At 44.8% G+C, this 125,511-nt stretch overlaps 10 protein-coding genes across 20 annotated transcripts; 5 read left to right on the top strand and 5 right to left on the bottom strand.

Moving 5' to 3' along the window:
- The first annotated feature begins 6,143 nt into the window (after window positions 1-6,143).
- Window positions 6,144-15,582, top strand: dytn (dystrotelin). Its single transcript, XM_047354869.1, has 15 exons — window positions 6,144-6,181; window positions 6,252-6,495; window positions 6,679-6,921; window positions 9,294-9,486; window positions 9,564-9,649; window positions 11,327-11,406; window positions 11,477-11,548; window positions 11,616-11,779; window positions 11,871-11,982; window positions 12,129-12,262; window positions 12,331-12,481; window positions 12,560-12,606; window positions 12,683-12,824; window positions 12,906-13,326; window positions 15,265-15,582. Exons 3-15 carry the CDS (start codon window positions 6,852-6,854, stop codon window positions 15,399-15,401), a joined length of 1,809 nt encoding a protein of 602 aa, XP_047210825.1. The 5' UTR covers window positions 6,144-6,181; window positions 6,252-6,495; window positions 6,679-6,851; the 3' UTR covers window positions 15,402-15,582.
- On the bottom strand, window positions 15,047-20,429 carry zdbf2 (zinc finger, DBF-type containing 2). Of its 3 annotated transcripts, XR_007036581.1 has the most exons (12): window positions 20,247-20,429; window positions 19,145-19,235; window positions 18,998-19,032; window positions 18,899-18,926; window positions 18,700-18,796; window positions 18,458-18,615; window positions 17,700-18,321; window positions 17,487-17,612; window positions 17,077-17,426; window positions 16,666-16,813; window positions 15,624-16,594; window positions 15,047-15,336 (listed from the first exon to the last, which is right to left on the bottom strand). XR_007036581.1 is itself a non-coding variant. In XM_047354867.1 (11 exons), the coding sequence occupies exons 3-11, from the start codon at window positions 19,017-19,019 to the stop codon at window positions 15,809-15,811; spliced, it is 2,337 nt and encodes a 778-aa protein (XP_047210823.1). In that variant the 5' UTR covers window positions 19,020-19,032; window positions 19,145-19,235; window positions 20,247-20,429; the 3' UTR covers window positions 15,365-15,808. The 3 variants fall into 3 exon arrangements, 2 of the variants coding, with proteins under 2 accessions (XP_047210823.1, XP_047210824.1); XM_047354867.1 differs by lacking the exon at window positions 15,047-15,336 and having other exon boundaries at window positions 15,365-16,594; XM_047354868.1 differs by lacking the exon at window positions 15,047-15,336 and having other exon boundaries at window positions 15,365-16,594; window positions 17,077-17,423.
- Window positions 20,430-20,577: 148 nt separating this feature from the next.
- Window positions 20,578-23,122, bottom strand: eef1b2 (eukaryotic translation elongation factor 1 beta 2). The gene is given in 8 exon segments (XM_047354870.1): window positions 20,578-20,704; window positions 20,782-20,849; window positions 21,396-21,521; window positions 21,752-21,818; window positions 21,894-22,026; window positions 22,105-22,227; window positions 22,859-23,032; window positions 23,034-23,122. Coding segments are annotated over 8 exon segments (852 nt in total). The 5' UTR covers window positions 23,108-23,122; the 3' UTR covers window positions 20,578-20,617.
- A 1,006-nt stretch (window positions 23,123-24,128) lies between these two features.
- Window positions 24,129-28,413, top strand: arl11 (ADP-ribosylation factor-like 11). Of its 4 annotated transcripts, none has more exons than XM_047354872.1 (5): window positions 24,129-24,346; window positions 26,305-26,370; window positions 26,485-26,600; window positions 26,673-26,850; window positions 28,185-28,413. In XM_047354872.1, exons 1-5 carry the CDS (start codon window positions 24,317-24,319, stop codon window positions 28,311-28,313), a joined length of 519 nt encoding a protein of 172 aa, XP_047210828.1. In that variant the 5' UTR covers window positions 24,129-24,316; the 3' UTR covers window positions 28,314-28,413. The 4 variants fall into 4 exon arrangements, with proteins under 4 accessions (XP_047210828.1, XP_047210829.1, XP_047210831.1 ...); XM_047354873.1 differs by having other exon boundaries at window positions 24,323-24,346; window positions 26,248-26,370; XM_047354875.1 differs by lacking the exon at window positions 24,129-24,346 and adding an exon at window positions 24,358-25,117.
- A 144-nt stretch (window positions 28,414-28,557) lies between these two features.
- Window positions 28,558-30,581, bottom strand: ebpl (EBP like). Its single transcript, XM_047354871.1, has 4 exons — window positions 30,274-30,581; window positions 29,682-29,751; window positions 29,125-29,263; window positions 28,558-28,812 (listed from the first exon to the last, which is right to left on the bottom strand). Exons 1-4 carry the CDS (start codon window positions 30,442-30,444, stop codon window positions 28,563-28,565), a joined length of 630 nt encoding a protein of 209 aa, XP_047210827.1. The 5' UTR covers window positions 30,445-30,581; the 3' UTR covers window positions 28,558-28,562.
- Window positions 30,582-31,020: 439 nt separating this feature from the next.
- On the bottom strand, window positions 31,021-40,206 carry cavin2b (caveolae associated protein 2b). Its single transcript, XM_047355071.1, has 6 exons — window positions 39,811-40,206; window positions 39,102-39,242; window positions 38,479-38,580; window positions 33,455-33,715; window positions 33,225-33,377; window positions 31,021-33,122 (listed from the first exon to the last, which is right to left on the bottom strand). Exons 1-6 carry the CDS (start codon window positions 40,045-40,047, stop codon window positions 32,718-32,720), a joined length of 1,299 nt encoding a protein of 432 aa, XP_047211027.1. The 5' UTR covers window positions 40,048-40,206; the 3' UTR covers window positions 31,021-32,717.
- A 235-nt stretch (window positions 40,207-40,441) lies between these two features.
- Window positions 40,442-63,938, top strand: vps16 (VPS16 core subunit of CORVET and HOPS complexes). 3 transcript variants are annotated; one of them, XM_047355070.1, is made up of 24 exons: window positions 40,442-40,586; window positions 45,122-45,210; window positions 45,927-46,018; window positions 46,106-46,234; window positions 53,212-53,356; window positions 53,455-53,570; window positions 53,652-53,774; window positions 53,849-53,904; window positions 54,013-54,102; window positions 54,186-54,357; window positions 54,438-54,569; window positions 54,643-54,770; window positions 54,925-54,960; window positions 55,037-55,145; window positions 55,238-55,372; window positions 55,655-55,763; window positions 55,839-55,939; window positions 57,417-57,521; window positions 58,948-59,025; window positions 59,360-59,446; window positions 59,532-59,614; window positions 63,132-63,228; window positions 63,331-63,434; window positions 63,511-63,938. In XM_047355070.1, exons 2-24 carry the CDS (start codon window positions 45,141-45,143, stop codon window positions 63,650-63,652), a joined length of 2,439 nt encoding a protein of 812 aa, XP_047211026.1. In that variant the 5' UTR covers window positions 40,442-40,586; window positions 45,122-45,140; the 3' UTR covers window positions 63,653-63,938. The 3 variants fall into 3 exon arrangements, with proteins under 3 accessions (XP_047211026.1, XP_047211023.1, XP_047211025.1); XM_047355067.1 differs by lacking the exon at window positions 40,442-40,586 and adding an exon at window positions 44,330-44,747; XM_047355069.1 differs by lacking the exon at window positions 40,442-40,586 and adding an exon at window positions 44,335-44,747 and having other exon boundaries at window positions 55,842-55,939.
- Window positions 63,939-64,932: 994 nt separating this feature from the next.
- On the top strand, window positions 64,933-77,121 carry rgn (regucalcin). 2 transcript variants are annotated; one of them, XM_047355072.1, is made up of 9 exons: window positions 64,963-65,066; window positions 66,516-66,561; window positions 66,952-67,168; window positions 67,244-67,426; window positions 67,612-67,706; window positions 67,792-67,906; window positions 68,175-68,306; window positions 76,685-76,839; window positions 76,922-77,121. In XM_047355072.1, exons 3-9 carry the CDS (start codon window positions 67,006-67,008, stop codon window positions 76,970-76,972), a joined length of 894 nt encoding a protein of 297 aa, XP_047211028.1. In that variant the 5' UTR covers window positions 64,963-65,066; window positions 66,516-66,561; window positions 66,952-67,005; the 3' UTR covers window positions 76,973-77,121. The 2 variants fall into 2 exon arrangements, with proteins under 2 accessions (XP_047211030.1, XP_047211028.1); XM_047355074.1 differs by lacking the exon at window positions 66,516-66,561 and having other exon boundaries at window positions 64,933-65,066.
- Window positions 77,122-77,164: 43 nt separating this feature from the next.
- On the bottom strand, window positions 77,165-102,189 carry fmnl2b (formin-like 2b). Its single transcript, XM_047355066.1, has 28 exons — window positions 102,057-102,189; window positions 93,741-93,824; window positions 93,231-93,311; window positions 92,978-93,054; window positions 92,724-92,807; window positions 92,394-92,537; window positions 92,174-92,300; window positions 92,018-92,094; window positions 91,831-91,924; window positions 91,663-91,737; window positions 91,480-91,590; window positions 91,193-91,342; window positions 90,743-90,844; window positions 90,366-90,586; window positions 90,179-90,285; window positions 88,655-88,840; window positions 88,521-88,541; window positions 87,568-87,692; window positions 87,237-87,439; window positions 86,705-86,939; window positions 86,565-86,633; window positions 86,395-86,475; window positions 85,802-85,931; window positions 85,558-85,718; window positions 85,334-85,435; window positions 85,130-85,225; window positions 79,101-79,224; window positions 77,165-79,011 (listed from the first exon to the last, which is right to left on the bottom strand). Exons 1-28 carry the CDS (start codon window positions 102,171-102,173, stop codon window positions 78,923-78,925), a joined length of 3,273 nt encoding a protein of 1,090 aa, XP_047211022.1. The 5' UTR covers window positions 102,174-102,189; the 3' UTR covers window positions 77,165-78,922.
- LOC124861381 (cyclin-dependent kinase 5 activator 2-like) lies at window positions 102,183-111,015 on the top strand. Of its 3 annotated transcripts, XM_047355076.1 has the most exons (4): window positions 102,183-102,320; window positions 107,068-107,350; window positions 107,836-107,973; window positions 110,132-111,015. In XM_047355076.1, exons 2-4 carry the CDS (start codon window positions 107,174-107,176, stop codon window positions 110,507-110,509), a joined length of 693 nt encoding a protein of 230 aa, XP_047211032.1. In that variant the 5' UTR covers window positions 102,183-102,320; window positions 107,068-107,173; the 3' UTR covers window positions 110,510-111,015. The 3 variants fall into 3 exon arrangements, with proteins under 3 accessions (XP_047211032.1, XP_047211033.1, XP_047211031.1); XM_047355075.1 differs by lacking the exon at window positions 102,183-102,320 and having other exon boundaries at window positions 106,469-107,350; XM_047355077.1 differs by lacking the exons at window positions 102,183-102,320; window positions 107,836-107,973 and having other exon boundaries at window positions 106,462-107,350.
- The last annotated feature ends 14,496 nt before the right edge of the window (window positions 111,016-125,511 follow it).

The following is a 125,511-nucleotide window of genomic DNA, read 5'->3' as shown; positions in this document are numbered from 1 at the left end:
ACGGCTCTGCCACAGAGGACGCTTGTTTCTCCTCATCAAATTTATTCAGAACCTCGGCCCAGGTCCTCTCCACAGATATGATGCCTCTGTACCTCGTGATCACCCAAAAACAATCCAGAATGAACACAGAAACAGACCTGAAGATCTTCTGTCAAGTAAAACATCATGTAGCAGCTTTGGTTCTCGGGAATCTCCTGAAGGCTTTAGGAACAAGGCAACTAAAAGAGGCTAAGCTAAGCATTTTCATTTGGAAACAACAAATCCAACCATTGAAGGAAGCCTTCACCAAAATAATCTGATTGAACCAAACCACACAGAGGAAGGTTTCTGGGGAAAGCAGGAGGTCTGAGAAGTTCAGATGTTTTCCAATAATCAAATGTTATTCAGACTGAGAGACCAGTTAGAAACAGATGAGGATCATTGAGCTTCAGGACTCAGACCTTAACAACATCCTATTCAACTCTTGAGCTTCATCTAGAAGTCTGAAACCTGAGGGTTGGACCAAACATTTCACTGGTCTATTACGTTCTCCTCTAATGTCACGTATTCTTTACATAGTTAGAAGCTTTTTATTTTTACTTTTTAAAAATGATTTACTCTAGAAGCCACTCCAAGCATCAGTGTTGTTGTAAATATGAATCTGAGAATATTATTTAATATTAATATTTAATTAAATAATATTTGGGTCTGTTAAGGATTGTCCTGTGAATACCAGCCCAGTAAGGTGATGGTATTAGGACAAAATAGAAAGGTGTGAGACGAGCTCTGACATTATTGAACAGCATAAACTTTGCACATATATGGAATAAATTCACACAATTTATTAAAATACAAGAATTTATTAACAAAAATAAGTCAACTCAAAGTCAAACATATTTCAATCAACAAACTCTTTACTTTGCTAAAACAATCCAACTAAACTACCAAGCAGAATTAAAGAATAATGAAGACTAATGGACTATGTACAATATAAACAAGTTGATTAAAGATGATTGATAATTATGACCAAAAAGAGTGATGCAACATTACCATGCAATGTTTATGTTTGAGAACCAAGAATTATCTTGAAGAATCTGGAAGTGAAGTTAAGTTAGTCTTGGAACCAACTTAGACAATAATCAGCAAACGTTTAGACAACCATTCACAATGTAAGATCAAATAAAATATTATTTTAATAAAATAATGTTTTAAATAATGATCTGCTGAATAAACCAACCTTCTGGATGACTAATTCTCAACGGTGTCCAATTAACTGTCTTTATTTATTGAAATAATATTTAAAGAAATATTATTAAGGGAGTATTTTGGAAAAGAGCCAAATCTTTCTGGAGAAATGGGGCTTAATGGTGTTTACTTAGTTATTAAATTTAGTAAAATGATGTTTAGGAACTATTATTTACTGGATTGAAAACTAACAACCTTTCTGTTGAATACTCTTTAGTAGCAAGCAGGTGTTCTTACCAGTTAGCCGTTAAGCTAACAAAGAAGCGGATAGCTTAACACCAGAATCAACACATACCTTTAAAATACCATTAATAAAAGGGTTAAAATGCATAAGGGTGGACGGCGCGTTATGATCAATGTTCTGTTTAAAATCACCCTTTAAATAAAGTTTGTCTTAACTTTAAACACATACAAAGAACACAACCTGAACACGTGTGCTGCAGATAGCCTGCTAGCACTAAGATAGCAGAGTTTCACACAAACAAAACTTCATAAAATGAAAAACGTTTAGATTATTTCATCCTAACTGTTAATCTGCCCAAAAAACTTAACCTCATGAACCGTGGTGAGGAAACGTTGTCCAAAGGGCGAAGCTTGAAGAAACGTCCACAGTCAACAAGCGGTTAGCTCGGTAGCTTCGCGGGGGGTTGAAGGTGCGTTCGCTCTGAACAAAAGGGTTAGCTCCGGAGCTGTAGCTGGGCGGCCCGTCCTGTCCGCTGACCACACGGGTTAACAGGATGAGGCGGTCTCTGCTGTCTTCTTTCCAGACTGGGAGACTGCGTCTTTGCAGGGGCTTCTCTCGAACACCATTTGCTCCTACAGGTCTCGGAGAGAAAGTGAAGCAATGCTTGTACCTTAATTACCCCGTTCATGAATGAAAATACCGGATACACAGACAGTATTTCATTCGTACTTATCTTTGCATATGATCGATGATTGTATGATACTCTTGGATCCAGTTTGAAGAGTTTATGTCTGTTTGTCAGCAAAGACATCAGCGCACTATGTTCCCCTCCTATCCTGATGAACACCGGTGTGGAAGAGGGCGGATGTAGCAACAGCTGTGCTTTTATTCAGGTAGTGGCGTCACAGGAAGTCCGCAGTTATCCCGTTTCCTGGCTGTGCCGGAAGAAGGTTAATGGACTTTATTTTGAAAGTTCCAGAAGAGTTCATACCAGAGTTGAAATTAATGTTGAAATCCATGGCTGTGGGTCCCAACAGTGTGGTCCTGAAGGACCTTCTATGGGTTTATGTTGGCTCCCTCTGGTGGTCAGGTTTAGAAACTGCAACAGTTACATTCACTAAAGGAAAGTTGGGTTTCATCAATGAGCTATTTTCCTCACCAACTTCGGCTGAAATGCGTCAGGAGTCACCAGTTCATCAATCAGGTTCTCAGGTTCCACCTCGGCATCATTGAAGTAGGAGGTCCTTGTTATAATAAATGACCTGATCGAGCTGGACCAATCCCAGTTGACCTGTGGCCATTGCTCTATTTGAATCTCACTATGAGAGAGAGTCTTCCCTCCTCATCATCTTCTCTGTGGTCAAAAGGAGCTCCTGGATGAACGTTCTCCACCTGATGATCAACTTGTAGAAGTGAGTGGTCCAAAGCGGTGTAGCTGCTGGACTACACAGAATCAGCTGTGCTCCTGTTGAAGGTGATGAGGATGGGGCGGTTGTTCTTCTTACCCTGCAGCAGCTGCTGTGGTGCTTTCTTTTTCACAGACCCTGTGTTTTTTGGCCACTTTAAGAGGGCTACATGGACACCCAAGAACTTCATGCTCCCCACCACCTCCACAGCTGAGTTGTTGATATGCAGTGGGGTGTGACTGGGCTGCTTCTTCAAAAAGTTAGCCCTTTGTTTTGTCATCATGCAGGAGAAGATTACTTCCATCCTGGTAGTCATTGCTCCGGGTGAGGCCCATCATCAGCCTATTTGATGATATAGTTGAGGTGGACCTGGTCATGTAGTCATGGGTTATGGACTCAGGATGCAACCCTGAGGGGAGCTGGTGCTCAGGATCATGACTGGGTTCTTCCCTACACTGACATCCTGAGGCACTTTAGAAGGATGATCCAGGATCCAGTTTGCACAGTGTGGTGCTGAAGCCCACGGGTCCCAGTCTGCTCACCAGAAGCTGGGGCAGCATTGGGTTGAAAGCTGATCAGGAATTAACAACAGCCTCTGTACCAAGGTTTTCCTCTCCTGCAGATGAACTTTATTTGCTCACATTGCACCAAAACACCTTCATCAAAATTCCCAAAAATGTCCTACCTTCAACCTTTACAAGATGAATTTATTGAGATTCATAACATTTGTGAGTATGTGACACTCTTGACCAATCCGATGAACCTTTTCCATTTACACACATCTTCTGGCCAACTGAACTCTAATGTCAAAGCGACCTGGCAGGACTCAAGATATAATATTAATTCTTTTTAGCTGGACTGTTTCTGTCTGGCCTACAAGCTTGCTTGTACAATAACAAGTTCATTAGTCTTTCCTCCTGCCAAGAACTTTCCTCATCTGAACATGTTCCTGGACCGGCTGACTGTTTCCTTACACCCAGAACATTTGATACAGAATTCAATATAGTAAAAACAACAGTAACCCCTTTAATCTATCTATCAAAGTTTTCAGCTACCACATAATCCCCCCTTAGACAAATATTCCTATTTGTGGAAGAGAGATTTTATGTGAATACAATATGTGAATATTTGTGATGTATTTACGTGAGCAAAGTACAATGAAAAGTAAAGTGAATAAAATGTGAATGATAAGGAGTAATAAAATGACATTATTTACAAAAATTAAGCAATCCAAGAGGATTGCTCTTTTTTAGGTCTGAAATTTCAGGTTCAACTAATCAATTAAGCTCCTATTTTAAGTCCCTGTGAACTCTTGACCTATATTAAGACTAGCTAAACTAAACCTATTCACTAATTAGACCAAATCCGGCTACTCTGTAGCTCTTCCCAAAAGTCTCCTTCAGGAACACATCTCATCCCATGGAGAAACATCTATGTCTGTCAACCCACAAACTACGTGTTGATGAAGGAGACCTTCAGGTCAGCTTAGGTCCTTCCAGTTGAAAACCACCCATCCTAAAAGGTGGGAGAAAACGTCTGGAGGTCTCAGAGAAAACATGAACTTAATATGGGTCATTATCATCTATTTGAAGGACCTTTCATGCCAGTCAGGTCCTGGTTCATCATTCCTATTCACCACAATATGTAACAGAAAACGTTGACCATGTTGAAACTCTGGAGCTGAATATCACCAGAACAGATGCTCCGGTTCTATCAGAGCGCATAAACAGCTTGAAACTGTTCAGAACCTTAAGACGACATAAAGACAAGCTTGAGGTTATAACAGGAGATAGAAAACATCAGTGAAATTCTCAACAGCAAGACGGTGTAGTTATTCTGGACTTCTTTGGTACTGGTGTGATGTTGGCTGTCTTAAGACAAGCTGGAACCATGGCCTAGTTCAGGGAGGTGTTGAGGATATGCATCAGAACCGAGGTCAGCTGGTACCCAGGTTTTCTTCAGGATCCTCACAGCTGTACTGGAAACCGCTGCAGTGTCATCAACACAAAGAGCAGATAAATATGGAACCGAGGAGAACGTATGGATTCAGTGAAGGTTTAGATGACTGCTTCATCTCATGTATCTGTCTTCTCCACCTTCTGCTCTCATCCAGCAGCAGATGTTGGCCTTAACCTGTTCAAGATAAACTTCATCGCTCATCATGTTCAGAACTATCTTGTCAACTTGCTAAAATAATCTACTGTGTATTTTCAGCGTGTTAAACTGATCCATCTGCAGCAAACTGGGAGAGGATCTGACCTGCTTTCTCCAGGGAGATGATTCCTAGAACATCCACTGTTCTGCTGTTTTACACCATCTTGCTCCTCTTAGCTCCGCCTTAGCTCTTTACACAAGTATTGTTCTAGGATTAATGACAACATTCAGATGCTTGAGAACTTGGAGAAGCTATGGAGAACAGATGGAGGTTCAGAGCATGTGACTGGGAACATCTCAGTTTGGTGACAGATGTCTAAATCATTTAGTGTGTTGTGCCCCAGTCATGGATGAAACATAGACTTGAACTACAGACTGGTAAAATCCCCCATAATGCACAGCGTTAAGCTATTTTTAACCAGTCCCAGGAAGGAGGAGTCACAGCAACAATCTCTGAACTGAACATTGCTCGGTGCTGCGCCTCTTTCTCCATCCTGCTGCCCACCACTAGAGCAGCATAAGGAGAAGCAACCTGAGAGAACATCTAAAACTGGCTAGCTGGTGAGTTGAAACGTTGGGAAGAAATAAAACCGTTCCAGGGTCCACCTCTATGACAACAAAAGGTGGAGAACTGGCCCGTAAACGTTTGGACCAAAACCAAGAAGACCTTCATGAACATGAACATGTTGATAATAAGCACCAGTAACTGTTCTAAAAAGCAATTCAGAGAACTCTGATCCATTTAGAACTGGTCCAGCACCTCCTGAGACCTTAAGAAGAACTGTAGAAGTCAATGACAGAAGAAGGGAAGGTTCCAGCTGCACGGCTGCCTCAGGTGAACGTTCATCGAGGTGACATGATCCTCTTGCTGAAGCCAGGTTTCAGTCAGATCTGACCCATGCTGGTTGATCCAATCATCTCCAAGATCTGACCTTCTGTGTTCAGAGAACAATGTTCCTGCTGGCCTCAACAGAGACTTAACACATGGAAGAACCATCTCAGGTGTTAACTTTCTCCAGGTGAGGTCCCAGCATTTCCAGCTTGTGATTGGTCAGCTCTGCTGGCTGCTGATTGGCTGTCAGGCAGCTGGTGGGAAACTGCAGTGATGTAATGGGACTCCTTCATTCATCATTGATCAGCAGCAGTTAGTTCCCTGCTGAAGGAAGGAAGATGAGTCTGCTTGTGTTCTGGTTCTGACTCTCATTCTGTTTGGGTGAGTCTGTTTGTACCTGTTCTGGCTGGGTCTTTGAGTTTGGTTTGGGTCAGAATAATCTTTCTCTCAGTCTCTGTTGTTCTTCTGCTCTATCTAGAACCTCTTAGTTACATCAACATATGGTATTATTTAAAAGAAAAAGGAACAGGCTCCTGTTTCTGATAGCGCCTTGAAGCGATCGGATCAGAACCAAAGCACCAGGTTCTATTTCTGCAGGACAAACAGTGTGGAACTCTGTCTGATCCTGGAGGGATCTCTGCAGAGAACAGAAACATCCAGAATCCACCTGATCCACAGGCACCAGAGCAGCATAGGTAAGATCAGTTCTACCGCTCAGAACCAGTAAGGTCCAGATGATGTTTCTGAGTATTGAGGCTGTAGACAGAAACATTGAAGCAAATTTAAATGACTAACTCATTCTTTTACTGAATTTAGTTCCTGACTGAAGCGGAGAAACAGGATCTGACTAACTCTAAACCCTGAACTGTGTCTGCCAGGTGTGTTTCTGCCAGTCACATGACCACAGAGGAAACAGGGTCATGTGACCATATCAAGGGCTGGACAGCTGATGTCATCAACTCTAACATGAGAGTTTTACCTGAATTCGACCAGCCCAGCCAGTAAAGGGTTCTGAACAGTTCTATTGTTTTCTGTTTGATGAACAGAAACCATGAATGAGGCCCGGCTGTCCATCTACAGAGCCACCATGAAGCTCCAGTCTCTGCAGAGACTCTGTCACAGTAAGCAGCAATGATCTCTTTTAACACTTTAACAAAGGAATGTGTTCAGGTTTTAATTCAGTCAGTGTTCATGAACAGTCAAGCTCATTTGAACCTAACTCGGGTCCTAAAGTGAACATGTTTACACTGGAAACAACCCAATTCTGGTTATAATGAACATGTTCTTTCACAAACTTTGATGGAAATCTGAAAACGTTCCTTTCAACATAAAATAACATGTCTGTTCCCTTGTTCAAGTGAGTGTGCATGGAGGACTGTTTGCCCTGAAGTCATCATGAATGAACATGTTCAGTTTACCCTAAATGAATCAGTTTACCTTTAATGAATCACTGTTTGTAGATGAATGAGTTCCATGCTGAATGAATCAGTTCACCAGGTGTTATTAGAATCAGAATCAGAATCAGAATCAGAAAAGCTTTATTGCCAAGTACGTTTTTGGACATACAAGGAATTTGTTTTGGCGTAGTCGGTGCAACACAATACAAGTTAAACAGTACAAACATATCTACAATATAATATAAATATATGTGCACAGTTTTAAGTGAGTGAGAGTAAATATAGAGCAGTATAAGATGCAAGAGCAATACAACAGTGCAGGTGATCATTGTGCAAGTAAAGCAGGAGTCCAAGCTGAGCATTAATGTAACGCATAGAGTTACAGGTTACAGGTGTCCTGTCAGCAAAAAAAGGGGGGGTGTGGGGGAAAGGGGGAGTGTCAGGGTGGTTTCCGGGCTTTGTTAACCAGGCTGGTGGCAGATGGGAAAAAACTGTTCTTGTGGCGTGAGGTTTTGGTCCGGATGGACCGCAGCCTCCTGCCAGAGGGGAGAGTCTCAAAGAGTCTGTGACCGGGGTGGGAGGGATCAGCCAGAATCTTCCCTGCCCGCTTCAGGGTCCTGGAGGTGTACAGTTCCTGGAGCGACAGTAGACTGCAGCCAATCACCTTCTCAGCAGACCGAATGACACGCTGCAGCCTGCCCTTATCCTTGGCTGTAGCAGCGGCGTACCAGATGGTGATGGAGGAGGTGAGGATGGACTCAATGATGGCTGTGTAGAAGTGCACCATCATAGTCTTTGGCAGGTTGAATTTCTTCAGCTGCCGCAGGAAGAACATCCTCTGCTGGGCTTTCTTGATGAGGGAGCTGATGTTTGGCTCCCACTTGAGATCCTGGGAGATGATGGTTCCCAGGAAGCGGAAAGATTCCACAGTGTCAATTGTGGAGTCACAGAGGGTGATGGGGGCAGGTGGGGCTGGGTTCTGCCTGAAGTCCACAACCATCTCCACTGTCTTTAGAGCGTTGAGCTCAAGGTTGTTCTGGCTGCACCAGTCCAACAGATGGTCCACTTCCCATCTGTACGCGGACTCGTCACCATCAGAGATGAGTCCGATCAGGGTGGTGTCGTCCGCAAACTTCAGAAGCTTGACAGACTGGTGACTGGAGGTGCAGCTGTTGGTGTACAGGGAGAAGAGCAGAGGAGAGAGAACACAGCCTTGGGGGGAACCGGTGCTGATGGTCAGGGAGTCAGAGACGTGCTTCCCCAGCCTCACGCGCTGCTTCCTGTCAGACAGGAAGTCAGTGATCCACCTGCAGGTGGAGTCGGGCACACTCAGCTGGGAGAGCTTCTCCTGGAGCAGAGCTGGGACGATGGTGTTGAAGGCAGAGCTGAAATCCACAAACAGGATCCTGGCATAGGTTCCTGTGGAGTCCAGGTGCCGGAGGATGAAGTGAAGGGCTAGGTTGACTGCATCATCTACAGACCTGTTGGCTCTGTAGGCAAACTGCAGGGGGTCCAGGAGGGGGTCGGTGATGTCTTTTAGGTGTGAGAGCACAAGGCGCTCAAAGGACTTCATCACCACAGAGGTCAGGGCGACGGGTCTGAAGTCATTAAGCCCTGTGGTCCTTGGCTTCTTGGGAACAGGGACGATGGTGGAGGACTTGAAGCAGGCTGGCACATGACATGTCTCCAGTGAGGTGTTAAAAATGTCTGTGAAGACTGGAGACAGCTGATCAGCGCAGTGCTTCAGGCTGGCTGGTGAGACAGAATCCGGACCAGCAGCTTTCCGGGGGTTCTGTCTCCTGAAGAGTTTGTTGACGTCCCTCTCCTGGATGGAAAGAGCCGTCCTCGGCGTGGGTAGGGGGCTGGTGGGGGTTGGAGGTGCCAAGGCCCCTCTTGAGGTTGGGGAGGTGGGGGTGGTGGATTGTGGCTGCAGCTGTTGGGGGGCGTCGTGGGAGATGGTTGCAGGACTGTCCCTTTGTCTTTCAAAGCGGCAGTAGAACTCGTTCAGGTCGTTGGCGAGGCGTCGGTCGTTGATGGAGTGGGGGGCTTTCGGCTAAACACAGATTAACATGCGACTGCGGTGATTTCTGTTTCAGTGGACGTCGTCTTCATTCAACACATCACGGCAGCCTTCCAGCAGGTGGGCGGGGCTAACGCCCTTGAGGACGCCAAGATGAACAGAGAGGAAGTGACCTTGGTTCTGACCAGGATGTTTAATGGCGTGTCACAGGAACTTCCGGGTCATGTCTCAGAGGAGACCGGCAGTCTGATGTTCAGGCTGTTTGAGCGGTCAGTTGGTAGCAGTCACAGTTTGGGTTCCAGTTTATAGATGACTCGCCTGATTCTGGACCTGCTGTGTGTTTCAGGGATCGGACCGGGCAAGTCTCAGCTCGTTCTCTTCAGACCGCTCTAGTTGCTTTGTCTGCAGACACATTGCTTTGGAAATACAGAAGTGAGTGCTCCTATATGAAAAGGTTATATATTAGACATGAATATTTATCAGTTTATTAACATAAAACAAATCTAGCAACAAAATGGACCCAGATGAAAAGTCATCAGTAGACAAGGACTGAAGGAGTTCTGAAACTAGGCCCCTAATTTCAGAATAAAAGTCTGTAACTTGTGGACTTTAGAACAAATTGGAAAAAGTGAATGTAATCCTTGCTAGTGGTTTTTATTCTTGTTTACTGTAAAATGTAACTTATTGTTTTTAATGTGTTGATTTCCTGTCACATTTACTACTGTAAATATCCCCAGTGACGGACACATGGATTATTTTCTCCTATTTCAGAGAATACAATCCTAAAATAAAAGGGGTCCTGAAACAGAGCCATGATGAACACCAGAAGGAACTGATTTTATATTGTTAATTTCTCCACTTTTTCATTGAAAGGTCAGAATCTAAATTTCACTTATGGCAGGCTGGAACCTGTGATTCTTTCTATTCTTAAGGAAATTATTAGTCATCTGAAGCCATCAGGTTCTCCTAAAGATCCTGTTGCTCCTTGACTTTTTAAACTCTACTCTGGGACCACCTGAACTTATGAACAGTAGTCTGACCTCTGTGGTCTCTGATCATTGTGAACATACAGTGGTACATCCTCTACTTAAAAAATCTGAACTGGATTCCACAAATTTTGCTAATTTTAGACCCATTTCTAAATGTTTTTTTTTTTGTTTATCTCCAAAGCCACCGAGAAGATGGTGCTCAGTTAACCTTCTTTCTCTATCTGCTCCCACTTGATTCCATGCTATGAAAATATTATATTCCATTGCTACACAGATGACAGTCAGATTTATGTTCCTCTTATAAGGTCCAATGTTACTCTATCAGTCCGCCTCGTAGGTGTCTTGATGACACAAAGGCCTGGACAGCACTTAACTTTGTTGAATTTTACTGAAAACAAGACTGAAGTGATGGTTTCTGGAGGCACTACTGGGCCCTCTCCAGTGGATTTAGGTTCCTTGGCCCAGTACAGCAGGCAGTCTGTAAAGAACGTGGGGGTCAAACTGGATCCTGAACTCAGTTTAGACAACTAAATCAGGCAGCTGGCCAGAATAAAGCTCATCCTTTGTTACTTTTTGGTTCAGACTGACCGGTGAAGAGTTAAGAAAAATCCTGTACAAGTAGAGGGTTTAGAAATCCAATTTCCACTAAAATGCAGTGACTGTAAAGAGCGACTCAGTGAGAGGTTAACTTCTGAACCAAATGACAGAAAAGCTGTTTTGTAAAATCTAGAAAGATTTGAGCTTTTTTCCAACATGTTTACATGATTTAGAAGAGTAGGAAGTATAAAGCGGCCCTGGGATATTTTGACTGTAACTGCAACCAGGTCTGTATGGTTGGATGAAGCACAGCATGAAAGCCAAAATATTCTGGTTTCCTCTAAATTGAGGCAGATGTTGCTGTCACTGTTGTTACCATTTTAAAATCAGCTTCATCACTTTAAAAACATTACAAAGCCTCTAATAATTAGATTACTTTTAAAGTAGAGTCCACCACTGATGTCATGTTTTTATAGCTATGGGGTCATAAAGGTCAGGAACGCCAGCAACTTCCTGACTTTCAGAATAAAAGACTAATTTGTTGATCCTTCAAAATAAATGAAAGTCTCTTTGAGTTCTGCAGGTCTTGTTAGTTTGTCAGGAGACGGTTCAGGATCCATCACCAGGTCTGGACTCACATCTCTGCTGCAGGACCTCAGTAAGGTAGATACATTGGAGACTGCACTTCCCAGCATGCCCATGTCCTGTAGCTATCTAACACATGATTGTTCAGGTCCCTGCGGCAGTTCAGGAGGAAGATGTGTTCGGCAGCGTGGAGGCAGCAGTGAGCTCGTGTTTTATTGATGTGAGGACGCACAAACGCTCGACTACAGGTGATCATCCTGAAACCACCTGATTGTACCTGTCTGCAGGAAAGGGCTCCTGCTGTCAGCAAACTACATCTGTTATCATGGTTAAAGAGTGAGCCCTGTCTGCTGCTATGGTTACCGACTCTCTACAGACTGTCTGTCGGTCAGAAGGTCAGCCATGCTGTCCGCTGCCACACCTGTAAGACCTTCCCTATCACCGGGCTCAGGTGAGTCTGTTAAATGGAGCCAGGCTTCTTAGCCAGTCTTTGAGTAACTCAGGTGGGACAGTATCCAGTCCTGATTCATGTCTATGCTCAGGTATCGGTGCAAAAAGTGTGTGAACGTTCACGTGTGTCAGAACTGTTTCCTGAACGGCCAACAGACCAGGAAGCACAAAACCCACCATCCAGTGGTGGAGTTTTGCACTCAGGTGAGCTCCAACAGGTGGAATCCGACAGGTGAGATTAAACAGATAAGATAAAATGATCAAAATCACTGAGGCGAGGTCAGACAGGTAAATTCCCACAGGTTAAGACATCGCAACCTACCATTTGAGCTATTTTTGTGTTTAATCAGCCCACCTGGAGAGAGTCTCTGTCCTCCTTAGTGCGTAATGCTCGTCATGCCCTGTTACCACGACGATATACTCCTACAGAAGCTGATAGGAGGAGGGTCCTGAAGTGGGCAGAGCCAGGAGAGACACAGAACAGGTGAGAGAGCCCTGAATGTTTACAGAGCTAAACTTTCATGATTTGACTTTTAAATGGGTTGTCTTCAGAGCTCCGCCCTTTTCTGATGCCTCCATGCTATTGGCTGATTCAGCTTGTACTTCCTCCTCTGACGTACCCCATGACGCCTCCGTGCAGGCATCTCCTCCTCCTTCTTCATCAAAGTCTCTGCAGACAGAGGAGGAGCCATCCAGTCTGCAGGTGATGACCTCACAGATGATGATAGCTTTAGTGCATCATGTGGTGTGACGCGGTGTAAGGACATGTCTGTTCCTGCAGGGGGCGGCTCTGCTGACAGAAATCAGGAACCTGCAGAGAGATAAGTGGTGAGGTTGGAAACCATCACTATCCCAGTATGGAGCTTCTGTTTTTTGTTTAACTGGTTTTAGATTTGTCCCACAGGCTGCTGGAGCAGCAGCTGGGGGCATGGCGCCTCACCATCCAATCAGAGCAGGGCGTCCTGGAAGACAGGTGTTCTGAGATGGAGGTTACCGTGGAAACCATGAGGCAGCACAACGTCCGGCTGCAGGACATGCTCACGCAGGTATGTCCACAGCTGACTTTCAGCAGGATGAAGTGCATCGTGTGAATTGTAGTTTATTTATGTTCAGGTTTTCTGTCTCAGGCTCTGAGAAAGATGGAGGCAAAACACGCCAACAACACGCCTCAGAGTTTCATCACGCAACACTCAGACAGAGGAAACGTCACACCAACCTCCAACTCTCTGACTGACGCCGAGGAAGAGGAGCTGCTAAAGGAGAAGGATGACTGGAGCCAGAACGAGCCTCAAACTCCATCTCCCACAATTCCACACCAATCAACTCTGTCACAGGATGAACTGTTCCATGAAGAAGAGCTTAACGAGAAGTTTAACCATCAGCCAATAGGACAACAGGGGGAGCCAGAGGGGGTGGGCCTTCAAACAAATGTCCCCTTTCTGTCCGATAGAGAGGATCTTGGGATGTGTAGTCCTGAAGACCTGCTGCAGAAGATTGTGGACCGACTGAAGATGGAAATGGAGGACAAGTGGACAGAGAGAAACACAGGTGAGACACAGAGAGACAGATGAAACACACAGTGGAGTCAGATGTAGAAAGACGACCCTGAGAAGTGAGAAGACAAATGAGACACATCACAGCTGGACAGATGAGACAAAGGAAGGCAGAAGACACAGGTGAAATTAGACAAATGAGACACAGATGGACAAGTGAGATCAGGTATTTGAGATTAGAGAGGTGAGACACAGGTGATGCAGACAGGTTAAAGAAAGGTGTGATGCCGTTGAATATGGAAGCAAATCGTTCCCATATTTCAAATGAAAAAGCATTTCCAGAAATGCTTTTTCATTTTAAGAATGTGGCTGCATTGTTGGACTCATAAATGAAATTAGTAATCAATCATCCTATTTGCATTTTAATTTTCTTCTTCAAGACTGCTCATTCTTTCACTTAATTAAAATGAAAAAGACATTTGAGATTTATTTTTCAAAATGTACCCCAGCAAATAGATACCAAAATTCAATTTGAAATGTAAAATTAGAAAATGAAAAAGCATTTCCAGAAATGCTTTTTCATTTTAAGAATGTGGCTGCATTATTTGACTCATAAATAAAATTAGTAATCAATCATCCTATTTGCATTTGCATTTTCTTCTTCATGACTGCACATTTTATGCTATAATCAAAAAGAAAACAAAGCAGACATTGCTTTTTCATTTTCGTGGTCTGCCCGTAAAGTACTGCCCAGAACTCGAAAAATCATTCCGAGCTGCGGGCGCAGCAGAGTGACGTCAGCAGCCGGTCTTCCTCAGCTCCCTGCTGACCGAGCTACCCATCTTGTTTGGTAGGGGGCGCTGTGCACGTCTGCAGTGCATTACATTGCAAACGTGCTGAGAAACTGGTTGAATTGCAGCAGGACCGAGCTCAGTTTGTGGCAGTGGCAGGAAGAACTGGTAGTTCTGGTGGCATCCTCATGGCCTGAGACATCCAGCGTGTTTTTAAGCATTTATTTATATTTTTCTGTGAGTGACGATTCAGAATAGCCGCTCGTGCTCTATAATAAACCAGCTGTTTGTGCAATAAATCTTCGTCATCCTTTCAACACGTCACACAAACACATAGTGCTATTTATTTTCCATGTCAAGTAAATACAATCACCTTATGTTATGGGTCTAAAGCTGTTTACTAAATAATAATCAATAATGAAATCATTATTTAAAGGTAACAGGCTATAACAATAATGACAACCTGTTTGCCGATAATCAGCATCAGCTTCCACAAAAACAGCGGCAACCGCATTGGCAAGCTTTTACGGCCGGTCTGGCACCTTCTGGCATCCTCGCGGAATCCACTGCCACCCTGCGGCAGGCTGTGGCAGTTCCGGTGGCAGCTCCGGTGGCAGTTCCGGTGGCAGCTCCGGCGGCAGGCTGCGGCAGTTCCGCCACAGCCTGCCGCCGGAACTACCAGTTCTTCCTGCCACTGCCACAAACTGAGCTCGGTCCTGCTGCAATTCTATCAATTTCTCAGCACGTTTGCAATGTAATGCATTGCGCCCCCTAGCGAACAAGATGGGTAGCTCGGTCAGCAGGGAGCTGAGGAAGAGCAGCTGCTGACGTCACTCTCCTGCGCCCGCAGCTCGGAATGCTTTTTCGTTTTCTAGTTCTGGGCAGGACTTTACAGACAGACCACGAAAACGAAAAAGCAATGTCTGCTTTGTTTTCTTTTTGATTATGGAATAAAATGTGAAGTCATGAAGAAGAAAATGCAAATAGGATGATTGATTATTAATTTTATTTATGGGTCAAATAACGCAGCCACATTCTTAAAATGAAAAAGCATTTCTGGAAATGCTTTTTCATTTGAAATATGGTAACAATTTGCTTCCATAGTTGAGATGAATACAAAGAGACAGGTAGACTGGAAGACATCCATCACATCTGTCCCCAACTGACTGCAATAAAAACAGTTTGTGTTAATTTGTGTCCAGGTGTGGGAGTGAAGGCGGAGCTTGTGGAGGCAGCAGAACAGGTGGGAGACTCAGTGTGCTGTCTGGTGGACGCTGTGAGGAGACAGACAGACCAGGCGTGGCACTTAGAAAGCTGTTTATTCAGGATCAATAATTAAACACGGAGGTAAAAAAGGTAAAAACTTAGTCACCTGTAAAAAAGGTGAGTTACTATGGAGACAGAGCTGCCAAACGTGGAACATTAAACAGTGATGTCAATCAGCGTCTCCATGGTAACAAAAATGAAACTACCGTTTTCATTATGTAAAAATGCTGCATTAAAACAGATTCTAAACACAATTTATTTACATCTGCTGTTCTTTACAACAAAAACGACCAACCTTTGAAGATTCGTTTCATTGCACCGTGTGTCAGATCAGTACAACTTGGTGCTGATCTAAACCTGTCCAGGTGAGCTGAGACTCATGAAACCACTGACAGACAAAGACTTTTTACGTCTTGATGATATTTGCAGGACATAAATGTCACTTTGACCCCAGCAGGGTTCCATAAAAAGTCCATGCTGCTACCTGGCCCCCCTCTCACAGCCTCGCCCTCTCTGACTCCTCCCCCTGCGGGGAGGCTTAACGCCGTGGCCGCTGAGAAGTTTCCTGCTAGGTGCTGCTCGTCGGAGCCCCTCCCTCCTGCGTGGAGGGGGCGGGACTTGCATCCTGCTTCTTCTCTGGGAAGAACCGCCCCTACCCCCCCTTTCTCTCTGTGAGCTGTAGGTGGTTGTGGGAGGGGTCTGAGAAATCCCACCCCGCCTCCTGACAGGCTGTGTCCTAGAGTTTCCACTAAGCGTGCTCATCAGGGCAGAGTCACCTTTAGGCCCCTCCCCTGACCGTCTGTCCATGTTAAGGTCTGGACTCAGACTCCGAAACAGCTGCCGGACACACGGTGGCGGTTGGCCTGAGGAGGCGGAGCCTCTGGGTTTTAGTAATCTTTGTGGAGGGTTTCTCAGGATCTGGTTGGTTCCAGGCTCATAAAGCTTAACAGGAAGTCTTTTGTACTTGACCTTTAACCGCTGTAGGTCGACAGGACGCCGCCTCCTTCTGCAGCGTTTGGGGGTGGAGCCTTCAGGTGAGGTGGGAACGGAGCATGAAGGGGAGCAGAGCAGGTAGACCAGCGAGGTCCATGGCTGTACAGGGGTAACAATGCTGGAGTAAGACGGAGGGAGAGAATGCCACATCTGAGTCTCTGGTGTTTTCTCATTGGCTGCAGGTAAGCTGGTGGGTGGAACTTCTGAGGACAGCTGATGGACCGTCGGGATCACCAATCGAAGAGTCTGAGTGCCATGGCTCACTTTAACCACCTAAGAGAACCAAACTATGTGAGACGTTTGTTTCCAGGAGAAAAAATTAAACACAACCTTGTTCTGCTCACCTGACACCTGGATGCCAGTCTAAAGCTCCGCCTCCTCTTCCTCATCCTCACACATGCAGAGTCATCATCATCCCGGTCCACCAAGGGCACCACACCTGTGTCTTGCTCCTTCTCCTGGGTCTTCTTCTTCATGCTCCTCCTACCACACCTGGGGGATATCGAACACCGAAGTTCATACAATCACCTGGAATCACCTGATCTTAACGGATCTTCTAATTTTGAAAAAAAGAGAAAAAATGAGCAGGTGTGTCACACACCTGGGTCCACATCCACATGTGTCTCCACTGCAGAACATAAACAGCTACCCAGATTAACCTGTTAGTGAATCTGGTTAGCTGTAAACTAAACCTGTTTACAAGTGAGCAGGTAAACAGCTTAGCTCAAAGTTGGACAGGTGAGGGGCGGTGTTACCTGGCCAGAGACTCTGTGTCAAAGTAGCAGATAAATCTTCCCAGCCTGAACTGCTGGACAAGTCTCTCCACCCTCTCCTCGTCCTCTTGTTGGATCTGGGTCCAGGACTTTCCCTTGAAGGATTCTGGAATATGTTCTGGGACCGGCAGGACATCGTCTATAGGGAGATTCCAGAACCCCTTCTCCTGCTTGACCCCACCACCAACCAGAGCGGAGTCAAGCTGGTTGGAGTACACATGGTCCTCCATGTCCACCCGGATGTCCATGAGATGGCCGAGGTCCCGTCCTTCTTTCTGGGCCATTTGGACAGGGGCATCCGTGGATGTTCCAGCTCTCTGAAAGATCCCCTGCTACGAAACATTCAGAATCAGAACCAGTAAAAACACGGACTTCTTCTGCTCCATACATACCTGCACTGGTGTGTCCCAGTCCTCACTCTGTGTTTCCATGGTTATAGGAAGGCTGAGATGGAGGCTCTCCACCTCTTCCTGCTGGTGGTTAGGTGAAGAGAGGCTGTGGCAGCACATCTGGATCACCTGAGAAGTTCCAGAACAAGCAGTTGGATCAGCAGGTAATATCAGATCAACATCTGATCCATCAGTTAACACGCTGCCACCACCGACCTCTTCAATGGTCTGTTCCACAGGGTCACTGTGTAAGGAGAACGCCTCCTCCTTCTGGACCTCCCTCCTTTCCCTCTGCCAGCTCACAAAGGGCCTCGGGCCTGACAGGGGTCGGGTCTTTGGCTTTGTGGGGTACTGGGACCTCTGGCCCGAGGGGAACTGAGTCCTTGGGTCTGTGGGCTCAAGGAGTGTTGGTCCTGAAGAGGTTTGGGCATTTGACTCTGCAGGGGCCTGGCGCCTCTTGCTGGCGCTTGGGTCCAGCTGTGCCTGGAGAACTAGGGCACTGGGAGTGTGAGTGGAGGATGAAGACTCACTGGGTTTCCTCCTGTTGGTCTTCCTGTGGGCTTTTCTATGGACAGAGGGCGGAGCCTGAGACTGAAGGGGTGGAGTGTTAATACAAGGGGGCAGGGCTTTAGGGCATGGAGTATGACCAGCTCCTCTTCCTGATTGGCTATGGAAGCTGCATTCTCTCTCCTCATTGGCTGGCTGACAAGATGCATCATCAGAGCTGGGAAGATGTTCTTGAGTACCTAAGGACTGACTGTCAGAGGAGCAGACTTCATCAAGCTCCACCTTTGGCAGTAGGGGGATGGAGACAGAAGGAAGGTCAGCGTGGGATGGCCTGATGGACACAGACAGAGAGGCAGAACCAGACAGGTTACAGACCACAGCAGCAGGTGTTTGCTCGTAACACGTCGATTCTTTATACATGCTACGCTTACCATCGTTAGGTAGTTAGGTGTGTTTGTTTTGCTCACCTGGCATCGCCGTATCGGTGCGGGTGGTGCTCCTGCACATCCTGCAGGAAGCGCTCCAGCAGAGTCAGTCTGCTCTGATTGCTTCTGGCCAAGTACACGGGGGCGGAGCCTCTGGAGGACGCCTGGACTGAATCCAGGTGTCTGAGACTAGAGAGGTGCTGTGTGGGGCACATGGTTATGATGTCATCAGATGGTTCAGTTTGACTTTACACCTCAATCATGTCACTCAGGCGTCCCCGTACCTGGTCTAGGCTGGTGTAGAGGACGCTGCAGTATCCACAGTAACCCTTCTTACTAGACTCATACCTGGATGGACCGGGCTTTGGCTCCGCCCATATCCTGTGAGACAGAACAGCTTCATCTCACCTGAAGAAGGACCTTACAGTGTTTACTGATGAATGTTTTGGATTGATTAACAGAAGAGCCGACAGGTAGACTCACCTGCTGGGAGGCCCATTTTTCTGGTTACCTGACATGAAACCACAGGTTACAGTTAGAGACGGAGATACCCTCCGACAGCTTCGATATTTCAGTTTTTACCTTCATCAGAGGAGCGGGACATCCTGACAGCACACCTGGAACACACACGCGTAACAAGACACCTGTCAGAGCGCTGGTAACACACAGGTACATGGACATCACCATATCTGAAGAGACAGCTCCGACACATTGTATGTGATGACTCACCTGGAGGCAACGCAGTCAGAGCGTCTGTCCAATCAGAGAGACCCATGCTGTAACTAATGGTAACGAGATGAGAGTTCCAGAGTCCATGAACCTGACGGGGAAGGAGACACCACACAGGTTTGTATGCAGATGCTGACATGAGCCACGTCACATGCTTGGTCAGAACGGGCTACGGCTTAATGGACCAAAGGGTGTACTTTTACCTAGCCCAGTTCTCTGATGTACCTTTGTGGCTACTGACTACGCTGGGGTTTCTATAGCAACAGAAGCAGTTCAGAGGGAGCTGCAGATCCATCAGGACTGTTCCAGTGGACCCTGAGCTGAGCCCAAGTGTGGGAAGGCTGACACTTGAGGTCCCTGGTCTGTCTGCACACTAAAACTGCTCACTTAAAACTGTGCACATATATTTATATTATATTGTAGATATGTTTATACTGTTTAATTTGTATTGTATTGCACCGACTACGCCAAAACAAATTCCTTGTATGTCCAAAAACGTACTTGGCAATAAATCTTTTCTGATTCTAAAACTTCTGAAGATGCACAGGCTGAAGCAGTTCTGTTCTCAGTACAGAACATCACAGCTCAAAGCTCTCAACTCGAGACCCGATACTGGTCCTAATGATGCAGAGACCAGAGTGACGATGCATGTTGTCAACATAATGATTGTTTTATTTAGAGATAAAACAAAAACACACCTGCTCCTGGCAGGATTCACAGGTAACTTAAGCGGTCTAACCTTCACCCAATCAAACCACCGCTCTTATGTCTGCTGACCAATTATAAACCACCTTGTTCCCTTCTAACCAATCAGAGCTTAATCTTCCGTATTTGTAACCAATCAGCTTCCACCTCTTCCTATGTGACTATTCCATGTCTGGCTAACTGAAGTCTCTGTTCCGTAATCTGGGTCTGACTCTAGTCTAACCAGAGTTGTCTTTAACCATGGTAACAGAGCTGCTGACGTGTCAGAGCAGCCAGTTTCCGGTTAGCCACGTTGTTAGCCTGTTAGCTCCTGAGCTCAACGGCTGGACGAAGCTTCTTCGCGGCAGTCCGCTCCAGCCACCGCGGCATCGAATGTCTGATTGTCGGGTTTGTTTACCTGCAGCGAGTCGCTGGTTACTCTATTTAGGGATTATTTATGTTCTTCCGCTGAACGTTGCTCCGTTGCTGTTTAGTTTCCGGTCACAGTCTTCTTCTGCTTCATGTGGGGCACAGCTCTGCTGCCACCTGAGCTCAGAGAGAAGAACCGCAGCCTTCCTGCCTTACTGATCCGCTCCACAGCTAATACACCTGACTGGAAAGTAATAAATTGACCCGATTAAACTCCGTAAAATTTTTATCTTATAGTTGGACACCATCAGAATAAATATATTTCATTTAAGTAGTCACGTCCTCAGATTAAATACAAAAAGTGAGTGAGTCAACACAAGTTTGTTTTGTGCCAAGTGCTCTTTATTAAACAAGAGTAACTCAGATCTTATTGAAAGCTGCCACATCCATTGACTGGACGTAGTCCTCGAACGCCGTGATCTTCTCCTCCAGGATGTCTGTGCCCACCTGGAACAGAAAACACTCTGGTCAAGCAACAGAACGACACACGTTACCAACCGAGAAACATGGTGCAGGTATGTCACCTTGTCATCTTCCACCACACAGCTGATCTGAAGCTTCTTGATGCCATAACCCACTGGGACCAGTTTGGCTGCACAGACCAGACCAGAGATTGGTTATTATTGAACAATAAACCAGTTTAATGATTAATGTTCTCAGTTTCTACAGCAGTCAGATCAAAAAGTGTCCATCAGTTTTCAGCCGAAAGATGGTGAAATGATCATCAGTTCTGCAGAGTAGCTTAGACCCCCACATCATCAGGAATATATGCATCAGTGTGGGTGAATGTGACCATAATGTCTGCTTTGGCTTCACTGCAAACCTAGATCCCAGATAATGTGTAGTGTATCCAGCTACAGGACAAAAACTCATTTCTATACCAACAACATGGTTTCTTTGGCAAAGTTACAGCAGGCTACATCCATTCTGTGCTCCATGTAAATGTTAAGGCCCTTTTCTTTAAAACATGCAGGAAGTAGTTCAGGAACTCAGTCCAAAACATGCCTAAAAATCATTTCGTGTCAGCCATAGGGTACTTGTTGGTCATTTATCTGTATAGCAGTGGAACCAAAAGGCATTCTGCATCTTTAATATTTGTATTTGGAAATGTGTGTGTGTGTGTGTGTGGCACCCTTACACTGTCCCCAGACCAGCCCGTCCATCTCGATACTGCGGACACACTCCTCCAGCTTGGCCATGTCCGTCTCATCGTCCCATGGCTTTACATCCAATAGGAGCGAAGATTTAGCGATGAGGGCGGGCTCTGAGAGAGGAAGTCAGACATAGGAGTCAGTTACCAGGGAAACCACACCATGCCACTCTTCGATTGGAGGAGACTCGTCAGGTAAAACAGTTGTCCATCAGGCGGTCAGCCGAAAGATGGTGATTGGATACTCATCATTCAGAGTCATGTGGACAGTAATTTGAAACCAATGAGATGTCATGTGATCAAAGATGTGTCCCTGTGATAGGTCAGTGTGTATGAGGACGTACTCTTTGCCTTCTTGGCGGCGTACTCTGCAAGGCGCTGTTCCTTCAGCTTGGCAGCCTCGGCATCTTCCTGACAGACACAGATCAGGGTTATACAACATCTGAGCTCACCTGTGACCTCACGGTGACATCATAGGGTCCTCACCTCTTCGTCGGAACCAAATAGGTCAATGTCGTCGTCATCGTCTTCTTTGGAAGCAGCAGGGGTGGAGCCAGAGGTGGTGTCGGCCACGCCTGGAGGGCCATACTGCCCCAAAGGTTTCTTCACACCTGGGAGGCTGACAGGTAGGAAGAAAGCTGGGCTTAACATGCTTATGTCACACCTTTACTCCCTGACCTGATGTCAGCAGGCTCACCTGTTCTTTTGGCCTTGGTAGGACCTGATGTGGTTGTACCAACGCAGAGCATGGCACAGGTCTGATGGCGGGGGGGCTGACAGGACCTCAAAGACCGCCACATCGGCTTGAGATGGGACAAAACTGTGGGTGAAAGGGTTACCATGGTTACATGTGGCCTCAGGTGAGTCAATTGATCACTAAAGGAGTATCTGACCATTAAATCAAGGTTCAGATCTAAAACGGGACCATTTAACCCGGGTTTATCTGGACTGGATCACTTCATAGAGGACAGAGACTGTAAGGACCCTCTCAGAGCAGACCTAAACCCAGAACCCAGAAGAACAAACCTTCTGCAGGACCACCATGTCAAGATCAGGCCAGATCTTGAGATCTTACGTTAAGACCCAGTCTACAGGCGTATTAAACTCAGCTCATAATGTTTTCCAGTTTTAGATGAATCGGTAGAGCAGCATATCGGCCACTGCGCAGGCGCAGAGCCGCTGTTGTCACCATGTGACCGCACAGCGCGCCACATTAAACCCAAATAAACCTGATCATTTCATCTAAACTCTAAGGTCCATCAATGTGGTACCAGCTCCAACATCTTCCCATCAAACCCCGAACAGCCGCGGTTCCATGTTGCTCCAGTTTCCCCTCATTTACTGCAGCTAGCTGTTAGCTAGGAGCTCAGCCAAGATGGCGGCAGCCTCACTGGAGCGTGCAGCAGCTTACACCGGGTTTACAGGGTTCTGCTGGGTTCTACAACACTGACCCTTCGATGTAGCTGCGGTCCGACAGGAAGGCGTTAAGGACCTTGAGTCCGGAGGCTGATTTCAGGTCACCGAAGCCCATGATGGAGATGAAGAACCGGAGAAGGAGAACGAAGAAGCAGCCGAAGGAAGAAGGAAGGAGGCGCAGGATGGAGGAGGATTTATAGCCGGACCTGACTCCTCCTCAGCGGGTCCTGCTCCTCCTTCTTCAGGGATCCAGGGGCTCCAGAGTAAATTACAATATCGTCCATTTATGTCAGTGAAACTCGTGTAACATATAGATTTATAGACACGTATGATGATGGTTTCCAGCTAAAGAAAAAACTCATTTTAAATAAGTTTAGAAAATCGCATAAGAGCAACACAAATGATTTTTAATACCGAAATCCTCCCTTATGGCCTCCACAGTCATGAGGAAGACCACCTGAAAGCAGGAAGCCACACACATGTCGTTGCTGCAGAAGCTGACTGTATTCTGCATCATTAATGAAAAGTTCAGTGGAAGAAAAACCTGTTTGAGAGGACTCTAAAGCAAAGATTGTTCAAGAGTCTAGAGCCGTTAGATCAGATAGAGCCGTTAGATCAGAATTAAATCACTTCATGCTAGAAGTTTTCTTCCTGCCTACCTCAAATAAAGTTGACCTATAAACCACCTCACTAGACCCAGTCCAATCTGTGACATTCTAGAGCAATACAATAAGAGGAATGAAGAGATTTTAGAAAACATCTACTAACTGGCAAAGATCTGCAGAACACAAGGTGGACTCAAAATTAGACATTTTTTTATTTAGGAACTAAGACTCCTCCAAAATCTAAATCAAACCTCTTTGCAAAACACCAAAAACCAGAAATATTTAATGAATCACTTAAACATTCTTCAAAGTGACCCACATTTACAAGCGATTTTTAAACAAGCACCAATGATAAGTTAGAAGAGAAGAACAGGACTGCCAGAACTTTTCAGGACCTTAAAACCCAGAAACAGCCCTGATAGCTCATGACCTACAAGGTCATTTCAAGTGTGGATCCTGCAGAAACTGTCAATAAACACCCTATGAGTGCAAAGCCAAAGTCATGTACCAACACCACCCAGAAACGGCGCCGGCTTCTCTGGACCCGACCTCATCTGAGATGGACTGAAGCAAAGTGTGGTCTGATAGTTTCTGGAAATCATGGACCTCCGGACCCAAGAGGAAAAGGAGTATCTGGATTGTTATTAGTTCAAAGTTCAACATGGTCACATGACTTCCTGATCACCTGTCCTCACCTGCTGTTGACTCTTCAGTGCTGTCAGACTCGTCTGGGCCGCCTGCACAGCAAGAATGCAGTCAGACCTGCCTCATCGGTCACATGGCCTGCTGTGAGAGCTGCCATTGGCCCTAAATCAGAGAGGGGTCCGGTGCACCGGAGGGGAGTTTCCTGTGAGATTCAGTCAGCCTGAAAACAGGAGAAGAAGAGAGATGGGTCAGGGCCGCTCCAACAGTCCAGAGGTGAGTTTTCTTTCTTCCTTTTTTTGTTTTTATCTAAACGTGTCACCGATCAGCTGATTATTGGCTCCAGCTCTGGTCCATCAGACCCAGTACTGATGCTGAAGAACTTTACTGGTTCTGTCTAGAAACCTTATGATCTGGTTCTGTGGCCAGGCATTACATCTGACTGTAATCTGTATTCAGGAGTCCTTTTCTGAAGCACCTGTTCATTGATCAGTGGGATGGTGGAGTCTGGAACAGAACCAGGTTAATTAAACTCACCTCTGCTGGTCTGGATCAGCTGCTGTGGTGGATCAGGAGATAAAAATACCTTAAAGTTCTGCTGAAGCTCAAAGATAAGCCCATATTTAAATCTGGCTCAGAAAGAACAAATGAAACCCAGATCCCGGGAAGGTGAACTGCATGTTTCCTGAAGCTCTGAACCACCTCCAACACCAGTCTGCCCCAGCAGGTAGCAGGTGTAGCACACCTGGACAGGTGACCAGTCCACCATGAGATGTTTGTTGTTTGATGAACATTTTTATTGATTATACACATTATGCCCCAGAACTTCAACTGATCCAGTGTCTGTTCACCAGAACCAAGCTGTTACTGTTCATTTAATGCTGCCTCACAAGTTTATAAGCAGCAGCATGAAGATGAAGCAGATTCAGATCCAACCGCAGTCAGCCAGGTTCAAAGTAAGAGGACAAAAACTGGGACACTTGAGGGCTATGGTCTCTATGGTCCACCTGCTGTACCACTGCTCTACTACTGATCTACAAGGCACAGGTGAGTGAGGTGAGACAAGATCTAAGATGTTTCATGTACCTGGAGAATCAAATCAGGTGCAAAAATCATGACTTAGATAGTGCTTTCCTGGACCTCGGGGTGCTCTCTGCAACCTTACAGGGTACCTCCTGTATATAACCTTACTGGAACTTCCAGAGGATTTGTGCTGGAACATGCAGGTTACTTCTAGAGATCTTAGACAGGTCACTGTTTGGATGTTTTAGGGTATTTTCAAAGCAAGGAAACGGTATTTATCCTGCACCATTACTACACAATCCAAAGTGCTTTACAAGAGGTCAAAGGAGAGTCGGATAGAAACTAACAAAGCATAGAAGAACCAGGTATCCAGATGTTAAAGGCATAAAACAGATGTTTCAAACAGTTCATTAGTCAAACGCTGCTGTTAACAGTAATGCTTTCAGTCCTGATTTAAAGGAACCAACAGTCTCTGAACATCTCTGGTTTTCAGGCAGTTTGTTCTATAACTGAGGAGCATCCAAACTAAATGCTGCCTCATCTTGTTCTGGTTCTGGGAACACTGAGCCAGCCGGGTCTCTGAAGACTTGAGGGGTCCATACCTTACCAGCAACTCAAAAATATATTTCAGTCCAGGACCATTTAGAGCTTAATGGAGCAATCCCAGAATTTTAACACGTATTCTTTCATAAACAGGGATCTTATTGTTAAATATTATTTTGCCAGAATTTCCATGGTATTTACAGTAATCATGGTCCAAGACGGTTCTGAAAAGTTGTCTGTAGTTGTAGGACAGTAAAGTTCTGGTGGTGCCTCTGAATCCTGGGCTCACCTTGCTGTCTGTCTGGGTGCAGTTTATAGAACCGAGTGTGAACTCTTCAGTGACTCCACTTCGGCTTCACTGACGGGTAAAGTTCTGAGTTCCTGCAGATAAAGTGGTTCTGGTATCTCCCCTAATGGGTGAAGAACTTTGGAAAACAATATGGTCTGTAGAGCTTTTCAAAAAATAACTTGCAGAGGTCACCTCTTCTAGCAGCACCATGTTCAGATGAAAATATTTGATAATCCTTATTGAAGAACCCCCTGATTGTGGTTCTGGTTCTGCCCTAAAGCTCTGAGAGACTGATTGACTTCAGGCATCTGTTTTCCTTCAGAACCAGAACTAACTCCAGCAAGGTGGTTGTGTATGATAACCTGTTACCTGTGTCCAGGTGATCATGATGGGTCTGGACTCTGCTGGAAAGTCCACTGTGTTGGCCCGAATGCTCACAGGAGAGGTGAGTGTCCTGTCAGAATATTCTTACTGTCTGAGGGTATGCATTTGATTTTAAAACCTAGCATTCGCTGAGTCCAAAGCCTTCGTGTTCTAATGCGACCGTTTCCACGCTCAGATGGTGAACACGTCACCGACTGTGGGCTTCAATGTGGGAAATCTGGAACTAGATAAGGATTCGTGTCTGACAGTGTGGGACGTCGGAGGACAGAAGAGCATGAGACCCAACTGGAAGTGAGTAAACGAACCCCAGCTACCCCCAACAACCTACCAGCCAACCCACAGCACATGTTGTGGGTTCTGCAGGTACTACCTGGATGATTGCAAGGCACTGGTGTTCGTGGTGGACGGCAGTGACGCAGCTCGCATGCCAGAGGCCCAGAAGGCTCTGAAGAAAATCCTCAGTGACGAGAGGCTGCGAGGAGTTCCTCTGATGGTTCTGGCCAACAAGAAGGATCTACCCAACACAATGACCATACAGGAGGTAGGAACATTACAGATGGTGCTACCTTTAGAGACTGTGAATGCTGAATGGGACCCACATGAAACAAACAGGTCCAGGTGATTTCCAGTTAAATCAGTCCAAGCAGACAGAACCAGGTCCTAGTTATCAATCAATGCAGTCCAGTTCAGCTGATTATTTAAAATGATAGGTTTCTATCTAACAAAGCCTGGCAGAGACTGTCACTGACCTGCAGTAATACTCCAGACTGACCAGCAGGCAGCGACAGTGAATAGATGATGTAAGGTTCTAGTTGGTCTAAACTCATTGGCCCGGTCCCTTACAGTGGTGTGGACTGTTCCTAGGGTCAAAGTCCAGCCTGGGGTCATAGTGCATGCCCCCCAACCCCCGTGGATAAGCAGGCATAAACCATGGATGGAGTGAGACTATAAACCGCAGGAATACCTAGTGAGAAAAGTTGGTAATGACTGTAATAGTAACTGATTTATGTGTTTCCACAAAGGTGTAGATTCAGACATTTTAGTTTGATTACATCACAGAACTGCTCATTATAGAAGTGGCTGGAGTTTCCAGATTTTATTATTTATTAAAACCATTGTACAGAAGTAAAATCATAAAAAAATGGTCCGGGATGTTATTTATGTAGTACTAAATTACACTTTGGTGACATTTGACAGTAAAAATATGAACTGATTCCTTTTTGAGTTGTTTCTCTATAATAACTCTAGTTTAGGACTTGAAGTTAAAACTGCCTGAGGCCTGTTACTTTTGCACAAGATGGGAATCATGCACTGAAGCTGGGAATCATGCAGAGGTGCACCAATGAACCCGAACTGGCTGAAACCCATACTGGAAGCCAGAACTGTAAAGGGAAAAGAACCATGCGAGGATTGGGGTCTTTGGACCTTCATGGGAGGTTCAGAACCTCATGGTACTTTGAAAGGTAGGGACAAGAAGGGATGTAGGAACCATGTGGTTCATTGGTACCATATGGGAGGTGAGAGGCACGTTGAGCTGTACGTGGGTTAGGAACCATCACCGTGATGGGAGTCCAAACCCTATATAATGATCTTTGGGTTCTTCCCATGTTTCACAAACAGGAACTAATTGTATCTTTCTGATTGGCTGCTGGTAAGAAAGGAAAAGAATGTCCAATCATAAAAATTGTGGATGCTGCTGTTATTTTTCATCAAATCAAAGACAGATCTTTGCTGGTATTGAAGATTCTGCTTTAAATGGTTCTACCAGACAGATCAAAACTTTTTTTTTGAATGAAATTTAAAGGAGCTTGCTAGCCTGGTGGACCAGCCTGGTTCCTCTAGAAATATTAACAAATGGTCTAATCTTCTCCTCAGGTGTCCACCAAGTTAGACCTGGCCAGTTACAAAGACAGAATATGGGAGATCCAGGCGTGCTGCGCCATCCTGGGGGTGGGTCTGCATCAGGCCTTCCTGTCGGTCAGCAAGATGATCAAGGGGATCTGAGAGGACCAGGTGGAGGAGCTCCAGATCTGCCTGATGGGACACTTTTAACCTCAGGATTTTAGTTCTACAGATGATGTTTAATAAAGGTTTTTACTGATGATCCAACTGTGATCAGGCTGTTTTTTTTACATTCTGTTACAAAATCATTTTCTGGCAGGAATCAGAGGGAGAAAACGGCGGATCAGCTCAGACCATGAAAGCTTTCATGCCCTGATTAGTCCTCAACACATCTGGTTGACTGACATGTCTCTACAGCTTCTTCTTGTCGGCCCGGGTTGCGTCTTCTCTGACAGCGTTCAGACTCTTGAGACGCAACCAGGACTGGACCAGCAGCAAGACTGGAACCAGGACCCAGAGTCCATTAAAGAAGACCAGGTAGAGCCAGAGGTAGAGCGGGTTGGACGTGTTCAGGTGAGGACTGCCCAGCAGCCAATCAGGACAGAAAGTCATCCAGCCACCGTACAGCTCGCACACGCTCAGAGTGACCTGCAGAAAGTGTCTGAAAATGTTTCATGGATCAGTACATATCTGTGTGAGTCAGTATGGGTCAGTACAGGCCAGGTTCAGGATGGGTCAATACAAAGTGGATCAATAAAGGTCAGTGGTCGGATCAGAGTCAACCTGATTTAGAAAGCGGCTAACCAGTCTGCTAACCAAACACAAGTAAAACCTGAAGCTAAAATGAGTTTGAAAAGAATAAAAAGGAGTAGCCAAGCAGCGCTGACATCAGGTGAGCATCTGCTCAGGAGTAGTATCTGCCTGGGTAGTATTACAGTTTGTAGTATTATCTGAAGCAGCTTAGTAGTTTTACCTGTAATACTTGTCCCTGAGTACTGCATGTATCAACAGCACACCTAGCAAAGAGTCGAGGACGACCGTCAGGATCTCCACAGAGACAATCGTTGGATCAGAAACCAACCAGCGAGTGTCTGCTTTACCATACTCCTTCCCTACAGGTGAAACAGGTGAGACAGGTGAGACAGGTTTGTTTTCCAGAGCAGCGCTGAAATAACATCAAACCAGGCCGGCAGATTTGAACATGCATGCAAACCCTTCAGGACTGTTAAAGTATTAGAATATGTATTTAGAAGTAAATACTACATGAGAACTGTATGATCTTGGAAAGGGAAGTGGTACTTTAAAGTACGATAAAAGCTGCGATGCAGGTAACGTGAGGAGCGCTGATGAAGGGCCTTCAGTGTTTGGGTCCAGATGGCGCTCTGATTGGTTGTTGGGTGTAGTTTAGACACATTGGATAACATTAAGAGGCCGTTTGCTGGTACACGTCAACACATAAACTGTTCACTTACTATGACAGACTAAAAGTACAACGGAAATACAAAGCAACACTACGAGAGTAAAACTCACAGAGTTCAGCCAGAGGACCTTCAGACTCCTCCACGGTCCCAACCAGAGACATGTACACAAATGGACCCTCCTGAGGACAGAAATGACCGTCAGCCAGAGTAATATCAGACTCAGCTGCTCCAAGCTATCATTGATGTCTCCTGGGCCCAGGCCTAAAAGCTGCCACCCTTTGAGGAAAGGTCAGGGTCAGGGTCAAAGGAAACTTTCTGAGTTCAGGTCTTCAAGGATAACAAAGATCCAAGCTACCAAATCACAGAGTAATGTCCAATCTGGATCTCATTCAGTTGAAAACGTGTCAAGACAACAGTCTCCATGTGAGATCATTTCAAAATCTGACTGATCAATGGTCAGTTTGATGTTTCTAAGAGAAACTCTGTCAAGCCAGGAGAACGGTGCAGCAGAACCAGTGGAAGCAGCTCCGACCAACTTTAGCTGGATGAGTGGAAGTAAAACACATAACGAGGGATGTGGAGATCCTGTTATTATATGCATGAACATTTTAATTGTTTAACATCTCAGCAGTCCAGATTGTTCTGTCTCCTGGCACAAACAGACCCAAAGAATGGTACAAAACAAGAGGAACTCCTCCTACCAGCGTCAGGTGGACGATGACATCATAGAACAGCCACAGCAGGATCCACCTGTCAGTGGGTGAACTCCGCCCACCATACCTGTGTGTGAGGAGGGCAGCCGCCAACACCTGGAGGCTACAACCTAACAGAGACAACACAGAGACGAGAGAGAGACCTGGGGGAGTCTCCATGGTACCAGGACCACACTGTGTACTTCACAGGGGCGTTGGTCAGACTATCAGTACCGGTACTGCACTGTGTACTCTGCAAGCTCTGGAAATCCTTCAGTTTAACAGTTCGATCGTACTGTGTGGAGACTCTGGACCCAACTGAGTATGGGGAGATATCTTAAGACCCGACCCACCCATTCTGATTGGTCCTTCTGTTTGAGAAAACCAACCCTGCTCTGCTATTGGCTGCTGAGGAGGGCAGCCCACTTCCTGCCTCCCCAACGTGAGGGCTGTGAACCAAAGACTAAAGTATAAAACCTTTATTATCTGTTCAGGTAGAGCTAGAAATAAACCTGAGTTAAAGGATAACAATTGGTTCCACCCAGTACTTTGTTCTGGTTACACATGGTTCTTTCTCTGAGGTTCCACAGGAAATAAATCCTTTACAACTGATTAATGTTTTATTGTTGCTGATTATGAAGATCAGTGCCTGAATTATTGAACGTTGTCACAATTCATCATCAGACGGTTCCTCTGCGGCTAGCTTCATTTGTCCAGAACATTGAGAGAACTGATGTCAGAGACAGGAAACAGTAATACGTGTGTGAGACTTTATTGATTACAGGGTGATTGATCAACAGCACAGACGAGGCATAGAGCAAAATAATCTTTGGCAGAACAAAAAAAGAGAAATGAACAATCAGTTGGATCCCGACCATCACAAAGGTTTCAATGCTGTGTGAAACAGGCAGCCAGGTCAACATCAGGGTGCCTGGAGATCAGCAGATCCACAGAATCTACTGACCTAACCTCTACCATCTGGATCCATTCATTGATAAGAGACAAAAAGGTTCAGAACACTGAAAGATTAAAATACTGGTGCATGGAACATCAGAAGGCGCATTGGAGGAATCTAAAGCAGAACATCTAGGAACCATAAGGGCAACGTCTGGAAAACAAACGCCAGAGACTGGTAGAATACTGGTGGAACAATAGGAAAATATGAAGGTTCTGAAACATGAGTATCAGGGAAGAGTTAAGGGAGCATTTCAGGATACTATATAGTAACACAAAAAGAACATTAGGGGAACACTGGGGTAGTAAAGCAGAACATGGAGCATGAGCGGAGCACATGGAAAACAGCACTGCCAGGAGAACATTAGCAGAACAACTTTTGAGAACTTGTTCTAGGAACAGTGTTTAGAAGTGGACTATGTTAGAACGTTACTGTTAGTCTTGGCAAGGGGCACCAGAAGGCCTTCAGGACAACAGCATGATAGAGAAAACTTTAGGAACAAATTTAAAAGATCTGGGTTGATCTTTGGGGAACAGGAAGATCTCAGGAAAATAAAACAGGAACACCACTCAGATATAAGTGAACACTAGAGGAACCTCACTGGAATGTGCAGCAACCTGAAGGAAATGTTGGTGAAGTCTTTAGACATGCTCTTAGAACACTAAACTTTGGGATGATGTCCTATTCACTGGATCGATCTTCACAGGAACATCTGTGGAACGATGGTAGAACTTAACTGGCGTAGAGAACCTAAAGATCCAATGTCTGCTCATAGTAAAGAACCTGGAGGATGGTTTTATGTTTTCAGGGTTCTATGTTCCCCTGTGTTCACCTTGAAGGTTCCTGAACACAGGATAACTGTCAGGTCCCAAGGTTAAATGTTCCAGTAGGTTCTTGATCAGGTTGATTGCTATTGTTCTGATGGTTTGCTGGTGGAAATTAAGGTAAAAAGGAGAAGATTTTTTTAAGTCCAGGAACCAAATATTTATTTAATCAAGTTTTAGATGAGAAGAATTCAAGATGCAAACCGGAGAGTCGACACAACAGAACCTCACAGTTTACAGAACTTAGTACTGTTCTCATAGATTTTAAACGTCTGAACTTACAGAAATATGAGCTGTGTGTGCAGATGTCTAAACTCAGAAGAACATGACCTACAAGACCAAAACATATCTGACCTTGAAACTTAAAGGGACAATTCAACCTGTTCTGCCTTCATTTCTAATTGTGGTCTAGATCTCTGAGAAGCAAGAGGTTTATCTGAGGAGAACTCTGGGAGAACTTTTAGAAAAAGGAGAATTTAAAGAAAATACTTAAGGATGGCTACACCGACATTTAAAGCAACCTTTACAGAATAAAGCAGAAGACTTTTTGGTTGTGTTCATAGTTCTTACTGAGTGGAGTCACGCTGATTCATGGAATGAATGAACAGTTCCTTTAGAAAGGTCTGGACTCTGATTGGTCAGATTTGAGTTCCCCTCATTTTCTTAAAGACTGTTTAGGATTCTTCCTCCTTCTCCTCCTCTGCTCCTCTCTCCTGTAGGAGGGTGGAGGACAGAGCATACTCCTCACTAAGTCCCTCAGAGACCACTGACACATCAGCCTCTACCACCACTGAACCCTCCTTCACCTTGCTAACCTCCTCCCCAACCTCCAACTCCTTCTCCACTTCTTCCTTCAGCTCCTCCCTGACTTCCACCATTGCCTCTTCCTCTGTCTTCTCCACTTTCTCCTTGAGTTCCCCCTGCTGGTCAGTTGGAGCCAGTTGGGCGTGGACCTCAGTGAAGGGGACCTCCTGCTCGGTGCTGCCTGTTGGGGAGAGCTGGATGTCAACCTCACTGGTGACGGACTCCCTGGTCTGCCCAGAGGCCTCATTAGGCTGAGAGAATGAGCTGCTGCGAGACTGAAGAAACAGAAGAACATCAGAAAATTATCTTTACTGTGATCTGAGCCCAGAAGATCAGACTAAACTCTCAAAGACTGTATGATAGTCCAGTGACAGTACCTTCCTGATCCCAAATGTGAGAGGAGAGACCTTGAGGCTAGCAGTTCTCTGTTTAATCTTCTCTCGTTGTTCTGCAGAAACAATCTTTGTCCCAATCTTGGTCATCTTTTTCTCAATGTTCTGTCTGGAGAACGCTTTCTTGAAACTGTCAACCTGCACAGAGAGAGAGTCTTACTTCTGTCTGACTTATCAAACAACTGGAGATCTGCTCACCTCTCTGTGGATCATACCTTCTTCATGCTGGACCGCTTCAGTTTATCAGCTTTGGACTGGTCCATGCTGTCCAGATCCTGAGGCCATGGCTCATCTTCATCCATGTCGGCCTCCAGGCCAACATCTTCATCAGAAGACAGGTCAATGGTATGGAATCCCCCCTCCTGTTTATCATCACTGGTACCTGGTGCAGATTCCTCGCATTCCTCCAAGGTCTCCTCTCGAGGGAATGGTGGAGGTTCCTTCACAAAAACAGAGGTAGGGATCTCGTTTTCCTCCTGCAACAGGACACAGGACAACATCAGAAGAATCCTCAGGGATTTCTGGAAGGTCCAGGGAACCTGTATGAAACCTGAATGGGAACATTTTAGTTTTAACAGAACTTCCCCGACCAGTTTTAACCCATGAGTGATGGTGAAGCAGTGCAATTTAACAGTGAGGTTCAGTTGTGTAAAGACACCTGCATCTAAACCCTGTAAACAGGAGGATGGGAAGCTTGAGTCACTTTTACAGCCTGTCCACTCTCTGTAACACCAAAATCTGGTCTTCACCAGGTCTGGTTCTGGTCTCTGATCCTTCCTGAGGTGGTCTTGGACAGAATCTCACTGTGTATTCATGGAGAAGTGAGGGTCTGGTTGAGAGTTAGCTCCTGTATGTGTGAGGCTGTTGTTCCCAGATTTTAGTATCTTAGTTTCTCATTTCTGAGTAGGATGGAGCAGGAGATACATAGACAGAACTGGCACAAGCAGCTCTGAAACCAGCTATGGATGGATGGATGGGTGGGTGGATGGATGGACCCATTACCCTATTAAGACTGTGTCTTGCCCACGGCCAAAATTGAATAGATTAAAAAATAATCTAAAAGGAAGAAATCAGGAAAATCTCATAAAAATAAACACAACTCAGATTAAAAAGAAAAATACAACAATTCAATGTGGCTTACTGAACATAAGATCTCTCTCTTTAAAGTCTTTGGTAGTTAGTGACCTGATTTGTGACAATCAGATTGATTTATTTTGCCTCACAGAAACCTGGCTGCAGCAAGAGGATTATGTTACTATAAATGAGTCAACTCCTACTAATTATTAAAATTTTCACATTCCTCAAAATACTGGGCGAGAAGGAGGAGTAGCAACCATCTTTCAGTCCGATTTATTGATTAGTCCCAGACCAATCAATAGCTACAACTCTTTTGAATATTTAATCCTTAGTTTTCCTCATCCAAATTGCAAAGCACTGAAACTACTTCTGTTTGTTGTTTTGTACCGTCCACCAGGCCCTTACTCTCAATTTTTAGATCAGTTTTCAGACCTTTTATCTGATTTAGTGTTAAATACAGATAAAGTTATTATAGTGGGGGATTTTAACATTCATGTAGACGCTGAAAGTGATAGCCTAAATATAGTGTTTAATGCTATCTTAGACTCAATTGGCTTTGATCAAAACATTAACAAACCTACCCACCTTTGTCTTCATTCTCTGGACCTTGTGCTGACATATGGCATTGAGTGTAAAGACATAACAATATTCTCTCATAAACCTGTCCTGTCTGACCATTTCTTAATAACCATTGAGTTTAATTTAACCGAGTACTCCACACCTGAAAGAAAATTTCATTATAGTAGATCATTATCAGGCGATGCTGTAACAACCTTTAAAGAATCTGTTCCTCTTTTAATTTCCTCATTATCACAGAAAAACACAGTGGAGGGCAATAATTCTGTTTCTGCCCCTTCACAAATTGATTCTGTTGTTCATAGTGTTTCTTCATCATTGCGTGATGCATTAGACAATGCAGCCCCCTTGAAAAAGAAGGTAATCATTAATAGGAGGCTAGCTCCTTGGTTTAATTCAGAGCTGCGTACTTTAAAGCACAATGTTAGAAAATTGGAGAAAAAATGGCGCTCTACACACCTAGAGGATTCCTACTTAATCTGGAAAAATAGCCTACTGTTGTATAAAAAGACACTTCACCAAGCTAGAACAACTTATTTCTCATCATTAATAGAAGAGAACAAGAATAATCCTAGGTTTCTCTTTAGTACAGTTGCTAAACTTACACAGAGTCATAGCTCTGTTGAGCCATCCATTCCCTTAGCTCTTAGCAGTCATGACTTTATGGGATTCTTCTTAAATAAAATTGATTCTATTAAAAAGAAAATCTTTGACATACTCATGAAGATGATTACTTCATCCTCAGCAAGTGAGACAACATTGGAAATAACCGTAGAACCTGATTTGTGTTTGGACTGTTTTGATCTTGTGGAGCTTCCTGAGTTATCAGAAATATTAGCTTCATCTAAACCTTCAACTTGTATGTTAGACCCAATCTCAACCAAATTATTTAAGGAAGTGTTCCCTCTGATTACCAGCCCCATTTTAGATATGATTAATCTATCTTTAGTAAATGGATCAGAACCACAGGCTTTTAAGTTAGCTGTAATTAAACCTTTACTTAAGAAACCTTCGCTTGATCGAGATGACAATAAATTACAGACCTATATCCAATCTTCCATTCTTATCTAAAATTCTTGAGAAAATAGTTGCTAATCAAATGTGTGAACATTTATACAGCAATGACCTGTTTGAAGAGTTTCAGTCAGGTTTCAGAGCTCATCATAGCACTGAAACAGCTCTGCTGAAAGTCACTAATGATATTCTTATGGCCTCAGATAATGGACTTGTGTCTGTACTGGTTCTGTTAGATCTCAGTGCTGCATTTGATTCAGTCGACCATAATATTCTCTTAGAAAGGCTGGAATATGCTGTAGGGATCAGGGGAACAGCGCTAGGCTGGTTTATATCTTATCTGTCTGACAGATTCCAGTTTGTTCATGTAAATGATAAATCATCTTTAAACTCCAGGGTTAATTGTGGAGTACCACAGGGTTCAATACTTGGGCCAATTCTCTTTACTATATATATGCTTCCAATAGGTCAAATTATCAGGCAGCATAGGATAAATGTTCACTGTTACGCTGATGATACTCAGCTTTACTTATCCATAAATCCTGATTAACCCAACCAGTTAGATAGACTACAAGCATGTCTTGAAGATATAAAAACTTGGATGACGTTAAATTTTTTGCTTCTAAATTCAGACAAGACAGAAGTTGTCGTCTTTGGACCGGAGTCTTTAAAAAAGAAACTGCTTAGTCAATCACTTAACCTGGATGGCATTAAATTGACCTCCAGTAATAAAGTAAAAAACCTTGGTGTTAACTTTGACTAGGACATGTCATTTAAATCCCATATTAAACAGGTTTCTAGGATTTCCTTCTTTCATCTCTGGAACATTGCCAAAATTAGAAATATCCTGTCCAGGAGTGACGCTGAAAAACTAGTCCATGCATTTGTTACTTCAAGGCTGGACTATTGTAATTCTTTACTATCAGGATGTCCACAAAATGCAGTTAAAAGCCTTCAGCTGATTCAAAATGCTGCAGCAAGAGTTCTGATGAAAATTAAAAAGAGAGATCATATTTCTCCTATTTTAGCTTCCCTTCATTGGCTCCCTGTTAAATCCAGAATAGAATTTAAAATTCTCCTCCTCACATATAAAGCCCTTAATGATCTAGCTCCATCATACATCAGAGATCTGATTGTTCCATATGTTCCTAACAGAGCACTTTGTTCTCAGACTGCAGGTTTACTGGTGGTTCCTAGAGTCTCTAGAAGTAGAATGGGAGGCAGATCCTTTAGTTATCAGGCTCCTCTCCTGTGGAACCAGCTCCCAGTTTTAGTCCGTGAGGCAGACACCCTGTCTACTTTTAAGGCTAGGCTTAAAACTTTCCTTTTTGATAAAGCTTATAGTTAGAGTGGCTTAGTTTATCCTGAGCTATCTCTGTAGTTATGCTGCTATAGGCTTAGGCTGCTGGAGGACATAATGACCACTTTCACTCTCTTCACTACATTCTCACACTACTCTCCAATTTTTCATTATTTGCTGTTATTTCAGTTTTTAACTTTGTTCTCTCTTTTCTCTTCCTAGAAGCTACACCTGGCCTGGCTCTGTGTCTACCTGTGACACCTTTCTGGAGAGGGGCATCGTCCGAGCTTCTGCTGGCAACAACTTAATGCTCACCTTCTACAGATGATCCACATGGCCCTGTCTTTCAGTGTTTAACCCTTTCTCTCTCCTAGACATGGCTACTGACTGAGCTTTTACTGTGACTAACTCTATGTTCTCTCTTTCAGACTCTAACCTTGAAAACTGGATCAGAGTTTATCTGTTCTTTCTTTCTAGATGAAACGACTAAAGGAGCTACAACCATTAACATTTACTTTTCCTTCCCATAGAAAGGACTCCTGGATCAGTGTTTCTTTGTTCTCTTTGTGTCTCTGCTCTGTTCTCTCAAACCTCCAGTCGGTTGTGGCAGATGGCCGCTCACACTGAGCCTGGTTCTGGTTCTGCTGGAGGTTTCTTCCTGTTAAAAGGGAGTTTTTCCTCTCCACTGTCGCTACATGCATGCTCAGTATGAGGGATTGCTGCAAAGTCAACACCAGTGACTGTCCACTGTCTCTACATGCTCATCCAGGAGGAGTGAATGCTGCAAGTCACTGACTGGATGCAATCTGCTGGGTTTCCTTAGATAGAAAAACTTTTTATCCAATTTGAATAAATAACTGAATCTGACTGAACTGTTCAATGATTACGATTAATTGGAATGTATGAACCTGACTGTTGTGAAGAACCTTGAGACGACATGTGAATTGGTGCTATATAAATAAACTGAATTGAATTGGATGGATGGATGGATGGATGATGGGTCACCCTGGACACCCAAATCACTCTGCAGAGCAGCTAAACCTTTACTAAACATGCTGTGTAAATAGAGCCGGGTCAGGAGGTTGTAGTTGTTTCACCCCACAACCTCCAACATCAACAATAACTCTGTTACCAGGACAACCTCCACAGCCAAGATTTTCCAGGTCACCTCCTACAGTAACTCATAGCCAAATAAGGCTACTGGAGGAAAACTAGCAAGAGAGCTCTGTGGGACCACAGTTCCCAGCATGCCTCAGGTTATGTCACACCTACCTGGAAGATGAGCACTTTGAAGTTGTTCCTGCTGATCAGGTGGGCATGGTTTGCCTCCAACTTCTTCACCTGAGCGCCTTGACGCTCCATCCTCTCACGGACCTGCAGAGACATGACATGGAGATCCCTGTGGACTGTCTGACAGGTGTTACAGGTATAGCAGTCATGTTTAGTAACGGGTGGTCTGGTTGTTTCAGTCATTGGAACCACTAAGTCCACCCTCATTGCTGGGACGTTCTGCCAAAGGTCAGAGAGATTATTTAAAAGACCTAGGAGCTCCATTGCTGACTCTCCAGGCATCAGATGGCAGGCATAAGAAAGCTCAGAAAGCTTCTCCCCAAACTAGGCTTCTAAACCTGTGTCCTATGGACGGATGAAACCATAGCAGAGATGTTTGACCATCATACACGGTACCATGTTTAGGTGACAACCAAACAGCACAAAGCTCAGCAGAAACTTGAATGAACTGATGCAACGTTGGGAAGAAGAGTAGACTAAGATTTCACCAGAACAATGTGAGAGACCAACAGAAGCACCACCCAGAGTTCTTTGAAGGGTTCTACAAGCTGCTGGAGCACTGAAGGTCTAGCAGGTGTTCCAGGTGTGGTGATGCATTCACTGACCTCTTTCATGGTCACAGACAGCTTGCGGCTCTTGTCCAGCAGCTTGCTGACCGTGTTGGAGGTGTGACTGTGACTCTTGGACAGTCTGGTCATATCGGCCTGGATTCCTCTCACCACACCCTCCATCTGCACCTGGTGCACCTGAAACACAACCAGTCTCCTGTCAATACCCAGAACAAATCATGGATTAGTCAGAGAACCCAGATTACTAATTACAGATGATAAAGTGCTCCTGTTAGATCCAGTTTGAGTCCTCTCAGTCATCATAGAACCCCTAATAGTTGATGAAGATCCAGTCTGACAGAAGGTCCACTAGATGTATCAGGTTTCTGTGGTCTGGTACTTGTAAACACACCTGTGAGGAATGTCTGACATCTTACCTCTGCACTGCAACACAAACAGGAAGCAGCTTCCCACATTCCTGAATTTTCTCTATAGGGAAGTCAGAACATGGAGGAACCCAGCCCCACAGCTGCTCCACATCTGGCTCCTTTACCAGCTGCTGTTATCATGTGACAGCTCAGAAAGGAGAGCGGTACTAAGAGGGAAAACCTGGGGCTTAAATCAGATGTTTTTTACCTGGAGTCAGGTCCCTGAGGCCTGGTTCTGTCCCATTTCTATTTTCAGGCTGTTGCAGTTTTAGCCCATTTCTAACTGGACTTTGTTTGTACCTTGACCTGGCCGGGTGCGACCACTCAGACCAGCTCACCTCCATCTTGTTCTGGTTGTCTTGCACAGCGTCCAGCATGTTGACCAGCTTGTCGAGTAGCGTCAGGACCGTGATGGCGTTGACGGGGCCCTGACTGAACTTTTCCGGGTCGAAAGCTGCTGAAGGAGACAAAGGCGAGGCTTGCTCCTCACCCTCCATCTCCAGGTTCAGGCTCAGGTCCTGAATCTCGGCGGGGACCATCAGATCCTGGCTCTGGTGGGACTCAGTGGTCACCATGTCGACAGTGTTAGAAGCAGAGTTTCCCTGCAGCAGAGAAAACACCCAGACTGTAGTCTCTGTGAGCTGAGCTCTGATTGGCTGACTCTGAGGAAAACTTTCCAGATAACTTCCCACTGTGGAAAAAAGTCCACACCTTTAACCCCTTCACTGCTGCAGCTGGGACTGACTGAAGGCTCACTGTCGGCACAAGCACTGCTTCTACAGCGTCTACCCACAGGAAGGTGTGTAATAAACAAGAAGAACAGAACCAGGAACGTCTGACACCGTCAAGTTTTACTTCTGCTGCAGCTCAAAGGGTTAAAGTCTCTCTCTGTCTTCAGCCTGAAGCCAACTTCTCTCCACCGCACCCAGGGGGAGGGGACAGTTACCGTGGAGACGGGGCAGGAGAGAGAGCCAATGTGAGCTGGTGTCTCTCGCTCGCTCATGTTTTTCTCATGAAGTCATCTGGAAGGAAACCTGCAGCTCTTCCTCCAATTGTGTTAGAGCTGGAACACCAGAGTCCAGAGGAAAAACAGTCGATTTAAGGTTCCTCTGCTGTAAGTAACCCGGTACTGACCCAGAATTAGTCATCCAGAACTGTGTATGGTTCTGTTGGACTGAAACAGGTTATTCTACTGTAACCAGAGTCCAGAGGAAAAACAGTCGATTTAAGGTTCCTCTGCTGTAAGTGACCCGGTACTGACCCAGAATTAGTCATCCAGAACTGTGAATGGTTCTGTTGGACTGAAACAGGTTATTCTACTGTAACCAGAGTCCAGAGGAAAAACAGTCGATTTAAGGTTCCTCTGCTGTAAGTGACCCGGTACTGACCCAGAATTAGTCATCCAGAACTGTGTATGGTTCTGTTGGACTGAAACAGGTTATTCTACTGTAACCAGAGTCCAGAGGAAAAACAGTCGATTTAAGGTTCCTCTGCTGTAAGTGACCCGGTACTGACCCAGAATTAGTCATCCAGAACTGTGTATGGTTCTGTTGGACTGAAACAGGTTATTCTACTGTAACCAGAGTCCAGAGGAAAAACAGTCGATTTAAGGTTCCTCTGCTGTAAGTGACCCGGTACTGACCCAGAATTAGTCATCCAGAACTGTGTATGGTTCTGTTGGACTGAAACAGGTTATTCTACTGTAACCAGAGTCCAGAGGAAAAACAGTCGATTTAAGGTTCCTCTGCTGTAAGTGACCCGGTACTGACCCAGAATTAGTCATCCAGAACTGTGTATGGTTCTGTTGGACTGAAACAGGTTATTCTACTGTAACCAGAGTCCAGAGGAAAAACAGTCGATTTAAGGTTCCTCTGCTGTAAGTGACCCGGTACTGACCCATAATTAGTCATCCAGAACTGTGTATGGTTCTGTTGGACTGAAACAGGTTATTCTACTGTAACCAGAGTCCAGAGGAAAAACAGTCGATTTAAGGTTCCTCGGCTGTAAGTGACCCGGTACTGACCCAGAATTAGTCATCCAGAACTGTGTATGGTTCTGTTGGACTGAAACAGGTTATTCTACTGTAACCAGAGTCCAGAGGAAAAACAGTCGATTTAAGGTTCCTCTGCTGTAAGTGACCCGGTACTGACCCAGAATTAGTCATCCAGAACTCTGTATGGTTCTGTTGGACTGAAACAGGTTATTCTACTGTAACCAGAGTCCAGAGGAAAAACAGTCGATTTAAGGTTCCTCTGCTGTAAGTGACCCGGTACTGACCCAGAATTAGTCATCCAGAACTCTGTATGGTTCTGTTGGACTGAAACAGGTTATTCTACTGTAACCAGAGTCCAGAGGAAAAACAGTCGATTTAAGGTTCCTCTGCTGTAAGTGACCCGGTACTGACCCAGAATTAGTCATCCAGAACTGTGTATGGTTCTGTTGGACTGAAACAGGTTATTCTACTGTAACCAGAGTCCAGAGGAAAAACAGTCGATTTAAGGTTCCTCTGCTGTAAGTGACCCGGTACTGACCCAGAATTAGTCATCCAGAACTGTGAATGGTTCTGTTGGACTGAAACAGGTTATTCTACTGTAACCAGAGTCCAGAGGAAAAACAGTCGATTTAAGGTTCCTCTGCTGTAAGTGACCCGGTACTGACCCAGAATTAGTCATCCAGAACTGTGTATGGTTCTGTTGGACTGAAACAGGTTATTCTACTGTAACCAGAGTCCAGAGGAAAAACAGTCAATTTAAGGTTCCTCTGCTGTAAGTGACCCGGTACTGACCCAGAATTAGTCATCCAGAACTGTGTATGGTTCTGTTGGACTGAAACAGGTTATTCTATTGTAACCAGAGTCCAGAGGAAAAACAGTCAATTTAAGGTTCCTCTGCTGTAAGTGACCCGGTACTGACCCAGAATTAGTCATCCAGAACTGTGTATGGTTCTGTTGGACTGAAACAGGTTATTCTATTGTAACCAGAGTCCAGAGGAAAAACAGTCGATTTAAGGTTCCTCTGCTGTAAGTGACCCGGTACTGACCCATAATTAGTCATCCAGAACTGTTTATGGTTCTGTTTATGGTTCTGTTGGACTGAAACAGAGAGAACTTGTACAGTAAAAACACCGTGCTTGTTGTTGCCATATTTGGCCTGAACAGAGGGGGGCAGCACTGAGCAGGTGTGGTCCATGTTTTAACAGCTAATCTTGAGAAGAAGGAAGCTGCTGCTTCATGGAGGAACTTTGAGTGATGTTGCACATTTAATGGATCCTTCTGGTCCTGGTGGTTGTAGACCTGTAGCACCAACCTCTCATTGATGGAGAAGATACTAGTTATTAGATTATGGAGCGTACATGAGAACAGGAAATAATATTAAGAAATGATCTGAAGAGGTTTGAGAAGAGATGATCCACATTAGATGGTGTCTAGTGCTAGATCTAGCATCTTTCTCTGTAAACTTAAATGTTTGTCTAGTTTTTAGTTCAACATATCATCGTTTATCTGACAGAATAAACGAGAAATGTGTTCCTACGAGAACAACCAAGAACATCAAGCTTCAACCTCTTTTTAACTGTCTAAACATTATAGAACATTTCAGTTATTTCTTTAATTTTCTTGACTCCATCCAACACCTCTGACCAAAGAAGACCAAAAGAACTTCCAATTAGAGTTATCTTCTGCATAGATGTTCTGACCAGTTTGTTGGAACAGAGCCGTTTTGCTGCAATGAAGTAGGTTCCTAATTGGAAAGTTAGCGGTTCTTGTAGCTAACATCTTCTCAAAACATCAAACAGCATAGCATGTTCCTCAGGAGCAAGAGAAAGGCTCCAGTTGATGTCACAGGGCTTCCATTAACATACGTATTTGGAATATTTTCTAGTTTCGTATAAAATACAAGGTGTGAGAGAAGTTTTCAGGTCAGGTGAGCTAGTTGATGAAAACCAGAGAATTTAATAAGAATCCAACTAACCTGCCAATCAGATGAAAAATAGGATTCAGAAAAATGTTTCGCATTTTATTTTCCACCAAAGTCGGTCAATAAAGTGACTTTAAAGAAATAATTCTGCATTTCAAACTTCTAAACCCCCAAATGTTTAGCTAAATAATGGATTTTATGCTTTGATTTAAGTAAAAAGTCCACCTTTTCAGGAACTTCCTCTGGTATTTTAGGCTTCATTTACAGATGTGGAGATTCCTTCATCACATCACCGTACTCTTCAAGGTTAGATCTGTCACCAGCCACAGGTCATATTGTAAATATTTCATCAATGTGGTTTTTTTTTTTCATATAGTTCTCAGTCCCAACAATAAGTTACTTTAACCTGAATCAGCGATGAGATTGACCTTTAACCCTGACACAGCAGGAAAGTCCTGCTGACCCACCTCAGGTATCTTAGACATCAACATCACACTATCATCTATACCCTGAAACTGTCCTTTTTAACAGGAACAGAGGCTGGACCAGAAGAAAACACGCCCGTCTAATTTAAGTCTCATAGTTCTACCAGTTGACCCAGTTTAACAGAACCCTTGTGTCCCGTATAGAAGGTGGAAGGCTTTCAGAAAGTTGTCCCCAAATCCTAAACATTTCATTTAGGACCAGCAGAGTCAGAAGCTTCATAAAGGTGAATAAACCAAACGGTCAGGTAAGATGTATTCATTTTTAACAATCATTTGTTGTGATGAATGCTTCCTGCAGACATGAATCCAGAAGCTCTCTACGTCATTTCCACCTTTTCCCTAAAACATTCTGACGTCATTGATTCAAAGACTAACTTATCTAGATTTAATTGATCCTTCGTGGGTTCTGGAGTCAGGGTAACCATTGACAGACTCGGAACCAGTGGAATCAGAGAGCGGAACACTGACGAACCCGAACTACGTCACTTCTGGTTAGCGCATGCGCAAGAGAAAACCTGCGTGATTTTTCTTCCGGTTAATGTCAACTAATAAACAGTATGTCATTTACTCACTTATCGACGTAGTTTGTGAGTAAAGTTAGGGTCAGGGGTCAGAGGTTAAGGCTACGGTTAGGGTTAGGCGTCAAAGGCACGAAAGTCAATAATATACGAAGTGGAAAAAGTCTAAAAGTCTGTCTGGGCCTGAGAACGGAGGCTTCTCCATCCTGAAGATCAGCTGACCCACCGTCCGTAAGTGTCACCATACACGTCCCTCATCCTGCGCTCCGGTTCCGAGAAGACCGCAGGACCAGCTCCTCTTGGCGGACATGGCCTTCATCACCGCTAACTGGAACCCGCTGGGAGACGCCTTCTACAGGTCAGTTCTCCATACACCTGATAGTGAACACCTGGGAGCTCAGCTCATCTCTGCAGGTGGACCTGAAAACAGAACACCTACTGGGTCAGAACCTGCTCAGTTTACAGAGCAGCCAGGTCACATGACTCCGCTAAAGGTAGCTTCCGGCACAGAGCACACCTGCCCCCCAGGTGAGTTATTATGGACACTGTGTGCAGCCGAAGGAAGCATCGGAGATCAGCCTATCACGGTCCGGGTTCGGATCGGTTGTGTTCCCCACGCACAGACCCGGAAACCTTAAATTATTTGCAATGAACAGAGTCTGGTGGTACAGGTGTCCCGTTATGACGCGCTGTTGGTCTGTTTACCTGTTTGGGTTTGTTCTCTCTCCACAGAAAGACCGAACTCTATGAGATGTTCTGGAGTCTCCGCGATGGATTCAGGGACAGCCTGGTGGCAGCAGCTCCTTATGGAGGTCCAATCGGTGGGTTTCACCATTAGGGGTTGTTTCAGAAACTCTGAGTGGATCAGCTTGAGTTTCTGCTCCAGAACAGTTCTGAATGTGAACCTAGAGTTCAGTTTGTTAAGCGGCCTAGTCAAAAACCTCCACCAGCGGAGTCCTGATACATTGATTCACCATGGCAACCAGCACCATAAACAGACCACAAGAAAAGCCGATATGGGTTTGTAGAAACCAGAACCACAACTAGAACCACAGAGTGGTGCTCAGGGTTAAGGTTGGTTATGACAGGTCCAACATGTTCACAGTTTTAATCTCATAGACGGTTACAGGCTGTTGCAAGACATAAGAAGTCCTCCTGCGACAACAGTGGAGACACGTGAGCATGTTGAAGAGTGACAGAAGGTTCTGGTTCTTCACCACGTTCTCATTAGATGTGTTCTCAACAGGTGTCTGAGGTTCAGCCTAACATTTGTTATTATATATATAGAAATATGTCCTCTGATGTCATGGTGGAGCTGCTGGATGAGATCGCCTCCATGCTGTGAACGTGTCAAACTGACACGTGGTGTCCTTCCCTCCATGAACCAACAAAATGATGTCAATCAAAGTAAAATGTTATGTTCAGTTACTGTGGAGAGTTGGACTGAACTGGAGACCCGGTTTACCTCACTCTGAGTTGTCTCACAACTCCCACCCTCACACTTTGTATTGTAAATATGTTGTTGTTTGTGTCTCAGCTCTCCTCAGTTCTCCTCTCAGATGTTCTCCCAGCACTCGTCCTCAGTTAGAGATTTATTCTGCGTCAGGAGTCTCCATCACCAGCTTCCCTGTAAGGAAACAGCAGCCAATCACAGGACCTGTCCTGTAATAACCTGACCTTTGTCCCTAACCTCTCTCACCTGTCTCCATCTCTCAGTGGAAGAGCGGGCCGGTGGTCCACCTGGGCTGGTCTGTCAGTGACGAGCTGTTGTGTGTTCAGGAAGATGGGACGGTTCTGATCTATGACATGTATGGGTCCTTCAAGAGACACTTCAGTATGGGACAGGTGAGTCCAGTTAGAGACTTCAGTGTGAGACAAGTGAGTCCAGTTTGAGACTTCAGTGTGAGACAGGTGAGTCCAGTTAGAGACTTCAGTGTGAGACAGGTGAATCCAGTTAGAGACTTCAGTGTGGGACAAGTGAGTCCAGTTAGAGACTTCAGTGTGAGACAGGTGAGTCCAGTTAGAGACTTCAGTGTGGGACAGGTGAGTCCAGTTAGAGACTTCAGTGTGGGACAGGTGAGTCCAGTTAGAGACTTCAGTGTGGGACAGGTGAGTCCAGCTTGAGACTTCATTGTGAGACAGGTGAGTCCAGTTAGAGACTTCAGTGTGAGACAGGTGAGTCCAGTTAGAGACTTCAGTGTGGGACAGGTGAGTCCAGTTAGAGACTTCAGTGTGAGACAGGTGAGTCACGTTAGAGACTTCATTGTGAGACAGGTGAGTCCAGTTAGAGACTTCAGTGTGAGACAGGTGAGTCCAGTTAGAGACTTCAGTGTGGGACAGGTGAGTCCAGTTAGAGACTTCAGTGTGGGGCAGGTGAATCCAGTTAGAGACTTCAGTGTGATACAGGTGAGTCCAGTTAGAGACTTCAGTGTGAGACAGCTGAGTCCAGTTAAAGACTTCAGTGTGAGACAGGTGAGTCCAGTTAAAGACTTCAGTGTGGGACAGCTGAGTCCAGTTAAAGACTTCAGTGTGGGACAGGTGAGTCCAGTTAGAGACTTCAGTGTGGGGCAGGTGAATACAGTTAGAGACTTCAGTGTGAGACAGGTGAGTCCAGTTAGAGACTTCAGTGTGGGACAGGTGAGTCCAGTTTGAGACTTCATTGTGAGACAGGTGAGTCCAGTTTGAGACTTCATTGTGAGACAAGTGAGTCCAGTTAGATACTTCAGTGTGGGACAGGTGAATACAGTTAGAGACTTCAGTGTGAGACAGGTGAGTCCAGTTTGAGACTTCATTGTGAGACAGGTGAGTCCAGTTTGAGACTTCATTGTGAGACAAGTGAGTCCAGTTAGAGACTTCAGTGTGGGGCAGGTGAATACAGTTAGAGACTTCAGTGTGAGACAGGTGAGTCCAGTTAGAGACTTCAGTGTGGGACAGGTGAGTCCAGTTAGATACTTCAGTGTGGGACAGGTGAATCCAGTTAGAGACTTCAGTGTGAGACAGGTGAATCCAGTTAGAGACTTCAGTGTGATACAGGTGAGTCCAGTTAGAGACTTCAGTGTGGGGCAGGTGAATACAGTTAGAGACTTCAGTGTGAGACAGGTGAGTCCAGTTAGAGACTTCAGTGTGGGACAGGTGAGTCCAGTTAGATACTTCAGTGTGGGACAGGTGAATCCAGTTAGAGACTTCAGTGTGAGACAGGTGAATCCAGTTAGAGACTTCAGTGTGATACAGGTGAGTCCAGTTAGAGACTTCAGTGTGAGACAGGTGAGTCCAGTTAAAGACTTCAGTGTGAGACAGGTGAGTCCAGTTAAAGACTTCAGTGTGAGAGAGGTGAGTCCAGTTAGACACTTCAGTGTGAGACAAGTGAGTCCAGTTTGAGACTTCAGTGTGAGACAGGTGAGTCCAGTTAGAGACTTCAGTGTGAGACAGGTGAATCCAGTTAGAGACTTCAGTGTGGGACAAGTGAGTCCAGTTAGAGACTTCAGTGTGAGACAGGTGAGTCCAGTTAGAGACTTCAGTGTGGGACAGTTGAGTCCAGTTAGAGACTTCAGTGTGGGACAGGTGAGTCCAGTTAGAGGCTTCAGTGTGAGACAGGTGAGTCCAGTTAGAGACTTCAGTGTGGGACAGGTGAGTCCAGTTAGATGCTTCAGTGTGAGACAGGTGAGTCCAGTTAGAGACTTCAGTGTGGGACAGGTGAGTCCAGCTTGAGACTTCATTGTGAGACAGGTGAGTCCAGTTAGAGACTTCATTGTGAGACAGGTGAGTCCAGTTTGAGACTTCATTGTGAGACAAGTGAGTCCAGTTAGAGACTTCAGTGTGAGACAGGTGAATCCAGTTAGAGACTTCAGTGTGGGACAAGTGAGTCCAGTTAGAGACTTCAGTGTGAGACAGGTGAGTCCAGTTAGAGACTTCAGTGTGAGACAGGTGAATCCAGTTACAGACTTCAGTGTGAGACAGGTGAGTCCAGTTAGAGACTTCAGTGTGAGACAGGTGAATCCAGTTAGAGACTTCAGTGTGGGACAAGTGAGTCCAGTTAGAGACTTCAATGTGGGACAGGTGAGTCCAGTTAGATACTTCAGTGTGGGACAGGTGAGTCCAGTTAGAGACTTCAGTGTGGGACAAGTGAGTCCAGTTAGAGACTTCAATGTGGGACAGGTGAGTCCAGTTAGATACTTCAGTGTGGGACAGGTGAGTCCAGTTAGAGACTTCAGTGTGGGACAGGTGAGTCCAGTTTGAGACTTCATTGTGAGACAGGTGAGTCCAGTTTGAGACTTCATTGTGAGACAAGTGAGTCCAGTTAGAGACTTCAGTGTGAGACAGGTGAATCCAGTTAGAGACTTCAGTGTGGGACAAGTGAGTCCAGTTAGAGACTTCAGTGTGAGACAGGTGAGTCCAGTTAGACACTTCAGTGTGAGACAAGTGAGTCCAGTTTGAGACTTCAGTGTGAGACAGGTGAGTCCAGTTAGAGACTTCAGTGTGAGACAGGTGAATCCAGTTAGAGACTTCAGTGTGGGACAAGTGAGTCCAGTTAGAGACTTCAGTGTGAGACAGGTGAGTCCAGTTAGAGACTTCAGTGTGGGACAGGTGAGTCCAGTTAGAGACTTCAGTGTGGGACAGGTGAGTCCAGTTAGAGACTTCAGTGTGGGACAGGTGAGTCCAGTTAGAGGCTTCAGTGTGAGACAGGTGAGTCCAGTTAGAGACTTCAGTGTGGGACAGGTGAGTCCAGTTAGATGCTTCAGTGTGAGACAGGTGAGTCCAGTTAGAGACTTCAGTGTGGGACAGGTGAGTCCAGCTTGAGACTTCATTGTGAGACAGGTGAGTCCAGTTAGAGACTTCAGTGTGAGACAGGTGAGTCCAGTTAGAGACTTCAGTGTGGGACAGGTGAGTCCAGTTAGAGACTTCAGTGTGGGACAGGTGAGTCCAGTTAGAGACTTCAGTGTGGGACAGGTGAGTCCAGTTAGAGACTTCAGTGTGGGACAGGTGAGTCCAGTTAGAGACTTCAGTGTGGGGCAGGTGAATACAGTTAGAGACTTCAGTGTGAGACAGGTGAGTCCAGTTAGAGACTTCAGTGTGGGACAGGTGAGTCCAGTTAGAGACTTCAGTGTGGGACAGGTGAGTCCAGTTAGAGACTTCAGTGTGGGACAGGTGAGTCCAGTTAGAGACTTCAGTGTGGGACAGGTGAGTCCAGTTAGAGGCTTCAGTGTGAGACAGGTGAGTCCAGTTAGAGACTTCAGTGTGGGACAGGTGAGTCCAGTTAGATGCTTCAGTGTGAGACAGGTGAGTCCAGTTAGAGACTTCAGTGTGGGACAGGTGAGTCCAGCTTGAGACTTCATTGTGAGACAGGTGAGTCCAGTTAGAGACTTCATTGTGAGACAGGTGAGTCCAGTTTGAGACTTCATTGTGAGACAAGTGAGTCCAGTTAGAGACTTCAGTGTGAGACAGGTGAATCCAGTTAGAGACTTCAGTGTGGGACAGGTGAGTCCAGTTAGAGACTTCAGTGTGAGACAGGTGAGTCCAGTTAGAGACTTCAGTGTGAGACAGGTGAATCCAGTTACAGACTTCAGTGTGAGACAGGTGAGTCCAGTTAGAGACTTCAGTGTGAGACAGGTGAATCCAGTTAGAGACTTCAGTGTGGGACAAGTGAGTCCAGTTAGAGACTTCAATGTGGGACAGGTGAGTCCAGTTAGATACTTCAGTGTGGGACAGGTGAGTCCAGTTAGAGACTTCAGTGTGGGACAAGTGAATCCAGTTAGAGACTTCAATGTGGGACAGGTGAGTCCAGTTAGATACTTCAGTGTGGGACAGGTGAGTCCAGTTAGAGACTTCAGTGTGGGACAGGTGAGTCCAGTTTGAGACTTCATTGTGAGACAGGTGAGTCCAGTTTGAGACTTCATTGTGAGACAAGTGAGTCCAGTTAGAGACTTCAGTGTGAGACAGGTGAGTCCAGTTAGAGACTTCAGTGTGGGACAAGTGAGTCCAGTTAGAGACTTCAGTGTGAGACAGGTGAGTCCAGTTAGACACTTCAGTGTGAGACAAGTGAGTCCAGTTTGAGACTTCAGTGTGAGACAGGTGAGTCCAGTTAGAGACTTCAGTGTGAGACAGGTGAATCCAGTTAGAGACTTCAGTGTGGGACAAGTGAGTCCAGTTAGAGACTTCAGTGTGAGACAGGTGAGTCCAGTTAGAGACTTCAGTGTGGGACAGGTGAGTCCAGTTAGAGACTTCAGTGTGGGACAGGTGAGTCCAGTTAGAGACTTCAGTGTGGGACAGGTGAGTCCAGTTAGAGGCTTCAGTGTGAGACAGGTGAGTCCAGTTAGAGACTTCAGTGTGGGACAGGTGAGTCCAGTTAGATGCTTCAGTGTGAGACAGGTGAGTCCAGTTAGAGACTTCAGTGTGGGACAGGTGAGTCCAGTTAGAGACTTCAGTGTGAGACAGGTGAGTCCAGTTAGAGACTTCAGTGTGGGACAGGTGAGTCCAGTTAGAGACTTCAGTGTGGGACAGGTGAGTCCAGTTAGAGACTTCAGTGTGGGACAGGTGAGTCCAGTTAGAGACTTCAGTGTGAGACAGGTGAATCCAGTTAGAGACTTCAGTGTTGGACAAGTGAGTCCAGTTAGAGACTTCAGTGTGAGACAGGTGAGTCCAGTTAGAGACTTCAGTGTGAGACAGGTGAGTCCAGTTAGACACTTCAGTGTGAGACAAGTGAGTCCAGTTTGAGACTTCAGTGTGAGACAGGTGAGTCCAGTTAGAGACTTCAGTGTGAGACAGGTGAATCCAGTTAGAGACTTCAGTGTGGGACAAGTGAGTCCAGTTAGAGACTTCAGTGTGAGACAGGTGAGTCCAGTTAGAGACTTCAGTGTGGGACAGGTGAGTCCAGTTAGAGACTTCAGTGTGGGACAGGTGAGTCCAGTTAGAGACTTCAGTGTGGGACAGGTGAGTCCAGTTAGAGGCTTCAGTGTGAGACAGGTGAGTCCAGTTAGAGACTTCAGTGTGGGACAGGTGAGTCCAGTTAGATGCTTCAGTGTGAGACAGGTGAGTCCAGTTAGAGACTTCAGTGTGGGACAGGTGAGTCCAGCTTGAGACTTCATTGTGAGACAGGTGAGTCCAGTTAGAGACTTCAGTGTGAGACAGGTGAGTCCAGTTAGAGACTTCAGTGTGGGACAGGTGAGTCCAGTTAGAGACTTCAGTGTGGGACAGGTGAGTCCAGTTAGAGACTTCAGTGTGGGACAGGTGAGTCCAGTTAGAGACTTCAGTGTGGGACAGGTGAGTCCAGTTAGAGACTTCAGTGTGGGGCAGGTGAATACAGTTAGAGACTTCAGTGTGAGACAGGTGAGTCCAGTTAGAGACTTCAGTGTGGGACAGGTGAGTCCAGTTAGAGACTTCAGTGTGGGACAGGTGAGTCCAGTTAGAGACTTCAGTGTGGGACAGGTGAGTCCAGTTAGAGACTTCAGTGTGGGACAGGTGAGTCCAGTTAGAGGCTTCAGTGTGAGACAGGTGAGTCCAGTTAGAGACTTCAGTGTGGGACAGGTGAGTCCAGTTAGATGCTTCAGTGTGAGACAGGTGAGTCCAGTTAGAGACTTCAGTGTGGGACAGGTGAGTCCAGCTTGAGACTTCATTGTGAGACAGGTGAGTCCAGTTAGAGACTTCATTGTGAGACAGGTGAGTCCAGTTTGAGACTTCATTGTGAGACAAGTGAGTCCAGTTAGAGACTTCAGTGTGAGACAGGTGAATCCAGTTAGAGACTTCAGTGTGGGACAAGTGAGTCCAGTTAGAGACTTCAGTGTGAGACAGGTGAGTCCAGTTAGAGACTTCAGTGTGAGACAGGTGAGTCCAGTTAGAGACTTCAGTGTGAGACAGGTGAGTCCAGTTAGAGACTTCAGTGTGAGACAGGTGAATCCAGTTAGAGACTTCAGTGTGGGACAAGTGAGTCCAGTTAGAGACTTCAATGTGGGACAGGTGAGTCCAGTTAGATACTTCAGTGTGGGACAGGTGAGTCCAGTTAGAGACTTCAGTGTGGGACAAGTGAGTCCAGTTAGAGACTTCAATGTGGGACAGGTGAGTCCAGTTAGATACTTCAGTGTGGGACAGGTGAGTCCAGTTAGAGACTTCAGTGTGGGACAGGTGAGTCCAGTTTGAGACTTCATTGTGAGACAGGTGAGTCCAGTTTGAGACTTCATTGTGAGACAAGTGAGTCCAGTTAGAGACTTCAGTGTGAGACAGGTGAATCCAGTTAGAGACTTCAGTGTGGGACAAGTGAGTCCAGTTAGAGACTTCAGTGTGAGACAGGTGAGTCCAGTTAGACACTTCAGTGTGAGACAAGTGAGTCCAGTTTGAGACTTCAGTGTGAGACAGGTGAATCCAGTTAGAGACTTCAGTGTGGGACAAGTGAGTCCAGTTAGAGACTTCAGTGTGAGACAGGTGAGTCCAGTTAGAGACTTCAGTGTGGGACAGGTGAGTCCAGTTAGAGACTTCAGTGTGGGACAGGTGAGTCCAGTTAGAGACTTCAGTGTGGGACAGGTGAGTCCAGTTAGAGGCTTCAGTGTGAGACAGGTGAGTCCAGTTAGAGACTTCAGTGTGGGACAGGTGAGTCCAGTTTGAGACTTCATTGTGAGACAGGTGAGTCCAGTTAGAGACTTCAGTGTGAGACAGGTGAGTCCAGTTAGAGACTTCAGTGTGGGACAGGTGAGTCCAGTTAGAGGCTTCAGTGTGGGACAGGTGAGTCCAGTTCGAGACTTCATTGTGAGACAGGTGAGTCCAGTTAGAGACTTCAGTGTGAGACAGGTGTGTGTTTGTTACCCTGTTAACTGGTCGCACTTTGTTTGAAACAGGAAGTGGTCCAGAGTCAGGTGTTGGAGGCCAAGGTGTTTCACTCTCCTTATGGAACAGGTATTGCCATAGTAACAGGTTCCTCCCGCTTTACCTTGGCAACCAACATCGATGACCTGAAGCTACGCAGGTTACCTGAAGTCCCAGGTAAGGAGGGTTTCAGGACAATTCATCCAGACTTTTACAATCACCCAGGTAGGCCCCTCTGTCCTCTACCTGTCCTCCACCTGTTTCTGTCCCCTCAGGTCTCCAGGGGAAGCCGGCCTGCTGGGTGGTCCTCACTCAAGACAGACAGACCAAAGTCCTGGTGTCCTGTGGACCTGAACTTTATGTCCTGGACAACACATCCTGCACTGCTGTGGTAAGACCTCTGGTTCTCATGCAGGATGGTGAGTGAGCTCAGGTCATTTACCTGCCTGACCACCTCCCTATGTGTCTCCAGTATCCCCCAGGCCTCAGTCCTCAGGCTGGCAGCATTGTCCACATGGCTGTCTCCTTCAGCTACAAATACCTGGCTCTGTTCACTGACACGGGACACCTGTGGACTGGCTTCTCCAACCTACAGGTGAGTTAGTTGCTCTTACAGTGGGTGTGGCCACACCTGTGTGGGCATCTGACAGGTAATCTTGCTGTCTGCAGGAGAGACATGGTGAAGTGGACACCAAACAGACAGCTACACCTAAACAGATGGTCTGGTAAGTCTATCACCTGTCTCTCCTCCGGTCATGTTTACCTGTCTTCAACCCATTGTAGCGGTCTGTCCTCCAGTCCGCACAGTGCTGTCACCTTGTCTACCTGTCCAGGTGCCGCAGACCGAGGTCCCAGCAGCCCTCTGTTGTTTTGATGTGGGACAGACTCCTCCTGGTTGTGGGAGCATGTAGCGACACCATCCAGTATCCTTGACTCCAGCTCAGACTGGACCCAGTCCCAAAGCAGGTTGTTTTAGCTGGTATTAACTCCTTGACCCCGAGCCCAGGTTCCCCATGGAGGACCAGTCAGTGTTAGTGGGAGAACTAGATGGGGTTCGGATCATCGGTCCCATCAGTCAGGAGCTTCTGCAGGAGGTTCCTCTGGTGTGCCAGGACATCTTTAAGATCGCCTCCATGGCTCCTGGAGCACTGCTGCTGGAGGCCCACCGGGAGTATGAGGTATACTTGTGACAGTTGGAGTGTTGTTGGTTCTGTAGGCGTTCCGGACTCATGGCCCTGATTCCTTTGTGCCTGAGCAGAAGTCCAGTCAGAAGGCGGATGAGTACCTGAGGGAGATCAAGGAGCAGAACGTTCTGGGAGATGCTGTCCAGCAGTGTGTAGAGGCGGCGGCTCATGAGCATGACCCTGAGACCCAGAAGGCCCTGATGAGGGTGAGAACACCAGAACCACAACTAGAACCGATGCAGGTCAGATTGTGTGTTTAATGTGACATCTCTTCACCAGGCGGCGTCCTTCGGCAAGTGTTTCCTGACGGAGTTCAGTCCAGATCAGTTTGTGACGACCTGCAGGGAGCTGCGGGTGCTAAACGCCGTCAGAGAGAGCAGCGTGGGAATGCCGCTCACACACACTCAGTATCCTGCTCCGGTGCATCATGGGAAGTGGAGTTCTAGGGTGTTGGTGCAAGATTCTCCGTGGAGAGCTGCTTCTATGATCGAATAGCATTTTTGTTTATTACAGACATTCAGCTGTCCAGAACCACTGATGCTCTTTAACCTCTGACCTCAGATTTAAACAGATGACTCTACAGGTCTTGATAGACAGGTGAGTGTCCTTCCCCAACCTGGCTGATGTCCAGCGTGTCCTCTACCTTAGTCTCTCCCGTCCTGTTGTCTCTCAGGTTGGTTTACCGGCAGTTTTATCCGTTAGCCATCGAGATCTGTCGCTACCTGAAGATTCCAGATTATCAGGGAGTCAGCCGAGTCCTGAAGCACTGGGCCTCCTGCAAGGTAACACTCGGCAACACGTTACCGCCTTCCCTCACCTGTCCCCAGCTCTTCTTATATGTCCGTCTTTGTTCCCACCTGTGGTGCGTGTCCAGGTACAGCAGAAGGACTTGACAGACGAGGCCATCGCTCGAGCCGTGTGTGCCAAGGTGGGAGACTCACCTGGAGTTTCATACTCAGACATCGCAGCTAGAGCATATGAATGTGGACGCACAGAGCTCGCTATCAAGGTATGCCGTTGTTAGACGGGAGAAGCTGCTCTGCTTGGTTTATTGTAGTACTTTCCGTAGAATTCATAGTGCGATTCCATGAGTTTTAGAAGTATCGTCTCAGTAACTTCTCTTCACCTGCAGAGATTCACTGTTTTATTTTATAATATCACCTATATTAATATTCACCTGTGTTTTCTGTTCGGGTTTTTTAAGTATTCAGTGGCATCTGCAGCAGAATTCAGTTGTATCGTCTGCAGTACTCTGTAGTATTTGTCTCAGTATCCTCTTCCCTCACTTTAGCTTCTGGACTTTGAGGCCCGTTCTGGAGAGCAGGTTCCTCTGCTGCTGAAGATGAAGAGGAGTCAGCTGGCTCTCAGTAAAGCTGTGGAGAGTGGTGACACTGACCTGGGTGAGTGTTCAGGCTCCGCCCCCACCTGTCTGCCAGGTGAGCGAGATGATCAGTGATGGTGTCTTTGTCTGTCAGCAGTTTACACGGTGGTGACGTACCTGAAGAACGAGATGAACCGAGGAGATTTCTTCATGACTCTGAGGAACCAGCCAGTGGCCCTCAGCCTCTACAGACAGGTGGGCTTACCTGGACCTGCTCTGATCTTTGTTACCTGTGCGCCTCAACCTTTATTTAAGTTGTGTGAGGTCTGGACTCGAATCATGTGACTTGGAATCGATGCAGACTGGAGTCAGCATAGACCCATGACCTGCCTTAGACTTTCCTTTAGGATTTGTGTCCGGTCCGCCAGAGCAGCTCAGAACTGTGGTCTGAGTGAGAAGAAGATGCTATAATGGTCCGCTTGATATATATAAAATAAACTCTATTAGAAACTGCTTTGGGTTATTTCAATTGCAATGGAGACAGAAATGAAAGGGAACGAAGAAACAAGAAAGAGAGAGAGGTGGAGCAAAAAGGAGAGAAGGAGAAAATAGTCAAGGAGACAAAGAAGGATGAAGAGAATACAAGATAACACCCTAGAGAGAAAGAAGATATATCTGTGTGTCTGTTGACACTTGAATCCAAACACCTGTGGGTGTCTGTGTGAGCGCGCTCGTGTATGAAAGGTTTCTCCATTAAAATATGCAACAGTGAGGATGAGGAGCCTCAGACCTGCCCCCCTGGACCCGTTACAGACATCCAAAGGCCCTCCAGAGGACGGGAACCCCAGGAGAACCACTGTCAGGGGGCCTTATGTTGGCTGATGGACCCAGAGCAGACCAACCTGAGATGTCCTCCCATTAAGTCAAAACGGAAGTTTCTCTATAGTAAAAAAATTAATAGATGTGTTTTAATATCCCGCCTCTCCCTCATGGTTTATGACAGAAATTCAAAGCTTTGTTGTAGTTTCTATTTCGTCACAAGACTGAAGTGAATTAAACTAGTTTTCATGTTTAGATTATGTGGAGGTTCCTCTGCATCTTTGACAGGTAAAGTTGGCTTAATCCATTGATCACCAGGTTCTAGTCGCCTTCTTCTTTCTCCAGACGTAAGGCAGAGAAAACTAAATGTGAGAGAAACCTGTTGGCAGTCGTCTGAAGGCAGTGAGATGTCGCTTACAGAATCATGAATCCAAGCCAACAGAGCAACTAGAAAGAACCAGTCAGAACCTATCTGCTAAGCTTCAGAAAGCTAAATCTGTTAGCACAGCGTGTCTCTTTGCTTTGGACCAGAACCTAAACACAGTCAGTGGATCCAAGCTGCCAGATAGCAGAACCAGAATCATGTCTTCAAACGTCAGCTGATCAGAAGGCTCGCTTTTATAGTTTTATAAATGATTTGATTAACTGTGATAATGTGAAGACAGGTTGTTACGGGTGGTTACCACGGTGATCATCTGCTCATTTATGAAGAAAGTTCGGTTTCCTTAAGTCGATATTCACTAAAGTTTTTCTAACAACGACGTTTATTCAAGCTAAATCTTAAATCTCTAAATTAGAACATGTGACATATTTGTTTAGGACTTGGATTTAGAATTTTGGGACTTGGACCCAACTCGAGACTTGACTGGAAAGACTTGTGACTTGGTCCCTCCTCTGCTTGTGTGTTTTCTAGTTCTGTAAGCTGCAGGAGCCTCAGACGCTGAAAGATCTCTACAACCAGGATGACGACCATCAGGAGCTGGGGAACTTCTACGTCTCAGCGAGTTACAGAGAGAAGGTGAGCTGTGACACCACAGAAGAGTCCAGCTTTCATGCTAGAAGTTGGCTGTGGTTCAGATGTAGAAACCGTGTGTAGACATGTCACTGCAGCGAACTGGGCTCAGCTGCACGTGGCGCTGGAACCACCCGGTCCATAAATACATATGCAAAGTAGTATCAATAACCAGAAGGCTCCCACCACCTGTCAAACTAACTGTGGCATCGGTGCTGTGGCAGTTAGAGACTTTGACTAGACCATGATGGATATTGTAGTGAATTACAGCAAACCAACAACATCTGGAATCAATCAGCGACTCAAACCTGACTGGAAATAAAACGGTTGTCGGATCGAACCCGCGCAGTTCTTCAATGTCTGCATCAGATCCGAAGACTGAGCTCAGTGCTGATCATTATAATGACGTGAAGATGCCTCCTATATTTCTATGAGCAAGACTGTCACGGACTGTGGACGGCCCACGTGACTCTGTGGAGGTGGAGGCTGAGAGGAGGATGTTAGCCAAGCTCACATCCATCATGGACAGAACCGCTGACCCACTGCACCCGAGTGTAGAGGAGCTGAGTAGCTCCTCCATCCACACCGCTGTCAGACTGATGCAGTGCAGCAACCTCTGTACCTGCAATCATTGTCACTTTAGTACCTCCACTCTTTACTCTACATAAGTTATTTTATTTTATTATTACTACTTGCTTGTGCACTTCTACCTTGTTCTTCTATGATTGCACATTTTTCCTAACTATCTGCACCCTGCTTGTGTGATACGAAGAGCTGCTGTAACAAGTTCATTTCTCCATTGTGAGATCAATAAAGTCTATCTTATTTTATCTGAGGCACCGTTCCTCCAGTGGTGTGAAAAAGAGTTTCCTGGTTTCTACTTTTTTTGCGTATTTGTGTTTCAGATCATCAAACTAACGTAACTATTAGTCAAAAACAACACAAGAAAACTCAAAATGCTCTTTTTAACTGAAGGTTTTTATTATTAAGGGAGAAACTAAATCCAGGGGGTTAGGGTTAATGTCTTGTCCGTCATCATGTGTCATATCATTTAGGACATATGTAACTCAGAAATGATATGAGTTGTTTTTTATGATCATTAAAGGAGTTTTTCTTCCTTTTTATTAAGAAAAACCTTCATTTAAAAACATATTTACTTTAGTTTGATGATCTGAAACACCCAAGTGGGACAAACATGCAAAAGAAGAAGAAATCAGGAAGGGAGCAAACCCTTTTTCACACCACTGTGCATGAGGCCCCTGGACAGGTAACTACAGGTGTTCAGGTCGTCATCTAGAAGTAATGAGAGGAAACGTGCCGGTGAAAACATCTGGATCTTCTAAGATGTCAAGCTTCAGACATGTTGACAGGCTGCAACAGAGTTTATCGTTGGCCTAGAGCCTCCTCACCTGTCTCACCTGTCTTTGTGCAGAGGTTGGAGGGGCGTTTGGCCCAGCTGCAGAGCGCCGTGGATGAGTACAACAAGGCCAAGAACGACTTTTCTGCAAAGGTAAAAGTCTCACCTGGTCACCAGGTGTGGTCACTCTGTTTCTTCTCTGTTTGTGGGAAAGAACCTTTGAAAAACGTCATCAGGAAATCCATCAGAGCCAGTGTTCCCATGGTTGACCCTTCTTCTGGTGACCCATTCCCATCTCCTAAGTTCTTGGAGCTGGTCCCAGTGGTTGGCTTCTGTGGAGCCTCATAGGTTCTCCGTGGAGTTCAGATCTATCCTCACCCTTTCAGTGCTGAAGATGCTCTCAAACCCTCCTCATGCTGCAAGCTCTGCACTGGTGGCATCCTGCTGCTGTGGCACCCGTTTACATGCGGGTCTTCTGTGCTTCCAGGCTACAGAGGACGAGATGCGTCTACTTCGTTTCCAAAGGAAGCTGGACGATGAGAAGGGGGCAGGGCTTCTGGGACTATCCCTGCAGGTAGGTTTCCTCTGGTACATCTTCTGTATATGTGACCAATCACAGACAGGCTTAGCATTTCTGAGTGATGTCACTTCCTGTGCAGGCTACCATGGAGGCTCTGATGTCTTTGGGACTTCACAAACAGTCAGAGCAGCTCTACAGGGACTTCAGAGTACCTGACAAAAGGTGAAGTCCCTGTGATGTCACCCAACACTGGACTGTGATTGGCTGGATCCTGCTGGCGATACTAACCGGATACATTTCTATTCTGTTATATTTTCTATTTAATTCTATTGAATTTGAGTTTTTAAAGATCGATTTTGGATTTTAGTTTTATTCTCATTTTCTCTTATTTTTGGTTCTTTTTCATTTTGTTCACTTTGTTCAACTTTTAATCTTTTCTGTTTTTCAGTAACATTTAAGATTCTGTTTCCTTGTTTTTTTAAACGTCTCCTGTTGCGGCGTTCAAGGCTTATTATATGAAGCAGATGGCTGCCTACATGTGCCAGGGCAGTTTGGCTCTACAAGGAGGACATCTCAGGACAGCGTCCTAATGCATGATTAACTGCATTAACTCCAGATTCAACCCAGATCAAAGTAGGCAGGCCACGTTGATGATATAGTAACCTGTTTGTATGACCTTCAGCCAGGTGGTGTTAGGGTTGGTGAGCTAAGGTGTAGAGTGGGTGTGCTTGAGTACAAGTTTAACACCTGGAGGTGTACATTAGTAAGTGAGAACAGTAGAAGGTCTGCGATCCACAGCACCTAAGAGCAGCAAAGGACAGGTAGCTCCAGATCGCAGCATCACCCCCCACAGAAGAAGGTCTCAGCGAGGTACAGGAGCAGCAGGCCAACGAGGCAGAGCACGACGCAGGGAACGGAGCCCGGATGCCCACCAGAGCCCAGTGCAGCCCCCGCTGCCCTAAATGAACCCAACACGGCTCCAGATCGGGGCCTATGGCTACCTGCTCCTGGCTTTACTCAAACGATTCCCTCAGGGCCGGGAAGTTGTCGTGTAAAATTTCTATTAGGTCCAGTCTGGCTTTTCAGAATCAGAAAAGCTTTATTGCCAAGTACGTTTTTGGACATACAAGGAATTTGTTTTGGCGTAGTCGGTGCAATACAGTACAAATTAAACAGTATAAACATATCTACAATATAATATAAATATATGTGCACAGTTTTAAGTGAGTGAGAGTAAATATAGAGCAGTATAAGATGCAAGAGCAATACAACAGTGCAGGTGATCAGTGTGCAAGTAAAGCAGGAGTCCAAGCTGAGCGTTAATGTAACACATAGAGTTACAGGTTACAGGTGTCCTGTCAGCAAAAAAAGGGGGGGTGTGGGGGAAAGGGAGAGTGTCAGTGTGGTTTCCGGGCTTTGTTAACCAGGCTGGTGGCAGATGGGAAAAAACTGTTCTTGTGGCGTGAGGTTTTGGTCCGGATGGACCGCAGCCTCCTGTCAGAGGGGAGAGTCTCAAAGAGTCTGTGACCGGGGTGGGAGGGATCAGCCAGAATCTTCCCTGCCCGCTTCAGGGTCCTGGAGGTGTACAGTTCCTGGAGCGACAGTAGACTGCAACCAATCACCTTCTCAGCAGACCGAATGACACGCTGCAGCCTGCCCTTATCCTTGGCTGTAGCAGCGGCGTACCAGATGGTGATGGAGGAGGTGAGGATGGACTCAATGATGGCTGTGTAGAAGTGCACCATCATAGTCTTTGGCAGGTTGAATTTCTTCAGCTGCCACAGGAAGAACATCCTCTGCTGGGCTTTCTTGATGAGGGAGCTGATGTTTGGCTCCCACTTGAGATCCTGGGAGATGATGGTTCCCAGGAAGCGGAAAGATTCCACAGTGTCAATTGTGGAGTCACAGAGGGTGATGGGGGCAGGTGGGGCTGGGTTCTGCCTGAAGTCCACAACCATCTCCACTGTCTTTAGAGCGTTGAGCTCAAGGTTGTTCTGGCTGCACCAGTCCAACAGATGGTCCACCTCCCATCTGTACGCAGACTCGTCACCATCAGAGATGAGTCCGATCAGGGTGGTGTCGTCCGCAAACTTCAGAAGCTTGACAGACTGGTGACTGGAGGTGCAGCTGTTGGTGTACAGGGAGAAGAGCAGAGGAGAGAGAACACAGCCTTGGGGGGAACCGGTGCTGATGGTCAGGGAGTCAGAGACGTGCTTCCCCAGCCTCACGCGCTGCTTCCTGTCAGACAGGAAGTCAGTGATCCACCTGCAGGTGGAGTCGGGCACACTCAGCTGGGAGAGCTTCTCCTGTAGCAGAACTGGGACGATGGTGTTGAAGGCAGAGCTGAAATCCACAAACAGGATCCTGGCGTAGGTTCCTGTGGAGTCCAGGTGCCGGAGGATGAAGTGAAGGGCTAGGTTGACTGCATCATCTACAGACCTGTTGGCTCTGTAGGCAAACTGCAGGGGGTCAAGGAGGGGGTCGGTGATGTCTTTTAGGTGTGAGAGCACAAGGCGCTCAAAGGACTTCATCACCACAGAGGTCAGGGTGACGGGTCTGAAGTCATTAAGCCCTGTGGTCCTTGGCTTCTTGGGAACAGGGACGATGGTGGAGGACTTGAAGCAGGCTGGCACATGACATGTCTCCAGTGAGGTGTTAAAAATGTCTGTGAAGACTGGAGACAGCTGATCAGCGCAGTGCTTCAGGCTGGCTGGTGAGACAGAATCCGGACCAGCAGCTTTCCGGGGGTTCTGTCTCCTGAAGAGTTTGTTGACGTCCCTCTCCTGGATGGAAAGAGCCGTCCTCGGCGTGGGTAGGGGGCTGGTGGGGGTTGGAGGTGCCAAGGCCCCTCTTGAGGTTGGGGAGGTGGGGGTGGTGGATTGTGGCTGCAGGTGTTGGGGGGTGTCGTGGGGGATGGTTGCAGGATTGTCCCTTTGTCTTTTATCTGCTGAGGTGCTGGTACTGGTGAAGCATTCATAGCATCCTACGTTTGGATGTAGGACTAGCTGCTGCCGGCTTCTGAGGTTTCCTCGTTACGACTCTGAAAATACTCGTCAACGAAGCTGTGCAGACTGAACAGTTTCCTCGCCCAGGTGGTGGGAAAAGAACACAGTAGTCAATAATTTAGATCACACCTGATATCTGGTTTTATTGGCTTGTTTTTACCATAACTAGAGAGCTGTTTGTTTGTCAGGTCGCCACCATATTGTGGGCTTCAGCGCCGCGTCCCGTCTCCTCAGCAAAGTTGGAGACGCTGTTGCCTTAGTTTTTATTAACATTGTTAATAAACTAAGGTGGCGTCTATTGAGATAAATATCTGTCTCCATGCAGATAATTTCACACAAACAGAATGAAACCGGGAGACGTTAGAATGTCGACGACTTGGCCCTGCGGTGATGGAACAGCAAACCGGTTCTTTTACAGAACATGTTTTAAACTGGACCTGGAACATCTCTGGTGGAAAAGCCCAAAAACACCAAAAGTAGTTAATTCTCAGAAGATCCTAGGAAACGCAGATCAAAACAAAATCCATCCCATAATCATGAAAAAGTTAGAAGAAGAAAGGCTTAGGGGTTCCAGGAAGGAACATCATTGCTAAAAATGAATATTTGAAAATGGAAACATTGGTGGTTAGACCAATCACACAAACTCATGCCTGCGTGGAACGCCTCCGTGCAGGATGAAGTTGTTCCAGGTACCTTTGGGTCTCACCTGTCTCCTACCTGTCTCACCTGGTCAGGTACTGGTGGTTGAAACTGAAGTCTCTGGCTGAGAAGGAGCAATGGGAGGAGCTGGAAAAGTTCTCCAAGAGCAAGAAGTCTCCTATTGGTTACCTGGTAAGGAGAGACGCACATTCCCACCTCCTGCAGTTGTTAACAGCCCCTTTTATAACATTTAACTGCATTTCCCATGATTCCTTGCTGCCTGTATGTCCTCAGGCCTTTGTGGAGGTGTGCATGAAGAACAACAACAGGTATGAAGCCAAGAAGTACGTCAGTAAAGTCACACCTGAGCAGAAGGTCAAAGCTCACCTGGCCGTGGGGTAAGACCACACCTCTGATATCATCACACTGGGAAGCCACGCCCACTGCTCACTCTTCTTCTTCTCTTGCTGTCAGGGACCTGGAGGGGGCAGCGGATGCTGCCATTGAGCGCAGGAACGACCTAGAAATGGGGGCGGTCCTCTCCAGATGCTCCGCCTCCGACGTCCTGCTGATGGACAAGTTGAATCGAGCCCGGGCCAGCGCCGCCAAGAAGTGATCTTAGCGAGTCTTGATGAACCTCTGCTGGAGCTCTGATTGGTTGTTTGTTTTTCCTGTGTGAATAAAACCGGATAACAACCAGAGAACAAAGACGTCTGGGCAGATGTTCCATGGTTCTGTGCATGGTTCTGTTCATGGTTCTGTCCATGGTTCTGTCCATGGTTCTGTTCATGGTTCTGTGCAGCCTAACGTCATAAAATCCTGTCAGCAAGGAGACTGGCCTGTTTCCTGGATACATGAGCAGAAAAAACATCCTGGTTAATAAATGTTTGTGTTTCAGGCAAGTTGTTCTGATTTCTGGCCTGTTCCACGTGTTTTCTTCTCTTTTCAGGGTTTTACTCTGATTGTTCGGAGCAGATGATTGGTTGTCCTCAAGATGTTCCACAGATGCAGGTCTTCTTGGATTTGTCTCTTCCAGCTTTAAACACCTGCAGATTGAAAATGTTCTTCATTCTTTGTAAAACAGCTTAAACTTGGAATGGATGGAGAACATGTGTGATCATCAGTTTTAAAGTCTTACCACAGATTCTCAGTGAGCTTTAGGTCTGGACTTTGACTAGGCCCTAATAGCACATGAATCTGCTTTGATCTAACCCGTCCCATAGTGTCTCAGGCGGTATATTTAGGGTGGTTGTCCTGCTGGAAGGTGAACCTCCAGCCCAGTATCCAGTCTTCTGCAGCCTCTAACAGCTTTTCTTCCAGGATTTAGCTCCATCCATCTTCCCATCAACTCTGACGTGTGTCCCGGTCCCCACAGCATGGTGCTGCCACCACCATGTTTCCTTTGTTCAGGGTGGTGTGCCACATATTTCAGATTTTTGTTGATTAAAAAGATAAAAACCAAATTTTGTGTCGGTCTCTCACATAAAACTCAGGAGTTTGTGGTTGGACAGGACCAAATGTGTAAACATCTAAGGTACAAACACTGAACAAAAGCAGTTCTGGGTTACCGATGTAAATGCGGGAACAGCGCCCCCAGCTGGTTCTCAGAAACATGAATAAAGTTACTGTTTCATTTGCAGAGTAAATGGGACCACGCTGGAAACCATTAAAAGATCTGCAGGACCATTAACGTTTTCTGAGTAAAAACTAAAGTTCTGATAAGATTCGGAAAGCCAGTTGCTGGCTCAGTTAACCCAAGGTTCTGGGTGTGAAAGAGAACCCAAACCCAGAAGACATGAAGTTGCTCAATGTCACTGATTGGTCGGTTAGTCATTCAATCTGATACCGGTTCCAGTTCCGTGGGGTTCTAATCAGTGGCGATTTAGTCCCGGTTTCGAACCCTGACCTCGGATCAGATCCAGGTGTTTACTATCTGAGGGTTAGGGTGGGGGGGCGGAGCCGGGATCAGCTGATCGAACTGAGGACGGTCCACCCAGAGGTTCTGCAGCGAAGTCAGAGGTCTGCATCAGGTAGGTGGTTTCTCTTGGTGTCAGGGTGCATAGCTGCAGGACTGACCAGGTCCAGCTGGTCTAACACCGAACCGAGCTCAGAGAGCAACAGATATGACGAAGTTGATCAGGAGTTCGGTCAGTAAAAGTTAAATGGGTCTGACTGACATGGTTGGTCCCTCCGCAACGGGCAGAAGTTCAGGAGGACAGCGATGAAGCCTAGATGAAGAAAATCTGTTTGACTCGGTGCTGGTCCTGGTGGGTCAGGCTGAGCATGCGCAGTTGCAGCTGCCGAATGGCTTATTTAAGAGAAAAGTTTGGGTTTCCAGGAGCTTTTTGTTCTCATCTTGTTCAAAAATCAGCTGCTTTCACTATTTTGAGATGATCGTGTTGATGTATTTTAGTTCATTTTTAATCAAAATTATACACATATAATAATTATATTTAAAACTTTTAAAATGATAATTTTCTAAAAGTTAAACAGTTCAAATGTATTTATGAGTAGTTTTTAGAATATTAAGGGAATTTTTCATTTTGAATTTTTCCAGTAAAACACATTGAAAATCTAAATATGGCTTTCAGTACATTTTATGACCGCTTTGAATTTTGCATCAAATCGTGACTTTCTACTGTAAGCAGACGGCTGCGTGTCCCATTCACCAGCTGTAAATGTTGTGCTTGTGCTAGTATTGAACTACAGGAACTGATCCAGTTGCAAGCCTTTAACCCTAGTTATGTAAAGCTTTTAACGGGTCAGTTAGATCCTAGAGATGCAGTGACAGCTGCTGCACAGGAGGGCCCAATGAGATGTTTTGTCATGGGGCCCAACATTCCTGGCTGTGCCCCTGCAACCAGGCAGCAAAGTAGACTGTGGAGGTTTTATCTTGATAGACGAGGTTCTGCTTTGGTTCCGTGTCCAGCTGAGTTCTACAGTCTCCATGTGTTTGGTCTTGTAACTGGAAGATCGATGCCTCAGAACACCAAGCAGAGAGCAGAGCCAGTGAAAGGGCAGAATAAGTTACAGTCCATGTCTCGATAGGACATACCTTCCTGTGGTAAAGTCCATTACTTGATGGTCTGTATTATAAATGAACGACGTATCAGCATATTACCATTGGTACTGTCATTTTTTATAACATCGATATTGGTCCGATAAATAAAACTGGTCCGATATTAATAACTGATGTGGTAGGGAAATATACATACTATAGATAATATCGGGACCAATCGGTTATCGGCCACAGCAGCAATATTAATATCGGATATTGACATCAGCCCAAATGTTCATATCGGTGCGTCCCTTGTATACATGGTACTTTCATTTTACCTTCTGTGTATTTATTCCTGTACTACATCAGTCCTAGAACTTTTATCTAGTTATAACAGTTAAATACTGCAGTAATCTGGCTCATACTGCATACAACTTTAGTACTTATATGTTCTTATTGTACCATCTGTGTAACTCCACAGGGTCAGGGCTAAAACTTTGGAGAAGCAGCATCATTGGAGCATACAGGTGCAGCAACACAGACATGTATATTTTACACTGGCCGGGATAAAAACAAGGTAGAAACAAGTGGAGGTCATCCGTTCCAGGGTTAGAATAGAATAGAATAACCATTTATTTGTCAGAAAACAACATGAACTCCATGAGGTAAATGTGGGATTGTTAATATTGGGAAAATTAGTGGTAAAGCAGCTGCTAACGTTAGCTAAGCGCAGTTGAAATCAAACTACTTTATGTTTTTGTTAGCATTTAGTAAAAGTTGTTGGGATTAGCGTTTCATGAGTGTTCAACTAATGAATTATTGTGATTAATGATAAAAAAACAACTAATTTAACTTACCAGCCACTGTGCTTCAGAAACACTGAGAGTGAATGCAACTCTGGCTTTGCTTTTTCATAGAAACAGCCTGGTTGGCGCTCCTGCTCAGTGATTGGTTCCAACAGACAGGTGAAAATGTCATCAGTGCAGGTGGAGTCTGTGGTAAAGGAGCATGCTCTGATTGGTGAAGGGCCTGTGTGGGAGGAGTCAGATCAGACGCTGCTGTTTATTGACATTGCTGGGCAGAAAATCCACCGCTGGAGTGCAGCAACCAATCAGATTCATTCTCTGAAGACAGGTAAGGGTCTCCTGTCTGACCTGTGAGTGGTCTCTCACCTGCCTGCTTCTCACTGGTCTGACTCCTCTTCCTCAGATGACACTGTGGGATTTGCAGTGCCTCGCAGGTCAGGTGGTTATGTTGCAGGTGTTGGTCGTAGCATTGTGGCTGTTGATTGGACCAATCAGAAGGCAACATCACTGGTCAACGTCGAAGAAGACAAACCAGAAAACCGGTTTAATGATGGAAAGGTTGATCCAATGGGTCGTCTGCTAGCAGGTAGAACACACCTGGGGACCTGTCGCTGTTCCATCCTGCTAACCTTTCTTTCTATTCCCACTTGTTTACCTGTCTCTGCTCGCACCTGGTTACCTGATTATGATTCTTACCTGGATAAATCTTTCTGACTTGTCACATTTCTCACCTTGTTACCTGCCTGTTACCTGTGCGTTGTTTACCCTCAGGTACAATGAGGAAGGACGCTCAGACCGCTCAGGTGAAACCAGGATCTTTGTACTTGGTGAACTCTGATCTGTCTGTGACCAAACTGCTAAGCCAGGTAGTGTCTCCTATTTTTACGTGTTGAACTACAGTTTATGGGTCTACCTGCGAGTAGTTCCGTCTTACCTGTTTCTTCCTAACAGGTGGACATCTCTAATGGGATGGACTGGACTCAGGATTTGAAAACTTTTTTTTACATTGACAGTTTGTCTCTGAGCGTCGACGCTTTCAACTACGACTCATCCACTGGACACCTGGGTAACTATGTGACACCTGTTATTAAACTACACAATATCTACCCCTAACCACACCAGCACCTGGAGTTTTCCTACACAACATCCATGTAACTCAAGAAAACCCCTGTAGTTAAAGTATAGAACATCTGTGTAAACTAGATACCATCTGTACCATGACTGCAGAGCACCTGGAGGACCTCCAGTTTACCTTCTATATTCTATTTTGTTTTTATTAGTTTGTCTGTTTTTTCCAAGCAATTAGTTTTCATTTATGTTGGTGTGTTGCCTAGGTAACCGTCAGGTGGTGTACCGCATGGCGGAGGGGGAGGGCCTTCCTGACGGGATGACCCTTGATGCTGAGGGTCGCCTCTGGGTGGCGTGTTACAACGGAGGACGAGTCATCCACATTGACCCAGCAACTGGTCAGTCTTACTGGTTTTGCTGATTACAGGATTCGTACAGGTGCTTGAAATTCTTGAAAATGCCTGAATTTTAACAAGGTGTTTTCAATGTTTGGAAAGTGCTTAATATTCTAACTGCACAGTTTTGTAATAAAGAGCACTGTAACAGTTTGATTAAACTTCAGTTTGATATTTTTACGTTAGAGGCACAACATACAGAGTGATCAATTTGCCTTTAATGAAGTCCCAGAAAGCCTCACTGCCGCTCAGAGAGAGTATGATCCTTTTGGCAATACCAGCGTGTGAGCAGCAGACATCACCAGCTGAAAAGACCAGCCGCTGGACTGGCGTAGTCCACTGGCATAGCTTAGAAGCAGACGTCCGGTGAGCAGGAGAAAACCGCATGCCCGACTGTAACCGTTTTTATGACCACTGGCTCGAAAACAATACAAAACATGGTTGAAACGAGGACCAACTCCTCAAGCAGCTTCCTGCAACATATGCAAGAAAGACCTGCAGCTTTTAGTGATGGTAGAGTCGGTGCTCACCAGCGGGAAGCCATAGTAGTGGGAGGAAAGCTGACAACTTTGCAGGTAAATTGCAAAGTGATTGTTTGAAGGATATATTGAGCTAGGACTTTAAATCATCTACTGGACTTTAAAATCTTTAAAGCATCTTTATTGAAAACGCTAGTAAAGGTGATTAGCTAGCGGTTTATGTAAAAAAGTAGCTGTGGCTTCACGATGCTCGGTCATGTGCCTCTGATGTCTTTTGGCCTTCTGCCTATATGTCCATTTCATATTAATACCATAACTTGGAGAATTGTAATCAATTGAACAGTATTTTATATTGTTGATAGTCTCCCTTCACCTGTGTGCCGTGGTTAGAAAGCTCAATTAAAAAATGGCACACAGTGACACAGACTGCTCCAAGGTTTGGTGCTGGAAAAGTTTGAAAAATTTACCTTGAAGATGCTTGAAAAGTGCTTGAATTTTATAGTGGGACAAGTGTACAAACCCTGTGATTAGCTGTTGCTGGTCTCCCTGTCTGACTCCTAGGCAGGTGGAGGAGCAGAAGACAGAGTAGAGGAAAAATGGATGTCTTTACTTGTTGGATTGTCTCACTGCAATTATTTATTCATTAAGGGTTTTTTGTGTTCACACTGGTTTAAAGAAGACATCCCTGGTTATTTTTCAGGTACAGATCTTTAATGAGTAGTTTTAGACGGCATCAAAAGATTTCTTGTTTGAGCCACATAATATTAGTAGTATTAAATGGACCAGGCTGATAGTAGATGTCAGAATGGCATCAGAGAAACATTACAGAAAACTTGAAAAAGAAAGATACATTTATCCATCATAGTTCAGGTTTTGGATTATCTGGTTAGTTCCATTATGTCTTCAGTCTGGTTGTGTATGAAATGGTGCTGTTGAGTGGAGGGAAAATCAATTCGGTGACGATGACTGACTCTACATTTGTCAAGGTTGAGGGTTTGGTGGCAGGACCAAAATGCAGATCATGGCGAGGAGGCCGCATGGTGAGTAGAAGACGTTTTAATTTAAAGACAACGACTTACAGGCAGGTAGTCCAGGCGTAAAGTCAGGAGACAAACAAACCATAAGGAGGAACTCGGGAATACAACAAGGGTTGTTAACGAGAGGAACCAGCCGGGAACAATGAAAACTAGAGAGCTTATAAACTGAGGGAAGTGGAGTATGGACCAATGAGACAGGGAGGCAGGTAATCAGAGGAAACATGTAACAGGTGTGGACCAGGCTGCAGGGAACTGAGGGAATATGTTAGAATGGAAACGGGAGCTAGAGAATGCAGAGACAGGAGGGAAAACTAAACTAAACTAGAGACAACTCTAAGGAAAAGAAACCCAAACATAAACTAACATAAATAGTAACTCTAGGAAGAACTAAACAGGGGCATGGGGACAAGCTAAACTAATGGAAAACAGACCTAAGCAAACCTATATAAATAAAAACCCTAACATAAAACACAAATCTAAATCTGGAAGGAACACTAACTAGACAACGCAGGAACAAGAGGAACTATACTAAAGAGCAAGGCTGGGAAAGAACAACTAATCTTAAGGGAAACGAGCAACTGGGTAAATAATACCAAAAGGGGTCTAAAGCCAGGAGAAAAAAACTACCACAACGCAGGAGTAAATAAACTGCTCAATCAAAAACCAACACAAAGTCCAAGATGAAAGATCCTGACAACATCAGTGTAAATTGTTGGTGTATAGTGTGAACATACACTGCTGAAAAAAATAAAGGGAAGACTTAAACAACACAATATAACTCCAAGTAAATCAAACTTCTGTGAAATCAAACTGTTCACTTAGGAAGCAACACTGATTGACAATTAATTTCACATCTTGTTGTTCAAATAGAAAAGACAACAGGAGGAAATCTTTGGTGATTATCAAGACACTCAATAAAGGAGTGGTTCTGCAGGTGGGACCACAGACCACTTCTCAGTACCTATGCTTTCTGGCTGATGTTTTGGTCACTTTTGAATGTTGGTGGTGCTTTCACACTCGTGGTAGCATGAGACGGACTCTACAACCCACACAAGTGGCTCAGGTAGTGCAGCTCATCCAGGATGGCACATCAATGTGAGCTGTGGCAAGAAGGTTTGCTGTGTCTGTCAGCGTAGTGTCCAGAACCTGGAGGCGCTACCAGGAGACAGGCCAGTACACCAGGAGACGTGGAGAAGGCCGTAGGAGAGCAACAACCCAGCAGCAGGACCGCTACCTCCACCTTTGTGCAAGGAGGAACCTGCAAAATGACCTCCAGCAGGCCACAAATGTGCATGTGTCTGCACAAACGGTTAGAAACCGACTCCACGAGGATGGTATGAGGGCCTGACGTCCACAAATGGTGGTTGTGCTCACAGCCCAACACCGTGCAGGACGCTTGGCATTTACCAGAGAACACCAGGATTGGTAAATTCACCACTGGTGCCCTGTGGTCTTCACAGATGAAAGCGGGTTCACACTGAGCACATGTGACAGACGTGACAGAGTCTGGAGACACCGTGGAGAGAGATCTACTGCCTGCAACATCCTTCAGTATGACCAGTTTGGCAGTGGGTCAGTAATGGTGTGAGGTGACATTTCTTTCTCCATGTGCTCACCAGAGGTAACCTGACTGCCATTAGGTACCAAGATGAGATCCTCAGACCCCTTGTGAGACCATATGCTGGTACGGTTGGTCCTGGGTTCCTCCTAATGCAGGACAATGCTAGACCTCATGTGGCTGGAGTGTGTCAGCAGTTCCTGCAAGATGAAGACATTGAAGTTATGGACTGGCCCGCCCGTTCTCCAGACCTGAATCCGATTGAGAACATCTGGAACATCATGTCTCGCTCCATCCACCAACGTCACGTTGCACCACAGACTGTCCAGGAGTTGGTGGATGCTTTAGTCCAGGTCTGGGAGGAGATCCCTCAGGAGATCATCCACCGTCTCATCAGGAGCATGTCCAGGCGTTGTAGGGAGGTCATACAGACACGTGGAGGTCACACAATACTGAGCCTCATTTTGACTTGTTTTAAGGACATTACATCAAAGTTGGATCAGCCTCTAGTGAGTTTTTCCACTTTAATTTTGCGTGTGACTCCAAATCCAGGCCTCCATTGGTTAATAAATTTGATTTCCATTGATGATTTTTGTGTGATTTTGTTGTCAGAACATTTAACTTTATACAGAACAAAGTATTTAATGAGAATATTTCATTCATTCAGATCTAGGATGTTATTTGAGTGTTCCCTTTATTTTTTTGAGCATTGTACATCCGTCCATCCAACCATCCATCCATTGCCTTCTGCTTATCTGACATTGGGTCGCGGGGACAACAGGTCCCAAGGCATCCCAAGGCCAGAAGAGATACAGTATATAGTCAGCTCCAGCAAGTTCTATTTCTTGCCCAGGGTCTCTTGCCAGCGGGACCTGCCCCAAAAAACCTCCAAAGGGAGTCTCCCAGAATACGGACACAGCCCTTGCTTTGGGAATACAATATTGGATATTGTATCCATTATCTACCCACATACCCCAAACTCCCGCAGCACCTCACTCAAGATATCTTGGGGGACACGGTAGTGAGCCTTCTCCAGATCCACAAACACATGTAGACCAGAGAATCATACTCCTATGACACCCTAAGCGATTCCGGGTAAAGACGTGGCCCGCCTTGACCAGGATGAAAGGCAAATTGCTCCTCCTGGATCCAAGGTTCAGTAATCAGTTGGAGCCTCCTCTCTAACATCCCAGAGTAAACTTTCCCAGAGAGGCTGTGAAATGTGATCCCTCCATAGACAGAACACTCTTTTCGGCCCTATTTCTTAAAAATCAGGACCACCACCCAGTCTGCCACTCCAGCAGTGTTGTCCTGGTCGTTCATGCGACATTGAAGAGGCGTGTCAACAATGACAGCCCTGCAGTGTCAAGAACCTTCAGAAACTCTGGACAAATCTCATTCACACCTGGCGCCCTGCAGCCAGGGAGCTTTTTTATCTGCCTCAGCTACCTCTGCCTCAGCGATGGAATTGCATTATTACAATTCTTCAGGCTCTGCCTCCTCCTTGAAGAGCATGGGGACCAGTTTGAGGAGATCCTCAAAGTGCTCCTTTCACTGCACAACAATGTCCTCAGTACGGGTTCACAGTTCCCCTCACAAAGCATGGACACCTTGGAATTGTCCCTGTTTCCCTTCTCTAAGTCGCCGAATGGTTCTCCAGAACTTCATTGAGGCCAACAGGAATCTCTATCCATAGTCTCTACGAATTTCTCCCATGCCAGACTTTTTGCTTCCGCAAAAACAGAAGCTCCTGGAAGCCACATCTGCAATGGAAGTCCTGAACGTGGCCCATTCCAATTCCATAGCCCCAACCTCCTCGAGACATGAGAGAAATTCTTCCGGAGTGAATTGTAGATCGCTTGAACAAATTCCTCCACCAGCTGTTCCTTAGCTTACCCCTTTGGTTCAAGGTGACCATGTACCAGGTACACTTATGAATCACCTTGTGCTCAAACATGGTGTTCGTTATGGACATTCTATGCCTCCCAAAGAAGTCCAACAACAAAACAACACTTGGGTTCAAATTGGGGTGCCCATTCTTCCCAATCACACCCACCTAGGTAACACTGTCGCTGCACACATGGGCATTGAAGTCTCCCAGAAGCACCCCGGAGTGGCCAGATGGCACCCCTTTTAGGACACCAAGAAGGCCGGGTTATCTGAACTGCTATTTGTTGCGCATTGTTGTGCCCCAACCATGAGATGAAACTTGGACTGAACACAGAGAACAAAAGATTGGTGAACTCTGTGTCCTTGACTGCACAGCATTATAACCCATTTTCAGAAACTCCCAAGAAAGGAGGATTTACAGTGGGAATCTCCATGATGTCATGAAGCCACTAACAAAACACCTCTCCTAGCCTCACCTTTTGCTCTTTCACCCTCGGCAGCGCAGCTGATTGCATTGGGAAGACAACATGCAGGAAACTCACTGGCCAGAAAGACTCTTTGAAACTTGGATGTAAAGTTGACAATGATCATGTATCTGTTGATCATAAATGGGCCAAAAGTTAAGTTATAATCTTCTGCCTGTGCATCCAGCATTGAAATAGTAGGGATAATTAAGACAATCTGTATTAAACCTTTTTACTGAGCTTCTGCAGACTAGGAATCTGAGCGAGAGCTACCCCAGAAGAGACGGCGTCTCTAATTGAAGCTGATTTCCCCACTGCCTCGACAGCCTTGAAACTGCAGCTCTGCACCCCTGACACATGCCAGTACAGCAGACGCTCATCCTAACACTGCATGCTACATGCATGTGCCACTCTGTGGAACTAACGCTTCCCCCAGCAGCTACTGAGAGCAGCAGCCATAGGATCTTTGTTTGCCGTCCACCATGTGACTCATTGGCACCTGGACTTCCCGTCCTGTTCATCAGAATGGTTCACTTAAGAGGTTGTGTCTGGGCAGATAAATTATTTTAGGATGAAATAAGTTAAATATTGTTCATTTTGTTTTGCTTTGTTTGTGGTGCTGAAAGCTAAACCATTTGAGTGCTAGTAGGCTAAATGCTTAGCTAATGCTATGGCTATTGAGTCTGCAGGCTAATTTATTTGTTATGAGTTGTGTTTAAGTTATGACAAATGTTATTTCAATGAGTGGTTGAAACATTTCTGTCATAACATGCCACTGGTACTTAGATGCACGTTAATATTTGTATTCATGTATTTAAAGTACGTGTGAAACTTTAAGGGTTTCTAAATAAGATATTGTTTTGTGTTAGCTTAGCCACTAACCCGGATGTGAATTGGCATCCAGGAAGGTCAAATATTCATATCTGCTTTGTCGCTATTTTGTGAGTGTCAGCTCCATTCAAAAGTCTTCCCCAAATTTATTGATTATGGCATTTCTTTGTTCCCTTTTGTAGTTTATCAGTTTTCCTTTTTCTTTCATTTGTGCTGTATCGTTTGGGTTGAGTGTTACTAACCCAGTTAAAGGTTTTTTGAGTGGAATACTTTAACTTGGAGCTGGATTATTTATTTGTTAATAAATTATTATGGAGAGGAGATGCTGTGTGTTTATTTTGTATATGTGTGCAGAACTTGCTGTTAGCTTTCATCTCTCTTATCTGCTGTTCTGTAGTACCATACCATATTGGGCTGGTATTTATAATGCCTGACAGACTAAAGGTTGTTTGGCTAATGATTCCTGATCAGGTGGTGCCCTGATTTGTTAGTCTGACTGAAATTGTAGGTTTTAAATGTATTATTAAATCTGTTAATAATTAGTTAATTATAACTATTAACAGTTGAAAATAGTTAAACCAATCACTATTTCCCAACAGAGGTGCTGACAGAAAAATAATAGTCTAACTTTATTAATAATTTTGTTAAAAACTGTAAATTATAATTATTAATATTTTCTAATAGCCAAACAATCATAATTGCACAGCAATAAGCACAGACAACAGTCAGACCCTCCCTCTTGCAACCTGATGTCACAAACAGGCGCCCAAACTCTCTTAAGGTGGTGGGCCCAATCAGTGATGGGCCTTCTGTAGCTTCTTTGAGCTGAGCCTGGCTGAGCACCAGGATTGGACCTGGCTCCTCTGAGTCAGATGGCTCACCCTGCTCAGTCATTCATCATTCAAAGCCATTGTAAATGTGTTAGGGTTAGTGAAAAGCTTTTTCACTAAGGATTTCGGACCAGTGAAGGAACATCAGCAACATTTGGGTTTCCTTCAGTCTTTCACCTTGTTGAAGGCTCACTTCATGTTCATATCTCCACACTGATATTCCAGCTCTTTCTCAGCCTTCATCATAGCTGTTAGCACTTTGTGTTTTAGGGTTAGGTTACAGGCACCAACAAGCTGGATCTTTTCTACTGACACCCTTCCACTGCTTGGACCTTATTTCTGTTGGCTAAGCTACATTCTCCTATTAGTAATTTTGAATCTGGAACTGGATCAAACTGACTGGGCATGTGGAATAGACTGGAAAGATAAGAGGACAGAGTTTAGACCTGCGTAGGACCTGCTGCTTCTGATTTTCTGAGTCAAAATGCTTTAAAAAGGTGGATTCATAATAATCGTTCCTTTGTGGAAACTCTGAACCAAATCGAAAGAACACCTCATGTAAGTTTAAAAAAACAACTCACAAACCTAGTTAGCAACTGGAGTATAACATGCTAAATTTCTAATCCAACATTCTTATTGGGAAATGTTTCATGTGTAAACTTACGCACCGTTGCCCTCCTACCCTAAAAGTGGGAGCTGAAAAACTCAAGAGAAACAATTAATAACACCACCCTCCAACAATGGAGGTTGCAGTAAACATATATTAACAGTTTCTAGGCAAACTGAAATTTTACCTTTTACCTTTAACAAAACACGTTCTCCAGCTGGTGCCAAAATCTGAAGAGTTTTTATCAACAGAGTTTGACGGTAACCATTTAAGGTTACGTTAGGGACATCATATCTTTTAGATTATTCAGGAGTAAATACCTGTAATCTTGGTTACTCGGCAGGATGTCAGATTTGTTCGTGTCATGTCTACATTCAGTTATTAAATGTTGGTTCTCATGGTTTAAACTAGACTCTTAACTTGAATGCATTGTTTTAGGTTTAAACTAACCCTTAAATAGGCTGCTTGAGCTGGATTCTTTGTAGAACAGTCCCAGTAAAGACAGTCCATCAACTAACTGGTTTGAGTTCTCAGTGACCGTCTCAGGTGTTGCGATACTTTCTGCTTTAAAAATGCCTCTTTATATGAGGGCACTGGTAGAATCCATCTGGACCCTGCAGATATTACTGACTGGTTAAACTGACCCTTCTCTGTGATTGGCTGACATCCTGTCACCTCCTCTCAGGTAAACGGCTGCAGACGGTCTCTCTGCCTGCCATGAAGACCACATCCTGTTGCTTTGGGGGCCCAGACTACTCTGAACTGTATGTGACCTCAGCTAGTTTGGATCTGGACCAGTCAGAGCTCCAGAAGCAGCCACAGGCTGGAAACACCTTCAGGGTGAGTGCTCGGCCCCCTCTCAATTGTTTGATACCTGCGGTTGACCTGGTTACAGTGACCTGTGGTGTGTCTGTGTGTGCAGGTGAAGGGACTGGGGGTCAAAGGTCGACCATCACATTCATTCACTGGATGATCTGCAGCAGGCAGACTCTTCAGATCTTCAATAAGATCATTGATTACTGATAAAACTGGATCAATAAGTGTTTTAGCATGAATCACTGCAGAACCTGAGCCAATTAGTCTGTACTAATGATGGAAATAAAGGCAAACCTGAGCATTATAGCATGCTGGGTGTTGTAGTTCCTGACTTAACAAGACAACATGATGATGTAGAAGTGGTTTGTTTTATTTCCACCGAGTGCAAAATAACAGCAACAACCAACACACAGATAGACACACAGGTAGCTATCGAACCTTCTAGAAAATGTCTGTACACATAGAAAACTTTGTGCTCTGAACTTTTTTTAAATTTGGACTTAAATGAATTAAAAAGAGGTTGGGGCCAGGGTAAGGTTCTGGGTGGGATTGTGAGAACTCCATTCATGTTTGAGGGTTGATGGTGCAGCAACAGCATCAACCGGTACTGTTCTAACAGGATTGTCCGGGTATCACGATGTTCTAATAGGTGTTTCCAAGTACCACCAAGTTCTAACGGTAGGGTCAGGGTACCATAGTGCTGTAAAGGTGCATCCCGATACCACCATATTCTAATGGGAGTGTTTGGGTGCTCCTGTGCTTTTACAGGTAGTGAGGGTACTCATGTTGTCTAACAGGTCTTTCTTGGTACTCCTATCTTTTAGGGTGTGTTCTGCCCAGAACCAAAGCAGCACACTAATTTTTCTCCTCCAACATTGTGGATTCAGTTTGCCTTTTTTAGCGCTTTACTTTTGGATGATGATTAGAAAGCTTGTTCATAGGGGTCCAAATAAATGAAGTCTCCTGGTTCTGTTGTGGCCTGCAGCACCTCCCTCAGTCCCACACTAAAACTGTGCCTTCATCAGAGTCACAAGAAGGAACTTTAGGAACATCAGTCAGACTGACTTCTGATCGGTTTCCCTGACCCTACTGGTGTCACAGGTGTTAAGCTGTAGTCCAAAAATAATCTGGTGAACAGAAGTGTTTCCTCAGGAATATGGGCCCAGAGTTTGACTGTGGTTGGGTCAGAGGGCGTAGTTAGCTAGATTTTGGATGGTGAAAGTCACTCTATTTCTAAAACGTGGAGCTGGTTTCTGTGGACCCGTGGTCGGTAACGGCCAGTAAATACAGCAGAACATAGAAGAATACAATATAGTGAAAAGAGTTGAACCCTGTACAAATGGACTTACACCAAAGAAACCCAGAACAACCACTGAACCTCAGATCTGATGACCAAGGAGCAAAACCCTGGTTTTATATGGGGGTGAACCTGCTGAGTCCAGAGCTGTTGGGTGTTTCTTTTCAGTTTGTCTTCATTAGCTATTATGTGTTTGAAGAAGCACATTTCTGTCCTGGTTCTGTTCCAGGATAATACAAAAACCCAGCTGCTCCTTGGCCTGCCCTGAAGCGCCACCAGGGGTGGTGAGTATGTCTAGAGGAAGGGTCTAAGGATGGCATCTTTGTGTTGTTTAGCACCTAGTCATGTTGTAATGACCCCTGAGTTCTAAGGTCAACCCAGGACAATCAGGAATGTTTTTATGGCACCTTGTGTATCTTTGTCAGAATGTTACCAGCTCTTCTGGATTTCTACTTAATACCTATGTTTATTTCTTCAGAAACACACTGTCAGTATAAGTGTACCTAAAGGTATCTGGTCCATCCGTCTTGTTCCCAATTACCACAGCAGGCCACAGGGCCGTAGATCTGGCCTTAGATCTTTGTGAAAGCCATCGGTATTTACCCTGTCATGCATTAATGATCTTTTTTTATGATCTGGGTTAGTTCTGATGTAAAGAAAAAGCACCAGAGGTCAGCAGGAGGTCTGGGTTCTTGGCCTGTGACCATTAAACAAAAACACGATGTGATCCATCCACATTAATCGATCAGAAATGTTCAAAGTGCTAATTGGTCCCATTGCTTTAGAGTTGGCGCGGTTAGCTCAGATATCTCAGTAATGCTCTTCAGAGTGGGCGGGGTCACAGAAGAAGCGAGAGCTGCGCTTGGCCGTTCGAGCAGTAAAAGGAACCGTCTTCAATGCTGAAAATAAGGAAATACACCAGCTGGTCAAGTTACAAGTAACAAACACCTGGTTTCATGCTTCTGTTCACCTATAATTACTCTGCTACCTGTGATGATGTCCTCGATGGCGCCATCTTTCCCTTCGTACACATGGCGGCTGTCTTTCCCTTGTCTCCGTCTGAGTTCTGTGATGAGCTCCTGCTGCTGCCGTTTGCCTTTGTGAGATGGAGACTAGGAGCAAGTAGAGGAGAGGGTCAGGGTCAAGTCTCACCTTAAAAAGATTTCAATCATTTAACAATAAACAGTTGGAGTGAGACAGAGACTAATTTTATAGCATCAGGATTTCTTGATCTAGTTGGAAATGATAGGAACTTGCAGGATAAATGTGTAATGGCCCAGAACGACAATCCTGTAAACCTTTTTCTTTGGATGAGATGTGAGGCGTTAACTCAGCTTCAGATGATGGCAGACCTCATTTGTCTGAACTCAGTCCATCACATAGTTGGTCAGGATGTTTGTTGGCAGTTTGACAGACCATCAAACATGTTGATGCAAAGATTGGCTGGTAGTGAGCTGCGGCGTGATGGACAATATTGAGCCAGACGGACTGATAATGTTTTGGCTATCCATGGCATAATAGGATGAAGTGCTAGTACTTTCCTGAATCAATACGTTCCTGAAGTAAAGTACGCTCACTACATAATGGTACATTCTTCCCCAGGAGCTGCTGGTCATCTTCTCCACTGCCATCATTCAGTCGGTCCTGTCTTCCTCCATCTCAGTGTAGTTTGGTTCATCCACCAAACACTGCAACGAATAATCAGGTCTGCAGAGAGGAGCATCAGGGCTGACCTTCCCTCCATCCAGGACTTATACAGGTCAAGGGTCAGGAGAAAGGCAGCTAACATCTCTGCAGACCCCACACACCCTGCACACAAACTGTTTAGGTTTGTTTAGGTTTGGTCATGCTAAAACCATGAACACCTCAGAGCGAGAGTAGTCTGTACATGTAGGTCATGATGTGCAAATATGCTTATTTGTTTCACAGCAGAGTATCATACTGTCTATCCTATTTATACTCCCTTTAAAACTTTATATATTTAAAATGTGTGCACACAAACCTGGCCAATAAATCTGATTCTGATTCTGCTCTGTATGTTCATGTCCTAACATGGGGGCCAGAGTTTGGGTTAAGTGTAATTTCCTCTGTCTCTCCAGACTGGATTTGCTGAGAAACAACTTGTCATGAAGCTGTAATCTAGTGTTGATAAACCTAATTAGACTCAGATTTAGCCTCAGTGGTTGATGGCCCTCAATCTGGGCCCACTGCCAGCAGAGCCATGAATGGAGGTGGGTGACCTACTCCTTTGTTTCTGTGGTCAGCTAAACCTGTCCCAGTAGTGGGTGTTTTCCCAGTCTGCCACTGCTCATGCTCAGTGTCATTGCTGTTTCACTGTGATTCCACTTTAATGGAAGGCTATCATTGTGTCTTTGGGGGAGGAATCTAGCATTGAGAAAGTTCTGAGTTCAATTCCAGCTTCTGCTTCAACACATTGATGTGCCCTTGGGCAGGGCACTTAAGGCTCAGTCATAGTCACACTTCGGGGTGTTCCACTGAGGGTGTGCGAGTTTGAACATGGCTGTACGCGTTTCTACTTCTTGCCGATGTTGCTGCAGTATTCTTCAAAAACAACAGAGGAAGTATGCTAGAAACTCAGTGGAAATGTAGTAAAAGAGGGAAAAAATGGCCACTATCAGAAACATTTCTTATTAAGTGATTCTGTTTATTTCAGATTCATCAGAGTAAAACAATGAAGAAGAAACCGCTTCTTGGCCTCTTTGTAGAGGATCTAAAACCATACCTAGATAATATGTCAGACTCAACAACAAACACTGTTAATACATACAATCTAAGGTGGTATTTCCTGTTTCTCTTTTCTGTCACTTTCGTCTTTCTGCTCATGATGAAGGGATTTATTTGTGGGTGAAATGTTAGCACCTTCAGCTTCTTCATTCTGAATGGAGCGCGGCACGCACTGTCCACGCCAAGTTACAAAAATCGGAGGTGCACCACCAGGAGCCGCGTGACTGCGCGGGCCCTCGTGCAGGGGCGGGGACAGTGCGATCGCCTCACTGTTTTCAGAATCAGAATCAGAATCAGAATCAGAAAAGCTTTATTGCCAAGTACGTTTTTGGACATACAAGGAATTTGTTTTGGCATAGTCGGTGCAATACAGTACAAATTAAACAGTACAAACATATCTACAATATAATATAAATATAAGTGCACAGTTTTAAGTGAGTGAGAGTAAATATAGAGCAGTATAAGATGCAAGAGCAATACAACAGTGCAGGTGATCATTGTGCAAGTAAAGCAGTGCAAGTAAAGCAGGAGTCCAAGCTGAGCGTTAATGTAACACATAGAGTTACAGGTTACAGGTGTCCTGTCAGCAAAAAAAGGGGGGGTGTGGGGGAAAGGGGGAATGTCAGGGTGGTTTCCGGGCTTTGTTAACCAGGCTGGTGGCAGATGGGAAAAAACTGTTCTTGTGGCGTGAGGTTTTGGTCCGGATGGACCGCAGCCTCCTGCCAGAGGGGAGAGTCTCAAAGAGTCTGTGACCAGGGTGGGAGGGATCAGCCAGAATCTTCCCTGCCCGCTTCAGGGTCCTGGAGGTGTACAGTTCCTGGAGCGACAGTAGACTGCAGCCAATCACCTTCTCAGCAGACCGAATGACACGCTGCAGCCTGCCCTTATCCTTGGCTGTAGCAGCGGCGTACCAGATGGTGATGGAGGAGGTGAGGATGGACTCAATGATGGCTGTGTAGAAGTGCACCATCATAGTCTTTGGCAGGTTGAATTTCTTCAGCTGCCGCAGGAAGAACATCCTCTGCTGGGCTTTCTTGATGAGGGAGCTGATGTTTGGCTCCCACTTGAGATCCTGGGAGATGATGGTTCCCAGGAAGCGGAAAGATTCCACAGTGTCAATTGTGGAGTCACAGAGGGTGATGGGGGCAGGTGGGGCTGGGTTCTGCCTGAAGTCCACAACCATCTCCACTGTCTTTAGAGCGTTGAGCTCAAGGCTGTTCTGGCTGCACCAGTCCAACAGATGGTCCACTTCCCATCTGTACGCGGACTCGTCACCATCAGAGATGAGTCCGATCAGGGTGGTGTCGTCCGCAAACTTCAGAAGCTTGACAGACTGGTGACTGGAGGTGCAGCTGTTGGTGTACAGGGAGAAGAGCAGAGGAGAGAGAACACAGCCTTGGGGGGAACCGGTGCTGATGGTCAGGGAGTCAGAGACGTGCTTCCCCAGCCTCACGCGCTGCTTCCTGTCAGACAGGAAGTCAGTGATCCACCTGCAGGTGGAGTCGGGCACACTCAGCTGGGAGAGCTTCTCCTGGAGCAGAGCTGGGACGATGGTGTTGAAGGCAGAGCTGAAATCCACAAACAGCATCCTGGCATAGGTTCCTGTGGAGTCCAGGTGCCGGAGGATGAGGTGAAGCGCTAGGTTGACTGCATCATCTACAGACCTGTTGGCTCTGTAGGCAAACTGCAGGGGGTCCAGGAGGGGGTCGGTGATGTCTTTTAGGTGTGAGAGCACAAGGCGCTCAAAGGACTTCATCACCACAGAGGTCAGGGCGACGGGTCTGAAGTCATTAAGCCCTGTGGTCCTTGGCTTCTTGGGAACAGGGACGATGGTGGAGGACTTGAAGCAGGCTGGCACATGACATGTCTCCAGTGAGGTGTTAAAAATGTCTGTGAATACTGGAGACAGCTGATCAGCGCAGTGCTTCAGGCTGGCTGGTGAGACAGAATCCGGACCAGCAGCTTTCCGGGGGTTCTGTCTCCTGAAGAGTTTGTTGACGTCCCTCTCCTGGATGGAAAGAGCCGTCCTCGGCGTGGGTAGGGGGCTGGTGGGGGGGAACTTCAGGGTGGGGGTTGGAGGTGCCAAGGCCCCTCTTGAGGTTGGAGAGATGGGGGTGGTGGATTGTGGCTGCAGCTGTTGGGGGGCGTCGTGGGAGATGGTTGCAGGACTGTCCCTTTGTCTTTCAAAGCGGCAGTAGAACTCGTTCAGGTCGTTGGCGAGGCGTCGGTCGTTGATGGAGTGGGGGGCTTTCGGCTTGTAATTGGTGATTTGCTTGAGCCCTTTCCAGACAGACGCAGAGTCGTTGGCTGAGAACTGGTTTTGGAGCTTCTCAGAGTACAGTCGTTTGGCCTCTTTCACTGCCTTGCCAAACTTGTACTTCGCCTCTCTGTATATGTCTTTGTCCCCACTCCTGAAGGCCTCTTCCTTATCCAGTCTTAACCTTCTGAGTTTAGCTGTGAACCAGGGTTTGTCGTTGTTGTAACTCACCCTGGTGCATGATGGTACACAGCTGTCCTCACAGAAGCTGATGTAGGAAGTCACAGCCTCTGTGTACTCGTCCAGACTGTTGGTAGTAGTCCTGAACACATCCCAGTCTGTACAGCCTAAACACGCCTGGAGATTCTCCACAGCCTCACTGCTCCACTTCCTTGTCGTCCTCACAACAGGTTTGCAGAGCTTTAGTTTCTGCCTGTATGCAGGAATCAGGTGGACCATGATGTGGTCGGATTGGCCCAGTGCAGCACGTGGGACGGCGTGATAAGCGTCTCTGATGGTGGTGTAACAGTGATCCAGAATGTTGTCCTCTCTGGTCGGACATTTTATAAACTGTCTGTATTTGGGAAGTTCGTGGGTCAGATTACCTTTGTTAAAGTCACCAGCGACGATTACTAAGGAGTCCGGGTTGGTCCGCTCCACACTCAGTATCTGGTCGGCGAGCATGCGCTGTGCGACCTGCACGTTAGCTTGCGGTGGGATGTAAACACCGACCAGGATGAACGAAGCAAACTCACGGGGGGAATAGAAAGGCTTACAGTTTATGATGAAGGCTTCCAGGTCTGGAGAACAGTGCTGCTGAATCACTGTCACGTCGTTGCACCAACCACTGTTGAGGTAAAAACAGATTCCTCCACCTTTCGCTTTGCCGGAGAGTTCCGTGTCTCTGTCCGCTCTGTAGAGCTGGAATCCTGCCAGCTGCAGCGCAGAGTCCGGTATTAATCCACACAGCCACGTCTCCGTGAAGCACAAAACTGCCGATGAATAAAAGTCCCTGTTTTTCCCCAACAACAGTTGTAGTTCCTCCATTTTGTTGGGAAGTGAGCGCACGTTAGAGAGAAATATTCCAGGTAACGGTGTTCGTAGTCCACGCTGGCGAAGACGTACCAGCACCCCAGCCCGTTTCCCTCTCTTCCGGCGTTTCACCGCGTGAACAAAGGTGAGCGCACCTTTGACCAGAATGTCCAAATATTCCAGAGCAGTAGGTAGAAAAGTTGGAAATAACTCCTCTGGTGTAGTAGCCCTGATGTTCATGAGTTCTTCTCTGGTGAGAGAGCTCCGGGTACCATCACAGAAGACCGTTTTAAAGCAAAAAACAAAACAAAACAATGCGCACCAACACGCCGAGGCGACCATCTGCGGCGCCATCTTGTTGTTCCCACACCTTGTTGTTGGCACACACACCAGAGCTGTGTAGTTGGGTGATGTGGGACTGGTGTGAAAGTGCTTTGAGTCACACTCTGAGTAGAAAAGCTTTATATTTCTGATGTAATAGGTCCATATTAGTGAATCATAATGGGCCGATACCTGCATATTATATTAGTCTGGTAGCTGAGTATTTCAACAGCCTTGTACCTGTGACTGACGGGTTCACAGACTACCGGGTCGGGGACCTGGACTCTTCACTCACGAGCCGTCATGTGAATATCTGACATGCATGCTGCTCTAATAACACATTTCATTACTATAGGAGTATGAGTGTGGGAAAAGCACCACATAGTCCAGATGAAGAAGGCTCAAGTAGTGGCAACTCCATCTTGCTCCAGGTTTATGTTTGATCACAGACCAAGAGGATATAAACAGAGGCATTAACAAGGAGGGATGCTGTGAGCTGCTTGGATGTGACTGTTGGACATAAACTGTAAAAGGTTCTCCTTTCTGTCCCACTGTTTGTTAAATCGGGATTTTGTCCAGTGTTCTTTAAGACTTGAGTATGAACAGACTCTTTAGAGACCAATCAGAAACTCTTTGGATAATAATGCCAGTAAATGTCTCACCTTGGTCTCCTCCTCCTCCTGCTGCTCCTCCTGCTCCAGTTTCTCTAAGAGCATCTGCTCCTGTCGCCTTCTCTGCTCATTGTCCTCCTCCGCCACCTAAACACATGCTTCCTGTTAGTTCAAGCTGTCACAAATTGTAGGAGGAGCTTTATGTCAACAGGCCACACCCACACCAGAGAGCCGGAGTTGCAGTCTGTTACCTACCCTGTAGGCTTTGATGAAACGGACAAAGATGGGAAAGAAGACGGATGGTGGCATTGTCTTGGAACTTTCTCCAAAGAACTTCACTGCATCTTCAAAGGCGTCCTGAAGTCCGACCACAATAAGACCACAGTGCACGTCAAAAAAATGTTTTATTTAAACAGGCAGAAATCATTACTAGGAGTGACAATTCCTCTTATTACTCTCAACACGAACAACTGTTTCACCTGTGCGATACGTGCGTCCTCCTGTAGCTTGTTGAGGCGGGACTCATTCCTGCTGATGAAGTCTTTGAGTGTGGCATTGTGAGACACGCTAAACTCTCTCCAGGTGAGCTCCATGCCGCGCTGCAGCTCCTTCACGTCACACAGCACGTTCTCCAGACTTACTGAGCAGCACAGGTGAAGACATACAGATGAGTCAGTCGTAGCCTGTGGTCTATGCATTGCTGTGATTGACTGACAGACTCACCTGCTGCAGCTTTGTCCACATAGTGCAGCTCGTTGTAAAACAGAGTCACTCCAGGATATTTCTCTCGCACAATGTTGGCGATGTAATGAAGCAGTGTTTGCTTCCTATCCGTCGATTTTGTATCCAGCAGCTAAAACCAAACAGTTTACAGAAAGTTGATCTAAGCTCGGTGTCCTCTCTACCAAACATGATCAAAAGCTATCAGACCAACGTCACCTAGTTTCACTGCTGCTTATCATCTGAACCTGATTATCTGCTCTCTGAAACCAAATGAAAGCTCTTAGATCAGAGCTCACTGCACCTGTGATTTTCACTAAAACATCTCTGACCCATAAGGAGGACGACCAAGTACACGGGGAGTTCTGGAGAGTCTGCTGCTACTGTATCCGCAGCAGATCCTGTGGACCCGGCCGGAGGTCAGGGTCACTGTTGAGTCTCTTTTTGATCACTGAATTTCCTGTTTTTCTTTAAACATCACGAGGCAGGAAGTAAAGTAACTATACTTCTGTGAAGACCTTCATGGCTGGCCAGCTTGTTTGGGCATTTGGACATGATCAGACCTCTGAGGTGTGTCTTTGTGTAAAGTGTCTTACCAGATCTAAACTCTGCAGCTTGAATCCGTACACAGCCCCTCTCTTGCTGCTGTTCATGTAGTTCCCCAAAGCCAAGATGATCTAAAGCAGCAGCAGCAACAGAAACTCTTCATTTATTACAACTCAGGCATTCTGCCTGTTAACAGGACAAGTCAATTACACAGACTGACCTCTAGAATCTTCTTCAGTTTCTGAGATGACTTTATTGAAACTGAAGCAGCGATGATGGCGTGAAGTTGCTGAGAGGAAGCACAGTCTGTCAGTTTTATTTCGTATCTTCACTTCACTTGGGCTTTAATATTTTCCTTACCGGAGTCAACATCTGGATGTTGTCTGCAAAGTTTCCCATGAACGTCATGATGGTCATGCGCTGATTGAGCCTTTCAATCCGGCTGAACTGCATCATGAATCGATCCTCGTCACTCAGAGCCTCCAGAGGTTTTCTGTCCCTCTCGTATTGCCGTAGAAGCTTCACCTCGGCCTCCGTTGGAATAAAACGTGTCAGACACTCTACAAAGTCGACGGGAACTGTCCGGAGATCAAACCTGTAGAAACAATATTGTTAGACTCTGGACTTGTTCAGAGCAAATTTAGGCTTCGTGTAATACAGGACCTAACTATATCCCATTAGCCAATCAGATGGCTCAGAACACTAATGGACTCACCTGTCAGAAGACTAGAACAGGATACATCAGTGAACAGCATCAGTTTGAACTGTGGTTCAACCTGAGCTCTGGAATGATTCTGGATGCCTCATGTGCAGTTTACCTCAGGCTACTGGTACCAGTCGTAGTAGGTACCAGGATTTCTTCTCTGTAAGGGTACTGTACTGATGTACCTACGTGTGAATGGCACGGCAGATGATCTCTGAGGCCTGGCCGGCCTTCCTCAGGGTGATGGCCAGGTTTTTGGCTCTGTTAGCTTCCAGCAGAGAAACTTTAGATGGAGCTTTCTGTGGAAGCTTCTGTCTGGACAGAGTTAGATCCACTGCTGGACCCTGAGCCTTGGTTTTGAACAGCTCCTCAAACCCTTCCATGTCCAGGTCCTGGCAGACAGACATGTAAGCAGATAATTTCAGTTAGGAGCTCTGGTACACATGTAGATGTTCAGCTCTGGCTGAGTTTTGGCAAATTTGATCTCAGCCTTTGTGACCTCCAGCGATTGATCTTTCACCTGTAGAATGGACTCATCATCAATGTCGTTGAACACGGTTCCATTGATCTGACTGGGTTTCAGAGCGACCCAGTTCAAGACTGGCATCCTAAACTTTGTCTGGATGGGTTTCTTGATCTTCACGGCTGCAGAGGACATGTATGGAGGTCAAATAAATACAAACGGCAATACTGGTTTATGAGTGTCCTTGGGTTATAAAGGTTAAAGCTTTAATGTAAGCTTCTGGTGGTTCTGTCTGTAGGTATGAACTATTCAGCAGGTGTTTTAAACCAGAACATCCCATCAGCTGACACTCTGGTTAACAGGCATAAAATCAGATGTTTTTGTTGGATCAGCACATTATCTCAGAATGCTCAAAGACTGGTCTGCTTTTTTAGGAAGTGTAAACTTGCACCACCACTATTACTATTACTATCTAGCAAAGCACTACACCCACACCCGGAAACCCGCGCTACTGTAAGACCAACTCAAACTCGGCTTTTATGAGGAACATTCAGGCATTTGTTCGCACATTGAAATGGACGCCATGATCTCTGAGGTTAAATTCTCTCATGAACTGTGGTTCTCCACTGAATCTTAGAATACACAAGATAAATCATAAAACATTTCCTGAAAATGTTCTGAAAGCAACATAATCTTCAAAATGATGGAACCACCATGGTTCAAGCATCATGCTGAACCACCTGTAGAACTATCTGGATCTAATAGGACGGTTTGTGTCCAACATTTCTTCAGTCTGTTATGTGGTCTGAACTAAACTCATCTGTTAGATGACCCTTTACCATCTTTAAAGGTTGTCTCTAAACTGTTTAGCTTTAATGTAAAGTCACAGAAGTCTCACAGATGGATGAAAAATGTGAAATTGAATTCTGAATGGAGCCAAGTTTCTAGTTGTCAGCTGATGTACAGTGTTGATAAACAACAAGTGATAAAAAAGTAAAGAACCAACGTACAGAACAGCTTGAGAGGACCCTCTGTCAGCAGAACGGAGAAGAAAAGATGCGTTATTATCAGAGTTAATCAAAGTCACCTGTTACCATGGAGACGGGCTGGAAGCTCCATCCCACTAATTTAAGACATGTCATACCTGCAAGCCCGGAGTTAAAGATGACGGTCGGTGACCCCCCTGACCCTGGGAGAGGTGGGGCCACAGGAGGAGGAGGAGGGGGCATGGGGACAGAGGAAAGCTCACTGGTCCTACAAGGTGGTGGAGGTGGAGGGGGGGGCGGAGGAGGAGCAGGAGGGGGAGGTGCAGGATAGGGTCCGTTGGATACTGAGGACAAAAAGAAAAAGACTTGATAATATCTGGAACAGATGTCGTATTTATGTCGTAGCACTTCTTGTTCTACTTAGAAGTTGTATTCTCAGTCAGAGATACACAGACCGGCCACTTTATTAGGTACACCTGTCCAACTGCTCGTTAATTTCTAATCAGCTAATCACATGGCAGCAACTCAATGCATTTAGGCATGTAGACATGGTCAAGACAATCTGCTGCAGTTCAAACCGAGCATCAGCATGGGGAAGAAAATTGATTTAAGTGACTTTGAACGTAGCATGGTTGTTGGTGCCAGACGGGCTGGTCTGAGTATTTCAGAAACTGCTGATCTACTGGGATTTTCACGCACTACCATCTCTAGGGTTTACAGAGAATGGTCCGAAAAAGAGAAAATATCCAGTGAGCAGCAGTTCTTTGGGCGCAAATGTCTTGTTGATGCCAGAGGTCAGAGGAGAATCGCCAGACTGGTTCCAGCTGATAGGAAGGCAACAGTAACTCAAATAACCACTCGTTACAACCAAATCATGCAGAAGAGCATCTCTGAAAACACAACACGTTGAACCTTGAGGCGGATGGGCTACAGCAGCAGAAGACCACACCGGGTGCCACTCCTGTCAGCTAAGAACAGGAAACTGAGGCTACAATTCACACAGACTCACCAAAATTGGACAATAGAAGATTAGAAAAACGTTGCCTGGTCTGATGAGTCTCGATTTCTGCTGCGACATTCAGATGGTCGGGTCAGAATTTGGTGTCAACATCATGAAAGCATGGATCCATCCTGCCTTGTATCAACGGTTCAGGCTGGTGGTGGTGGTGTAATGGTGTGGGGGATATTTTCTTGGTACACTTTGGGCCCCTTAGTACCAATTGAGCATCGTGTCAACGCCACAGTCTACCTGAGTATTGTTGCTGACCATGTCCATCCCTTTATGACCACAGTGTACCCATCTTCTGATGGTTACTTCTAGCAGGATAACGCACCATGTCATAAAGCACGAATCATCTCAGACTGGTTTCTTGAACATGACAATGAGTTCACTGGACTCAAATGACCTCCACAGTCACCAGATCTCAATCCAATAGAGCACCTTTGGGATGTGGTGGAACAGGAGATTCTCATCATGGATGCAGCCGACAAATCTGTCAATATATCTGTCAGGTCAATATGGACCAAACTCTCTGAGGAATGTTTCCAGTACCTTGTTGAATCTATGCAACCAAGGATTAAAGCAGTTCTGAAGGCAAAAAGGGTCCAACCCAGTACTAGCAAGGTGTACCTAATAAAGTGGCCGGTGAGTGTATATTTCTAACTGGTGAAGGTAAACTCACCTGTGCTTGGCATTGGTGGTGGTGGTGGAGGAGGAGGGGGTGGGGCTTGCATTCCTGGAGCCCCACCCATCCCTGGTCCCATGCTGTGATAGGCCACAGTCTCAGGGCTGCAGAATTCAGGGAGGTGATCAGTCAGAAATAGGTGGGTTGAAACATTTAAGAGTGTTTCAGAGTCTGTGTCTCTTACCTGGGGGACAGTGTAGGAAAAGGCGGAGGTGAGGGGGAAGAAGAGTCAGCTACACCTCCGTCTCCCTCCCCTCTTTGAGGCTGAGGAGCTCCAGGTCCTCCAGACTGCTGGGCCTCCTGGGCCTGACGCTCCAGACGACTCTGCCGACGAATGGTCTGGTCTTTCTCCCGAACTATCCGTCTTAAGGTGTGCACCTGAGAGTTGGCACTGGCATACACCTCCTGCAAAGCGAACAGGTGAAACTTTCGATTTAAGGTCATGGTGAGTTACAGCTGGAGAGGCAGCATGGCATCTAAAACATCCACTAGGGACACTCTATCACACTCATCTCTGTCCATGCAGATGGACCAGATGGTTTTCAGGCTAACAGAACTGACCCGAAGTTGGTCCAGCTCTTTGTTGGTCTGCATCAGCTGTTTCTCCAGTTCAACGATCTTCAGCATTGCTTCATTCTCCACATCAAGCAGACGCTCGGACATCTGAAGATAGAGACAGGAACTCTGAGCATCACACATACCTTGGTACTGGAAACCAGGGAGTTTTTTTTACTGGTTTACTGGTTAAAATGCCCGTCACTACTAATGTTCTGTGATTAAGGATGAAATGATTTAGAAAACTTTCAGGATTGTTTTGATGTGTATAAGTTTCACGTTTATATTGGTCTTTATAAATGTCAGGTGTCATTGCTACAACGCTGGGATGTTTCCTTCAGATTTGAAGCTTATCACAGAATTTGATTGTTTCTCATAGTCCAATGGTGGTGGTAGAGGTCTGCCTCCAGTCTCAGAGGTAAAGAGTGGGACAAAGATCAACATGGTGCTCCTTACTGTAGCAAGGTTCTCTTCCAGCTCTTCAACTCTCTCCAGAGCAGCGGTTTTTGTTTCGGCGTCCTCCAGCAGTGTCCCAACGTCAAACACATTGTCCAGGTATGCCTGGATCTGAACCTGCAGCCTGTCACTCTCTGTGTGCTTTAATCTCTGAGGAGAGATGTTAAGGAGACGGTGATAGTTAAAATGCAACTTGTTGTTCAGGTCTCTGGTTCCAGAATAATCATCCCATGAAAGCATCATAGTCAGTCATCATGTAACCACACTCTGATTGGCTGATGGGTTACCTCTAGGTGTTCTTCCAGGTTGAGTTTGGTAAAATCATACTGCAGATGAACTCTAAAGTTCATGTCCTCCACTGAGTGCACCACAATATTGATAAACTGCATGCAGGCCACCTAGGAACAGACAGTCAGTAAGTCACCTGAATTTGACGTGGAGATAATGTTAAGATGAAAGAACACAATTACCAAGAAGTCGATGTTGTCATCTTCATTCTTAAAATGTTCCATCAGCTTCTCAAAACGCATGGCCTCGTTACACACCTGCAACAGATCAGCCTTTTAACTAGTGAACCGATCAGGGATGTGAGTCAGGTGTGTGCTGCTCTTGTTCTATGAGTGATTGTTGCTGTTTACAGTTTTAAAGTTGTCGAAGGCTGACAGGATGATCTCATGTCCTCCTCTGACCAAACACACTGCTGCCAACAGCTCCAGAACCAGAGCTTTGGTCCTGATGAGGGGTCAAAACATCACAGTCCATTATGTGTTCAATTCCAGGTACCTGCTGTGTGGTATGGATGTTTGTTTTAGTAGATTTTAGTACCTGGGGTTCCTGTTGTTCAGACTGAGAGCGATTTCATTGACAGCATGAGGATGGGACATCACCATGTTGAAGCCATACTTAAGAAGAGGGAAATGGTTCAGTGTTACCTCAGTGCATGAAAATCTTAAAATGAAAGTTGTGAGTGTTGTCTGTTACCTGGTAGTTCATGATGGCTCTCAGACACATGACGCAAACATGAACATCGTCCTTCTTGCACACGAGTCGTGAGTTCTTCAGGGTTCGACGACTTGGCAGTGTGTTGGACCGAGTCACCAGAGCTGAGCTGTGGAAACCAAAATTTCAGCTCACCGAGTTTACCTGCACTATGACATTAGTCCAGGTAAACACCGGTGTTTCACAGGGTGTTTCCTTTTACCTGATGGAGTGTCGGGCCGAGCGAGAAACAGATGAGGAAGGAGACGGGAGGCTGCAGTCACCATGGAGATCCTCTATAGAGCGACTCCAGGGTGAGTCGATGGAACCCGCCTCACTGCCAGTGTCCGACTGCTCACCATCAAACCTGAAGAGATTAGTCTGCATAAGACTGATGAAGACAGTCAAGGGTGGTTTTCTAAATGTATTCCAGTTGTTCTTTTGATACAGAATAAACAGAACTAATCTGATTCTATCAGCTAGACTCTCTGTAATAAAGGAGACATGGAACTCAGACAGCAGCTGACTGATAGAAGGCACTGATCAGACTCACGTGACTGCGTACTGAGCGAAGGACAAGTATTCAACCAGAACATCCAAACCTCGATTCTCCTCATTTAGAAACTCTCTGACCCACCTGAAAACAAAGGAACAGATGGGTAACAGATGAGTTAAGTAGACAAAAGGGAGAAAGGTGGACAGGTGGGAGAGGGATCACCATGGTGGACAACAGGGAGACAGAGGAGTTAGATGGACTGCAGAGGGAGAAAGAGAAGGTGGACAGGCAGGAGACAGACAGACAGGTACCCGATGTGGTTTGTACGGAGAGAAATCTCAAGTTCTCTGAGTGTTTGTGTCGACTCCTGAACTCTTCGTCTGAACTTCTGCAGACAGAGAAAGACAGCTAAGTTCCTCAGAGGACATTTAAGGTCACAGCAGAAAGAAGAACATTTTTAACAGTTTTTTGCAATTTGTCTTTGACAGTTGACTAAACCTCTAACAGCTTCATGGAGAAAAAAGTTGTATGTTGATTGTATAAAACCTGTTTCTGTCATGTCACCTTTCGTGTCACAGCCGGGTCAAGGAAGCCTCTCAGTTTCTGGATGTAGGTGTGAGGAGGGTTCTTCACCTGGAATCTCTCCTGCCAACACACAGCAATACACCGTGGGGTCAGATGTTTTGCAGATTGGTAATCTAGCTCCATCTGCAATTCTGTCAGAATGTCATCCTGCTTATACAAAATATTCAATCTTAACTAATCCTCTGGAAAACCTGGGGGCAGATTTCCACTTAAACACAACCAAACAGTTGTTTGGGTTAGGTTAACATAAAATACAGAAATACTGGAAGCAGCTAAGGCCTCCACTGTCATGTTACACCACTATTTAGTCTCGAATACCATTCATATTGTATGTGTGCTTTAAACGTTTGGCCTGGGGAGTGAAATAATTATTTAAACATTTATAAAGTCACCATGGGACCAGAACAAAGTTTTACGTTACACTGACAGCTTTAGGTGTCATCTCTAAATGTTTTTTGTTCTGCATGAAGAGACATCTACAGGACCTACCTGATCACAGATCAGCTCCCACTTCTTCTCGTTGTCATAAGAACGCAGCAGACGCACCTTGTCTGGGGGCAGGTTCATTGAATTCTGAAAGACAAAATGATCTTCTGTTAATAAGACTCTGTGGTACAAAGGGTGCAACGATTTCCTAATTTCAGCTGTACCAGTATACCTAGGACACCTCAGATCCAGAACTTCAGAAACTCCAAAGCACAAGATGTGAGTTTCAAAAAACTCACACACTTTGTTTAGACATGTGTGAGTAAAGACAAAGGAATTTCTTTAAGATGACAAACAGGAAATAATAACTTTTTACACCATGTTCTGTATCGTAGGGTGGCCAGGCGCTCCCTTAGAGATAGGGTGAGGAGCTCGGCCATCCAGGAGGGGCTCGGAGTAGAGCCGCTGCTCCTCCACATCGAGAGGAGCCAGTTGAGGTGGCTCGGGCATCTATACCGGATGCCTCCTGGACGCCTTCCTCGGGAGGTGTTCCAGGCACGTCCCACCAGCAGGAGGCCCAGGGGACGGCCCAGGACACGCTGGAGGGACTATGTCTCTCGGCTGGCCTGGGAACGCCTTGGGCTCCCCCTGGAGGACCTGGAGGAGGTGTCTGGGGAGAGAGACGTCTGGGCGTCTCTGCTGAGTGTACTGCCCCCCCGACCCGGTCCCGGATGAAGCGGAAGACGACGAGTACGAGTACCATGTTCTGTATGAACATATATGTTCAAAACAGAACACATCAACCAGTTTATCAGACGTTCTCTGAGATTTTTAAAAGCTTGATTTCATGAGAACAAACTCTGTATCCACTTACAAGTTTCAGTTTAAAACATGCACTAGAAAATATTTTCAAGTCTGATTGATTAATTTATACATGTGAGTTCCATTGAGACACAAGGTCTCCTTTAAAAGAGACACCTGTTCAAACGCCTCATACGCTGTGTTCATTGATGAACAGAGCTAGCTGAACAGTTTAGAACATCGAGGACCAATGGGGACCAGAGGTTCACACATCAAGGTACTGTTGAAACAGAGTTTTGGGAAATCAAAGATCCATTAAACCAGAATCTCAGAACTTCAAGAACGCTAATTTCACAATGGAGAATTTTTACTACAATCGCAAAGAACCTAAGAACCACAGCATATCAAATCCAGAGTCTATCAAACTCCGTAGTCCATATCAGAAAATGATTGACTGTGGTCACACTACAACATAGACTTAAGGTTATGTCAAATCTATAAACTCTCAGTCTATAAGCTACTTTGGGAACTGGATCAATTCCAGTTTTGCTTTGCTGGACTTTGTGGTGGAACTGTTTTGTTTTGATTCACTTAATCTAATTTCAGAGGCAACCTAGCTTACCCATGGGGTGCTTCTGAGGGTAGCAGTCCTTCAGCAGGAACCTCTGGCCCGCTGTGAGCTCTAGTCCTAGATCACATTTTCCCCCACTCAGTTATATCAAACCCTACCTGATGCTACTTGCTAAGGAAGTGTGTAAATACAGAAAGACAAGTATTAAAATGATCCCCATTTACGCCAATTAGAGGTCACTAAAATTAATGTTGCTGTAGTGCTTAAAACAAGGGACACTATATGCGATTCTACCCCTGATTTCCAGTCTGGGAAAGTCTAGTAGCTGTGGTGAGGTGTGCAGGGAGAGATGGGCCTAAAATCTGTTAGTGGCTGTCACATTCGGACCAACATGTTCAAATGAGTTCAACCGAATCTGGACCCAGTCTCGTAGTGTGAGCTGAACCGACTCAACTGCAAACACATGTTGCAGACAGCCAAGAAAATTAGAGGCTGTAACACAACATGAACAAAGAGCTGACTTTTCCCCTTTGTCCTTGACAAATTTAATTGGAGCTACACAACATTATGAACATGAATGCAGAGCAACAGTGGGCTTAATACAACTGATTATAAATGCATAGTGGTTAAAAGAAGCAAAAACAAACAAAACAGAGACACAGTCAGGTATTTAAGACTAAAATACATTAAACAATGAAGGGCCTCATTAAAATAAACCCAACTTTTCTGAAAAAAAAAACCAAATTCCCATTGGAGTCATGTTATTTTATGAATACTACATTTTTGTTTATGAAAACCAATAACATTAAAACCCGCTAACCACCTCACATGCAAGAAATGAATGATCCAAACTCTCAACATGATTACAACAAACAATACAGTCAAAACTGCGCAAATCAGATTCACTTGTGGGTTAAAATGAAAGTATTTTAAATTGCATGTCTTTCATTTTATGGGGTGTGGAACAGAAATATTCCCAATCTCAGAATATCGGCTATTACCGCCACCTACCGGTTTGTCCTTCAAACTATTGCCCTGGGGAGTTTGATGCATTCACTTGGTTTTAATTAAACCCTTTATTCTGGAATCCTTTAGCAGGTGCTGTTATTAAGTGTGTGCTCCTGAGACATGAAGCAAAAATCTGCTGAAACCACACTGTTAGTGTAAACTGAAAGTCTTTTTCAAATCTGTGAAATCTGTCAAAGTCCTGTGGTGTGAGCTCAGCTGAAGTGTACCAAATTTTCTCTCGTCCCCTCCATGATCAAAAGAGCACACATCTTTTATACTAGACGTTGGCTGTGGGGAGAAATTCTTGTGGCGCACAAACAAGTTAGTATGTAGAAACCGTGTGTAGACATGCCACTGCACACGTAGCCTTCATACATCCAGTCTGCAGTGAACTGGGCTCAGCTGCACGTGGTGCTGGAACCACCCGGTCCATAAATACATATGCAAAGTAGTATCAATAACCAGAAGGCTCCCACCATGTGTCCAAATAACACATGGTGGGAGCCTTCTGGTGCTGTGGCAGTCAGAGAGAGACTTTGACTAGACCATGATGGATATTTTGTAGTAACTTAAAGCAAACCAACAACTTCTTGAAAATAAAAAGTTTGTCGCCTCGAACCTGTTATATTGTAAAATGTCTATGTAAGATCCAAACAGTGCCATCTAGCTGCTGCCTGGTGCTCAATCACAGCTCAATGCTGATTATTTTAATCACAAGAATATGTCTCCTATATTTCTATGAGAAAGACTGTCACCAAACACACACTAAATGAAGAACTGTAAACCATTACAACCATTCAGGACGTCCCACCAATAATGACCTAGAAGCCTCCGTCACACAGGAGCCTGATGGAGGTTTGTTCCCAACAATTATTATTAAAATAGTTATAATTATTGTTATAGTATAAAGGAATCATGAGCTGATCGTTGCATCAGTGAGACACATCTGCGCTTCACTAATAGGTTGAACATTGAATGAAGATGTTTTCTATTCACTAAAGCATACTGACTTCCAGATGGGGCCCTTATAGCAGTATGGGTCCAGTCTGTAGCTCTGATTACATTCAGAAATCAGCTCCTCGCTGCAATGAGAGCCACAGTTTAGGAGAACTTTTTATATCTGAGCAACATCTGGATGAGGCCGACCCATATGGCTGGCATGGCCCGGTTCAGGGATGACTGTTAAATACCCGACCTGTCAGTCAGCTCCCTCTGAGAAGCTCCGGTTGAAAGGACTGCAGGGTAGTGAGAACTGGAGATGGTACCAGAGACCCACGGTTCCTCCTGGTTCCCCTCTGTAACACTGAGGCCAGCTTCATGCAGAGCTCCAACATGATTGTCATGGACAATCTAAACCAGCTGATGAGCCATGCATCATCATGTACCAGCAGGTCAGGAGAATCTCTGACGTCTTCCATTGGTGATGTTCTCCACCCAAAGCTGCCATCGTTTCAGTTAGGAGCAACTTTAGTAGCTATTTATGGACATGTGTGATTGTCTACAATCTTAGGAATCATCAAACCTGACTTGTTAGGAGTTAATCTGCTGATCCGACACGGTTTTATTCTCAGTGAGAATGAAAGTGTCCCTCAGATGATTCTCATGCATTTTATGCTCCTCAGCGCTCAGACTGATGAGCATTTCCATCTACAGGTGACAGAAACAGAGGAAGTTTCACAGTTTCCATCCAACTGAGGTTGTTTTCATCATTTTTTGAGGTGTGTTACGTTATTGAGGCTGAATGTGATTCAGTTTCATCGCTCTGGTTTAAACCATAAAAGCTCATGAAGAAACATCAGGTTTGATGCTCCATGAGTTAAACTGGATGGATTCATATTTCAGTGGGTTAAAGGGAGGTTTAGCTGTCTATAAATAATAAACTGTAGTTTATTATTGTCGACTGAAACAGTTTGCGTGACTGCCGCACATTTTATAGCAGCGTTAATTTTTATACATGCTGAGCTGTGCGTAAAACATTGTGTCGCAAGATTTTTGTGTGAAATCACACTTCGTACATGAGGCCCCAGATCTACTTGCAGTCATGCAATATATTCATGTCCCAAATACATTATGGGCCACACTGATAATTAGGAAACACTGTGGGGAAAACTTAGTCTGATCCAGAAAGATTGCATCCATCCCACTTAGGACAGAACAGATCATCTTTCCAGAAATCTGTCTGAATGTATTACTCCTCCAAAATGCTGACAACACAGGGTCCAAAGACCATGTAATTTACTGACTTGATTTGTACTAACCAGATGGATTTATTTTGTCTCACAGGCACCTGGCTGCATTTGCGACCTGTCCAGGGTGTACCCTGCCTCTCGCCCATAGACTGCTGGAGATAGGCACCAGCTCCCCCGTGACCCACTATGGAAGAAGCGGTATAGAAGATGAATGAATGAATGAAGGCACCTGGCTGCAGCAAGAAGGTTATGTTACTATAAATGACTCAACTCCTAATTATTAAAATTTTCACATATCTCAAACTACAGAGCGAGGAAGACGAGTAGAAGCCATCTTTCAGTCAGATTTATTGATTAATCCTAGGCCAAGTAATAGTTCTAATAATATACAATTCTTTATAATTTCTAAATGTCTTTTCTCTTTCTAATTGTGAAGCACTAAAACCAAATCTGTTTGTTGTTTTGGATGTTCCACGAGGCCCACAATCTGAGCTTTTGGATCAGTTTTCAGATTTCTTATCTAATTTAGTGCTAAATATTAAATAAACCTTTATTAGTATTTGGACTGAAAATTAAGGTTTGATTATTATTCTGATTTCATTTTTATGACATATTTTCTTTTGACATTTGTTGTTTACATGTTAGAAATAAATATTTAATTTTATTTCAAAGTAGGAAATATTAACATTCCTCTGCTTAATGAGAGTTTTAGACAGGCTGGCACTCTGTGGAAAGAATTAACATTTCAGTGAATTTACCATAGACTTTAATAGTATCTTGGAGTTAAATTGCTTAGCCCAAAACATGCACAGACATACCCTCTCCTGTCTTCATACTCTGGATGGCAGTAGGTGTGAAGAAATAACAACATCCTCATAACTCTTTCCTGTCTAACCATTTTTAATAACCTTTGAGTTTAATTTAACTGAGTTCTCCACACCTCAAAAATGTCATTATAGTAGATCATTATCAGGCAATGCCATAACAACCTTTAAAGAATCTGTTCCATTTTTAATTTCCTCAATGTTAGAAAATTGGAGAGAAAATGGTGCTCTACACACCTAGAGGATTACTACTTAATCTGGAAAAATAGCCTACTGTTGTATAAAAAGACACTTCACCAAGCTAGAACAGCTTATTTCTCATCATTAATAGAAGAGAACAAGAATAATCCTAGGTTTCTCTTTAGTACAGTTGCTAAACTTACACAGAGTCATAGCTCTGTTGAGCCATCCATTCCCTTAGCTCTTAGCAGCCATGACTTTATGGGATTCTTCTTAAATAAAATTGATTCTATTAAAAAGAAAATCTTTGACATACTCCCGAAGATGATTACTTCATCCTCAGCAAGTGAGACAACATTGGAAATAACCGTAGAACCTGATTTGTGTTTGGACTGTTTTGATCCTGTGGAGCTTCCTGAGTTATCAGAAATATTAGCTTCATCTAAACCTTCAACTTGTATGTTAGACCCAATCCCAACCAAATTATTGAAGGAAGTGTTCCCTCTGATTACCAGCCCCATTTTAGATATGATTAATCTATCTTTAGTAAATGGATCAGAACCACAGGCTTTTAAGTTAGCTGTAATTAAACCTTTACTTAAGAAACCTTCGCTTGATCGAGATGACATGAAAAATTACAGACCTATATCCAATCTTCCATTCTTATCTAAAATTCTTGAGAAAATTGTTGCTAATCAAATGTGTGAACATTTATACAGCAATGACCTGTTTGAAGAGTTTCAGTCAGGTTTCAGAGCTCATCATAGCACTGAAACAACTCTGCTGAAAGTCACTAATGATATTCTTATGGCCTCAGATAATGGACTTGTGTCTGTACTGGTTCTGTTAGATCTCAGTGCTGCATTTGATCCAGTCGACCATAATATTCTCTTAAAAAGGCTGGAATATGTTGTAGGGATCAGGGGAACAGCACTAGGCTGGTTTAAATCTTATCTGTCTGACAGATTCCAGTTTGTTCATGTAAATGATAAATCATCTTTAAACTCCAGGGTTAATTGTGGAGTACCACAGGGTTCAGTACTTGGGTCAATTTTATTTTCTATAAAATAAAACTTGTTCCACTTAGTAAAAGTAATGTTCTCTGCTTTTAAATTCAACAAAGAAGTAATTTTTGAAGCAGACCATCTTATGCTGTGTGCCACTAACTTGACCTCCGGTAATAAAGTAAAAAACCTTGGTGTAATCTTTGACTAGGACATGTCATTTAAATCCCATATTAAACAGGTTTCTAGGATTTCCTTCTTTCACCTCCGGAACATTGCCAAAATTAGAAATATCCTGTCCAGGAGTGACGCTGAAAAACTAGTCCATGCATTTGTTACTTCAAGGCTGGACTATTGTAATTCTTTACTATCAGGATGTCCACAAAATGCAGTTAAAAGCCTTCAGCTGATTCAAAATGCTGCAGCAAGAGTTCTGATGAAAATTAAAAAGAGAGATCATATTTCTCCTATTTTAGCTTCCCTTCATTGGCTCCCTGTTAAATCCAGAATAGAATTTAAAATTCTCCTCCTCACATATAAAGCCTTTAATGATCTAGCTCCATCATACATCAGAGATCTGATTGGTCCATATGTTCCTAACAGAGCACTTTGTTCTCAGACTGCAGGTTTACTGGTGGTTCCTAGAGTCTCTAGAAGTAGAATGGGAGGCAGATCCTTTAGTTATCAGGCTCCTCTCCTGTGGAACCAGCTCCCAGTTTTAGTCCGTGAGGCAGACACCCTGTCTACTTTTAAGGCTAGGATTAAAACTTTCCTTTTTGATAAAGCTTATAGTTAGAGTGGCTTAGGTTATCCTGAGCTATCTCTGTAGTTCTCTATCTTCTTTTCCCATTTATGGTACAATTGCTCCAATAGTTAATGTCTTTGACCTTTTTTCTTTCTGAGACAGATCCATTGAAGGAGCTATTGTTCCTACCAGCTATGTGTACTCTTTCTGTTTAACATCCCATAGTTCTTAGGGTTCAAACATTCTCTTTTTTACTTCCCAGACTGGACCACTAACTGAGCTAATCCTGCCATCAGCTCTGTGTACTTTTGACTCTCATAGGAAGCCCTGGTGGACCAGTGTTTTGTGTTTTTCTTTTTGCTTTCTGTCATCTCAAACCCAGTAGGTTGTTGAAGACAACTGCTTAAACTTGTTCTGATTGTACAGGAGGTTGATTCCTATTAATGGAACTGTTCCTTCCCACTGTTGCTACATGCTTGGTCAGCTGGAGGGATTGTTGCAACATCAGTGACTCGATGCATCGACTAGGCTTCTTTACGTAGGTAACTGCTGACCAGTTGGCATTGTAATCTGAATCAGACATTCTTGTAGTACATCTAGGGTCAGATTGGACAGAGTCATTGATTTGAATCTGTCAGTCTGATTGGATTGAAGTGAATTCGATTTATTCTGTATAGTTGAACATGAATTGGACCTGTTTTGCTTGTAAAATGAGATGACATGTTGTAAATTGGAGAAAATAAATAAATCTAACCGAATTACTGTAAACACTGTAGCGTCTATGAAACCCTAGAGACCACATAGACTATTAAAGAGTCTTCCATAGACCCAAGTCCCAAACCCATGTAAACACTGTAGCGTCTATCAGACCATGTAGTTCTCAATGGACCTAACTCTTAATATGATGTTGTCTCTGCACACAGCACATATATCTCCATGTTGTGTGGATTCACTATGTATCACATGTATGCTTGCAGGGTATTTCGAATGTATTTCCCATGCATGTATAATAGATAATAATCTGCAGATTCTTGTTCTTCCAGTGTGGTGCACTCACCAGTGCGATGGAAAACCTCTCCTCCAGTTCAGCAGGGTCGGGCATCGGCAGTCGAACCGGGGCGGCTCTGGACCGGATCACGGCCAGCTGGCTCTCCATGCTCTCTGCGTTCCCCATACCACACACTCTCACACACACAGAGAGACGAGCGAACAGAGCGAACACACCCACCCTGATCAACCCACACAGTCAGACACACAGCAGCAGGAACCTGTGGTCGGCCATGACTGAAGGAGGCTGCTGAAGGCCGTTCTCTGCGCCCTGGTATGTGGTCGTGTCTGTCCCTGTGTCTCTCTTCCTGTGTGTGTCCTCAAATGATGAAGATTCCCTCCTCCTCCTCCTCCTCTCTGTCTGCCTCTTTGTCTCTTGAAGTCAAGGATGCTGCTGCTGCTGCTGATGCTGATCCAGATGAAGCCTTGCTCTGCAGCCGTGTTATTGTGTGTTGGGATCAAGTGTGTGTGTGTGTGTGTAAACGTGTTTTGCAGATGAGCCGGTTAATCCTCCCCCTCTCCTCCCCCACACGAAGAAAGAAAGAGAGTTGAACTCCCCCTCTTTGTCTCTCTCTCCCCCACAGCAGCAGTCTTTGTGGAGCTCGCTCGACCTTCCCTGCACAGACAATAAACCTTCTGCTGCCACAGGCTCCGCCCCCTCAAACTGACACGGGGGTGGGTGGGGTGGGGTGGTGGATAATCTGATTCTGGATCAGCTGCTGCAGCTTTCATTCATCAAACATCCATCAAGCAAACTCTTATTGCTCTCAAGAACATGGCAGCTTGTTTCTAGTCGTACAAACAAACAGGAAATAAACAATAAAGCTCTGCCTCCACCTTCGGTCAGCCACCATGCAGCAGGAAGTTACCATCTCCCCTCTGTCAGCGTTGCAGTCAGAACTGGATTGGTTTTAAATCTGCTGTTGGTTCTGATCTTATTAAATCATCTGCAGCTCAATCCAGATGTTCTAAACAAACATAACTACTGTGGCTGGACCTCACCGATGGAGACATTTTACTGGTTTCTGTCCTGATTTGTTCTTGAATCTTATTCTGACTGATTCAGCAGACTGTGCTGTTAAATGCTGCATCATCACAGGTATTTACTGTAGGTTAAACTTCAATTAAAATTCAGCCTTAAATTTAATTTGAGCATCAGATGACAAGAGAAATATAAAAGCAATTAAAAAAATAATGTTAGTTTCCATGGAGAAATCTCTGCAACATTTCTTTTCCTGTTCCGTTAAACAGCACCCCCTGCTGGAACAATATTTAAATGAATAAAACTAAACTACACTCATCCACTTTATTAGGTACACCTGTTCAATTACTTGTCAACACAAACAGTTTTCCCTTCACACGGCAGCTACTCTAGATGTGTCAAAGATGACTCACTAAAGTTCAAAGTGAACATCAGAACGGAGAAGAAAGGCGACATTGTTATTTCAGAACCTGCTGATCTGCTGGGATTTTCACCAACAACCGTCTATTAGGTTTACAGAGGATGTTCTGAAAAAGAGAAACATCCAGAAAGCAGCAACTGAGTAGAGAAAGAAGTTTTGTTGATGTCAGAGGAGAAAGGGTCGACTGGTTCCAGATGCTAGAAAACAACCTTTGCTTGACAAACCACTGGTTTCAACCAGTGTCTCCAGAACACTTTATTTAAACCCATAACATGTGGAACCTTGAAGCAGATTGGCTAGAGCTAAGAACAAGAAACTCAGGCTACAGTTCTCACATATTCAACAGAACTGGACCAGAACAGGTTGGAAAAAATATTTCCTGGGCCGATAAGTCTGGATTTCATCTGCAACATTCAGATGGTCAGCATTTGGTGGTAACAATAAATGCATTGATCCATCCCCATCCTGTCTGGTATCAATGGTTTGAGAGGATGGTGGTGGTGTGGGATATTTTCTTGCCTTCTTGATACTGGAGGAGGTTGATGAAGAACTCATTCTTGAAGAGCTTCATGCAGACCAAGATAAATTTCCCCACAGATGTAGGAATATTTCTGTGAAAAATAAAATGGAACCAGGCACTTTGAAGAGGTTCTGATGCTCTGGGACGGTGTAATGAATTGTGTGGATTAACAACCGAACCAAACTTATCCTCTTTCAGCTTCAGCATACTTGAGCTTGGACTACAAAATCACAACGAGAAATAAATATGGCGGATATGCAAAATTGGTCAGCTGGAAGTCCATGACCTTGTTTAGTTGTTCCGCAGCAAATACTGTGATGTAACAGTTCATCGACTGGATAGAGAAAACTGAAAGGACTCAAAAATACGCCCCAAACAGATTATGAAGATATCTCCACAGCACCTGGAGAGACTAAATTCAACTTTTCTGCACTCCTACAGATTCCAAGTACACAACAACGTGGATTTAAGGTCCAAAAAAGGGGATTTTGCACGATATGTCTCCTTTAAGCGCTTTGATTGCCTTGTTGGTGAAAAGCACTAAATAAATAAACTTGACTCGACTGGACTTTAAGGGTGTGGTAAGCCACTGGCAGCATATTGTCCTGTTGAGTGGACAGAACTGTCTGGAACCACATGGATTATGTCTGCCAGTACAGGTTTTTCTGGGCAGTTGATGATAGCTAGAGTTTGAGCAACTGGTCTGCTGTCAGGCAGATATGTAGGATCTGGATCTTTGAGTCTGGAAGGCAGACAGAGGACTTGCATAATGGTAGGATTACCACTGATGATAGGGGGCTTACTACAGAAACTACTGCTACAAGTCAGATGGTCAGATCTAACTGTCCCACCAATGCATCTGTTTCCAGGTGTTGTTGATGTTTTCTTGCAGATGTTGCAATCTGCTTGAGTGCACTTACAACCACTAACATCAGGAGTTGCAGGGCCTGCTGGATTGAGAATAATGTAAATCTATGGAAATACAGATGTTTGTGAAATTCTGTGTAGTCTTTGGAGCTCCAACCTGGAGATGAAGTCTGTAAGTCTGGAGCTCCGCCCATTAGGTTTTCCACACCTGGCTCCTTCTTGCACAGAGTGGCAGCAGGTCGGAGGGTTAGTCCCTAATGCCCCTGTTCCACTGGCTCTACTTAGGCTGCACGGCGCCGCTCCACTCAGGACCTGTTGTGTTTCTATTGACCCGCTGGCGGCTGTAGGCGTGGCTCGAAGCTGTCTGACATTCTCATATAAAAGTAATCTGCTTGAAACAATAAAATAAATAAATAAATAGAAAATAAAAACATAAATTAAATACAAACAATGCTTGTATTATTGTATATATAAGAATCATACACTCACCGGCCACATTATTAAGTACACCTGTCCAACTGCTCGTTAATTTCTAATCAGCCAATCACATGGCAGCAACTCAATGCATTTAGGCATGTAGACATGGTCAAGATGATCTGCTGCAGTTCAAACCGAGCATCAGAACGGGGAAGAAAAGTGATTTAAGTGACTTTGAACGTAGCATGGTTGTTGGTGCCAGACGGGCTGGTCTGAGTATTTCAGAAACTGCTGATCTACTGGGATTTTCACGCACTACCATCTCTAGGGTTTACAGAGAATGGTCCGAAAAAGAGAAAATATCCAGTGAGCAGCAGTTCTTTGGGCGCAAATGTCTTGTTGATGCCAGAGGTCAGAGGAGAATCGCCAGACTGGTTCCAGCTGATAGAAAGGCAACAGTAACTCAAATAACCATTCGTTACAACCAAATCAAGCAGAAGAGCATCTCTGAAAACACAACATGTTGAACCTTGAGGCGGATGGGCTACAGCAGCAGATGACCACACCGGGTGCCACTCCTGTCAGCTAAGAACAGGAAACTGAGGCTGCAGTTCACACAGACTCACCAAAATTGGACAATAGAAGATTAGAAAAATATTGCCTGGTCTAATGAGTCTTGATTTCTGCTGCAACATTAGGATGGTAGGATCAGAATTTGGCATCAACATCATGAAAGCATGGATCCATCCTGCCTTGTATCAACGGTTCTGGCTGGTGGTGTAATGGTGTGGGGGATATTTTCTTGGTACACTTTGGGCCCCTTAGTACCAATTGAGCATCGTGTCAACGCCACAGCCTACCTGAGTATTGTTGCTGACCATGTCCATCCCTTTATGACCACAGTGTACCCATCTTCTGATGGTTACTTCCAGCAGGATAACCCACCATGTCATAAAGCACGAATCATCTCAGACTGGTTTCTTGAACATGACAATGAGTTCACTGGACTCAAATGGCCTCTACAGTCACCAAATCTCAATCCAGTAGAGCACCTTTGGGATGTGGTGGAACCGGAGATTCTCATCATGGATGGAGCCGACACATCAAATCTGTGTGATGCTATCATGTCAATATGGACCAAACTCTCTGAGGAATGTTTCCAGTACCTTGTTGAATCTATGCCACGAAGGATTAAGGCAGTTCTGAAGGCAAAAAGGGTCCAACCCAGTACTAGCAAGGTGTACCTAATAAAGTGGCCGGTGAGTGTACATGTCTTTTATGTATAAAATTGTTCTCCGGGTCCCACAGCCAATCAGTGTACAGCAGTCTGTTCACATCACATGTAGTCCCTACTCAGACCGCGTCGGACCAGCTCAGGAGCAGGGACCAAAAAACTAGGTACCAGTACGGAAAAAACAGTTGAATGGAAACACTCACAAAGCGGGCCGAGTGGAGTTGGCCCAAGTAGAGCCTTTGAAAAAAGGGCCTAAGATGTAAAGAAACTGAACATCTTGGCGTTACTATGGCTGTTTATGACTAACTACGGGTCTTGTCAGGGATTTTTGTTGGTCTCTGCAGCCTATTTGAACTGCTGAGACTTTGCAGACAGAAATGTAGTCAGTGTCTAGAAACATGTTCCTTCTGCTGGTTTCTAATTCTGCTCTAGATCTGATCTGCTGCAGTCTGTTTGTCCTGCTGCAGAGGGCGCTGTAAGGTCATTCAAAAGATCCTCCTCCCCCCTTCTTCTGCTGCAGAGAGGCTGCTGCAGCTCTCTTCAGTGTCGTCATGGGAACACTGCTTTCTCTTTCTCCCAGCTCCCGATCCACTGCAGCTCCTTTGAAGAAGAAGCTTGTGGTAAGGAAGCTGCTGGAGGTTCCTGATGACAGGGAGGAGGAGAAGAAGAAGAGATATTCTGGTCTGATGCATGCGCTCCACTGCAAGAAACGACTCATGGCCCTAGGGTCCAAGAAGAAGGTGGATCTGCAGGCATCTTCAGAGGGCCCCAACACAAGGCAGAAGATCAGACACAGATCCATCCATGTGGCTGGTCCCACCATCCAGGAGAAGGAGATGTGCATCAGGAGGGTGGTGGTTCAGGTCAGTACTGTGGGAGGAGACATTGAGGGTCATCAGTTTCACCCACCTAAACTGATCAATCTGGGACTTTCTTTACTAACAGCAAAGGTCACTGATCCATACAAGGAAGTCAGAAAAAAGCTAATTTATTAAGGACCTGAAGCTCCAGGTTTTAGATCATGAATATTTTGAGTTATAGCATCCTAAGAAAGATAGTTAGCTTGGGATTTTAGGAAAGTTGTTTTTAGATTATTTAATGTTGTCCTTACCGCTCATTTAAATCTTAATGACATGACATCATCACAACATGTTATAAATAAAAGAATGAACTGATCAGGGAGTCAGTCAAAACAAACATTGATCAGTCTGTGAAGAAATGACAGCAATGGAAAATCTGCTGTCTAATGTCCCTGAAGTGCAAAATAACACCTATGATCATACAAACGGCTTCAGAGCAAAGCATTAGCTTCAGATGTTCTTCATATCCTTTCTCCTCTAACCTTCAGGCCTCCACAGGTGAGCTCCTTCGCTGTCTTTCAGACTTCCTGCGTCATCGCTGTGTCAAACTGAAGGAGTTTCCATCCAATCAGATCATCATCTGGTTTAGAAACGTGGACAGAGCACTGCTGCTGCAGGGCTGGCAGGTCAGTGTTCATGTTCTGGTTTTGCGTGTAACTCCAGAACCAGAAACTGTCCATTTTAGTTGGCCTGACCGTTTTGGTCTAACTCTGATTGGCTTCTTTTTTAAAACAGGTTGAGTTAGAAATCCTATTTGGACTTGGTTTGGTTGCCTCCACGGAACCATCAGGTCTTTGTACCCATGTTCTCCATCAGGTTCTGTCTTGTGATGTATTCAAAGAGGACCTCAGAGCAGAGACAGCTTGTCTCCACAGATCTCAGTGTTAGTCTTGTTCTCCTTATCTAATTAAAACAAAAATCCAGGACCCGTTTTTATAGAGGAGTCTCTCAGAGAGCTCCGATCTCATCCTAAACATTCCTGCCAAGGAGTCTCAGCTTCAGAGTGATTCAGAGAGGAGACGACAGACATTCCTCTCCTAGTGAGGGGGTGTGGTTGACCCTGTTGCCAGGGTTGGTTGACCCCGTTGCTAGGTGAGATGCTGTCTTCTAAGAGCTGTGATTGGTTGTTAAACAAAACAAAGTGTTCCCAGTGATCAGTGGAGAAAAATTAACCAATAGAATTTAGACTGGAATCAGAAATGTCTAAATCATGATCATAAAAATGAACAAAATGAAATTAATTGTCACACACCATCAACATGTTTGAACGTAGCTTATTTACATGCTCTTCATTATTTTCAGTTGCTTATTATTAAGTATGCTCTCCCTGCTGGTTGTTTTCATACTGCATCTATTTCATATTCATTTATTTTATATTAAAACTCAGCATTTTACTGTGATCTCCTTCTTGTTTAATGAGGTTTAGTTTGGTAAAATGACAGAGGAGCAGAACCTGCTGGTAGAGGAGAAGAGAGGAGTGTTAAAGGTAGATTTGGTTCTGGGATCACGGTGGGAACCAACAGACATTCCCAGTAGATCAATGCGTCGTTCCCTCTGCTTTCAGCACCAGCCTGGAATGTGAGCAGCTCTGGTTCCTGCTGCATTCAGAAGCTAGAGAGGAGATAGCAGCACCAGAGAACTTCTCCACAGATGTTGGAGATGATCATTTAGGCTGCTGACATCATCATGAACAATACAGCAGATTCACCTCATTTACATCTTCCTGCTCTGGATATAGAGCTCAGATTATTGGACTGTTGGAGACACTTTCTATTTATGTATAAATATTGATATATTCGAGTTTTTCCAGTTTTTTTCAAATGTATTTCTTCAAAGTATTTTACAGACTGTAAATATTTAAATAATTCTGTACTATATTGTTTGTAATTTCATTCACTTTTTATTTATGGTCACTTATTGTTTCTACACCGCCTGGCCAAAAAGAAAGTCGCCACCAAAAAAAGGTCACACTCTAATATTTGGTTGGACCTCCTTTAGCTTTGATTACTGCTCCATTCGCTGTGGCTTTGTTTCGATAAGCTTCTGCAACGTCACAAGATTTATTTCCACCCAGTGTGGCATTCATTTTTCACCAAGATCTTGTATTGATGATGGTAGAGTCAAAGCCTTTTGCGTTGGACAGTTTTTAACCCAATGTTGGTAGTTTCTCCAATCTCCTTAGATGTTTCCTCTGCTTGATGCATGCCAATGATTTGACTCTTCTGAAACAGAGTGACATCTTTTCCATGACCACAGGACGTGTCTTTAGACATGGTTGCTTAAGAAAAGAGGGGCAACTCATTGCTCCAGTTGGGGTTACATAACTTGTTGCCAGCTGAAACATAATGGCCCCATGCAGTAATTATCCAAACCTGTCTGCTTAGTTAAATCCAGGTGGCAACCAGTGACACTGTATTATTTATTCATTCTTCCAAATAATACCTTACCAGAGGCTGACCTTTAACCTGTCCTGCTGCTGAAACTATTTAATTTCCTCCTAGAGGGATGATAAAGTTAATCTAATCTCTATATTAATAATTGTATGATAGTTTTAGAAGTTTATGTGCTCATTTACTCGACTAGTTAAGGCGTGGATCCCTGCACCTGAGCATTTTTATAGTGATAATTTGTTCCTGTGAATTTCTTTTTTCAGTTTACCCGGTCCGCAGTCCAAAACCAGTACCTAAGTACATCAGTTGTTCCAGCACAGTCTTTGTGTATTTGTGTGTGTTTCAACAGTTATACTGATATTTCCCTCTCAGTGGTCCTCTCTCTTCCCTCTAGAACCAGTGCTTTATAAATCCATCCAGCCTGGTCTTCATATACCTGCTCTGCAGGGACATGGTGGACGAGAACACAGCCTCGCAGCAGGAACTCCACGCTACCTTCCTTGCCTGCCTCTATCTGGCCTACTCCTACCTGGGTACCGAGATCTCATACCCTACGAAGCCGTTCCTAGTGGAGTCGAGCAGTGATGTCTTCTGGGAGAGAGCGCTGGAGGTCATTGAGCATCTGAGTGCTGACATGCTGCGTCTCAATGCTGAGCCAAGCTTCTTCACAGAGGTCTTCCAGGACCTAAAGAGACAAGGAGGACATAGGGGGAAGGAGACAGTAAAGAAGCAGAGCACAGAAGACAGCAGGATGGAGAATCTAGATCGTTAGGACCCCCTCTGATAACTGGACTTAACCCGTTGAAGGCTGAATGTTGTGTAACTGTTGAATGAATCTTACCTGTGTATTTGCATTTTCAATGAAACTGTATAAAAGTCCGTCCGTCCGTCCGTCCGTCGTCTTCCGCTTATCCAGGACCGGGTCGCGGGGGCAGCAGACTCAGCAGAGACGCCCAGACGTCCCTCTCCCCAGACACCTCCTCCAGCTCCTCCAGGGGGAGCCCAAGGCGTTCCCAGGCCAGCCGAGAGACATAGTCCCTCCAGCGTGTCCTGGGATAAAAGTATTTTATTTAAATAGACTACATGCTGAAAGTTACGTCCACTTTCAGTTCCCATTGCCTCGATTAAAAAACAAATGTGATTGCTGTTGATTCTGGACGGTATTTACTGTTTGATCAGACTTTGTTGTCATTCATCTGCATCATCTCTGCAGCTTACCTGTGACTAAAAACTAATTCTTGCCAGACAGTGTTTTGGAATACAAGTCTGATCAAAGTACCCGGGTCTGAGGTTTCATAACTTAGTGAGTTTAACTGCTAGCAAGATAATATTCATCTGGATGTCATCAGCAGAATGAAAGCAGTTTCAGTCCTCAAGGCCTTCCTGTTCATGGGTTAAGATCAGAAATGTCCAACTGCAAATCACCCAATGGTTTTTAGGAAACAAAATCTGTTTAAAGTATCCGGGATTAAGGCTTAATAACTTGGAGAGTTTCAGGTACCAGTGAAATCATTCCTAAGCCCACTTCTGGACACGAGGCGTACATTGAATTGGCTACTTACACAGTAAAAACCTGAGTGTCAAATAAGCATGTTTACTCTGTAAGAATCCATTCAACAACAGTGAGTGTAAAATGTCTCCTTATGTTCTGCAGTGTTGGTGAAAATATTCAGAGTTAAAATAGGTTTTGTAAAAATAACTCTTTACAGTGTAACTTATCAAGTGTTAAAGAAAATGCACTCTCTTGGAGTTAATATAACACCATAATCCAGTGTTAATTCTCCAAACTGAGTGTAAAAAAGCTCCGTCTCCTTCCACCTCGTGCCAAATTGACTAGAAGTTTCAACTTCTCCGCCTTGCTAAAAAATCCCAGTATGCTTTTCTCAATTTTCTATTTTCACTGCCCTTATAGTCAAAGCAGCATAATAAAATAACATGATTCTTTAGAAGGAACTTATTTCCGTGACAAATGTAAGGAGTTCTTAGCTAGCTTTAACCTGCAAAGTGTTATTCTATATTTAGCATAAAATAAAAATTTGACACATAATACTGTATAAACTGGTCACTATGCAAGGAATCTATAAATCACTTGGGGACTGATTTGTGGAGTTGACTTCATGCAGCTGCCTGGAGGTCCACTTCAAACCAGGTTGCATGTGCAAACCATCGGTTCCGTTTTTAATTTGCCTCGGGAAAAACTCCGTTGGCGGGAGCTAACGCAACATACGCGGTTCGTGTGAAATGGATCGTTGGTGTTCATTAAATCTCAGCTATTTCACCTTTTAATGGTATTTTATCAAAGTTATGCTCGTTACTACCGAACGTTTTTCAGAAGAATACCAAATAAGCAACTAGATGATTCGTGGTTCGTTTAAAGTAATTGAGGAAAAATAATATCTCGTTAGTTGTGTTTTCGCTATTAATAACGCAACATTTTCTCCCCTGTCACTGCTAAACACATGAACACTGCTAATAAATGCATGGGATCAAATACAATATGATTTCTTTCCTGAAAAGCTATAAAGAGACAAGCGCTACGTAAAGAGCCCAAATAACCAGACATATAATAATTTGTAAGTTTGGAAACCAAAATTCGCCTATACTTGTAAAACTGATTTAAGAAATGATTTACTTTAGTGTTTGGTCATGATACATTTTCTTTCTCATTGTAGTGTACTATATAACTATTTTTATAATACACATCCCACCGTTAGGTTCGAATACATTCTTTATGCTATGTTTTATGAAATGTCCACCTAAACAGAGATTCTAGTCGTGAGGGTTGTGCTAGATGTTGTGGTCCTAATATTTCCAATCATCAGTCATATTTCAGCATAGACCTGTCATTTACGGTGGCCGGGGGGTGCAAACCAACGTTACAAAATCTAAAACACTTTTACAAACCTAAAGACAAATTAACATTTCAGAAAACAATTTAACAAGATGCGAAACATTTTACAAGTACTGAAACAAATTTACATTTGACAAAATCAACCGGAAAGGGAAAGTACCAACGCCGAGGCTGACCCGGAAATGATAACGGTTTCACTCATCCTTCGATGGCCGTATTTGTTGGCCGATTACGTAACAGCGCGGCGACGAAGGCTGTCCCAATTCATGAATCATTCCGAGCAAATGCTGCCGACAAATGTGTCCTTATTTTGCCCGATTTGAAGGATGGGTCGTGAGTATCCTTCGTGGCCCATCATTTCCCATCATTCATTGCGGGTCGAAGCGGATTGGTCAAGCAGGGGAAGCCATGGCGGACCATAGCAACAAAAGCTGTGAGTAAAGTGTGGAAAATTACACTTTCTGTGACACAAATTAACTTCTACAATGTTTTTAGTGCGGGAATATAACTATGTAGACGTGAAATATCTGCTTGATTTATCTAGACATCGTTTAATTTCAAATGTGCTCCAACGTGTTCGGAGTTTTCCGTTCCCGGCGTAGTAACCGGCTCGCCTCGCCTCGCCAGCCCTACCGGCGGTGAGGTGAGCTAGACCCGGTAGAGATCTGACCGGACTATCGGCACTAAGCTCCCGCTGGCAGTCATCACAGTGAACGTTTAACACAAGTGATTTCTAACAGTTTATGTTATTATTTTAATTGTTACTGAAAATCGATTTAACATTTCAGGTGATATTAAGGTTAACCAGAATAAATGGACAGTTTTATGTAATCCAACTGTATCGCTGGAGAGTGTGATTGAGAATAAATAAGCTTTACAATATTAATTTTTAATGAAGAAATGTGCTATATGTTTTAAAAGTTTATTTGTAATTCAGTTAGCATTATAATTTCTGATTCCAGATAAACCCGACGAGGAATAAACCTCCAAATGTAAATGAATCTCAGTAAAGAAGTTAAACGTTTGAAAGAGCTTGTTTTAGACATTTGCATAGAAATATTTTCTTCAAATTAGGACAAATGTGAAATTAAAAAAGGCTTTATTTTTGCTCTGATATTAATCAAGATGGTTTTTTTATTGTTTAGGGACAAAGGGGCAGACGGGCCAGTTTATGAAGCTCAGGGGTCAGAACCACCACCTTTTTACTGGAGCTAAAAACTCAGCCATCGTGGCTTGGAGGTACAATAACTACATTCTTTACAGTCAGTTTCTGTCCAGTTTCAATAACTCCTATCTTTCTAACTTTCATAAATATCTATCCAGTGATTAACATACTTCTTTTGGTTTCCCCTCTTTCTTTTTGCTTGTTTAGGACAATTCTGGAGAAGATGGTCCAACAGGGGAAGGTCACCACCTTGCAGGCCAAAAAAAAGGTGGGACAATATGAAAAAGAAATATAAAGTTTGTTCAGAAGTTCTCATGTCACACACAAATAAAAAATATTTCTAAAAGTCTTGTTGGTTTCTCTGTTTAGTCAACTCTTCTTTTATTCCATCTAACTTTAGGATTGTAAGTATCCAGGGTCAGGAGAGGGAGTCAGTGAAAAGCCCACTGCTGCTACTTGGACCTGGTTTGTCTTTATGGATGAGATGTTGGGACAGAGGTCTTCCACAACACCTCCTGTCCTGATTGCCTCCATCCCTGAGGACACTCCAGGGCCAAGCGGAGCGGTGGACAACCAGATGGAGAAGGAAGACAGTGAGCCAGCAGGAAGGGGTCAGAAAAGAAAGAGGGACAGAGATGATGGAGTTGATCAGGGAGGACATGAGGGTACAGAGAATGGACAGACTGTTTTCCATCTTAGAAAGAATGGTACTAAAATAAGGTGCTATATAAGAAATAATATTTAGTTTTGTTCAGATTGTTTCTTAAAATTTTAAGGTGTTCTAATAAATTTCTAAATTGTTTTTGTCACTAATGTTATTTCCATTTGATCTAACAATACATCAACTTCATTTAAAGTTATAAACAGAATTTATTATGAAAAATACAAATAACATTTTAAACAGAATGGGGGAAGAAAACGTTCAAACAGATCAAGATTATAAGACAAAAGGCATAAAATAAAACTATGTACAAGTATTTATAATGGAGACAGCAGGATCAACCTGAGTGACTGATTCCTGGAAAAACCTCTTGAACAGAACAAAGAGGCAGATGTCTTTCTGAACAGAAAGTCTCTGACGATGTGACTAAATCTTTCACAAGGTCAGAGACTTGGATGGACGCTTCAACGGAGACCTTTGGTTAGTCTTTCTGGATGGTGAGCGAAGCATCACACAGGTGGTCTACAGATGTTTGTGATGTCTCTCTCCGCTGTCCACGTCATCGTCCATCAAGTGGGTTTAAAGGGCTGGCTGAATTGACGGCTGCCACATCACTAAGAGCTAATCGGAAAAATGCAGAATTAGAAGATGCTGTTCACAAAATATTACAATTAGTTATACCCCTCAAACATTAATCACATCTATAATATTATACTTGGCTGCACACAGTAGTCATGTTCTGGTGGTACCTCCTCCAGGGCAGACACCTCAGCTGAAAGCTGGTCCCGCCAGAGAGCAACACTGCCTCAGTCCAAACCTCACCCTCATCCTCTTCTACAGCCTCCTCTGGGTCATCCTCTGGGGCCATGACATCCCCAGCACCAAGGCAGATGTTGTGGAGGATGGCGCATGCTGTTATGACCTGAAAATAATTTAAAAGAGGTGCATATATGTGTATATATTATGTATAATGTATATATAAAATGGATCTAGGTCAAGACTTACGTGAGGTACAAAGGTGTCATGCACCTCCAGCGCTTGCAGGAAGATGGCCCTGAATCTGGTTTTCATCATTCCAAAAACACGCTCTATTATAGAGCGTGTTTTTGGAATGATGGCTGTTAAAGCGCTGGGCTCCCACACCTTGTCTTGTCCTCTTCTAGGGAGTGATGAGGGGGAGTGGATATTGGAGGCATGGGTATCCTCCATCAGCAAGGATAAAATACCCTGGAGGAGGATAAACTGTACAGTGGGCTGTGGCGGAGCACCGTAGAGTCATGCACTGACCCAGGCCAGCCCACATACGTGTCAATAAATTGCTCTCAGAAACTGCTTGCAGGATTATGGAAGGGAAGAGTTTCCTGTTCCTGTAGCACTGACCATCAGGGCTGCTTGGACACCTGAAGCGGATATGGCAGCCATCAATTGCACCCACAGCTTTAAGAAAAACTCTGTGGCGTCCAGCCCTGCAAACTCAATGTCGGGGGAGAACTGTGGGTCGGACCAAAGCGCAGACAAGAGCTCGGTAGCCGCATCATAATTTATTCCACACTCCAGGTAGTATGGCAAAACGAAGCATGAACAAAACATAGTCATGGTACACGTAGCATAAACGAAGCATAGACATAGAAACGTAGACAACACCGACATAGAAACAAGGAACCAGCGAGGAACTAAGCAAACAGAACAACTAATATACACAGAGCACAGAGAGGGGAACAAAAGGCAGGTAATCAAAGAAACAGGGAACAGGTGTGACATGGACGCAGGGAGACAGAGGGAGCAGGTGAACTTAATAAGACTAAGACATGAGGAAAGGGACTGATTAACAAAACAGTGAAACAGACCTAAACAAAAACTACAGACCAAGATAAAACAGAATCAAGAATAAACATGAACTAAAGGAAACTGAGAACTGGAGGTAGCATAACAACCTAAGATCTAGCAAAAGAAACCATAAAGTCCAAAAATGTCACTCCATGACACTCACGGGACACTGTCTTAAGTCCTCAGGGGTCTTTAGAAGGTAGATGACCTGGTGACGAATAGCCACCATCTCCTCTGTAACTCTGTGGACGATGCGATGGACAGTAGAGCGAGGCATCCCAAACACTCTGCAGACCACTCTGTAGGATGTGCCACTTGTCAGCCAGAAAAGAAAAACCAAGGTCTCAATAGTAGCACCCATCCATGTCGCCTATCCTGGTGCAAAAGATTAAGCAGCAATGCCAGAGACTCCCTGCTCAGCAGAAAATCAGGCTTGGTGTCCTCCTGGTTGAAGAAGCGTTTCAGGACTGGGACACTCAGGTTGATCCTGCAGTAAAGAGGTCTGGTCTAGAAAAGGGAAGAATGGAGATGGAAAAACACATTATTTTTAAGGCATGCTTCTGGATATTTTAAGTGATCAAAGCAAGAAGATACTAATACACCAAAAACACTGCATTATTATATAATTATCTAAGAACAGCCAGAGGGGATCAAATACTTTATAATTCTCGACTATCTTAAAATTTTAAGTTTTTTATATATATATATATATATATATAATATGTCAACATACATTAGCCATAAAGTTGCTATCTCTTTGTTTATTGGCTAGAAGCTTTAAGTTAAATCAAACATCTCTTTTACCTGAACATGATTGTCTCTCAGTTGGAGATAAAATAAAGGAGATGTCTGCGACGACGATAAAACTGCTGAAGTTCCTCCAAAATAAAAAATAAAACTAGCAGAAGTTCGGCTCCATTCTGCTTTAACTGCTTTTTTCTCCTCAGCTACGGTTGCTAGGCGACAGCTGTTACGATGAGGTGATGGCGGGAACAGCTGGTAAAGGCTAGACAGTCCCAATCCGCAGCTGCTCACTTCCGGCCTCCGTGGTTTTACCCAGCGCCATAAAAAGACCCTTTCTCTTTCTATGGCGCTGGGTTTAGTGGTCGACCTTTTTTTTTTTTTCTTAATTATTGCATATTAAACTTACAGAAGAACATTGTATGTACAGTGAGAACAATAAACACAGAATGGTAACATAACCAACATAAACAACAACACCAGGGGGTTTGTGAATAGGGCTTTTTCACACATCTCGGTCAGGAATCCTGAATTTGTAAAGAATTGTTTTCATCTTCATAGCTTTCTTGTTATGGATGTGTTTGATGCTTGAATTATAGCTGAAAACGTCTTGGAGGAAGAAATCAATGTGTGGTTTGGAATTGGTCCATTTAGCTTTGTGGATGTGATATTTCCTGAGGATCAGCAGCAGTTGTACAAAGTGGGTCTTTGTCCGTGTTTTTATTATTTAAGTGGATTATAATGTCTCTTTCTCTGCCTGGTTTTATGTTGTATATAGTGTTGCAAGTCAGCCAGAATATTTTACTGTAGGTACAATGAAAAAATAAATGTCTCTACATGGGAGTTACAGAAAGAACAAGAATAGTCGATTGCAAGTTTAAAACGTTCTAATGTCTTTTCTGCAGGGTAAATATTATATATTAAATATATTATAATTTTGAAAGGAATCTCCTTTATTTTGTAATTCAGGCAATACTTTTCTCCGATCAACCAAACTAAGTTCCAGTCTATTTCACCATATAAGACCAATAGAACCTTCCAGATGGAAGAACTACGTCTTGTAAAAGTGATCTTATAAATCTGTTGGAGCATTTCTTTTGGCAAATATCAACACCACCAATTACTAACACATTTCTAGGCAGAGCTCCAGTGTTATCAATTGAATGTCGGTAGAATTGTATCATAGCATCAGGTACAGCATAGGAAACTATTTCATATTCTGTTGGTGAAACAGATCAATTAAACTTACATCAAAATTCCTGATAAGAAAGGAGGTTCCCTTCATCATCAAGCTATTGTTTGACTAATGTAACATCATGTTCTACCCAGTTCTTATAAAAAAGAGACTTTTTTCTCTATATTTCCATTATTCCAGATACAGAAACTTGTAGGAGAGAAATTATGTTTCAAGCTAGAAGGGCTTGTTTATGAAAGTCAGATAATTTCACTGGGATTTTCTCAATTTTATAATCACACTTGAATAAAAATTTTATTCCACCCAAAAGATTAAAAACATAATTGGGGAAAGTGTTCCAGATTGTTTCATTACTATTGATCAGATTGTTTAACCATTTTATTTTAAACGAATCGTTTAATGTTTTAAAAGTTAAAACTTCTAGTTCACCAGGTTCAGGTAATGGCTTCTATTTTCATCTCGTTCTCGTCGTCTTCCGCTTTATCCGGGACCGGGTCGCGGGGGCAGCAGACTCAACAGAGACGCCCAGACGTCCCTCTCTCCAGACACCTCCTCCAGCTCCTCCAGGGGGAGCCCAAGGCGTTCCCAGGCCAGCCGAGAGACATAGTCCCTCCAGCGTGTCCTGGGCCGTCCCCTGGGCCTTCTCCCGGTGGGACGAGCCTGGAACACCTCCCAAGGAAGGCGTCCAGGAGGCATCCGGTATAGATGCCCGAGCCACCTCAACTGGCTCCTCTCGATGTGGAGGAGCAGCAGCTCTACTCCGAGCCCCTCCTGGATGGCCAAGCTCCTCACCCTATCTCTAAGGAAGTGCCCGGCCACCCTACGGAGGAAGCTCATTTCAGCCGCTTGTATCCGGGATCTCGTTCTTTCGGTCATGACCCAAAGTTCATGGCCATAAGTGAGGGTAGGAACATAGACCGACCGGTAAATTGAGAGCTTTGCTTTTCGGCTCAGCTCTCTCTTCACCACAATGGACCGGCACAGCGCCCCCATTACTGTGGCAGCCGCACCGATCCATCTGTCGATCTCCCGCTCCATTCTTCCCTCACTCGTGAACAAGACCCCAAGATACTTAAACTCCTCCACTTGAGGCAGGAACTCCCCTCCAGCCTGAAGAGGACAAGCCACGCTTTTCCGGTCGAGTACCATGGCCTCGGACTTGAGGAGCTGATCTTCATCCCAGCTGCTTCACACGTGGCTGCGAACCGACCCTGCACATGCTGTAGGTCTTGGCTAGAGGGGGCCAGCAGGACCACGTCATCTGCAAAAAGAAAAGACGAAATCCACTGGTCCCCAAACCCGACCCCCTCCGGCCCTTGGCTGCGTCTAGAAATCCTGTCCATAAAAGTTATGAACAGGACCGGTGACAAAGGGCAGCCCTGCCGGAGTCCAACATGCACTGGGAACAGGTCCGACTTAGTGCCGGCAATGCGGACCAAACTCCTGCTCTGCTCGTACAGGGACCGGATGGCCCCTAATAAAGGGCCCCCGATTCCATACTCCTGGAGCACCCCCACAGGGCATCACGAGGGACACAGTCGAATGCTTTCTCAAGGTCCACAAAACACATGTGAACCGGTTGGGCAAACTCCCATGAACCCTCGAGTACCCTGTAAAGGGTATAGAGCTGGTCCAGTGTTCCACGGCCGGGACGAAAACCACACTGCTCCTCCTGAAGCCGAGGTTCGACTATCGGTCGGACTCTCCTCTCCAATACCCCGGCGTAGGCCTTACCAGGGAGGCTGAGGAGTGTGATCCCCCTGTAGTTGGAACACACCCTCCGGTCCCCCTTCTTATGAAGGGGGACCACCACCCCAGTCTGCCAGTCCAGAGGCACTGTCCCCGACCGCCACGCAACGTTGAAGAGACGTGTCAACCATGACAGCCCTACGACATCCAGAGACTTGAGGTACTCAGGGCGGATCTCATCCACCCCCGAAGCCTTGCCACCGCGGAGCTTTTTAACCACCTCGGTGACTTCAGCCTGGGTGATGAAAGAGTCCGATCCCGAGTCCCCAGCCTCTGTTTCCACCACGGAATGCGTGATGGCAGGATTGAGGAGATCCTCGAAGTACTCCTTCCACCGCCCGATAATGTCCTCAGTCGAGGTCAGCAGTCTCCCACCCCCACTATAAACAGTGTTGGTGAAGCACTGCTTCCCCCTCCTGAGGCGACGGACGGTTTGTCAGAATCGCTTCGAGGCCAACCGGTAGTCCTTCTCCATGGCCTCACCGAACTCCTCCCAGGCCCGTGTTTTTGCCTCTGCCACAGCCCGGGCCGCAGCACGCTTGGCCTCACGGTACCCGTCAGACGCCTCAGGAGTCCCACAAGCCAACCACAGCCGATAGGACTCCTTCTTCAGCTTAACAGCATCCCTTACTGCCGGTGTCCACCACCGGGTTCTGGGATTGCCGCCACGACAGGTACTGCAGACCTTACGGCCACAGCTACGGGAAGCAGCATCGACAATAGATGCGGAGAACATGGTCCACTCAGACTCTATGTCTCCAACATCCCCCGGGATCTGGTCGAAGCTCTCCCGGAGGTGGGAGTTGAATACATCCCTGGCCGAGGGCTCCGCCAGACGTTCCCAGCAGACCCTCACTATGCGCTTGGGCCTGCCAAGTCTGTCCGGCTTTCTCCGTCTCCAGCGGATCCAACTCACCACCAGGTGGTGATCAGTGGACAGCTCAGCCCCTCTCTTCACCCGAGTGTCCAAAACATGCGGCCGAAGATCTGATGATACGACAACAAAGTCGATCATCGACCTCCTGCCTAGGGTGTCCTGGTGCCAAGTCCACTGATGGACACCCTTATGTTTGAACATGGTGTTCATTATGGACAATCCATGACTAGCACAGAAGTCCAATAACAAAACACCACTCGGATTCAGATCGGGGAGGCCATTCCTCCCGATCACGCCTCTCCAGGTGTCACTGTCATTCCCTACGTGGGCGTTGAAGTCCCCCAGCAGAATAATGGAGTCCCCGGGAGGGGCTCTATCCAGCACCCCCGACAGGGACGCCAAGAAGGCCGGGTACTCTGCACTACCACTCGGCCCGTAGGCTGAAATGATAGTCAGAGACCTCTCCCCAACCCGAAGGCGCAGGGATACAACCCTCTCATCCACTGGGGTAAACCCCAACAAGAGACGGCTGAGCTGGGGGGCAACAAGCAAACCCACACCAGCCCGCTGCCTCTCCCCGTGGGCCACTCCAGAGTAGATCAGAGTCCAACCCCTCTCAAGGAGATGGATTCCAGAGCCCACGCTGTGCGTGGAGGCAAGCCCGACTATTTCTAGTCCATATCTCTCGACCTCCCGCACAAGCTCAGGCTCCTTCCCCCCCAGCGAGGTGACATTCCACGTCCCTAGAGCCAGCCTAAGTATCCGGGGATCGGGCCGCTGAGGTCTCCACCTTCGTCCGCCACCCAATCCTCTTTGCACCGGTCCCTCACGGTTCCCCCTGCAGGTGGTGGGCCCACTGGGGGATGGCCTCGCGTCTCTCGTTCGGGCTTGGCCCGGCCGGGTCCCGCGAGGAGCAACCCGGCCACCAGGCGCTCTCCGACGAGTCCCGACCCCAGGCCTGGCTCCAGGGTGGGACCCCGGCTCCGCCGTACCGGGCGACGTCACGTGCCTCGATATTTTGTTCTTCATGAGGGAATCTTGAACCACTCTTTGTCTGACCCATCACCTAGAGCCTGTTTGCCATGGGAGACCCTACCAGGGGCATTTAGGCCCCAGACAACATAGCCTCTAGGATCATTTGAGCACTCAAACCCCTCCACCACGTTAAGGTGGTGGTTCAAGGAGGGGAGCTTCTATTTTTCCATATGAAATTAAGTAGTATTTGATCCAATTTCTTTACGATTTTTTAGGCATTTCCAGAGAGAAGGACACATAAACAGATCTGGAAATACCTTCTGCCTTAGATAGTAACACTCTACCATTTAGGGACAGATCTCTCATCATCCACGTGTTAAATTTTGTAGCTATTTGTTTAGGTGTTTGGTTAAAATTGGTGGCACTACGTGATATTGGATCTTTTTCAATTGTTACTCCCAAATAAGTAATTTCTGTTTTAATGGGTATATGATTTATTTCCAGGGGGAAATGATTTTTGAGAGGAAAAAGTACTGATTTGTTAAGATTTATTTTCAGACCTGAGACTGATGAAAATTCCTTGATACAAGCTACTGCTTTATCTACTTCATGTTCACTAGAAAGGAAAATTTCTGTGTCATCAGTCAGTTGAGACAATTTCAAGGCTCGGATTCCCTGAAACTGACCATTTTTTATATGTCTTGTCATGATCTGTGTGACCAGAAGGAATAAAAATGGACTTAAAGAGGGCAACCTTGTCTGAGAAGTACCAGAGGCCAGTTTCACTGAGCTATTGATACCTTTATAAAGAGCAGCAACAGCACTCATAAAATATTTTCCAAATCCAAAGTGTTGTATGGTTTTAAACATTAATGTATGGCTTATTGTGTCAAATACTTTGTAGAAATCAACAAAGAGTATAAAACTATTGTCGTATATATGTTCATTATAATCAATCATTTCTAATATCAGACGGATGTTTTTGCAGATATTTCTACCAGGTATAAAACCAGATTGTTCCTCATCAATAATATTATTACGCCCTGTCTTCAGCCTTTTAGAAAAAAACAAGTGCAAATATTTTGACATCATTATTTAAAAGACTAATGGGTCTCCAATTCTCTATATTAAGTTTATCCTTTTTTGGCTTTGGAATCAATTTAATTAAGCCTTGACGAAGAGTAGGGGGGAGTTCTTCTTCGGCTGTTGCTTCCTCAAACATGGCTTTCATGAATGGGGTAAGTGACTCAATAAAATATTTATAGAAGTCACTTGTTAATCCGTCGTTTCCAGGGGATTTATTATTTTTAATGCAACAAATAGCTTCTTTAATTTTTTTAACATTAATTTCTTGATCATAAAGTGACTTAAAGGAGTGATCGATAGCATTTTTATTCTCATTTTGGTCTCTAAGGAATATATCCATGTTTTCTTCATTCTCTAAATCAGCTGTGTAAAGATCCTGGTAGAAGGTTCTAATATATTTGACACACTTCTTTCATCCTCAATAAGAACGTCAGAGAATTTAAGTGCACCCTTTCATCAAACATTTTGACAGGTGGGCGGGACTTCCGGTGAGGGCGGGACTTCCGGTGGGGGCCATGTGGGCGCCATGTGGTTGCCATGTGGGCAGGGGGGTGTGTCCAAGGGGCGTAACAGTGGATGTTGATTGGTTGTCGTCATTAGGGGCGATACCTTAAATGAGTCAATTAAAACACAGGGGTGTGTTTAAGGGTGTTACGGGGAAGGCCTTAAATGAGCCAATTAAAACACACAGGGGTGTGTTTAAGGGTGTTATTAATAATCTGTATGTTTTTTCAGGCGTTAATACATCTAAAAAAAAAAAAAAAAAAAAAAGACATGCATCCTTTTATATTTTTAAAGGTATAATCAACTTAATGTTGACCTATCACATGAAATCCTAATAAAGGAACTGTGTAACCTGACAGAATTGTAAGTTAATTTTGCTTTACAGCAGGACCTATTTGTTGAATATATGAGCCAGTCTAAATCCGTTCAAAATAGAAAAGACCTAAAAAAAGTAAATAAAAAAAAATTGTGCTTCACTACATCGATGGAACGAGAAAAACCTTCAGCTTCTGCGTCAACATACTGGAAAAGCAGCTGAAATAGGTAAGACGAATATGAGATTAACAGAAAAAAAAAGAACTTCAGTATACTGTTTCCAAGTTACAAATTGACTAGCAATGATGTGTTTGTTTTTGAATCATGAGAGACTCCATTTTAGGAAAAAAAAAAAGGAATGATAATTTAAGTTACCTGTAGCTTTTCTAAAAAACATTTTACTTTTTCATCTTAGAGTTACAGGGTTACAACTGTTAGGGGCGATGTCAGGAAGGGGCAGTTACGTCTGTTTCTTAGATAACATATCACCTTTGAACTCAAGAAGGGTTTTGTAAAGGAACTGTGTAACCTGACAGAATTGTAAGTTAATTTTGCTTTACAGCAGGACCTATTTGTTGAATATATGAGCCAGTCTAAATCCGTTCAAAATAGAAAAGACCTAAAAAAGTAAATAAATAAAAAAATTGTGCTTCACTACATCGATGGAACGAGAAAAACCTTCAGCTTCTGCGTCAACATACTGGAAAAGCAGCTGAAAGAAGTAAGACGAATATCAGATTAACAGAAAAAAAAAGAACTTCAGTATACTGTTTCCAAGTTACAAATTGACTAGCAATGATGTGTTTGTTTTTTGAATCATGAGAGACTCCATTTTAGGAAAAAGGAATGATAATTTTAGTTACCTGTAGCTTTTCTAAAACATTTTACTTTTTCATCTTAGAGTTACAGGGTTACAACTGTTAGGGGCGATGTCAGGAAGGGGCAGTTACGTCTGTTTCTTAGATAACATATCACCTTTGAACTCAAGAAGGGTTTTGGTCTTAAAAACATAGTCTTTGCAGTTGAGATAACACTGTCATGTTCTGGTATAAATACTGTGTGTAAATGTTGGGGCTCTGTTTCATTGGCTAACCTCAGTGTCAGGGTCTTCAAATGCTGAATGTCTTTGAACCATAACACTTGTTACATTGAAAAATACCAGTACTGACAAGAAAAAATGTCGGTAAATATTTCAGGAAACCCGGAAATTGTGGCTTCTTCTTCTGATAATTCACAAAAGCACAATGACATCTTAAAACGTAAGTAAGTAAGTAAGTATCATTAAATGCATGTGAATGTTCTCAAATTTTGTTTATATATATTGTTTATATATATATATATATATATATATATATATATATTTGTTTCTTTGTCATAGAACCCACCGCTGATGACCTTGATGATTTCATCTTGACACAATCAGATTATGGTAAGTAAATGTTAAATGCAATAAAATATATATATATATATATATATATATATATATATATATATATTATAGTTAACCCTTGACAATGTTTCAATTTATAGATTTGATGAGAGAGGTAAACCCGAATGATCAAGTTGGAGGGTTCAGCGGCTGGAATCGACACTCCAAATTGAGAAGGCGAATTATTTCCAAACAAGAAAAACCCGCAACAACTGAACTTTCTTTTAACACAGAAATTAAAACTGATTCTTTGAATACCCCCCCGTCAATTATCATCATTTCCCCTGAAGACACACCGGATAAGTTACCGGCACCACCAGAAAGTAAGTAAGTCCTAAGAACTATCTATTTTTTCTTTGAGAGTGAATGTATTTTAAACCTCAGATAAAAAACTGTTTA

Source organism: Girardinichthys multiradiatus, chromosome 24, assembly GCF_021462225.1.
Source record: "Girardinichthys multiradiatus isolate DD_20200921_A chromosome 24, DD_fGirMul_XY1, whole genome shotgun sequence".
Taxonomy (NCBI): Eukaryota; Metazoa; Chordata; class Actinopteri; order Cyprinodontiformes; family Goodeidae; genus Girardinichthys; species Girardinichthys multiradiatus.
This window is presented reverse-complemented; position numbering and strand designations above follow the sequence as displayed.

What these genes read in the sequence shown, in the direction of transcription:
- dytn (XM_047354869.1), top strand. Translation starts at nt 6,852, where the DNA reads ATGAATGAGGCCCGGCTGTCCATCTACAGAGCCACCATGAAGCTCCAG. An exon ending in TCTGCAGAGACTCTGTCACA is followed by an intron (nt 6,922 to 9,293) that starts GTAAGCAGCAAT and finishes TTTCTGTTTCAG; the next exon opens with TGGACGTCGTCTTCATTCAA. An exon ending in TGCTGCAGGACCTCAGTAAG is followed by an intron (nt 11,407 to 11,476) that starts GTAGATACATTG and finishes ATGATTGTTCAG; the next exon opens with GTCCCTGCGGCAGTTCAGGA.
- zdbf2 (XM_047354867.1), bottom strand. Translation starts at nt 19,019, where the DNA reads ATGTCCCGCTCCTCTGATGAAG. An exon ending in GTCCCGCTCCTCTGATGAAG is followed by an intron (nt 18,927 to 18,997) that starts GTAAAAACTGAA and finishes GTTTCATGTCAG; the next exon opens with GTAACCAGAAAAATGGGCCT. An exon ending in GACACAGAGTCTCTGGCCAG is followed by an intron (nt 16,814 to 17,076) that starts GTAACACCGCCC and finishes GATATCCCCCAG; the next exon opens with GTGTGGTAGGAGGAGCATGA.
- arl11 (XM_047354872.1), top strand. Translation starts at nt 24,317, where the DNA reads ATGGGTCAGGGCCGCTCCAACAGTCCAGAG. An exon ending in GCCGCTCCAACAGTCCAGAG is followed by an intron (nt 24,347 to 26,304) that starts GTGAGTTTTCTT and finishes ACCTGTGTCCAG; the next exon opens with GTGATCATGATGGGTCTGGA. An exon ending in AGCATGAGACCCAACTGGAA is followed by an intron (nt 26,601 to 26,672) that starts GTGAGTAAACGA and finishes TGGGTTCTGCAG; the next exon opens with GTACTACCTGGATGATTGCA.
- ebpl (XM_047354871.1), bottom strand. Translation starts at nt 30,444, where the DNA reads ATGGAGACTCCCCCAGGTCTCTCTCTCGTCTCTGTGTTGTCTCTGTTA. An exon ending in TCATCGTCCACCTGACGCTG is followed by an intron (nt 29,752 to 30,273) that starts GTAGGAGGAGTT and finishes TTCTGTCCTCAG; the next exon opens with GAGGGTCCATTTGTGTACAT. An exon ending in CTCAGGGACAAGTATTACAG is followed by an intron (nt 28,813 to 29,124) that starts GTAAAACTACTA and finishes AAACATTTTCAG; the next exon opens with ACACTTTCTGCAGGTCACTC.
- cavin2b (XM_047355071.1), bottom strand. Translation starts at nt 40,047, where the DNA reads ATGGTGACCACTGAGTCCCACCAGAGCCAGGATCTGATGGTCCCCGCC. An exon ending in AGCGGTCCAGCATGAAGAAG is followed by an intron (nt 33,378 to 33,454) that starts GTATGATCCACA and finishes CTCTCTGTGCAG; the next exon opens with GTTGACAGTTTCAAGAAAGC. An exon ending in TCACATTTGGGATCAGGAAG is followed by an intron (nt 33,123 to 33,224) that starts GTACTGTCACTG and finishes CTGTTTCTTCAG; the next exon opens with TCTCGCAGCAGCTCATTCTC.
- vps16 (XM_047355067.1), top strand. Translation starts at nt 44,698, where the DNA reads ATGGCCTTCATCACCGCTAACTGGAACCCGCTGGGAGACGCCTTCTAC. An exon ending in ACACATCCTGCACTGCTGTG is followed by an intron (nt 53,571 to 53,651) that starts GTAAGACCTCTG and finishes ATGTGTCTCCAG; the next exon opens with TATCCCCCAGGCCTCAGTCC. An exon ending in AGCACTGGGCCTCCTGCAAG is followed by an intron (nt 55,146 to 55,237) that starts GTAACACTCGGC and finishes GTGCGTGTCCAG; the next exon opens with GTACAGCAGAAGGACTTGAC.
- rgn (XM_047355074.1), top strand. Translation starts at nt 67,006, where the DNA reads ATGTCATCAGTGCAGGTGGAGTCTGTGGTAAAGGAGCATGCTCTGATT. An exon ending in AATGGGTCGTCTGCTAGCAG is followed by an intron (nt 67,427 to 67,611) that starts GTAGAACACACC and finishes GTTTACCCTCAG; the next exon opens with GTACAATGAGGAAGGACGCT. An exon ending in TGACCAAACTGCTAAGCCAG is followed by an intron (nt 67,707 to 67,791) that starts GTAGTGTCTCCT and finishes TCTTCCTAACAG; the next exon opens with GTGGACATCTCTAATGGGAT.
- fmnl2b (XM_047355066.1), bottom strand. Translation starts at nt 102,173, where the DNA reads ATGGGGAACGCAGAGAGCATGGAGAGCCAGCTGGCCGTGATCCGGTCC. An exon ending in CCTTCGACAACTTTAAAACT is followed by an intron (nt 91,738 to 91,830) that starts GTAAACAGCAAC and finishes GATCTGTTGCAG; the next exon opens with GTGTGTAACGAGGCCATGCG. An exon ending in ACATCCAGATGTTGACTCCG is followed by an intron (nt 86,634 to 86,704) that starts GTAAGGAAAATA and finishes GCTTCCTCTCAG; the next exon opens with CAACTTCACGCCATCATCGC.
- LOC124861381 (XM_047355075.1), top strand. Translation starts at nt 107,039, where the DNA reads ATGGGAACACTGCTTTCTCTTTCTCCCAGCTCCCGATCCACTGCAGCT. An exon ending in TCAGGAGGGTGGTGGTTCAG is followed by an intron (nt 107,351 to 107,835) that starts GTCAGTACTGTG and finishes TCTAACCTTCAG; the next exon opens with GCCTCCACAGGTGAGCTCCT. An exon ending in TGCTGCTGCAGGGCTGGCAG is followed by an intron (nt 107,974 to 110,131) that starts GTCAGTGTTCAT and finishes TCTTCCCTCTAG; the next exon opens with AACCAGTGCTTTATAAATCC.